The sequence below is a fragment of the Atractosteus spatula genome, chromosome 1 (genome assembly GCF_055471065.1).
Source record: "Atractosteus spatula isolate fAtrSpa1 chromosome 1, fAtrSpa1.hap1, whole genome shotgun sequence".
In the NCBI taxonomy this organism is placed as follows: Eukaryota; Metazoa; Chordata; class Actinopteri; order Semionotiformes; family Lepisosteidae; genus Atractosteus; species Atractosteus spatula.
In genome coordinates, this window is record NC_142706.1 from 27,502,515 (window position 1) to 27,631,921 (window position 129,407).

At 39.1% G+C, this 129,407-nt stretch overlaps 1 protein-coding gene across 2 annotated transcripts; it reads left to right on the forward strand.

Moving 5' to 3' along the window:
- Nucleotides 1-2,696: 2,696 nt before the first annotated feature.
- rell1 (RELT like 1) lies at nt 2,697-76,845 on the forward strand. Of its 2 annotated transcripts, none has more exons than XM_088919277.1 (8): nt 2,697-2,849; nt 6,409-6,606; nt 14,429-14,503; nt 61,291-61,345; nt 67,317-67,535; nt 73,281-73,437; nt 73,829-73,877; nt 74,035-76,845. In XM_088919277.1, the coding sequence occupies exons 1-7, from the start codon at nt 2,801-2,803 to the stop codon at nt 73,853-73,855; spliced, it is 780 nt and encodes a 259-aa protein (XP_088775403.1). In that variant the 5' UTR covers nt 2,697-2,800; the 3' UTR covers nt 73,856-73,877; nt 74,035-76,845. The 2 variants fall into 2 exon arrangements, with proteins under 2 accessions (XP_088775403.1, XP_088775394.1); XM_088919268.1 differs by having other exon boundaries at nt 74,076-76,845.
- The last annotated feature ends 52,562 nt before the right edge of the window (nt 76,846-129,407 follow it).

Consider the following 129,407-nt stretch of genomic DNA (forward strand, 5'->3'; position numbering starts at 1 on the left):
TGCCACATCAATGAGCATACTGTGTATACCTGAAATCCCTCCTCAGTTCAGCAAGCCCTATCTTAATTAGCCTTTCTGGTAAATAATAAAATTAAATTTAGGTGATATTAATATTAAATTTGCTAAAGCAGGGTTTAGGAGTGGAGTGGTGGCTCTGTGGCTAAGGATCCGTGGCTGTTGCTGGAAGGTTGCTGGGTCAAATCCTGCAGCTGGCAGAGGAATCTTACTCCAGTGGGCCCCTGAGCAAGGCCCCTACCCCCAGCTACTCCAGGGGTGCTGTACAATGGCTGACCCTGTGCTCTGACCCCAAGATTCTCTTCCTGCCTGTGTCTCATGTAGAGCAAGCTGGGGTATGCAAAAAGTCACATTCCTAATGCAAGAAATTGTATATGGCTAATAAAGTGATCTTATCTTAAATCAAAACAGTTTAATTTAGGAAAGCAATGCACAGTCAATGACAGAAAAGGAATAAAGAATTCAAACCCACAAGATTACAAGATTTATTTTCTTCATTAAAATTAAATCTTACAGAGAATTCAATATGAATAAAAGCAAAAGTAGTTAATCACAGGGAAAAAAGATAAAAATATATATTTTCTCCCACATCTGCCTAAATTTGTAGAAAGAAAATCCTACTCATCATGTTTGTGTGTCTCTTTTCTTCTATGTATTCACAGTTGTCTTTTTAAGGTCTTCACAATACACTAACAATATCAGCATGGGTGATAGCAGCCTTCACATGGAGCTTAGCAACTGTCATTGTTGAGCCTTTAATTGTGCAAGTTACATAGAGTGCAGTGCATGGAGAGGTCGGACCTGAAAGAAACAATATCAAAGGAGGAAGGAAAGAGACTGTCCAACACAGCATTTGCCACTTATCATCCAATCATGGTCCTATGAATTGTCATGCTAATGCAATCTACACAGGTTGCAAATTTACATATAGTCATAGCCCTATCCTTATCCCTGTTGTATAGACTTAGTTCTTTTAGTTACTATCAGTTATTGCTTTAATGTACAGAATAAATTTGTGGTCAGCATAAGTTTTACACATGTTAGGTCTGATCAGATTTTTATCAGTGTTATACTGGAAAGGTATGAAGCTTTGGACTAAATAATCAAATTTGCAGAAAACTAAATAAGATTGTTTTGGACCGAGAACTTCACCACAAAGATAATTTCATACTATACATTGAATTCTGAGACTTTTGAGTCTCCTTAAAATTCTGAGCACCTGGAGGAAACCCATGTGAACCTGGGGAGAACATACAAGCTCCATGCAGACAGCACCCCAGGGGAGGAATTGAACCCAGGGCCCTAGTGCTCTGAGACAGCAAAGTTAACTACTGTGCTATTGCACCACCCCTTTCTCTTTATTACTATGCAAAATTAAATCAATTTTCAAAGATAGGACAAGATATATATATTTTTTAACACTTGTTGTCAGAACTTGTTTCAGCTCTTGCTTCAGCTACCTTATGCAGAACTAAAGTTTCAATGCATTGCTCAACAGGTATCTACAGTATATGTTTAAGACCAAGCTCATCGACTCTCAATATCATCTTCGCAAGTGACACTTCCGCATCATTATTCATGTGTTAATATCAAACTGTTACTACACTACAAAAGCACATACTTCCTGTTCTCTGTGAGTTGCACTGGCTCCACGTGACATTTAGAGTGGACTTCTCCTGCTCACATATAAGGCACTGAGTGGTCTATTTTAAGATTATTGAAAGGGCTTATTGTATGAGTACAGTTCAGATCTTAATCTGAGATAAGTTGATTCTGGCCATCTTTGCTGAAGACTAGGCTCTACAGAGTGGATAAAAGAGCCTCTTCCTAATAGAATCATGTTTGTGCAACATTTTGCCAAAATCCATGATCAGCATTATAAACATAATTAAGACATGTCTTCAAACTCTGTTCTAAAGTTTGTTCCTTTTGGACTTTTTTTTGTAAGCATGTATGTACAGTATTAATAATTGAATCGGTCCAAAATATATAACAGGATTAAATATTTTCTCTATAGTGTGTATTAGTGTATTATCAGTTTTTGAACAGTTTTTTTTTCAGAGTAGGCCTAATTGGATATCTAGAGTCTAATATCCAGCACATAAAGACGTTTGTTTATTTTAAATTTTGGTGTGGCACAGCACTTACTTATTCATGAAGTCTAGGAATGTACATAATTGATAACTGAGATTTTTTAAAATTGAGAAATATTGTTTTTAGAAGACTTCACATTTAAATACCCCCTCACCCTTTTTTTTCCATTTCTACCACTTAGAAGAGTGGCTTTGAAAAAAAATATTTTTTTGAAGAAAGCGTATTCCATTCTTACAACGATAAACCTCACCCCAAACATCACCACTACGACTAACAGTAGTGGGCTTTAACTTTATCAGGGCTCCCCGCCTCATCCCGTTGATGTAACCCTCCAGGAACTATAAGTACACACGGGAATTATCCAATCTGTTCTGTTGTTAGGGGACAAAAATTCACCCCCTCCCCCGTGACCCTGAATTGGAAGAAGCGGTTAGGAATAATACTAATAATTTATTCTTTATTTAAAACATTTTAGTTTTTAATAATTTAATTTAATAGAAAATAGGAATGGCTACAGCTTTAATAAGATCAGGGTGTTCCAAAGTGCAGCATGAGCCGGTTAGAATGAGGAAATACTGCGAAACGTCACTTTTGCATGAATAATACGACTCCTTCCGTAAAACAAAGGCCGCTGGTTTTACTCAGCCCAAGAAATCCGCCGCAATCATAAGACACTTGGGCAGTGTATTTCATGGCTGACTTAACTACAACGGAAAGTTTGAGGCAACTGCATGTTTCATGTAAGTTTTTTAAGGATATCATGTTTGTTGAAAGTAGAGACGCATTTAATTTTTATGTCAATCAGTATAGCCTTAACTTCATTGTTGGGAAGCCCTCCTTTAAGTAGCTTCTGTCAAACGTAGTTTTCGCAGAGCTCTAATCAGTTGAGCGATACATAAATGTTTTCGGTCTGAGTGGTCCCTGAAAAAAACAGGAAAACAAAAACGATATTTGTTCTTGGAACAGACTGCTGTCTTGTAACAAAAGTAAATACTTAAGTTGAATGGACATAAAGACTCCGCAAAATGTGTCCGATCTGCAGCTACCTATAACTTATTTACACTTTGTTACATCAACAGTTCTTAAAACTATTACTTAAAAAGCGTTAGTTGAGTTCATGAGATGAGGCTAGGCACTAAGAAAACTTAAGAAAAGGTGGACATGAGGTATAATGTTTTAACTTTGTGCTTCTTAGGTGGAATGTGTCGCTAAACAGGACTTTCGCTAATGTCCTGTTCTCACCGAGTGCGGAGTGCACGAAAGTCGTTCTTTGTATTTTGTTTTAAATGTGTGTTCTTTTAATGATTCTAAATTAAACGAAGTTTTACGCGTTGGTATTTGCGTTGTTAACGTTACCATAATCGCTGATCTGATGTTTCTACCGTTTTCTGCCCAAGTGGTTCTGAAATTGAGAGATGAATCCTCATTTTCACAGGATTTTTAAATCATAATTTAAATTGAACTGGACACTAACGTCTTATTTTGCATTTTGACGCACTAATAATCCATGTTATTTTTATTTAATCAGAGACCAGTTTATCAATAAGTATTAACAGTAATATCTAATGTGGAAAGGAAAGACAGTTTGGCTTTATGAGTTTGTATCTGGTGAGCATTAAAGAAGGCAAAGCAAAACAGAATCGCACACTTAGGCTCAAGATTAATGCCCAGCAAATTGCACTAAGTTTACAGCATGTGAGATGTGTATGTAAATGCCTTATGATATGGATGAGATGGAGCCTCCCCCATATTAATACGTTTTTGGCCTAATAAAGTTAAATTTGAAATACTTATTTTTGATTGGGGGAAAAAAGGACCTGGTGCTGATATTCATATGAACAGAACGTACAAGAGAAGGACATTTGTTTGGTCCTTGTAGCTCAATTGGTTGCTGGTAGCTAAGTAATCTGATGATTTCATATGCCTGTTTCTTGAAAGAGTCCAGGTTGTCGCCTTCGACAACATGGTTGTTCCAACCTTCTATGTAAAAAATGTGCCTCTAACCAGAGTGTATATTTTCTAGTGGGTAGCTGCGTCAGCATGGGTGGCTGCTATTCATTATCTCTTGTTTTTGTTTCACTGCACGTTCTTCACATGTCAACTGGGTTTAAAATGTTTACATATAAGCATAATAGACATTTAAGTCTGGGAAGTATCTCTTCCCACAACTGCTTCCAGATCAACACAGTACAGTATCTTTTTCTGGTAATGTGTCGATCAAAATTTCACACTGTATTCTACAGGAGGATTTACTAGCACAGTGTACAATTTTTGCATGACATCCCTCGATTCTAAATTCAAACCATTTACCTATATGGGAACGAGTGAAGGTTTATTCCATGCTGAAACGAGAAGAAAAGAAACAGTGTTTCTCTGTGGAGCACACACCCAAAGAAGGTTCCACAGCTGAAACCTTGTGTTTGGCTTCTTGGAGAAAAGTTTGCAGTCATGTGGTTGGAAAAGTTAGTTTGCCAGTTTAGATGGAGAGAGTTTGGAGAGTCAGTGGTTAAGTGGTGAAAATGAACTGGGTTGCAGTTTATATGGGGTGTATCAAAAATTGGTTATTAGCCTAGATGCCATCAGGTTTGGTTCTGGTACCCATCCTACAGATCCCCAATTGGTGGATCTTCCTTTGGATATTGACCTTTGACCTGTGGTTTTGGGATGAAACCAGCCTGGAAACTTAATGGAGCACATTTGTGCTATCATTAAATTTACATGATTAATACAGCTTTACAATATTCCGCTGCATTTAGAGAAAGGCCCCAGGTTTTTAGTAACCCTTAATTAAGTGAAAGAATAGGCTCTGTCACAACAACAGCAACTCAGTATTGGGCAAACAGAGCCTCTCTCACACTGTGATGTTGTTGCACCATCTTTTGTTGATTTACAGACAAATCCCTCCACCAGTGTTATTTTCCTATTACTGTGCAGTCTTGGTCCAGCCTGAGGGTGGTGCTAGAACCATCACTGATCAGGTCCGTGTTCAAATCGGAGTCTGTGAGCCAAGTTTCTGTAAAGGCCAGTGGACCAGCATCCCCTTTACTCATGGAGGTACTTGACACTTGCTTGTAGTTCATCAACCTTGTTCCTAAGAAATTGAACATTACTCAGGATTATCGATGGCAGTGCAGTGAAGTTGCCGTTTTTTATTCCTGACAGACCGGCTCCTAAACTGACATTCTGCATTGTAACCTCATAGTCATTGTTTCATTTCAAATCCAAATCTGGGATTAATATTGTTGCAAGGTTATGGACATAATAGAATTCTTATTGTACTCTTACCAGAAGCAATTGAAGCTTATGCAGCCATTAGTTTTTCATGAAAATCCACTTTTTAAATATTTGTGTTTTTTTAATATCTGTCCAGGGATAGGTAAAAAGAGAAATTCATAGCCTTTTCTGAATGTGGTAAAGTGATCTGTGTAAAAAAAAGAATTTTTTTATAAAATGTTTCCAATTGGTTTTTATTTCATATGTACTTTTTGCCTGTCGGCTCCTGCACTAAGTATGCATGTCAGCTCCTGCCTTGTGGAATGTTTTACACATGACTGAACCAAGAACTTTGCTGATTTCTCATGAGTTGATTATAATGAAATTCAGTACATCACTGGAAAGGGGCTCACTTTGTTGAACTGGTATAACTCGCTTCCTTCTTTGAAACAAAGCACATGTGTTGGTAGATTTGTGAAATCCCTACATAATACAGACTTATTTACTCTCAGTGTCAATGATTACTGTGACCTATTTAAGATCTAAGATCAAGCTCTAGAGCACCACAGTGGCACGGTGGTTGGCATTGCTACCTTGCAGTGCTGGTGCCCTGTCTTCCAGACTTGGTGTTCTATTTACGAGTATGTTCTCATTGTGTTTATATGGGTTTCCTCCAGGTGCTATGGTTTTCTCCCACAGTCCAAAGACATACTGGCTGGTTTGATAGCTTTTGGGAAATGTGGCCCTGGTGTGAGTTTGAGCGTGTATGTCTGTATTTGTGTGCCCTGCAATGGACTGACATTGCCTAGATAAAGTGACCCTGTATTGGTTAAAGTGGATAGAAAATTGAGTCACAGATCTGTGACTACTGGAGAGAATGTCTGGGTTTTATTTGTTAGAGAACTTTTAATTTAATATCAGTTGACGCTTTACATTAGAGTAGTCTGTTTTAACAATATGCAGAGAAATAGTGTTTTTGTAAATTAGAAAAGTAAATAAAAAAGATGCATTTCATTTTGGTAGAAAGGCTTTGTTATTGAAAAACTTACTATAGATTTTTTTTTGATGGTTCTTCTTTTTTTGTAGCAAATTCAACGGATGGAATAAAGGAGGAAAATGCCCAAAACAACCCTGAATATGTTGCTTTTGTGTTGGTGCCGATATTCTTCCTCCTGGGCCTGTTTGGGGTCCTGATCTGCCATGTTTTAAAACGTAAAGGATATCGTTGCACCACAGACTCTGAAGAAGAAACTGAAATTGAAAAAGATCCTGACACAATGGGAGGTGAGGCATTCTGATTTTAGTTGTACATATTCTTGTTTTAAAAAGAGTCTTACAATTAAAGTCAAAAGAGCTTAAAAATGATCTAAATTATCTTGGGATGAAACTGTAGGATGTATTAATTGTTAAATAATATCAGAGGAATATCTACCCTTATAAAAGCCTTTATGAGAATCTTTGATTAGGTCAGGAAATACTTGCCAACATGTTACAATAGTTTTCAGTAAAACAGCTCATCTAAAAGCTGAAAATTCTCAGCATCAGTACATAACTCGTAAAGTGCACTTCCTCCCACTGAAATCATATGGACTTCAAGGTTGTCCTGTTCACATATAATGGAATGAATAGCTTAGCTCTAGTTTTTAAGGATTCATTATATGAATACAATTCTGCTGTTAATTTGAGATTGGCAGGTTATGGCTGATTCATGTCTTCTTACTTCAAGATCCACAGAAGGGGTGAACATGACACTCTTGTATACAACATCACAATGCTTAAGTATTATGTTCCCAGCAGAGCTTTTATTGTCAAATTTAGTTTTACTCTTGATTTCAGCAATTTAATCTGGTGTGATTTTTTTAACACATTTTGCTTCTATTCTGTATTATATGTATGCTAATTACAGTGCTTTGTTTGAGCAATCATAAAATAACATATGAGGTGTAATGAAAATAGAAAATACAGCAGGATGAACAATAAAATAAATGATTAAAAGCCCCTACTCAAGAAGGTGATGTAACTTGAGGCTTGTTAGTGCAGGCACATGATTTCTTTATTCTCTGGCACAGCTCTGATGAAAGAATAATAAATGAGAGGCAAACTAGGACAGTTTTGTATTATCAATAACACAGACTAAAGGAAACAACATAAAACAGAATGCTCTTTATAGAACATTGTATTTCAGTCTTATTTTCTTAAGACCCAGACTGCTAACCAATCTGAAATCCTATATAACGCCTAAAGATGCCAACAGGAGATATGCCCTGCTTCCTAAATTAAGAGTACAACTCAGTGCTAAATGTCCCTTTCTAAAATCTGAATGTTTCAAAGTTAATGGGAATCTATTTCCCTGTTCTGAAAATGCATAACGAACTAGGAGAGAATTTTTCTATTTTGATTTTCTTATCTGTTTTTGGTTTCCACAGATAAGGAAATCAGAATTTCCCAAAATAAATAAGGTTCATATTACTAAGATATAATATGGTCTCCAAGACAGTTCCAAGTAAAAGAAACTTGTTCTGATCAGTTGTTCTTTCTTATGTTCAGTTTCTGTCTCTCTCCTCTCTGTTTCATCTATATTATTATTATTAACCCAGGATATCCCCTTTGATCATTTGTGTTCACCTGCCTGAAAGTCCAGCTGCAATTAAGTAAACTTGAGTTGTTTTTAAATCTGATGGAGTGTTTTTGTTGTAAATCTAGTTGTTTTTAAAATGATGAACTATTAAGCAATTGTAGTATTATTTAAGTCCATTTCTGCTCACACCAATATCCTGAGAAAGATTGCTTTTAATTTTACTTTCTGAGTTAATAATTGATTGGTACATAAATAATGTGAGTGATCATTTGTATTGCTACAAAGGCCCTGGCTTGAACTGACACCTACTGTATAATTTAAAAAAAAAAAATTCACTGTTAATGCATTTCCTAAAACTGTATAGTTATCTACATACAGATGACAAACTGTGCATAGAGGCAGTACTTTGCTTTGTTTGCTATGTATAAATATTATGCTACTAAGTAATTTATGAAGTAATTAAATTATATTTATACATATTATAAATAGACTCTCCATTAAGATGTGTTGTTCATGTGTAATACAAATAGCCCCATGGTTGTGTAACATTCCTTCTCAATTAGTAAGAGCTCACCTACAGAAGGGGATTTTGTTGCAACCATTTCATTCACGAAATGATTACTAAATTAGATTTCAGTGACACCAGTAATAAATATTTTCTGAGTAATACATTATGAGTCATTATGCTTTTCTAGAAAGGAGTAAAGCAATCTAAGCAAAGATGATAATAAATACAAGATGTACACTTCCCTCTTTCTTGAAATGTTATCTTCCAGGAAAAGCTTTCTTATGGAAAAAATACAACTTAGTTTAAAATATCTGATTCCTCTTGGCATATTGTAACATCTTTTCACATCTTGTTTCTTACTTTCTTCATATTCTATATTGTTTTTTTCTATATTGTTCACTGTCTTGATTCAAATTGTTAATTTCATGCTAACTGTAGCTGAAAAAAAGCAGATATCTCTTCTGAAGGCATTTTTCACAGCAGAAATGAAATGTGTGCTGTGATTAGATTCTGTAGAACCAATATGTTTCACTGTTCTATATTCTTAGTTTGAAAAAATATTTTTGAAGCTGCTTTAATAAATACAGCTGTTTATATTCATGCAAGAACTAATGTTCTTTTCCTTTGCACTTCCTTTCATTGTTTAATAATGTTCTAAGAACAAAAGTAAATTATGTGGAACCCCTACAAAATTGTATACACCAAAAAGAGAATAAAGGAAACATTTTAATGTGGTCCAAACCTTTAGAAAGTACTCCATAAAGGCAAATATAAATATTTTATCATATTTTACGTGGTACTATACAATTTACAAGGAAATAACCCACTGAGCCACCAATTATGGCACACTGATCTGTATTTGATTTTCCACTTCAGCAGATGTAGTTAAAGGAGTACGTCAACACTTTTCTAAAATAACCACAACAAATTGACTGAGTTAAAGATGTTGATGCAGGAAATGATTATGAAGAAGATGGAATACTGTTGTGTACCTTATTTGATATTTTTATTTGAAACTCCCTGCTTTACATGTATAACATTTTTCATTATTAATTATTAAATTAATATTGTTATTGATGTTTAGAAATGTTATTATACTTGGGTTATTTTTAGTTTTAGATACAAAAGTTTCCCTTTAGTTACAGAATTCCATATTAATATTCCCTGTTAAGCTGATTTAAAGAATTACAGTAGTGAAACATTATTGTAAATGAATGCACCACAAGTGCCACCTATTGATCTTCTTTGGCCAGTATAAAGTTTAGTGTCCTGAATGATATTTCAGTATCCTGCTGCATACTAAAATACATCCAACACACAATCTGAATGGTTCCATCTGTTTATTTATCTTGCACTTCAGTGCATTTATCTTGCACTTTTTCATTTCAAATTGTGGGTAATCCTTATAGCAAACATTTGAGAGAAGCACTCAAGTTATTTTATTCCTTTTATTTTTTCTGTGAATATTGTGTTTCATAGTTTAAGTATGAAAATGTACAGTTTTTATAAATTATTTAAAATGTATTTCTAATTTATGTGCTGTATATTGTTACAAATAGGGGGTTATGGAAATGGAGAACATCAGGAACTGACAAAGTCGATTAATCAATAAGTAAAATAAATAATCATAACACCCAACTTCTAAAGATTTTGTCAAGAATATACCTGAGTGGTTGGTGTAGTTAAACACACATGAATTCTTGGTTCTTTGGCACAGTAATAATCCAGGCACATTTAGTTAAATGTTTATTTAACAGTGACAACACACACACTTAACAACACACAGCTTATAGAACACATTAGTTACCATATGTAAAATATTAGAATTAAGGTGCCCCAGAGGCCTCATATATAAATTGGTCAACAAAGGCCAAGAATAGGAGAAGTTGCGTTCTAAACTGTATAGAATACAACCTGCTAAAAAATCTCTATGCAAACTCAGATGCCACCAAATAAATGGTAACCTTCCTATCTAAAAAACTCCCTATTTTAAGAATGCACCCACTAATCAGGTGAGGTCATTTTTAACTGGGAGATTCTTTACATGGGAAATTAAAAGTTCCCTAAAAATACGCAGAATAGCAAGTCCTCTTAACAAGGTTCAAATACTTAGCTTCAATCTGGTCTTCCCAGGTGATCTAGAACAAGGAACTCTCTCCTCCGATATTCTTGTCATCTTGTCTATTGTCTTTTTTGCGCTCTGTTTCACCATTCTCTTATTTGGTGTCTTTCTGGAATTGTTGATTGACATTTAATCATTTACCCAGAACTTCATTAACTAAGGTAAACTTGACGATTGCTTTGATCAGTGAATCTGAAAGCCCTATATCTCAACCAAACATCCCTTTGCTTTGAAGCTGGAAATGTTGGCACAAGCTAGGTGTTACCTGTTGTATCTAAATTCTTACATTCTACACTTCAGTAGTTATCTATAGCCTTAACAGCGTTTTAATTTGTGGTTTTTATATTTGGGGTTTAGTTATTCTAGTTATAAAGTTTTCATTATTTCATTTCTTTATCCTATGTAAACGCAAGTTTTCTTTCTTCCTCTATCTGCTAGCTGTTGCTGCTGTACATTCTCTCTAGCTCTCTACCCCTTCCCTAATTAGTATACACACCCATAAACCATTAAAGGACAATAAACACTGGTGAGAGCAGAGCTATAGTCTCCTGTTTTTACTTCATTCTGTCTTTCTCACTGTCACAGCCAGGGCAGCAAATAAGGGAGGATCACTACAATATCATGAAAGGTACATCTTTGTATGTGCTTACTCAATGGCTAAGAAAGGGTCACTTCCATCTTTAATGTAAGATTTGGGTTATGTAAAAACTTGGGGAACTGATCCCTAATGTAATCCAGGGAGTGGGTGAACTTTTATGTTTATTTTGAAACTGTATTGGCTTGAGTCCAAATTAAAAGTTTACTGTTATACGTTATAGGAGAAAAAAACTTTGAACGAATGTGTCCCAATTTAAGAGAAGTGAAATATTGTAGGCATCCTCTCACGAGACACAAATAAATGTAGGGATTTTGTGCATTTACTGGGACAATTATTAATTGTAGCAGTAAGTCACAAAATAATTCTTTGATGGCTATTAGAAGACCAACCTTGCGGGACAACAGCAACGCACACACACGGATACTAATACACGACAGTACATTTATTAATACATAAAATGTGCATATAAACATAACGGATCTCATCAGTGAGGTTTAGCAGAATACAAAAGTTATATATTCGATCACGAAGAGTTACAAACCAAGAGGGACATACATTCAGTATATCATTCATTTATACCGTTTCGTAAATGAACTTGGATTACAGCTTCTACACTAGATACTCAGAAGCAAGTACATCACTCATAGGAATTAAATTGATATCAACTGGCATTGAGGTAACAATTGAATTCTCGAGCTGTAATGCAGAATGTTGACTACTCATCCAATCTGTGGGGATTCAGATCTCCCGCGGACACAAAGGAACAGTGGCAGGCTGTTGCTATGTTCTATTGCCATTCTCTAGCCCGGTGCCAGGCAGTGCTGGTGTTGTGGGACGTAGAAGGAGGGAGAGATTTCTGCTGTGGCGCGCTGGCAGTGACTCTCTGAAGACCGACTAGTTAGTTCTGGCTTTACTAGCGAGAGTTTGTGCACATGGAAAGTGACTGCGGGTCCAAGCAGGTCACACTCTTTAGACAGGAAGAAGACCGGTTCGTTCCCGATGTAGCACTAGCCCTGAATCCTGAATTTAAGCTGTCCACAGTTCCGACCGTAGTTCACTTGTTGATCAGGTGAGCGTTCGCGGTGGGTTCATGAGGCTTGCTGTTGGGCTCACCTCGGGTGGATCCTTTGGTTACGCGCTGGCGACCTCCGTTCTCGACTCTTAGAACAAAGGAAAGTCCTGACACTCAGACACACTGGCCGTTACATGGTTTCCGAGCCGAGTCTGAAAAAAAGTCCAGGAGGGGCATGGAGGAGTCCTGTGTAGCCCGTTTTACCTGGAGGAACTACGGTCGTTCATTGGTTGAAAGTTCCGTGGGCATTCGAGACCCATGTGGGGTTACCCTGCCCTACCAGTTCCTGGCTGATTGAGGTGGAAGATTAGTAACAATGCTCTCTGACATTATGGTTGTAAACAACCTAGGATGAGACTCTCCCTTGGAATCTCCCAGACAGTAAGGCGCCAGAGATGACCATTTATTAGCATTTTGTAGCTGGAGAATCTCAGCATTGGGAGTTGTTCCTTATCAGGAAGCTCTATTAGCTAGAAAAACACCTTAAATGTGAACCAAATGGAATGGCCTCTCTGTATCCAGCACCACTGAGATGAAGGAGAGAGGGACTGGCAAGGGAGCAGCAAGCTTAATTCCTGTATTTTTAATAAGCCTTGCCGCTACAATATGATAACATAGATATTGAGTTAGTGGAGAATGGATGTTAACAGTTAAAACAGATCTTACTTGAAATGCAGAACAAATTTATGAAAGCTTATTAGCGCCAGGAGAACAAATTGAATTTGAAACGCATAGTATTGCATTTAAACAAAAAACTTTTTGCATTTATATGAGATAGTATGTTCATTTGTGAACAATATTGCCTAATATGCAATAACATTGACCCATCCAAGGTAGCAATGACTTTAACAACAGAAGAATATCATAACATTCCTCTTTTGGGGGGAAAAAAAAAATCTAAAGGAGCACATGTACTGTCTTTTGTATTCATGAATTTGAACAAAGTGTCAGTGAGCATTCCTGGGTTAAATGTGTGTAGTTTAGAATACAGACAATATTAATAGATACCTGGACGCAATGTTGTCCTACCAGTTGTACAGTACATAATTTGACTTGCTTAACCTTATTAGGGTTCTTTAATCAAACAACAATACTAAGAGTTACATAGAATAGTTACACACAGAACATATGGTATGTTGTATTTCAGTTTTCATAATGCCTTCATACATTTCTTCATACAAGGTTAATTTTCTGGTTAATCACAGGTGATTGATAGATGGTAGCACAGGGAAATTTGTTTGTTTGGCCAGCAGCCATATCACTCTGCAGCTCACAACTGGCAACGCACTGAACCTAAGCAGGTGTGAGCCTGGTCAGTACCTGGATGGGAGACCTCCTGGGAAAATCTAAGGTTGCTGCTGAAAGAGGTGTTAGTGGGGCCAGCACGGAGCGCTCACCCTGCGGTCCATGTGGGTCCTAATGCCCCAGTATAGTGACGGGGACACTATACTGTAAACAGGTGCCGTTCTTCGGATGAGACGTAAAACCAAGGTCCTGACTCTCTGTGGTCATTAAAGGTCCCAGGGCGTTTCTCGAAAAGTGTACGGGTGTAACCCCAGCGTCCTGGCCAAATTTCCCATTGGCCCTTACCAATCATGGCCTCCTAATAATCCCAATCTATGAATTGGCTTCACTACTCTGCTCTCCTCCCCACTAATAGCTGATGTGTGGTGAGCGTTCTGGCACACTATGGCTGCCATCGCATCATCCAGATAGATGCTGCACATTGGTGGTGTTGGAGGGGAGTCCTCATTACCTGTAAAGCGCTTTGAGTGGAGTGTCCAGAAAAGCGCTATATAAGTGTAAGCAATTATTATTATTATTATTTTTTTTAAATGAGAATTGGGTAGCAGCAAATGGAGAGTGCAGATAATGAATGAATGCTTAAAGTGGGGCAATATATTTATTGGAATTCCACAGGGATATGCTTTGGATCCACAGATATTCAAAGTTTTTATCAATGATGTAAATTCTGATGTCATTAGTAAACTAGATAGGTTTTCCAATATGCCAATATAATCATGGCATATTAACAAATACTTTAGAAGGAGAATTAGAAAGTTTTGTACAAGCCTTATATTAATATTATATTAATTGATTATGTACTAATTATACAGCAATGCATTATTTTAAAAGTAAACCAAAAATTCTATGTGAATTTTTTACTGTTCATTCAGAATTTTAATTGAAGTTTTCATGTTTTGACACTTCATCAATATTTTTTACAGATATGAACGATACCTTCAGTGAATGCAATGTTGATACAGTTGGACAAATTGTGGATTACATTATGAAGAATGAAGGTAGGTAAAATACTTTTTCTAGCATTTATACAGATGCAGCAATTTAAAATGCACGGTACAACCCCGTACTGTGCGAAATTACCCACAGTACACAGCAATGTACCGCAATATGTGATTTGGCTGGCCAAAATGACCGAGAGGGGCCCTCGTGGTGCATTGGTTGTTAGTGAAACAATTTAATAATTTAATCTCTTTACTGTGCTTGTTTTAATCGTCTAAATATTGAATATTTATATGGAATTTTACAACTAAAGGGAAATTTTAGTAGCTGAGCATAAAAAGAAGAGGAACATAACACATCTGAAGGTCATAAACAATATTAATTTGGGAACACAAAAATATTATGTAAACTGTATATGGCTGGTATTGGTAGTTTAAATAAAAAATACACACCAGTATTCCACTTTCTTCCCTAAACATTTTAAGCATCAAAATCTTTCATACAGTTACATACTGTGGTTATTTTGGAAAAAGTTTTACGTGCTCCTTCTGACTATATTAAGTTTATAATGTTTTAACCTTTTCTGTGAATACTTATGCTCGTTATTGCAGTAAAAAAACACATACTTTTTAGAATTTGATTAATAGGGAATATAATATGGAATCGTGTATCTAAAGAAATTGATAACGATATAATTATATTCATATATAATTATATTCATACACATATGTCCTGTGATGGCAGGGTGTATTCTGCCTTGTGTCCGTTGCTTGCTGGGATAGGATCCAAATCCTCTATACTGGATAAAGAGATTAGAAAATGGATGGAAGTAAAGGCACTGTATGGATGGAACTATACACAGTGTTAGAAACCCACTGTGAGATGGCAGCATCACACTGAGGATAAATTATTTTATCCTCCTGAAGAAGGCTCCACAAAAACGTTGTGTTTTCTTTTTTTTCAGCATGGAATAAACCTATTACTTCTTCCTTTGCAACCTACGCATGCTGACGCAGCTACCCACCTAAATTATTTTGTAGTGCTGGCTTAAGGAAACAGCCTTTCCACCTCTCTTGCACATCAGTATCCATACCTAGTTATTTATTTAAACAAATTGCCTCTAAATTTAAACATCTTAAGATGCTGGCTCTGTAGATCAGCATCAGCTATGTTTGCCCATTCCTTCAGTTCATTTGCATCCAACACAAATTTCAATGCTAGCAACTACACAAAATCTAAAATACAATCCTCATTTCAGTATCCGTGTAAACATACAGATGCAGCCATTCAAACTGCGTGGGGTATTTCACGGTACACCGCGGTGGGCATGTCGCATCAAAACGCAGTATCACGCGGTGTAACGGGTCATTTGACGTCATACCGGAAAATATCCGGAATCACCTTGTAAAACCGCCAGGAGGAGCCAATAAAGCTTAACCTCTCATGTACAGCATTTGAGCTTTTAAATTTAAACTGTGTATTACACAGTTGGTATATTTTATGAAAGCAAGATTGCTCAGTTGGGCAAAAGTACACAACCTACCTTTATCATAAATATTTTAATTATGCAGAAATATTTTATGCATCAAAGCCTTTACCGAAGATTTACTTCTTCTAGATTACTAATAGTATTAATAATGAATGACGTTGGACAAGCTGTAAACTCAAAGTATTACGCTGGTCCACATTCTTTCTAACCGTCATTTTAAATGAAAAGACTTTATTTTTTTCTTTGACAAACACCACAGCATTTCGTTGATCTAACTAACAAGGACAGGACATTAGCTAGCCAATATGATAAAGGAACAAATGACTTTTTTTTGTTCATTTTTTTAGCACATTTGTACAAGCACTTGGAAACTGTCCAAGCCCTACTTTGTCAGGCATTTTCTTTTACTATAACGGACATAAAAACTCCCTTGCTTTTAACAGAGCGTTTCATAATTTCTAACAATGGAAATTATTTAAATTGCGACACTTATCATTCAACCAGAGATCAAAATATCACAAGGATCCTCAAGAGCACAACAAAGACTGTATTAAAAGATACTTGTATCAGATACATGAGAATCAAAGCTTTTTATCTACGCTTTCTTATCTACGCTAAGAAGTAGTCTTTAAAATTTATCACACAGTAAAAAGTCAAATTTCTGGGGTGTCCGTATACCAGAGATTATGGTACTGCTTCAGAAGGGTGTCAGACAGTCAGATTCCAGGACCGGAATTATCTGTTTTATAATCGAGAATATGTATTCACGTACAGTATCTAAATAAATTAATAATGATATAAATTTAAGGATCTAAATATCTAAATCTATGTATCTATATAGCTGGTAGTATTATTGTATTTCACTTTCTTTGTAAACATGTTTGGTTAACATCCGAATCGCAGGTGGATTCTGTTTTTTGGTCTGTTATGGTCTGTAGCTCAAATCCTGCTTGACTAAAAATTAGACACAAGAAGAGTATTATTGGACAATGTTGTGAGGCTCTGGGGGAATTTCTCTGTAAACTGAAGAGTTATAGAGGAGACAGGTTGTGTATCGCTTCTTTTGACACTTGTAAAAAAAACATTCCAATGTTAATGCGACACGGAAGATAATGTGGTGTATTGGTCGTTAGTGAAAAGATTTAATCATTTAATCTCTTTACTGTGCACATTTTAATCTGCTTAGTATTGAATATTTATATGGAATTTTACCACTAAAGGGAAGCATAAAATGCAGAGGAGCATAACGAAGGTCATAAACGATATTAATTTAGGAACATAAAAATATTATGTAAACTTTATGTTGCTGTTATTGGTATTTTAAAGAAAAAATACACACCAATACTCAATTTCTCCCTAAACATTTTAAGCACCAAAGTCTTACATATGGTTGACCTTCCAACCATATTACTGCAATATCTGTATTGCTGTTTCAGTGTGCGTCACATGACTTGCCTCGGTGGCGTCACGGCTTAAGTGACTGATTTACAGTACTGTATAAGTGTGAAGTCGGGTGTTCGAATCCAGCAATCGCTATGAGTTTTCTTTTAACAGAAACACTTCTTTGAAAAACTAAAATAGCAAATATTATGGACACTACACTATATTGACATTGTTACATTTCAAAATAACACGTTCGTTCTGTATGTACAGTACACAGCGGTACCGCAGGTTGAACTGTAGGGCGCAAATCCACCTGAGCCCAAAAGCCCAACATATTAATGTGCATTCGCCTGGCACTGTGCGGTTTTCATCACTCTCTGCGGGAGTGCTGGCTGTTACGAATTAAACCGGTTTCACAGGTATTTTCAAAGTAGAAGGGGGCGAGTCTTCCAGCGAAAGACACCCCCCCCCCCTTCAAAACCCCTTACTCCTTAACTTGCTTACAGTAGTAGTACTTAAGTACAGTAAGTACTTACAGTACTTACTTACGGTATTACTTCTCGTGTTAAGAAAGCTAGGTGTTAGCATAAACTATTAGTAATCAATAATATTAAATTTAGCACTGTAATAAATTGTGCTAATAATAAATTATATTCTACTCTGACAATGTAGGGGGGAGGAAGAATGCCCGTGGTCTTTTCACTGCTAAACTTGTGTCAAGCTGTCAACAAAAACCAGCTGTCAAAAAAGTTTTTTTAAAAAAAAGTCAATTGTGTGTCCATAATATTGCTATTTTGATATTGCTAATTGCTATTGCTACTGAGTCTCTGTGTCTACAGTACATTGTTTGTGAACAAACCGGTTTCACAGGTATTTTCAACCCCCAGCCATTGTTGTTTCATCGGTTGTTATCCTGTAAAGCGCTTTGAGGAGCCACCTTTTAAGGCGCTATATAAAATAGTTTATTATTATTATTAATATTGATCATATTTTTCCTCCCAGAACTTGTAAATTGTTGTTGTTATCTTGTAAAGCGCTTTGAGAAGCATACTGTCCAGCTTGACAGGTGCATTCTCTTGTAAAATAAGTAGAGCTTTGGGGTTATTAGTGCTCCACTTACAGCAACCCAATGTAAATACATTTTGTCTCCAAATCCACCACCACTTGTATGAATCATAGCCCTGCCAAACGATGCAAATTCCGCTGCAATGGTTGTGTGCAGGAACTATTCAGTATGGCATCTCCATGTTCAAGTAAACACTGCTCTGTGTGCAGATGCAAATGCATTTAAATTTTTTTTAAAAAGCCACCTTTAAAGGCACTATATAAAATAAAGTTTATTATTATTATTAATATTGATGATATTCTTCCTCCTAGTACTTGTAAAATTGTTGTTGTTATCCCGTAAAGCACTTTGAGAAGCATACTGTCCAGCATATTGTATTTCATTGCACTTTGACAGATCGTCTTATAATCACTTGTTGGGGGAATATCCCCCAAGAGGATATAGAGGATATCCCCCAAGAGGTATCCAGGTAACAGTGAAATGGGCGTACAGTCTAGGGAGATCGCCCATTTTCCATGTAAATAGTTCCCTGGTTCCGCACCCCTTGGTCTCTCTCTCTCTCTCTCTCTCTCTCTCTCTCTCTCTCTCTCTCTCTCTCTCGGGCCCGCGCTCTTCGCTCTTGGCGGGCTTGTCTTGTGTCTCTCTCTTGTCTGGGCACGGGAGTGCTGCTGGCGGGTGGTGATGGAGAAGAAATAAAGCGCAGTTTTTAACTCCACAAGTTTGAGTCTCTGTGTTCGTCCTCAACGAATCCAAATTCATTACATTGGTGTCAGAAGCGGGAGGATGGACAGTGAACGGTCGATGATGTTGGACTCAGAGAAGCGCCGGTTCCCCCAGCAGCCGAGTGACCCCCTAAAGCACCTTTTGGGGGCGAGCAGCAGCCACCAGCGGCTGGGACGACCCCTCAGCACCGTCAGTGGCCACAGCCCTTATCAGGGCTACCCCACGGTGACCTACTCAGCGGAAGGGGGGCCCTTTCCCGGGTCCCCTCAGGCCATGTGGCAGGAAGGAGACGCCAGACCAGTGGGGTCCAGCCCGCCACCCCTGCTCCAGCCTGCGCCTGTGAGACCGAGCCGTTATAATGGGGAGGTCCCATGGCAAATGTTTGAGGCCCATATCCAGATGGCGGCCTGGGCAAACGGCTGGTCTCAGGTGGAGATGGCGGGCCACCTCACCGCCGTCCTGGAGGGGAAGGCCTGCCAGGCGTTGCTGGACCAGCGGTACAACTACGCGGCGTTGGCGACGGCCCTCTGGAGGCGTTTTGGCAGGAGAGGGGAGGCGCCGGGACTGCTGCGTGCAAGGTTGACCCAACGCTGCTGCCTAGCGGGAGAGCCACTGGGTCCGGTCGCCGCAGACGTAGCCTACTTACCCTACTCTCCCGGAAGAGGCCCACCGGGAGATAGCGCTCCAGGCGCTACCTGATGCTGGCTGCGCCGGTCCCCTTGGAGCAGGCCCTGGCTCTGGCTGAGCAGCCAGCATCAGGTAGCGCCTGGAGCGCTATCTCCCGGTGGGCCTCTTCCGGGAGAGTAGGGTATTCCCAGTGGTATTCGAGGAGACCGGTGGGCACCAACGGAGGGGTGCACGGGGAATCAGATGGGGAGGAGGAGACGGCCAGCGCGGCGATGCTGGGGGAGCGATGACGGCTGGTCATCTGCCACCGATGTGGGGAGAGGGGACACATCGCCCAGAAGTGCCAGGCGCTGGAGCCCCAAGGACTCCGGAGACCGTCGGGAAACGGGAGCGGGGCGGCCTAAAGGCGGGAAGGCCGCCCTTGAATGCACTTTGCACTGTGCACTTTGAGGCTGCGAGGGTGAAACACCCCTTCTACCTTGCCCCAGTCCGCGAGGACTGTATCTTGGGGTTGGACGAGGTCACTGCTTGGCGGCCTCTGGCTGGGCGTGCACCGCTCTGAGAACTGCCCCACGGAGCGACCCCGACACCACAAACTGCCACCTGACCTCGCCGCTGGAGGGCACCCGCCACCCCCAGCGCAGCACCCCGTCCCTCATGCCCAAGTCAAGGCAACCACCCACCTGCTGCAACCAGTCCAACCCCAGGATACAGTCCTCGCGGACTGGGGCAAGGTAGAAGGGGTGTTTTTACCCTCGCAGCCCCAAAGTGCACAGTGAGCGCCCTGGGGGTCCGGCTGCCTCGGTGCCCGGCAGGACACCAGGCCGCAGCAGGGTGATGGTTAAACCGGTGTCGACAAGGGCCTGGCAGGGTCTGCCCTCAATGAGGCAGGGAAGAAATAAGCCCCGGCTGTGGCCAACTCTTCCCATGGCAGCAGGTGGGGTTAAGCGCTCCTTCTGGCCTTCCGGAGCGGGGGTAGCGTTGCTCAAGGGCGGCCTTCCCCCCTTTAGGCCGCCCCGCTCCCGTTTCCCGACGGCCTCTGGAGTCCTTGGGACTCCAGCGCCTGGCACTCCCAGGCGATGTGCCCCCTCTCCCTACAGCGGTGGCAGATGACCAGCCGTCGTCGCTCCCCCGGCGTTGCCGCGCTGGCCGTCTCCTCCTCCATCTGATTCCCCATGCGCCCCTCCGTTGGTGCCCACCGGTCTCCTCGAATACGGCATCAGCCTGCTCAGCCAGAGCCAGGGCCTGCTCCAGGGCGGGCTTCCTCCGGGAGAGTAGGGTAACCCTGGCATGCTAAGTAGGCCACGTCTGTGGCGACCGGACCCAGTGGCTCTCCCGCTAGGCAGCAGCGTTGGGCCAACTTTGCCCGCAGCAGTCCCGGCGCCTCCCCTCTCCTGCCAAAACGCCTCCAGAGGGCTGTCGCCAACGCCGCGTAGTTGTACCGCTGGTCCCCAGGTACATCCAGCAACGCCTGGCAGGCCTTCCCCTCCAGGACCTGCCATCCCCTAGGTGGCCCGCCATCTCCACCTGAGACCAGCCATTTGCCCAGGCCGCCATCTGGAACTGGGCCTCAGACATTTGCCATGGGACCTCCCCATTATAACGGCTCGGTCTCACCGGCGCAGGCTGGAGCAGGGGTGCTGCTCCAGCACTGGCGGTGCTGAGGGGTCGTCCTGGCCGCTGGCGGCTGCTGCTCGCCCCCAAAAGGTGCTTTAGGGGGTCACTCGGCTGCTGGGGGAACCGGCGCTTCTCTGAGTCCGACATCGGCCGTTCACTGTCCATCCTCCCGCTTCTGACACCAATGTAATGAATTTGGGTTCGTTGAGGATGAACACAGAGACTCAGGCTTGTGGAGTTAAGAACTGCGCTTTATTTCTTCTCCGTCACCACCCGCCAGCAGCACTCCCGCGCCCAGACGAGAGAGAGACACAAGACAACCCGTCAAGACTGCGGGCCCGAGAGAGAGAGAAACACCAAGGGGTGCGGAACCAGGGAACTATTTACATGGAAAACGGGCGATCTCCCCAGACTGTACGCCCGTTTCACTGTTACCTGGATACCTCTTGGGGGATATCCTCTATATCCTCTTGGGGGAATATCCTCTAGGGGGTTATTCCCCCAACAAGTGATTATAAGACGATCTGTCAAAGTGCAATGAAATACAATATGCTGGACAGTATGCTTCTCAAAGTGCTTTACAGGGTAACAACAATAACAACAACAATTTTACAAGTCCTGGGAGGAAGAATATCATCAATATTAATAATAATAATAAACGTTATTTCATATAGAGCCTTTAAAGATGGCTTCTCAAACCACTTTACAGGATAACAACTGATGAAACAACAGTGGCTGGGGGTTGAAAATACCTGTGAAACCGGTTTGTTTACAAACAATGTACTGTAGACACAGAGACTCAATAGCAATAGCAATTAGCAATACAGTAGCAAAATATCAATATTATGGACACTCAATTGACTTTTTTTTAAATACTTTTTTTTGACAGCTGGTACAGCACCCCACTGCGCCAGCATTATATTTTCATGTACGGGTAGAATATGTTCATTGTCTTCCAATGAAAGACGGGTTCCTTTCACTGAAGTCGGGAGACATTAGAAGCTTGCCACACCCGGACTGTTACACCAACGCATTAACAAGTTAAAGCTATTCCATTGAGGAGCCGGGCGCGATAATTGTTTTGTTCCTTGATTTTCTGATCTACGAGGCCATTTGGCTGCAGCGAATGTGAATTCTGTCTGGCATTGCCAGATTGTGAAAAAATAAAAGTATTTTAATCAAGATGGGGGGTAAGGGAGTCGTCTCTATGACACTTTCCCTTATAAAATTAACGTGAATAAAAATAAGATACAATCTACAGACATTCACAACATAGACATATCTTAAAACATTTACATATATTGTTAAATTATTACTTTAAATATATACTTTAAGTTACTGAAACAGCCAGTTAATAAAATCATTGCAATTTTGTTCTTATTTGGAGGTCGGGATATTCTGACAACAATTGATTTAAAGACAATCTGTCAAAGTGCAATGAAATACAATAATTACGCTGGGTAAACGTTCCGAGGTCAAATTCTTCCGCGACAGGGAAAAAAACGCAGACGACGGCACCGAAAAATTTTGGCACGCCCTCTCTTTAAAGCCCTAGCCAAATACGAAGACAGTACGTACAGTTATAATTCAAACTGAATTAAAAACTACTCCTATTTGGTATTTTAGTTATGGAGGCGGAAAGACACCCCCCCCCCCCCCCCATCTCTTGGTGCCTGAGTTTTCGCCATCTTTAATCATTCCGTGTCCAAGTCGCAGTAGGTAGAGACACGTTAAAAAAAAGTTAATTCCAGCTACAATACATTATTTTTAATATTTTTGTGGTAAGAGGGAGCAAAACAGCAGTATTTACTGCTAGTAAGTGTATGATTTATAGTTGAAATCTGAGCCTAAATATAAAGTTAAAATCTTGACAGACAAACCAATGTAGGAAATGCACACACACAAATATACAGGAAATAAATCCGTTCTGACATCTCAAATCAGTTTCGATCAAGGTCTCCAAAACGAACAAGAAAAAGAGCATTTTCAGAGAGCAATTACCCTGTGTTTATGTAGAATAAGTGATTAGATTTATGAGCAATCTAATTACTTATTTGTTTAAAATGCTATATAAAATAAAGTTTATTATTAATTTGCTAGACAGAGTGGTGAACATTATTATGCAGAAGACAAAGATAACGATTTACGTTAAAAGACATTTAATTAAACACGGGTTTGCGATTTAAATGGAAATGGGGGTGACGGGAACTCTTAATCTAAATAAAAATAAAATAAATAAAACAGGTTTCGATAGTTAATAACCACTTTTTATGCGCGAAACTCCTATTCAGCTTAGAAATCTGTGTACGCTGTAAGGTTTTTACTTCTTAATTAAACTTTTAAAATATTTGTTTCGAATAGAAACAACATATGTTGTAGTCTTCCTGGTGTGTACAGCAGATCGGCACATCTTTTTTTCCCCAATCAGAGGGGTGTCAGATGGTGTCAGCCAATTTCCATTCTGAAGCCATACCGTAATCTCTGGTATAGGGAGACCCCAGAATTCTGTCCCATAGTTTAGATAGATGATAGATACTTTCTTGATCCCGTGAGGGAAATAAAGTAAATCATTTTCATTTTAAGAAATTATGAAACGAAAATGCCTGATGAACTAGGGATTGGACAGTTTCCAAGTGCTTGTACAGTCAATGGAAATGTTCAAATAAATGTGCAAAAGAAATAAACAAAAAAAATCATTTATTTCTTTATCATATGGGTACGCTGGGCAAACGTTCCGAGGTCAAATTCTTCCGCGACGGGGGTACCTTTAAAGCGGAGACGATGGCACCGAAATTTTTTTGGCGCGCCCTCTCTTTAAAGCCCTGGCCAAATATGAAGACAGTACGTACAGTTATAATTCAAACTGAATTAAAAACTACACATCCCAGTTACCATGGTGGTGCTTGTGATCATTGCGTTTAACCAACGTAACAGAGCGAAAAATCAGTCACATGACTTTGGGGCTGAGTTTCGAAAGCTTAACCTATCAGCAAGACAGCAAAGACATTTTTCCAAGAAAGTTTAGCCTTTGTCACTAATGAAACCACTAAATAAAGACATAAATAGAGAAATGGACAATTAATTGACTTTTATATTTCTAAATATCACAACATGTTCGAATCCAAGTCATTTTTAGTAACACTGGGTAAACTATCACAAAGCTTTAGAGAACTTAACATTTTTATCAACAAATTGTAAGTACGACGTTTACATTGGCGTTATTAATTTTTCACTTGAGTATATGGAGGATTGTGAGAGCAGACCCCCCCTCTTAGGCTACATTTTTATTAAGAAATGGAGGCTGTATGCGTTACAATATAAACATTTACTGTCAAACTTTAAATCAACAGTTGATTTAAAGATGATCTGTCAAAGTGCAATGAAACACAATATTGTTGTTTTTATTGTTGTTTTTATCCTGTAAAGCGTTTTGAGAAGCCACCTTTAAAGGCGCTATATAAAGGCGCTGATTCTTATGGAATGTGTTTTCTTTCTTCTTTTTTTCAGCATGGAATAAACCTATTACAGTACTTGATTCTTATGGATGCCCGGTTCCGCCGGGGATTCAAAATAAAACATGGAATCACGTGTCTAAGGAAATAGCAGTATAACTATATCCATGCACAAACAGTAGCATGTTACATTATTAATTTGGGTGTCTCCTCTTGCCAGAAAGCGCTAAATTGCATTTTGAGTGAGGTTTTTGACTTTTTTTAAATTACAACCCATACATAAGCTGATACTGTTTAGACTTTTAATTATTTTAAACTGTATTACAGCAGCACAATGTGCTTTTTCACGAAACCTAGAGTAACGAAATGTCTTGCGTTGTACAGCTTTTCAGCTAAATATATTTATCGCTTACACCTGTGTAGTGTGCTCTCTGAAGGCACCAGTTCTGTAGGGTTTGGGCATTTACGGGGACAATTATTAATTGTAGCCGTAAATCACAAAATGATTCTTTTAATGGCTTTAGAATCCAACCATGCGATATAACTCAAACAACGCACACACACAGGTACTAATACACGAGGATACATTTATTAATACATAGAATATGCATGTAAACCAAACAGATCTTATCGAGAGGGTTATCAGAATACAAAAGGTATATATTCACTCAGTTACGAAGTGTTACATATATCAAGAGAACATACGTTCAGTATATCATTCATTTAGACCGTTTCGTAATTGAACTTGGTTACAACTTCTACATTAGATACTCAAAACAAGTACATAACTCTTAGGAATTAAATTGATATCAATTGGTTGGGATAACAATTGAATTCTCGAGCTGTAATGCATTGAAGTTGAATACTCATCCAATCTCTGGGGATTCAGATCTCCTGCGGGCTCTCTGGCTCCGTGCCAGCCTGTGCTGTGCGGCTTGCGACGGTGCGCTGCTGATGCTCACTGACCGGCTAGTTAGTGTTGGCTTTAACTAGCAAAGTTTGTGCACAGGAGAAAAGATGACTGTGGGTCCCAGCAAGTCAGGAAGAGGACCGGTTCGTTCCTGATGAAGCGCTAGTTCTGAATAGTGATTCAGCTGTCCACAGTTCCGACCTGTTCACGAGGCTTGCTGCTGATGCTAACCTCGGGTGGATCCTCTGGTTACTCTCTGGCAACCTCCGCTCTAGACTCTTAGAACAAAGCAAAGTTCTGGCACTCGGACACACTGGCCTTTCCGTGGTTGTCCGGGCTGAGTCTCAGGATGGTCAGGAGGTGCGCTGCGAGAATGTCCTGCCCTTGGGAGCCTTTCTGCTCCTGGGCCGTCCTGGCCTGGAATTCTTCTCACATTCTCCTTTAGAATAGTCTTTCGAATAGTCTTGGAGCTCTGTGTTGCCTGTTTTTACCTGGAGGAACTTCAGCTTGTTCATTGGCTGAAAGTTCCATGGGCATCAGAGTCCCACGTGGGTTACTCGGCCCTACCAGTCCCTGATTGGTTGATCAAGGTGAGATATGAGTCACTTACTCCTGACACCTAGGAATGCAGTCCAGATGTCCATCTGGCACTCCCTAGACAGATAGGCGCCAATGGATGACCATTGATCATGATAGCCAGGCTTAGCTAAGTGCATCCCCATTTGGGAGCTGTCCCTTATCAAAAGAAAACATCTTTAAATCAGCCTGCATGAATAGTTTCTCTGTGGCTGCACCACAGAGATGAACAGAGAGATGGGGCCTCATTTGGGAAAGCACCGCAACACTTAATTCTGTCTTATTAACAAGCATTGCCGCTACACCTGACACTTGAGGTGCCCAACAAAAACCGGTTGAACAGCTCTGTTGGAGGTTTGCAGATCAGATCAGATTCCCTTCCCCCCCACAGAAAGACAGACTTATTAGTCGCTATTCACTGCGCGGCGAGCAGCTCCAATTTCAGGCGTAAGCGATAGATCCCAGTTTAGCCGATCTTGTTACAGCATGTTACAGTTTACTCTTGTTAACCATATTAATTTTAAGTGCTTAATGCCAGTTTTTGACCACGCACGAATATTCTTATGTCCATATCTTTGCAAGAGAATCAGTGCGAATTGTAATACTAATTAAATGACCGCGGGCACTTTCCACCCCCTCTGACAGCAGGAACATAACCTATTCTCAGCTCAGCAGCTCATTACAATATAGGGTGTTCGAATCTTTTGCTGCCTTTTGCTGCCTCACAAAGCTTTAGAGAACTTAACATTTCTATTATCAACAAATTGTAAATACGACGTTTACATTGGCATTACTAATTTTTCACTTGAGTGTATGGAGGATTGTCAGCCGTCACTGAGAGCAGTTAATTAAATGTATTTTTTGATTCACAATCGGACAAATGCAACATAAATTATCTTTGTCTTCTAAGTATATTAATAAACTTTCAGCATAGCTTTCTCCCCGTTTAGATTTATTTTTCTTGGGATTTTGGGATCAAACGTGGAAAGATTAGATTAGTAATCATTTTTATTTTTTAAATACATTTTAGAAAAGTGTAATCTATACTAAAAAGCTGTATTTATTTAATACCACTCTATACTTATATTAATGGAGTTTAGTTGATACTGTTTAAACTTTTAATTATTTTAAGTTGTATTACAGTATTGTACACATGCTTAAAAGAGGAGAAAACGCAAGCCTTCTTCAGGTGTGAGGGTCTTCTGCTCAGAATGAAACGCTAAAATGTAATGTAGGCTCTGAATGGGTTCAATTATGATTTGGGCTTGATTAAGGTCGCTGCCTTTCATCCAAAATCCTGCTTGAATCCTTCTAAACTAAAAATTAGACACGAGAAGGGGCTCTGGTGAAATTTATCTTTTTTTTAATTTCTCTTTTTTTCTTGGAAAAATATCTTACCCGCTGCAATCCGGGAACAGAAGGATTAAAGGAAGCCAGACAGGCAGAGGGAAGAGTGAGTTCTAAATAAAGAGGTATCCAGGTAACAGTGAAGGTAACAGCCGCAGACGTGGCCTACTTAGCCCGCCAGGGTTACCCTACTCTCCCGGAGGAGATAGCGTTCCACTGGGCCCTGGTGCCGACTGAGGTGCAGTGCCACGTGATGCTGGCTGCGCCGGTCCTCTTGGAGCAGGACCTGGCTCTGGCTGAGCAGGCTGATGCCGTATTCGAGGAGACCGGTGGGCACCAACGGAGGGGCGCATGGGGAATTAGATGGGGAGGAGGAGACGCCCAGCGCGGCGATGCTGGGGGAGCGACGATGGCTGGTCATCTGCCACCGCTGTGGGGAGAGGGGACACATCGCACGGGAGTACCGGGCACTGGAGCCCCGGGGACTCCGGAGGCCATCGGGAAACGGGAGCGGTGTGGCCTAAAGAGGGGAAGGCTGCCCTTGAGCGACTCTACCCCCACTCCGGAAAGCCAGAAGGAGCGCTTCACCCCACCTGCTGCCGTGGGAACGGTTGGCCACAGCCGGGACTTATTTCTTCCCTGCCTCATCGAGGGCAGACCCTGCCAGGCCCTCGTCGACACCGGTTCAACCATTACCCTGCTGTGGGCTGGTATCCTGCCGGGCACCAAGGCAGCCGGACCCCCAGGGCGCTCACCGTGCACTTTGGGGCTGCGAGGGTGGAACACCCCTTCTACAGTACCTTGCCCCAGTCCGTGAGGACTGTATCCTGGGGTTGGACTGGTTGCAGCAGGTGGGTGGTTGCCTTGACTTGGGCCGGCGAGAGTTGGTGGGGCAGGGGGAACGAATCAGTTTCGCGGTGGGCGGGGCAGGAGGTGTCCGGGGTGTGTGGGATGACCAGAGCGGGAAGCGGAGGTGGCAGCGGCGGGCGTCGCCTGGGCCTGCCGGAGCCGCAGGTGTCGGGGCGAGCGTGCCAGAACTGACTCCCAGTACGGTGAGATAAGCTTGCCCCTACCCGGTCTGTAAGGCACTTTGTGCACTGTGGGAGGCCTTGGAGGTGAGGGACGGGGTGCTGCGCCAGGGGTGGCAGGTGCCCTTCAGCGGCGAGGTCACTGCTTGGCAGCCTCCGGCTGGCCACGCACCACTTGGAGAACTGCCCCACAGAGTGACCGCAACACCACAAACTGCCACCTGATCTCGCCGCTGGAGGGTACCCGCCACCCCCAGCGCAGAACCCCGTCCCTTACGCCCAAGTCAAGGCAACCACCCACCTGCTGCAACCAGTCCAATCCCAGGATACAGTCGACACGGACTGGGGCAAGGTAGAAGGGGTGTTTCACCCTCGCAGCCCCAAAGTGCACGGTGAGCGCCCTGGCTGCCTCGGTGCCCGGCAGGACACCAGGCCGCAGCAGGGTGATGGTTGAACCGGTGTCGACGAGGGCCTGGCAGGGTCTTCCTCTGTGAGGCAGGGAAGGAATAAGCCAACTCTTCCCACAGCAGGCAGGGTGAAGCGCTCCTTGCCTAGAATAGCAATATTATGGACAATCAATTGACAATAAATATAGAAAAGCACTTATTAAATTTGGGAAATTTGGTTTCAAAAGTCCTCATATCAACGATGCCTATACTGTTTTCCTCTACAGTATGCTAATCTATTGTAGTGCATTCGCCCCCCTCTTAGGCTGCGCAAACGATCTTTTAGATTTTTATAGAGAAATAGAGGCTGTACAGTATGCGTTACAATATAAACATTTACTGTCAACCTTTAAATCAACAATTGATTTAAAGACGATCTGTCAAAGCGCAATGAAACCTATTACTCGATTCTTATGGACTCCCGGTCCCTCCAGGGATTAAAAAATAACATGGAATCGCGTATCTAAAGAAATAAAAGTATACAGTAACTATGTTCATGCACAAACAGTAGCATGTTACATTATTAATTTGGGGGTCTCCTCTTGCCAGAAAGTGCTAAATTGCATTTTGAGTGCGGTTTTGGACTTTTTTTTTTAAATTACAACTCATAAATAAGCTGATACTGTTTAGATTTTTTTTTAAACTATTACAGCAGCACAATGTGCTTTTTCACGAAACCTCCTAGAGTAACAAAATGTCTTGTGTTGTACAGCTTTTCAGCTAAATACTGTATATTTATCGCTTACGCCTGACATATGAGGTGCCCGATAAAAACCGGTTGAACAGCTCTGTTGGAAGTTTCGTGAAAAAGGAGGTTTTGTGAAAAAGCTACAGGAGTGCCAATCGTAATCGTTTTTATTTTTAATCATTCAATGCAGATGGCTGGTGGCATGTTCCATAAGAGTACGGTAATTAAAAACCATTAATACTTTCGTTGGAGTTTAAATAAAGTTGATGTTTTATCTAGGGGCTGCTCGCCTGCGTCTGAATAGCAGCTTCTAAACTGTGAAAACATGTCTGTCTTTCCGTAGGAGGAAGGGAATCTGATCTGCAAGGCCCTTTGGATACAAAAGTAAAAAGAAGGTGCTCTCTCTATCTTTTGATTATTACATCCAATAATCAAAAATGACACAATAAACATAATAACCATAATAACGACCAACCAACAAAAACAACCATATAAACATAATACCAACCAAAAACATAGATAACAACCACAATACAAAATCAAATATATCAAACCATTAAAGCAAAACCGTCCTCCAATTATCAACAAATCTCAATATCTTGTACGAATTATTCGTAATGCAAACCAAAAATAGCCCGCAAACTCTCTCAAATTCCCCCAATTATCATAATCCCGCCCTTTATGCAAAACCAAACCCTCCTCCCTTCCCAGTTTACCCTCTTTATCATAAACAAAATCCACCTCAATTTTCAACATAAAGCATTACACAAAATCAATACCTCAACACTCCATAGTCAACAACGATAATTCACAAACAGCCAGAACATGTAACTCCACATTCCCAAATAGACGTCATTTCCATAGCCCCGCCCCTTATGCAAAACCAACATCCCTCCCCTGTTCTCTCTCTCCGCTGGCGTTTGTAATCGTTTTTATTTTTAAATAAATTTTAGCGAAGTCATGTATTTTAAAAATCTTAAGATTTCTATATTTGTCTTTATTTAGTGGTTTCATTAGTGACAAAGGCTAAACTTTCTTGGAAAAGAAGAGGAGCCACCTTTAAAGGTGCCATATACAATAAAGTTCATTATTATTACTATTGTTAATTTGCTGGACAGAGAGGTGAACATTATTACGCAGAAGACAAAGATAGCGATTTACGTTGCATTGTGCATTGTGCTGCTGTAATACAGTTTTAAATAATTAAAAGTCTAAACAGTATCAGCTTTATTTATGGGTTTTAAATAAAGGCGATTTAAACGCGATTTAAATCAATATAAATGTTTATATTGTAACGCATAGGTGACTATTCATTGTTATTAAAATGACTTAAATTCGATCATGTTGTGATATTTAGAAATATAAATTTGTTTGGTGCGAGTGAAGTTTTATTTAATCTCTGACCCAGGGAAACGTTTTATTTTTTCAAAGAAATGTTTGTTAAAAAAAAAAGTCATGGCTCCAGCTGGATTCGAACACGCAACGTGTGATGTGGGAGTCAGGAACCTAACCCACAGCGCCACCGGCAAGATCACGTGAGGAGTGTTGAAAAAGCCCTACAAACATTATCAACAGACGTGTACTATTCTTGTGTTGCGGTACATGAATATAATTATATCGTTATTAATTTCTTTAGATACGCGATTCCATATTATATTCCCTTTTAATCAAATTCTAAAAGTATGCTTGTTGACTCCGGTATCACGTTACTTAAAGACTTAGATGCTTAAAATGTTTAGGGAGAAATGGAATACTGGTGTGTATTTTTTCTTTAAAGTACCGAGACCAGCCTTATACTGTATGTTTATGTTCCAAAATTAATATCGTTTATGGCCTTCACACGCGTTACAGTATGCTCCTATTCTTTTTATGCTCAGTTACTAAGATTTCCCTTCAGTGGTAAAATTCCATATAAATATTAAATACTAAAACGGGCACAGTAAAGACATTTAAATCTTTCTACGACCGACCAACGCACCAGGAGTGCCCCTCTCGGTCAACCAATCACGTACCGCGGTATTTTGCATCGTGATGCGCGAGGCTGTAGCCAGTTACCTCCGGTACGTGTCTGTGCCGCGCACTTTGAATGGCTGCATCTGTATGTTACAAAAACATACATGAACATGTACATCAATTTCCCTTCGCAATCAATAAAGTCTTATCTATAAACATGAAACAGAGTCAGGAATCAGAAAATTAGCATGCATAAAAAACAGCAATTCTGTCAGTGAGCCCAAAATGAATTAATAGCAATCATGGTTTCATGGAGGGCTTCTCAGATAGTTGGGCATTCAGGTAGATAGCCAGGTGAAAGGATTTGTAAACATATTTTATTAAAGCAAGTCATTTTTTTCCGCAACACATAAAAGACATTTTTCCAAGAAAGTTTAGCCTTTGTCACTAATGAAACCACTAAATAAAGACATAATAAGAGACATCTTAAAAATTTTTTTATTCAATGTTGGTAGCAGGATGAACTGTCAGATTGAGCTAAGTGTATATTTTGTCGCAGAGTTGCTGCAAGATGTTAACAGTGAAAAAAGGTATTTACAAATGAGTTATTTCAAGAAGAAAATTTTCAGAATAATTTCAAATCTAGCAGGATAGAGAAAGCACAGAAAACAGGCAGTTAGATTGATCAGATTAGTATGAAAAGTCATTTAGCAAAGAGGGAATGAGAAGAGTGACAAACTAGTATACTTTAGATCTTTTTTTCTGAACCAGGGAAAATCTGATCATGTTTCTCTATAACAATAATAAAAAACTTTATTTTATTTATCACCTTTAAAAGTGGCATCTCAAAGCAATACAGTAGATGTAAAAACAGATAAAAGGACCACAGATTACAAAGTAAATACAGTGGTGTGAAAAAGTGTTTGCCCCCTTCCTGATTTCTTATTTTTTTGCATGTTTGTCACACTGAAATGTTTCAGATCATCAAACAAATTGAAATATTAGACAATGATAACACAAGTAAACACAAAATGCAATTTTTAAATGAAGGTTTTTATTATTAAGGGAAAAAAAAATCGAAACCTACATGGCCCTGTGTGAAAAAGTGATTGCCCCCTAAACCTAATAACTGGTTGGGCCACCCTTAGCAGCAACAACTGCAATCAAGCGTTTGCGATAACTGGCAATGAGTCTTTTACAGCGCTGTGGAGGAATTTTGGTCCACTTATCTTTGCAGAATTGTTGTAATTCAGCCACATTGGAGGGTTTTCGAGCCTTAACCGCTTTTTTAAGGTCATGCCACAACATCTCAATCGGATTCAGGTCAGGACTAGGCCACTCCAAAGTCTTCATTTTAATTTTCTTAAGCCATTCAGAGGTGGACTTGCTGGTGTGTTTTGGATCATTGTCCTGCTGCAGAACCCAAGTGCGCTTCAGCTTGAGGTCACGAACAGATGGCCGGACATTCTCCTTCAGGATTTTTTGGTAGACAGCAGAATTCATGGTTCCATTTACCACAGCAAGTCTTCCAGGTCCTGAAGCAGCAAAACAGCCCCAGACCATCACACTACCACCACCATATTTTACTGTTGGTATGATGTTCCTTTTTTAAATGCTGTGTTACTTTTACACCAGATGTAATGGGACACACACCTTCCAAAAAGTTCAACTTTTGTCTCATCAGTCCACAGAGTATTTTCCCAAAAGTCTTGGGGATCATCAAGATGTTTTCTGGCAAAACTGAGACGAGCCTTTATGTTCTTTTTGCTCAGCAGTGGTTTTCGTCTTGGAACTCTGCCATGCAGGCCATTTTTGCCCAGTCTCTTTCTTATGGTGGAGTCATGAACACTGACCTTAACTGAGGCAAGTGAAGCCTGCAGTTCTTTGGATGTTGTTGTGGGGTTTTTTGTGACCTCTTGGATGAGTCGTCGCTGCGCTCTTGGGATAATTTTGGTCGGCCGGCCACTCCTGGGAAGGTTCACCACTGTTCCATGTTTTCGCCATTTGTGGATAATGGCTCTCACTGTGGTTCGCTGGAGTCCCAAAGCTTTAGAAATGGCTTTATAACCTTTTCCAGACTGATAAATCTCAATTACTCTGTTTCTCATTCGTTCCTGAATTTGTTTGGATCGCAGCATGATGTCTAGCTTTTGAGGATCTTTTGGTCTACTTCACTTTGTCAGGCAGGTCCTATTTAAGTGATTTCTTGATTGAGAACAGGTGTGGCAGGAATCAGGCCTGGGTGTGGCTAGAGAAATTGAACTCAGCTTTCCAAAGATGTGATAAACCACAGTTGATTTATGTTTTAACAGGGGGGGGCAATCACTTTTTCACACAGGGCCATGTAGGTTTGGATTTTTTTTCCCTTCATAATAAAAACCTCCATTTAAAAACTGCATTTTGTGTTTACGTATGTTATCTTTGTCTAATATTTCAATTTGTTTGATGATCTGAAACATTTTAGTGTGACAAACATGCAAAAAAATAAGAAATCAGGAAGGGGGCAAACACTTTTTCACACCACTGTATTTACTTTGTAATCTGTGGTCCTTTTATCTGTTTTTACATCTACTGTATTGCTTTGAGATGCCACTTTTAAAGGTGATAAATAAAATAAAGTTTTTTATTATTGTTATAGAGAAACATGATCAGATTTTCCCTGGTTCAGAAAAAAAGATCTAAAGTATACTAGTTTGTCACTCTTCTCATTCCCTCTTTGCTAAATGGCTTTTCATACTAATCTGATCAATCTAACTGCCTGTTTTCTGTGCTTTCTCTATCCTGCTAGATTTGAAATTATTTTGAAAGAAAGACAAGCAGTTAGAGGTGCTACCAAAATTAGAAAATGAAGCAGATACAGACACTAAGTCTTCTGGAAAGAAAGGTTTTGAGGTTAGATTTAAATGCACTCAGGGTACGTGACTGATATCACTGGGGATACAAATTGAGAGCTCTGGGGTGCAGCTAGAGAAGGTCCTGTCACCCACAGAATGTAGATGTTCTTGAAGACAGCTAGAAGACCAGAGTCAGACGGACAAAGGTGGGGAGTAGACAGATAATAAGCCATATACTGTAGGTACTGAATGAGGATGAGGATTTTGAAGTTGACTCGAAACCTGATAGGTAACCAGTGCAAGGACTTGAAGACAGGTGTAATGCATCCCTGATAGGATTCTCGCTGTCATATTCTGAACATATTGAAGATTGCTCAGTGTGGATTTAATTTCCCCGGTGAACAGGATGTGCATTTATTAATTCTAGAAAAAAAAGCCTTTCTTGATTTCTCTAGTTCCTAGTTTCTCTAGTTCCCTTTAAAATAAACTATTATTCCACAATGCAGAGTATTACATGGCCAGTATTTACATATGATATTTGTGATTTAAAGAAATTAACACAAGCAGCTTTTGGGGATTTAAGTGTTGGCTGAGTTATTGCAGGATAAACGACTAGAGATGTTGGTAAGAAAAAGATAATTTTGGGAAAGCTGAGGAATACACTGATAACAAGAACACTTCCTAATGGGGTTGGGCATACTTTTGATGAAGATGATGAAGTTAACAGACTGTATGTTTACATAGATACTGAAATGAGGATTGTATTTTAGATTTTGTATAGTTGCTAGCATTGAACTGTGTGTTGGATGCACATGAATTGAAGGAATGGGCAAACACAGCTGATGCGGATCCGCAGAGCCAGCATATTAAGATGTTTATAATTAGAGGCAATTTGTTTAAATAACTAGGTATGGATACTGATGTGCAAGAGAGGTGGAAAGGCTGTTTCTTTAAGCCAGCACTATAAAATATTTTATTCTCAGTGAGATGCTGCCATTTCATAGTGGGTTTCTAACACTGTGTATAGTTCCATCCACACAGTGCCTTTACTGAAACAAAACAAAAAGCATGCTAACAACTGTGCCATCCTACTCCTTAGTTAATACATTTTATTATTTATAAACAGTTAACATTGTTAGCAAAATATTTTGAATTATAATTTACCCTATTTTTTCTTTAATTTTGTGTTTAACTTATTATATGATAGTCAGATTTAATGTATATTTGAACAATGAAAATATATTTTTACAAGATGCGGGGGAAAGTGCAACAACTTATTACAGTGCTAAATTTAATATTATTGATTACTAATAGTTTATGCTAACACCTAACTTTCTTAATTAGATGTATTTAAAACAATGAACTAAGTGTAACATACCATTCAGAAATACAATCGAGAATAGTTTTGTGGTGTTTGTATAGATTAAATGTTTCTAAAATGTATAACGTAACAAAATTAAAGACGATTAAAATCTGTAATCTTTCCACTTGTATGTCATTAGAAAGTACAACAAGTTTCTGCTTTGTCTAAGGATGGTATCAAAAAGTAGTCTAAGTGGTGAGAAAGCTGTGCTTAATGATAATTAAGGGACTTAAAAGTAAAAAGAGATGCTTCATATTGCTTGATTAATTTTAAAAACTAAGTTATAAATGCAGACGCGATTGCTGCCATAAGCGCTCCAGGCAGCAGAACGTTCGTTCTGTACTGCTGAGCTCCGCGCCTCCTCCCTCTCTCGGTGCCGCGCCCCTCTCTGACGGAGCGCAGTGGGTGGTACGCTATTTTCAGAGCCTCAGATTGGGGAAAAAAAGACCTGCTGATCAGTTTCACACAACAGGAAGAGAAAAGAATGGGATTTTTTCTCTTCGAAACGTGTGTTGTCTATGAAATTTGTGTATTTTAAACGTTTAATTAAGAAGTAAAAACCTTACAGCGTACACAAAGATTCTGAGCTGATCACGAGGATGAAAAATCACCCATTTTTCGCGCATAAAAAGTGGTTTTTAACTCTTGAAACCTGTTTTTATATGTTTTAAAGTCGTGCAATGTCTAAGTTAAGCAGGAACACATCATTATATCTCATTTTTTATTTCTTTTTAAAAAAAATTAAAAATCTTTTGCCCAGCCTAATATTGGCTAGCTAATGTCCTCTCTTTGCTAGTTAGTGGCTGTGTTTCTGCATTGGGTAGCAACGGGTGACTATATTCTCAGGCGGAAGATGTAAACAGTTTAATTTTTGTGTTAAATATTTTTTTTTAAATTAAAATTTATGCAATCGCATATTTGGGTACCGTTTCATAAAACTTTCATGCTTAAAATGTTTAGGGAGAAATGGAAGACTGGTGTGTATTTTTTCTTTAAACTACCAAGACCAGCCATACACAGTACAGTTTACATACAGTAATATGTTTATGTTCCTAAATTAATATCGTTTATGACCTTAGGATGCGTTATGCTCCTCTTCTTTTTATGCTCAGCTACTAAAATTTCCCTTTAGTGGTAAAATTTCATATAAATATTCAATACTAAGCGGATTAAAATGTGCACAGTAAAGTGATTAAATGATTAAATCTTTTCCCTACTGACCAATGCACCACGAGTGCCCCTGTCGGTCATTTTGGCCAGCCAATCACTTACCGCGGTGCACTGCGGTGGCTTGTGGGTAGTTGCGTGCGGTATGGGTTTGTACCGTGCATTTTGAATGGCTGCATCTGTACAGTCTGTTAACTTCATCATCTTCCTCTGCAGTCTATAACATCTACTGTCATTTTGTCAAAAGTATGCCTAACCCTATTAGGAAGTGATCTTGTTATCAGTGTATTCCTCAGCTTTTCCCAAATTATCTTTTTCCTATCTACATCTCTAGTCTTTCATCCTGCAATAACTCAGCCAACACTTAAATCCCTCAAAACTGCTTGTGTTAATTTGTTTAAGTCACAAATATCATACTGTATTGTAAATACCGGCCATGTAGTACTCTGCATTGTGGAATAATAGTTTCTTTTAAGACTAGAGAAACTAGGAACTAGAGAAATCGAGAAACTTTTTTTCTAGAATTAATAAATGCACATCTTGTTCACTGGGGTAATTAAATCCACACTGTGTCTCCAATATGTTCAGAATTTGACAGCCAGAATCACGATTGGGTTGCATTACACCTGTCTTCAAGTCCTTGCACTGGCTTCCTGGCTTCCACAGGTTTCGAGTCAACTTCAAAATCCTCATCCTCATTCAGTACCTATCTGGCTTATCAACCGTCTACTCCCCACCTTGCAACCTTAGTCCATCTGACTCTGGTCTTTTAGCTGTCCTCAAGAACATCTACATTCTGTGGGTGACAGGACCTTCTCTACCTGCACCCCAGAACTCTGGGTTTGTATCCCCAGTGATATCAGAGTCACCCACAATGAGTGCATTTAAATCTTACCTCAAAACCTTTCTTTTCATAAAACTTATCCGAAACGTTGTGCTTTCTCTCTTCTCTTTTCAGCATGGAATTAATCTATTACTTGTTCCTTTGTAGACTACGCATTCTGATGCAGCTACCCACTTGACTTATTTAGTATCTGTATCTGCTTCGTTTTCTAATTTCGGTAGCACTTCTAACTGCTTGTCTTTCTTATATGTATTTACTTTGTAATCTGTGGTCCTTATAACTGTTTTTTCACCTACTGTATTGCTTTGAGATGCTACTTTTAAAGGTGCTATATAAAATAAAGTTTTTTATTATTATTATAGAGAAACATGATCAGATTTTTCCTGGTTCAGAAAAAAAGATCTAAAGTATACTAGTTTCTCACTCTTATCACACCCTCTTTGCTAAATGGCTTTGCATACTAATCTGATCAGTCTAACTACACATTTTCTGTACTTTCTCTATCCTGCTAGATTTATAATTAGTCTGAAAATCTTCTTGAAATGAATCATTTCTAAATTCCTGTTTTCACTGTTAACATCTTGCAGCAACTCTGCAACAAAATATACACTTAGCTTAACCTCACACTTCCTGCTACCAACATTGAATAAAAAATCTTTAGATTTCTATATGTCTTTATTTAGTGGTTTAATTAGTGAAAAAGTCTAAACTTTCTTGGAAAATGTCTTTTATGTGTTGCAAAAAACTGACTTGCTTTAATAAAATATATTTACAAATCCTTTTGCCGGCAATCTACCTGAATGCCCAACTATCTGAGAAGCCCTCCATGAAACCATATTTGCTATTAATTCATATAAGGCTCTCTTGACAGAATTGCTGTTTTTTTATGTATGCTACTTTTCTGACTCTATCCCATCAAACCTTCATACTCTCCCTGCCAGAAATGCACCCGGTTATTCAAGCCCCTCACTCTCTGCCAAATCTGTTTTATGTTTGCATGTTCTTTTGTAACACACACCTTTCTGTCATTTTTTTTGTACATCTAAGCTTTTGCTAGTGTTCCTTCACCCCTCATTGCACTATGTCTAGTCATGGCTTTTTTCTGTTTGCTTATTTTAAAGTAACACCTGCTCCTTTTCTAAAACCTTTTGCTCATGTTTATTTTTACATTTATTTATACCCTCTAGCACTTTAAAGTCCTAAATTTTCATTTGCCTTAATTTGTAGACTGAATTTTAGTTTTAGCCTTAAAAAGCTTAAGTTTTCACTATCTTTTGTTTCTTGTCCTACAACTGTTATTATTGATCACTGAATTATTGCACTTGACATGACTTCTTTCATTCACCCTTTCCTGAACATCTATGACAAGCAGAGATAGCGCTGCCTCTGGTGCGATCTTTTGCAACTGAAATGTCACTGTTTAAACGAATAAGAAATGAGATTGCTCATAAATCTAATCATTAATTCTACATAAACACAACATAATTTCTCTCTGAAAATGCTTTTTTTCCTGTGTGTTTGGGAAGAGGTGGACAGTGTACTATTTTGTCAGTAACCTGCTAATCTGCTTAACACCTGTGTTATTATGATTTTATTTCTGTAAGGAATGCGTGTTGCATTTACAAAATTAAAGTGTTTAATTAAGAAGTATAAAGAACTTACAGCTTACACAAAGACTCAAACCACAGTATGGAAAAATTAGTGTTAAGAAAAAACAGGACATTTGATTGCTGGTTACCTTATATTTATTTTAAAAAATGAAATAAAAAATAAGATACAATGACGTGTTCCTGCCTTACTCAAACATTGCATGACTTTAAAAGCTGTAAAAAATGATTTAGATAGCAGAAAGTCAGTTTGCTCTTACAAGCAGCTGTGAAGCATAGTTTTTGTAAACACAACACAACTTGGTCAGTGAAAAAAATTACTGCGGCCACTTTTCCTTCCCCCCCTATATTCTCATGTACGAGTAGAATATGCGAACCTTCCAATGAAAGACAGGTTCCTTTCGCCCAAGACTGACAGGAAACAGTCGAAACTCGCCACACCCAGACTGTTAACACGATCAACCATTTTGACATGTTCCTTTTAACTACATTTCTGTTGATATTGTAGCAATAGACAAAATGAAATGCTTGGAGTTTGTAATGTTGGGATTTCTATATTTGTCTTTATTTTGTGGTTTCATTAGTGACAAAGGCTAAACTTTCTTGGAAAATGTGTTGCAAATAAAATTGTTTGGTGCCGTCGTCTCCGCTTTAAAGGTACCCTCATCGTGGAAGAATCTGACCTTGAAAGTTTGCCCAGCATACGAGTCCCCTTTCCCCCCAGGTACAGACTGACAAAGCAATTGAAAAATGCTAACTATCCGGCCATTGCAAGCCACTGCAGCAGCCACAAATTAAAACAAAACCAACTTTTCTTTCTCCTGATGGTAACTGTAACGAATTGTCATGTTTCACATCCTTGCGAAATAATCATGACGTTCTCATCCAATCAAAGGTTTGATGTTTTTTTATTTTGAAACCATGATCTTGACATGCAGGTGTGAAGTAGAGTTAATAGCTTGATATTTAAAAGGTTATTGTAATTACAGGTTGTGCGAGCCGGCTTGCCGGCTTGCCAGCGTGGTGACGTCACTGCCATTCCCTGTGAATAGCAGGGAACTGGCTGGTTCCCTGTTGAGTGACGCCGGAGGCCCAGGTTCGATTCCCCAGCGGTGTAGGGCGCATACCCACGTGAGCCCGAAAGCGCTACATTATTAATAATATCTTCCGTGTCACATTAACATTGGAATGTTCTTTTTTACAAGTGTAAAAAGAGGCGATACACAATGTGTATCCTCTATAACTCTTCAGTTTACAGAGAAATTCCGCCTGAGCCTCACAACATTGTCCAATAATACTCTTCTTGTGTCTAATTTTTAGTTTAGCGGGATTTGCGCGATAAGCATGTAGTTTAATGGGGATGACATTACCCACGTCTATATCACTGTACAACACTTCTTTGAGTTGAAGTGTTTGTTAATAAAACAGAGCGCCTTCCAATACATATACTGTAACTACTTCAGGTGGGTAGCTGTGTCAGCATGCATAGTCTGCAAAGGAACAAGTAATTGGGTAATAGGTCACACCTGAAGAAGGCTTCACAGCCAAAACATGATTTATCTCTTATCTTTTCAGCATGGAATAAACCTATTACTTGTTCCCTTACTGTAACTACTGCATGATTTCTTTATCCGTTTCAGCTAAATGAGGGGTATTAAATCAGTCAGAATCTTGGAATGCCAATTGTAAAAATAACCCTTCTTCCTTCATTTGTTTAACTTAAAGAATTTTGTGAAGAAATCCTTAATCACAATACGATCACTTAATTTATCCAAATACACAAATTCACACCAGAACCAACAACAAACTATAAAAGTGGACTATTTTTATGTATTTACTATGTAAGAAACAAACCGAAAGTAATACTTTGATCACGCTTTGAACCATTGGGTGCAGTGATTTGTCCATTACCACTACAAGGACAATAAAAGTTTTTAAAAAAGAAACGGATGTCAAAATGTTTTCGAAATGTCCACCTGTGATATTTTAGCTGCTTTGTTACACGATTCCATATTCATATAACTATCAAGTGATGTTAAATCACTACAACATTTATCTTTTTACATTAACAGCAAGTAGTTTTCTTACTATGTATTGTTAGAAAAGGATAAAACATTATAACTTTTTATGAAGTACACAATATAAGCTTAGTTAGAACAAGCATGTTAAAACCACTAAGTTACCAAGTTAAAGACTTTGATGCGTAAAATATTTATGAATAAATTATTTCTGATGAAGGTGGAAGGTTGTTTACTTTTTTCCAACTGAGCAATCTTGCTTTTAGAACACATACCGACTTTTTAATGTTTAATGATTAACATGCTGTGATACACAGTTTAAAATTATTAAAACTCTATAAAGTTTGCAACTTAAATTCTTAACTGGAAAAAGATTGTCCCTCTGCAGTGACCAAGATTCGAAACCCGGCATTTTCTGGCGACAGCTCAAGTGCTGTACATGAGATTTTTAGATGTTACGCTTTATTAGCTCCACCTGGCAGTTTTACAAGGTCTTACAAGGTGTTTCCGGTAACTATTATCATAATCTAATTTGCATGCGGTATGATGTGCCACGCCTGCCGCGTTTTAACGCAGCGTACTTTGTGCATTTTGAATGGCTGGATCTGTATGTGTAAATGTTGGTTGGAATAAAGAGCAGTTTATTAGTTTAATAAATTCTACAGTTTGTGGGCATAAATTTAAATACCAACATCACTTAATCAGGTGTTGGGCCACCAGGTGCAGCCAGTATTTCTTGCAAGCGTAGCATAGAGCTATGGTATAAAGTCCGCAAGCATCAGATTTCGTTCCAGAATTCCCCATCAATGCTTGATTGGTATTTGATCTGATGACGGAGAAGGTCTTGACATATGGAAAACATCTGTGTCATACTCATCAAAACATTGGGTGACCACACATGCTCTGTGGATGGGGGATTGTCATCCTGGAAGACAGCAGAAAAAAAATGCTGCAACATGGGATGAAGATTGTCACTTAGTATAATTTAGTAGTGATTTGCTAAGAGAATGAGTGCACTAAAACCATGCCAGTTGTTTGCCTCACAACTTTACAGAACTACCAGAATCCTTTACTTTTGGAACCATGGACCCAATGCTTTTTTTCATGCCAGGCCTGGACGCATCTCATGTCCTGCTGTTGCTAGGGGCAACTAGCACAGTCACATGGGGATTCAGCCTTCCACAAATCCTGTGTGTATTAGGTTGGGACACTTATCAATTAAGCCAATTACCATTCAATCAGGCAGTCAATCCATTAAGTAATCATCCCATTAGATGGGCTATTTAAGGCTGGACTCTTGACCAGACTAGTGCTCTGACATGAGAGCTAAAGTGTTAAAATACAGCTGATACACCACTCTTTTGCTACTAATTATTCTTCCATTCTCCAAGCATTATTCCAACCAAGATTCGTCTTCATCTAGAGATCCTTTACCAGTACTATGCAACCCCAGTACTCTGCCAGATCAGTAGTCCACTGCCTGGGTGCTTTACTATGGTATCCGACTCTATGGAGTTATCTGTAGACCGCTTTTGGTGAAACCTGTTTCTTGATCCCAAGGTTGAAATTTGCCATCAGTTGATCTGTGGTTTGCCTGTTTTGTATTTATTAATGAATGGATATCATAATACTTGAGTAGGCACTTCTCCCCACTGTTGCCCTTTGCTGATGTTTTTCCTAATGAGTTCCGATGAGTTCCTTGCTGGCATCACCTTATACACATTTATATATACAAGGGATGCCCAACCAGTCAATCGCGATCTACCAGTTGATCAATTTCAAGAAATAAATTTTTAAAAATGGGCTATTTGACTATTTACTTTTTTTGATAGCCTAAAAATATATTCATATCTGTGCATGTAATGTCATACATTTTACTGTCCTTGTGTGTGTTTAACTATACTAGTATAGTATAGTTAAAATATAAAACAACATTTCAAAACTGCACACAAAACGTATGATGTGGACTTTCCCTCTAAAAGTGAATTACAGAAAAGAAAAAAAAATTAAATCTCAACTAGCAGCAGTCGTTTTCACGAGGCCTAATACAAGAGGGAAAGCAGTAATCATTGCATCGTTCTGTGTGAGCCACATTCTGGCTAAACACTAAAAAAGTCATTCATGGATCAAGAAGTAATAAAAAAAGCATATGAGGCTGCTGGCTCAAACAGTTTGGGCAAGGTTCAGACAGCTGTTGCCTGAAATCAAAGTGTTTCTCAAGTTGTCTAAACATGGTGAATATGCCCAATTAGAGGACAACCAGTGGCTTCTGGATTTAGCATTCCTCACAAACTTGACTTAACTGCTGAATGAGTTGAGTTGAGCTGCAGGGACAGTAAAATGTCATCAACATCAACATGATCAGCAGTGTCAGAAAAAATTACAAGTGTTGTCAAGTAAGCTTCTCGGTGCCAATGCTCACATTAGGTAGGATATTCTTTTTTCTAAAATGGGGAACATTACTTGTTCACTGTAGCATGAGTCACTTGCTTTTATTTGCTGTCATTTTAGTGATGGGTATCGTTATTGTACTAATGATATTGTACTGGTAGATCGCGCTGGACTGGCAAATGAAAAGGAGATCTTGCATTAAAAAAGGTTGGGCACCCCTGGTATATACAGTACATTACATTATATATTTGTATACAGTGTATTTGTGTACAGTGACATATCATTAGATACATTTGCTTATGAAATATCATCAGGTTGAGCTGTCCTGTTTACTGAAGCTTCTGCTGAACATGCCCCATTAATCACCACTGCTTGAAAGTATTTTTATATAAAAAATTTAAACAGAAACCAAACCAATCAAAAACACACATTATGTACAGTTATCACATTATAAACATAACATTGAACACAGTCACTAAACAGCACTTTCATCAAACCAAAATGCATCACTACATACTTTTTTTCCCCACACAAAAGATATGCCCTTACAAATCACCATATTTTGCCGTACAAAAGGCAATGTGGGTGCTCCAGGTGCCTCCCTCATTCAGTTGTCCATCTGCTTCTAATTTTATAAGAACAAAATGTCTGAACAAATTTGGCCTCATCAAGTCTCCAAATGTCTTATTACAATTCCAGAAACAAGTCATCATTCTCTAGGGCTTTGCTCAACATAAATGTCAGCAAAGCTCTGTGCAGTTTTCCAAGGTAAAGTCTGTTTCAAGACTCTCTTAAAATTTTACCCTGACAAGTAAATCTCTTAACAAATTTACTGAGTCTTACCTATGTTTTTATTTAATACTGTTCTTTCTGCAACATTCCTTTTATTGTATTCACTTCCAAACCTTCTCTTCTTTAAATCTTTTCTTCCTAGTCCCCTCAATCTGTCACTTGTCCCTGAACTTCTCTTAAAAAGAAAACTGAGTACTCTTCTTCCTGTTCTAACTTGTTTGCTCTTCATTTTACTAGGCCTCTTGTCACATATCACTCTTTTAGCTTTCTTTGTTTACCTACATCTTGGAAAAAGCTTCATTTTATGATTTTTCACTCGTTCCCTCCAGAACACATGTTAAACAAAAATACTTTAGGTGGGTGTAGCAGTGGCTGGCTGCCACCTCAATGCTATCATGTCCCGCAGAGCCCTGGGGGCCAGCATGTCAGCAGTAACCTCTTCAAGTCTTATACTACAGTACACAGTCCATTTCCTTTTCCATGTGCTTTTGACAAAATATATGCTGGCCATGAACAGTCTTAAAATGCACATTCTATTCTTTACCTGAATCTATCAGCAATCTAATATTACTTTGCTAATGCATAGGTAAATGTCGCAGCCATCATGGACTGCTTTTCTGCCATGCTAGCCATAATTATAGTGTCTGTCAAGCATTTTAATATATGATCCTAAGGGTGCTGGGATATTATTTGCTTAGTTAATGCATGAACTACACATGTATGAAAGCTTTTGCTTTCAGTATACAGGCGGTCACCATTCAATGTCTCCCTGTTCAATGTTGTTTTACACAAACGTTGCTGATAAATTGAAGTACAGATGCAGCCATTCAAAATGGGTGGGGTATTTCGCGATATACCCCGGTGGGCGTGTCGCATCAAAACGCAGTATCACACGGTATTTCGCGTCATTTGACGTCATGCCGGAAAGTATCCGGAATCACCTTGTAAAACCGCCAGGAGGAGCCAATAAAGCTTAACCTCTCATGTACAGCATTTGAGCTTTTAAATTTAAACTGTGTATTACAGCATGTTAATCATCAGTCATTAAAAAGTTGGTATATTTTATGAAAGCAAGATTGCTCACTTGGACAAAAGTACACAACCTACCTTTATCAGAAATATTTATGCATCAAAGCCTTTACCGAAGATATTACTAATAGTATTAATAATGAATGACTTTGGACAAGTTGTAAACTCAAAGTATTACGCTGGTCCACATTCTTTCTAACCGTCATTTTAAACTAAAATACTTTTATTTTTTTCTTTGACAAACAGGACATTAGCTAGCCAATACAATAAAGGAATGATAAAGGAATGACTTTTTTTTGCTAATTTCTTTAGCACATTTGTACAACCACTTGGAATCTGTCCAAGCCCTACTTTGTCAGGCATTTTCTTTTACTGCAACGGACATAAAAACTCCCTTGCTTTTAACAGAGCGTTTCATAATTTCATAATTGATTTTTCATAAAATCAATGCTTTCTTTTTCGTGTACCAGATATTATGGAACCACTTCAGAAGAGTGTCAGCCAGTCAGATTCCAGGAATCTTTAAAGAAAACATACACACCGGTATTCCATTTCTCCCTAAACATTTTAAGCATCGAAGTCTTTAACTAACGTGAAATAGCGTGTAAAAAAGTGGTAGTTTTAAGCTTTTCTGCTAATATAATATGGAATCGCGTATCTAAAGAAATTAATAAAGATATGATTATATTCATGTACTGCGACATTTATTTGAAAAAATAGAATAGCAATATTATGGACAATTAATTGACTTTTATATTTCTAAATATCACAACATGATCGAATTAAAGTCATTTTAATAACAATGAATAGTCACCTATGCGTTACAATATAAACATTTATATTGATTTAAATCGCGTTTTGATTTAAATCGCAAACGCGTGTTTAAATATGTGTTTTTTGATTCACAATCAGACAAATGCAACATAAATTGATATCTTTGTCTTCTAAGTATCTTAATAAACTTTCAGCATAGCTTTCTGCCCATTTAGATTTATTTTTCTTGGGATCTTGGGATCAAACGTGGAAAGATTAGATTGTAATCGTTTTTATTTTTTAAATACATTTTAGAAAAGTGTAATCTATACTAAAAAGCTGTACACCACCTGCTATAAAGATACATATTGTAATACTTTCGGGCTCGGATAGGACGGACACAAGAACTCAGACTTGCGGAGTTAAAGCAAGTTAAAGCCTTGATTTTATATATCACCTTTAAAAGTGGCATCTCAAAGCAATACAGATTACAAAGTAAATACCCAACACTGATTGTTCCCATCTGTCATGCTAATAAAGCACCTTAAATTGAAATGAATCGAGAGAGGGAGGGGGGGAGCATGTTTGAGCTGTCGCCATCAAAGTCTTTACCGAAGATATTACTAATGGTATTTACAGTATAATGAATGATCTTGGACAAGCTGTAAACTCAAAGTATTGCCCTGGTCCACATTCACCATGCCTTTCACATGCTCATAGAAGATATTGATTTAGGAACATGTATACAGTATGTATATGTATATTTAATGTCTTTACTGTGCCCATTTAAGTATTGAATATTTATATGGAATTTTACCATAACGTGTGTGAAATCCATAAACGATATTAGTTTTGGAACAGAAACATACAGTATGTAAACTGTATATGGCCGGTCTCGGTACTTTAAAGAAAAAATACACACCAGTATTCCATTTCTCCCTAAACATTTTAAGCATCGTAGTCTTTAACTAACGTGAAATAACGTGTATAAAAAGTGGTAGTTTTAAGCTTTCCTGCGAATATGCTCGATACTGGAGTCAACAAGCATACTTTTAGAATTTGATTAATAGGGAATATAATGTGGAATCGCGTATCTAAAGAAACTAAAAACGATATAATTTAGTTTCTGTCAAAGCGCAGTGAAACCTATAACTTGATTCTTATGGACGCCCGGTCCCGCCAGGGATTAAAGAAAAACATGGAATCGCGTATCTAAAAGCGCTAAATTTCATTTTGAGTGCGGTTTTTGACTTTTTTTAAATTACAACCCATACATAAGCTGATACAGTTTAGACTTTTTTTAAAACTATTACAGCAGCACAATGTGCTTTTTCACGAAACCTCCTAGAGTAACGAAATGTCTTGCGTTGTACAGCTTTTCAGCTAAATACTGTATATTTATCGCTTACGCCTGACATAAGAGGTCTCTCTCAAATTCCTCCAATTATCATAATCCTGCCCCTTATGCAAAACCAAACCCTCCTCCCATCCCAGTTTATCCTCTTTATCATAAACAAAATCCACCTCAATTTTCAACATAAAGCATTACACAAAATCAATACCTCAACACTCCATAGCCCCGCCCCTTATGCAAAACCAACATCCCTCCCCTGTTCTCTCTCTCCGCTGGCGTTTGTAATCGTTTTTATTTTTAAATAAATTTTAGCAAAGTCATGTATTTTAAAAATCTTAAGATTTCTATATTTATGTCTTTATTTAGTGGTTTCATTAGTGACAAAAGCTAAACTTTCTTGGAAAAATGTCTTTTATGTAAACCATGTTTGCTATTAATTCATTTAGGGCTAGAATATGTTCATTGTCTTCCAATGAAAGAAGGGTTCCTTTCGCCGTAGTCGGGAGACATTGGAAGCTTGCCACGCCCGGACTGTTACACCAACGCATTAGCATGTTAAAGCGATTTCATTGAGGAGCCTAGCTTTCTTAACTAGTAAGTACTGTACTTACTGGGTTTTGGAGGGGGGGAGGTGTCTTTCGCTGGAAATCTCGTCCCCTTCTACTTTGAAAATACCTGTGAAACCGGTTTAATTCGTCACAGCCAGCACTCCCGCAGAGAGGGGGGTTGTACTTGCAGTGCATCGGTATAGATGGGAAAGCCAGAGCCGACCGCTATGCCGCCCACGTGTTATGCTCTTTGTTAATGTCTAAGCCGGAACACATCATTATATCTCATTTTGTATTTCTATAAAAAAAAAATCGTTTGCCCAGCCTAACACTATTGTTGTTATCGTTTTTATCCTGTAAAGCACTTTGAGGAGCCACCTTTAAAGGCGCCATATACAATAAAGTTCATTATTATTACTGTTGTTAATTTGCTGGACAGAGAGGTGAACATTATTACGCAGAAGACAAAGATAGCGATTTACGTTGCATTGTGCATTGTGCTTCTGTAATACAGTTTTAAATAATTAAAAGTCTAAATAGTATCAGCTTTATTTATGGGTTTTAAATAAAGGCGATTTAAACGCGATTTAAATCAATATAAATGTTTATATTGTAACGCATAGGTGACTATTCATTGTTATTAATATGACTTAAATTCGATCATGTTGTGAAAATATGATCTATATTTATATTTAGAAATATAAATTTGTTTGGTGCGGGGTGCGGAACCAGGGAACTATTTACATGGAAAACGGGCGTTTCCAAGTGCTTGTACAATCGATGGAAATGTTCAAATAAATGTGCAAAAGAAATAAACAAAATAATCAATTATTTCTTTATCATATTGGCTAGCTAATGTCCTCTTTTTGCTAGTTAGTGGCTGTGTTTCTACGTTGGGTAGCAACGGGTGACTATGTTCTCAGGCGGAAGATGTAAACAGCTTAATTTCCGTGTTAAATAATTTTTTTTAATTAAAATTCATTCTATACAGCAATCGCATATTTGGGTACCGTTTCATAAAACTTTCATGCTTAAAATGTTTAGGGAGAAATGGAAGACTGGTGTGTATTTTTTCTTTAAACTACCAGCCATACACAGTACAGTTTACATACAGTAATGTTTATGTTCCTAAATTAATATCGTTTATGACCTTCAGATGCGTTATGCTCCTCTTCTTTTTATGCTCAGCTACTAAAATTTCCCTTTAGTGGTAAAATTTCATATAAATATTCAATACTAAGCAGATTAAAATGTGCACAGTAAAGAGATTAAATGATTAAATCTTTTCACTACCGACCAATGCACCACGAGTGCCCCTGTCAGTCATTTTGGCCAGCCAATCACTTACCGCGGTGCCCTGCGGTGGCTTTCCCGTACCGCGGGTTTGTACCGTGCATTTTGAATGGCTGCATCTGTATGTGATGTTAAAAATTCACCAACTAACATTGTTCACCTAGTTACTTGTTACTTTTTGCAATTACGTTTGAATTTTACGCCATACACCACCATCGGAACTATGACATGACCACCAGAGCATCCCCAGTAACATTTCTGGGTCCCCCTTTCATGTATTCAAACTTTTTATTCCCATTATCTAAAATATATTTGCCATCATTAAAATCATGAGTGGAAAGAGAACTTAAAGTGATCAGTGATTTATGCTTAAAAATGGTTAATCTTAATAATTAATAAAATGGTTAATGGTTAATTAATCTTGGTATTCATACAAAATTAGATTTGACAAAGCTAAATAGAAAAATGTGAACATTAAGTCATAGTACTGATGGTTATAAAAAAACAATTTCCTTTCTTATGATTTAGTTTTGGTGGCATGGTGGTGCAGTGGGTTACAGATGCAGCCATTCAAAATGCGCGGGCGATACCGCATTATTTTGCGGTACGCTGTACGCAGTCTACCGCAAGCTACCGGTAAATACCGCGAGTTACCGTAAATTCTCCTATAATACGACAAGCAAAATAATAGTATCCGGAATTTCCGCAAGGTGGAGCTAATAAAGCTCAACCTCTCATGTTTGAGCTGTGGCCATCAAAGTCTTTAACGAAGATATTACTAATAGTATTAATAATGAATGACCTTGGACAAGCTGTAAGTGTAAACTCAAAGTATTGCCCTGGTCAACATTCTTTTTTTCATTGACCGTCTTTGTAAAAGTAACACCACAGCATTTCGCAATCACGCATTTGTTTCCAATCATGCAAAGTACAGTGATTCACCATGCCTTTCACATGCTCATAAAAGAGATTGATTTAGGAACATAAACATATTACCGTATGCAAACTGTACTGTATACAGTATGTATATGTATATTTAATGTCTTAACTGTGCCCGTTTAAGTATTGAATATTCATATCTAATTTTACCACTGAAGGGAAATCTTAGTAGCTGAGCATAAAAAGAATAGGAGCATACTGCAACGCGTGTGAAGGCCATAAACAGTATTAATTTTGGAACATAAACATACAGTATATGGCTGGTCTCGGTACTTTAAAGAAAACATACACGAAACATGGTTTCATTATGACCAGAATCGGTCTTGAGATATTTTTAACTTGATTTACAGTATTTGAGAGGTATGTCTTAACACCGATACTACAGTGCTTAAGTACTGCTCACGTATATGTTTCTAGGTTTATATTATGCATTTCATACGGTCAAATTACTTTTGAGCAACTAATAAGAAGCGCGAAACGGTATGCGTTTTACTTTCGTTTTGTGCTGGGACCCGTGGATTGATTAGAGATATCAAGTACATACAAGTCATTTTTTAAATGTTGTAGTTCGTCTTGAAAAAATGTTACGAGTACATCATCTATCAACAATTACACAGGTTCTGTTTCCATATTGCGGATTTTGGTTACGTAATATTATTTTCTAGATTTCACGTTGTGAATATATGATTTGGGCAAACAGAGCCGCAAAGAAGTACATTATGGGTTGTTGTTTTTTTTTTTGCAGTTTTATCTAGAACAAGCGATGCTTAAACCTTTGTCTGATTCTTGTGAAACTATCCACACGACAGTTACAGTACCTAGGAGTTGACTTCAGTGATGTCACTGATGGGATGTTTCTAAAAATCCATCCTCTGTAAAACGTCTTCTCTAGTTGTCCTGCATATGTATTCGCTAATGAAGCTGTGTGTTCTGAGCCTGGATCTCTACATTTCTGTATGAACCAGCTTAGAGGGCTAAAGACAGCTTGTGTTTAAATTGAGTGTAAGGCAATTTATGCTTCTAAAGTCATGGTCAGCATTTATTATTGTACTGTGCTGTAAACTTGTTCTGTGCCAAGTCACATTATTTTATAGCGTTTTTATAGCGTTATCAAATCTGGTGGCGCTGTGTTAGTTTCCTGACTCCCATGTCACATGGTCTGTGATTGAAACCTGTAATACCGGTTTAATTCGTCACAGCCAGCACTCCGGTTGTAAAGTAGAAGCAGGCGAGATTTCCAGCGAAAAACACCTCCCCCTTCTTCAGGTGTGAGGGTCTTCTGCTCAGAATGAAACGCTAAAATGTAATGTAGGCTCTGAATGGGTTCAATTATGATTTGGGCTTGATTAAGGTCGCTGCCTTTCATCTAAAACCCTACTTGAATCCTTCTAAACTAAAAATCAGTGTTAGTGAGTTCTAAATAAAGAGGTATCCAGGTAACAGTGAAACGGGCGGACAGTCTGGGGAGATTGCCCGTTTTCCATGTAAATAGTTCCCTGGTTCCGCACCCCTTGGTGTTTCTCTCGCTCTCTCTCGGGTCACCTGATCATTAGCTCGAAAGATTTGAGTGCTTTGTGTATATTCTAATGGTAGTGGGGGCAGGGTGTGTGGGAACAGGTTTGGTTGAAATTGCATTGGAGATCTATGTTCTTCACACCTGAAACATTTTCTCTGAAAGCATTTTCTTCGCAGTTTAACCGATCTTGTTACAGCATGTTACAGTTTACTATTATTAACCATATTAATTTTAAGTGCTTAATGTAAAATCTTGTAAAAATATATTTTCATTGTTCAAATATACATTAAGTCTGATTATCATATAATAAGTTAAATACAAAACTAAAGAAAAAATAGGGTTAAATATAATTCAAAATATTTTGCTAACAATGTTAACTGTTTATGAATAATAAAATGTATTAACTAAGGAGTAGGATGGCACAGTTGTTAGTATGTTTTTTGTTTTGTTTCTTTTTCATAAATACAACAGTAGTACCTGATGTCTCAGTGGCTTTCAAAATTAAATTATGCATGCAAACCTGTGAACTAGAAAGATAACTAAGATATCCATCCATTATATTCCATAATATCCATGAAATATATGGCGCTAAAATATGTGTGACGCAGTGGTGGCCTGACACGGTGAGGTGCCCTGGCAGCTGTATGATGCAGTGGTGGCCTGGCACGGTGAGGTGCGCTGGCAGCTGTGTGATGCAGTGGTGGCCTGGCACGGTGAGGTGCGCTGGCAGGTGGGTGATGCAGTGGTGGCCTGGCACGGTGAGGTGCGCTGGCAGGTGGGTGATGCAGTGGTGGCCTGGCACGGTGAGGTGCGCTGGCAGCTATGTGACGCAGTGGTGGCCTGGCACGGTGAGGTGCGCTGGCAGCTGTGTGATGCAGTGGTGGCCTGGCACGGTGAGGTGCGCTGGCAGGTGGGTGATGCAGTGGTGGCCTGGCACGGTGAGGTGCGCTGGCAGCTGTGTGACGCAGTGGTGGCCTGGCACGGTGAGGTGCGCTGGCAGCTGTGTGATGCAGTGGTGGTCGGGTATGTAGAGGTGCACTGGCAGCTGTGTGTTGTGACGCAGTGGTGGCCTGGCACGGTGAGGTGCGCTGGCAGCTGTGTGACGCAGTGGTGGCCTGGCACGGTGAAGTGCGCTGGCAGCTGTGTGGTGTGACGCAGTGGTGGCCTGGCACGGTGAAGTGCGCTGGCAGCTGTGTGGTGTGACGCAGTGGTGGCCTGGCACGGTGAGGTGCGCTGGCAGCTGTGTGATGCAGTGGTGGCCTGGCACGGTGAGGTGCGCTGGCAGCTGGGTGATGCAGTGGTGGCCTGGCACGGTGAGGTGCGCTGGCAGCTGTGTGGTGTGACGCAGTGGTGGAAATGTTCACCATGTTTCACCATGCTGAAAATGTTTGTACCAGACTTTTTTGAGGCCTGTTTAATTGTGTCTGAAGTCTGATGTTGTAAATTTTATTGTTAAAAAGATCCATGAAAATGTCACTACTAAAGTTAGCTGGTACTGTTGGTATTGTAAGTGGCAAGTAGAGCTCATATTTTAGATTTTGTGTAGTTGCTAGCGTTGAACTGTGTGTTGGATGCACATGAATATATTCATTATATGCCAGCGCACCTCACCGTGCCAGGCCACCACTGCGTCACACCACACAGCTGCCAGCGCACCTCACCGTACCAGGCCACCACTGCGTCACACCACACAGCTGCCAGCGCACTTCACCGTGCCAGGCCACCACTGCGTCACACCACACAGCTGCCAGCGCACCTCACCGTACCAGGCCACCACTGCGTCACACCACACAGCTGCCAGCGCACTTCACCGTGCCAGGCCACCACTGCGTCACACCACACAGCTGCCAGCGCACCTCACGGTGCCAGGCCACCACTGCATCACCCACCTGCCAGCGCACCTCACCGTGCCCGGCCACCACTGCATCACACAGCTGCCAGCGCACTTCACCGTGCCAGGCCACAACTGCGCCACACCACACAGCTGTCAGCGCACCTCACCATGCCAGGCCACCACTGCATCACACAGCTGCCAGTGCACCTCACCGTGCCAGGCCACCACTGCGTCACAATACACAGCTGCCAGTGCACCTCTACATACCCGACCACCACTGCATCACCCACCTGCCAGCGCACCTCACCGTGCCCGGCCACCACTGCATCACACAGCTGCCAGCGCACTTCACCGTGCCAGGCCACAACTGCGCCACACCACACAGCTGTCAGCGCACCTCACCATGCCAGGCCACCACTGCATCACACAGCTGCCAGCGCACCTCACCGTGCCAGGCCACCACTGCGTCACAACACACAGCTACCAGTGCACCTCTACATACCCGACCACCACTGCATCACACAGCTGCCAGCGCACCTCACCGTGCCAGGCCACCACTGCATCACATAGCTGCAAGCGCACCTCACCGTGCCAGGCCACCACTGCATCATACAGCTGCCAGGGCACCTCACCGTGTCAGGCCACCACTGCGTAACACCACATAGCTGCCAGCGCACCTCACCATGCCAGGCCATCACTGAGTCAGAGATTAAATAAAACCTCACTCGCACCAAACAAATTTATATTTCTAAATATCACAACATGATCGAATTTAAGTCATTTTAATAACAATGAATAGTCACCTAGGCGTTACAATATAAACATTTATATTGATTTAAATAACGTTTTGATTTAAATCGCAAATGCGGGTTTAAATATATGTGTTTTTTGATTCACAATCAGACAAATGCAACATAAATTGATATCTTTGTCTTCTAAGTATCTTAATAAACTTTCAGCATAGCTTTCTCCCCGTTTAGATTTATTTTGGGATCAAACGTGGAAAGATTAGATTGTAATCGTTTTTATTTTTTAAATACATTTTAGAAAAGTGTAATCTATACTAAAAAGCTGTACACCACCTGCTATAAAGATACATATTGTAATACTTTCGGGTTCGGATAGGACAGACACAAGAACTCAGACTTGTGGAGTTAAAGCAAGTTAAAGCCTTGATTTTATATATCACCTTTAAAAGTGGCATCTCAAAGCAAAGTAAATACCCAACACTGATTGTACCCATCTGTCATGCTAATAAAGCAGCTTGAATTGAATTGAGAGGGGGGGGGGGGTATATTTGCTTTGTGTATAAAGTACATTGTGAATGTTTTCACAGCCTTCACTTTGTCGTTTTTATGCCATTTTTTGACCACGCACGAATATTCCTATGTCCGTATCTTCGCAAGGGAATCAGTGCGAATTTTAATACTAATTAAATGACCGCGGGCACTTTCCACCCCCTCTACATTCTCAGAGTAGAACAGACTAACCTTCTAATGAAAGACGGTCCACCCCCCACGGACAGGAAAAGTGCCCACAGGCACTTAAACTTAATATGGTCAGTAACAGTAAACAGTAACATGGTCAGAAGGAGCACGTACAAACGTTTCCGAAATAACCACATGTAAGACTCTGATGCTTAAAATGTTTAGGGAGAAAGTGGAATACTGGTGTGTATTTTTTCTTTAAACTACCAATACCAGCCATATACAGTCTGTAACGTAGGGATTTCTATATGTCTTTATTTAGTGGTTACATTAGTGACAAAGGCTAAACTTTTAGCTTCAGTAACGTGTACATATCTCCCCTTTTTATAAAACGACATGGTTAAAAACTGTTCCAGAGCCACTGTTGTTTCATCAGTGAAAAGTACATCATGAAATGCCTCTCCCTGTTCAATCCACTGGAAAAAAGAAAAGGAGCATAAAGCTTCTGATGGTCATAAATGATATTCATTTAGGAGCAGCATCAGAGGTATGTTTTTAACTGCACTGCATTGGAGAGAATACCATAGTGTGTTTTTTTTTTTTACTCCCTGGCGGAAACTGGCTTCCAGAAGAATCAGTATGGCTCAGAGATTAAATAAAACTTCACTCGCACCAAACAAATGTATATTTCTAAATATCACAACATGATCGAATTTAAGTCATTTTAATAACAATGAATAGTCACCTATGCGTTACAATATAAACATTTATATTGATTTAAATCGTGTTTAAATCACCTTTATTTAAAACCCATAAATAAAGCTGATACTGTTTAGACTTTTAATTATTTAAAACTGTATTAAAGCAGCACGATACACAATGCAACGTAAATTGCTATCTTTGTCTTCTGTGTAATAATGTTCACCTCTCTGTCCAGCAAATTTACAATAGTAATAATAATGAACTTTATTGTATATGGCGCCTTTAAAGGTGGCTCCTCAAAGCGCTTTACAGGTTAAAAACAATACTGTTAGGCTGGGAAAACGATTTTTTTTAAGAAATACAAAATGAGATATAATGATATGTTCCGGCTTAGACATTAACGAAGAGCATAACGCGTGTACTGTATACACTCCAAGTACAACCCCCCTCTCTGCAGGAGTGCTGGCTGTGACGAATTGAACCGGTTTCACGGGTATTTTCAAAGTAGGAGGCGAGATTTCCAGCGAAAGACACCTCCCCCCCCCTCAAAAACCCAGTAAGTACAGTATTTACTAGTTAAAGGCTAGGCTCCTCAATGAAATCGCTTTAACATGCTAATGCGTTGGTGTAACAGTCCGGGCGTGGCATATTTTAGCCCTGAATGAATTAATAGCAAACATGGTTTACATAAAAGACATTTTTCCAAGAAAGTTTAGCCTTTGTCACTAATGAAACCACTAAATGAAGACATAAATATAAAAATCTTAAGATTTTTAAAATACATGACTTTGCTAAAATTTATTTGAAAATAAAAACAATTACAACCGCCAGGGGAGGGAGAGAACAGGGGAGGGATGTTGGTTTTGCATAAGGGGCGGGGCTATGGAAATTAGGTCTGTTTGGGAATGTGTAGTTACATGTTCTGGCTGTTTGTGAATTATCGTTGTTGAGTATGGAGTGTTGAGGTATTGATTTTGTGTAATGCTTTATGTTGAAAATTTAGGTGGATTTTGTTTATGATAAATAGGATAAACTGGGATGTGAGGAAGGTTTGGTTTTGCATAAGGGGCGGGATTATGATAATTGGAGGACTTTGCGAGAGTAAAATGGTTTGATATATTTGATTTTGTATTGTGGTTGTTATCTATGTTTTTGGTTGGTATTATGTTTATATGGTTGTTTTTGTTGGTTGGTTGTTATTCTGGTTATTAATAATACGATCTATAGTTGAAATCTGAGCCTAAATAAAAAGAAAAAGCAAGTGATTAGGTTTATGAGCAATCTAATTACTTATTCGTTTAAAACGCTATATAAAATAAAGTTTATTATTAATTTGCTGGACAGAGCGGTGAACATTATTATGCATAAGACAAAGATAACGATCCTGATCAGTTTAGAAATCTGTGTACGCTGTAAGGTTTTTACTTCTTAAACTTTTAAAATACACGTTTTGAATAGAAATAAATCCTCTTCCTGGTACAGTATGTATAGCAAACCAGCACGTCTTTTTTCTCCAATCAGAGGGGTGTCAGATGGTGTCAGCCAATCACCATTCTGAAGCCCTACCATAATCTCTGGTATGGGGAGACCCCAGAATTCTGTCCCATAGTTTAGACAGATGATAGATACTTTTATTGATCCCGTGAGGGAAATAAAGTAAATCATTTTCATTTTAGGAAATTATTAAACGCTCGGTTAAAAGCAAAGGAGATTGTCTGTTATAGTGGACATAAAAACAAGAGTTAGCTGGCATTATATCCTGGAAGACACAGACCGGCGCCAGACCGGTAAAATGCCTGATGAACTAGGGATTGGACAGTTTCCAAGTGCTTGTACAATCGATGGAAATGTTCAAATAAATGTGCAAAAGAAATAAACAAAATAATCATTTATTTCTTTATCATATTGGGTAGCTAACGTCCTCTCTTTGCTAGTTAGTGGCTGTGTTTCTGCATTGGGTAGCAACGGGTGACTGTTCTCAAGCGGAAGATGTATACAGCTTAATGTTCGTGTTAAATAATTTTTTTAAATTAAAATTCATTCTATACAGCAATCGCATATTTGGGTACCGTTTCATAAAACTTTCATGCTTAAAATGTTTAGGGAGAAATGGAAGACTGGTGTGTATTTTTTCTTTAAACTACCAAGACCAGCCATACACAGTACAGTTTACATACATACAGTAATGTTTATGTTCCTAAATTAATATCGTTTATGACCTTCAGATGCGTTATGCTCCTCTTCTTTTTATGCTCAGCTACTAAAATTTCCCTTTAGTGGTAAAATCCATATAAATATTCAAAACTAAGCGGATTAAAATGTGCACAGTAAAGACATTAAATGATTAAATCTGTGCACTACCAACCAATGCACCACGAGTGCCCCTGTCGGTCATTTTGGCCAGCCAATCACTTACCGCGGTGCCCTGCGGTGGCTTGTGGGTAGGTTACTGTACCGCGGGTTTTTACCGCGCATTTTGAGTGGCTGCATCTGTAGCATTGCTGCCTCGCAGAACTGGTTTCCTCAGGTCAATTCTGGACCTGGGGTGTTATCTGTGTGAAGTTGTATGTTCTTCCTGTGTATGTGTGAGTTTCCTCTGGGAAAATTGTTCCTGGCGTGAGTGTGTGCGACCTACAATGGACTGGTGTTCTTCCAGGGTGTATCCCACTCTTCGGCTGTTGCTTTCTGTGTTAGGTTCAGGCTCTGCTGCAACCTCATATTGAATAAAATAGTTGACAAAAATGGATAATGAACATTGTAAGCTTAATATGGAAATTTAAATGATAATTTGTACATAATTCTTTAAAAAGATATTAATTACATTTTATGCAATCTTTGTACTGTTTAATGGATGACATTTCTTATCAAAACAATTTTGTTTTTATATTTTTAAGACATTTTCATGAAACATCTAATGGTTTCAAACTGATTAACTTTACTGTGCATACAATAATTGAAACACTGCATTACTGTCTGTTCCATTATACATTATAATAATAATAATAATAATAATAATAATAATAATTGCTTACACTTATATAACGCTCTTCTGGATACTCCACTCAAAGCACTTTACAGGTAATGGGGACTTCCCTCCACCACCACCAATGTGCAGCATCCACCTGGATGATGCGACGGCAGCCATAGTGCGCCAGAACGCTCACCACACACCAGCTCTCAGTGGGGAGGAGAGCAGAGTAATGAAGCCAAATTCATAGATGGGGATTATTAGGAGGCCATGATTGGTGAGGGCCAATGGGAAATTTGGCCAGGACGCCGGGGTTACACCCCTACTCTTTTCGAGAAACACCCTGGGATTTTTAATGACCACAGAGAGTCAGGACCTCGGTTTTATGTCTCATCCGAAGGACGGCACCTATTTACAGTATAGTGTCCCTGTCACTATACTGGGGCATTAGGACCTACATGGACCTCAGGGTGAGTGCCCCCTACTGGCCCCACTAACACCTCCTCCAGCAGCAACCTGGGATTATGGGAAAATCATCCCATTTAGGGTGCCATCTGCATGATTCTATCACGGTCCCTATCCTCCCTTAATTACATTATTTCCTACGGAGAAAATTTCCCCAAATAGTTTTTCATTTTGCATCTCAATTTTGTGGTCCCTCACCCTGCCTCTAAATGGGGACACCTTGTAATTGGCATTCCTCATTTACCAAGGTGTTTACATTTTTTGTCCACTAGCTGTATTTTACTAAATAGAAAAATGTAAGAGAGGAAGAGAAATTTACTCAGCTATATGTACTGTACATTTTTAATTCTTAATTTCAGAACATGATAGATATTTTAACAAAGACCAAATTAAAGGAATATGTTTCTATCTGTTTGTACATGTGTAACATGAACTTCCCTGTGAGTGTGAGTGCTTTCCATTACCTATGAATGTGCCATGTGAATTGTATTTTACATCCTGATACTATTACTTCATATTTTTTCATAAGTGCAGAAAAACATCTGACATTCTTCCTTTTGCTTTAGCAATTTAGATGGGATGGGTTAATTGGAAGTAAAATGGATTAATGAGTCACTTTCAAGAATCCAGAGATGATTGGTTACAGAACTGTGTTCAGCTCTGTGTCCTGTTTTGTTTTGTGTCTGACACTGAAAGGGTGTAGTAAGAGCCAAGAAACAGGGTTTTGAAGAAGGATTGGAAGAAATATATGATATGACAGTGAAAAGAAATTTAGTGTAGGTTTAGAGAATAAATTTTGCAGTATTTTTATGGGACATTCAGGTTGAAGATTTTTACTTTATATATAAAATAAAATTAGAAATACAAGACACTTAAATCTTAATCAAATCAAAGAATTAACTCACCCACCAGTTACACTCAATACACTAAGTACTCAAAGCTTTTTTTGAGTCACTTTACAAGTTGAGCACAGTTTCATGTAGTTTTATTTTCATACTTGGTGGCGTTAATGAATTTTGTTAAAAGTATCACAGGGTCTTTCAAAAAGCAGAGGTGATTTATTTAACATTTTCAAAGTCTCTCTCAGCAATTGCACCTCTTCAGTTTTCTCATTGTCAGTTTTTTTTACCCTTTTACCATCAATATCAAGATTGCTGTGAAGAATATTTGTATATTTAAATTTAATTTTAAAATTAAACTTTGTGAAAAGTGGATAAACGTTTAAAATGATGTATATACATCTGCCTGCACAACATGAACCTTTTAGTATTGGTAAAATTATTTACATTTTTCTTTTTATTAATATATTATTTTGATTAATGATACTCTGTTTAATACATTATTAACTGTAATTCCTCTTGCAGCTGGCAGCAAGCTTGCAGCTGGAAAGAGGGAAATTTAGGTGCTGCATCATAGTTGTTTAGTGATATGTACTGCAACAAAGTGATGTACTAATTTTTGCACTAAATTTTGAAAAAACATAAAAGACATGCATTCATTTATTGTTTTTATGCTAGTTTAGAACTATTTTTTTTATAACCCATTTATTTTTTTACTTTATTTTCTTTTGTTCCCCAGTCCAGAAAAAGGAACCTAGCTATGACATGTAGTTCTGTTTTATTTGGTAGCAGTAGAGTCATTTTTCTTCTTTTTCTGTACCTAATTATTTAAATGTGCTCATTTTACTTTCTTCATAGCAAACTCGGAGGCATTAAATGCTATGATTGACGATAACAGCATTGAACCTGAAAGGTAAGAGTTTCTGTATTCACTTAGCTGTAGCTTGAACTTAAGATCAAGGCTTCAGGGAAAGATACAAAGAATGAAAGCTTTTGTAGAAATGAACTCTTTGTTATCATAAAACTTTTAAAAGTTATACTGTGTACTGACTTTCGCCCACACTTACAGTATATTTTCAGTAGTTTAAACCATATTATGATGCATTATTTATAAGTCAGTGAACTGATGATGCTTTATACCTCATATCACCAATAATACTCTTTTGTAAGAGTATGTTAATTATTTTTAGCTTTTTTACATATTATAGTTTAACAAGATACAAATGGATGATGGGAAATACCGTAAATCACTTCTAAATTAAAAACAAAGTGTTCCCAATCACTTGGACTAGAAATGTCCTTTTCAATTGCAATAATGCTTTATGATTTGGATCTGAATGAAAAGAAGCAGTAGGAAATGTGAAAACTTATTGGTGATAATATTCATCCACAAGGTGGTAGTATTTTAATTCTCTTCTCACTTCCAAAATATTTCCTGGAGAGTTAAGTAAATAAGTATAGAATAGGATGCTGTTGATATTTCTCCTAGTTTGACGGAAGTATTTAAGAATATGTAATTATATGAATACGTAAATATGTAAAATAGAAACATCTTTAGAAGTGTGTTTTGTGATGTAGCCTCACCCAAGTCTAAAGTTATTGCTGTCCACTAACTGCACTTTTCAATATGAAAGTTACTTGATAACTGTACTATTACAAAAAGTTTTTAACTTTTGGGAAACTACTGAACGTAGCCCAGTCATCTATTTTTTGTTTTCCTGTTAGGTTTTCTGTTAGATTTCAGCCCTCTGAAGACTCTGATGTCTACACTGTTTTGTAGACATGAACAGTAATAGCATAACATTGTTATATTCTTGTATAACTGCTTATGGGCAGTTAAAAAGTTGTTACAATATTTCTGTGTTTTATTTTTAATAATACGTATGATTTTATTGTATTGAATATTCTTCTAGACTTCAGTGCTGCTTTATGACATTGTTAACCATGATATCTTACTTTTTGTCTTGAGATTGTATTTGGAGTGTCCTGTACTGCTCTTAAATAGTTCAAGTCTTACTTTGCTGATCGCTGTCACTTTGTTTCTCTTGGTGGTTTGTAGCTCTGAAATTGGTCTCGTTACGTCTGGTGTTCCACAGGACTGGATATTGGGCACCCCTCAGTATTTGCATGTTCCCACTTGGTCAGCTATGAAGATCACATGATCTAAATGATCATTTATATGCTGATGATACTCAAATCTGTGTCCATTCTAAACCTGACACTGATATAGCTGTCTCTGCTCTCTCTAATTGTATTTCTGACATAAAAACATGGATGACTCAAAATGTACTTCATCTAGGCTGCACCAGTACTGAAGTCATGCTTATTGCCACATCCACCAATTATCTAAAGCCAATGCAGTAACACTATCTGTGGACTGTACTGTACTTGAGCTTCAGTCTACATTAAAGAGCTTGGTGTTATATTTGATCCAGCCTTGACATTTGACCCACATGTGAAACATATTGTCAAAAAACCTTTCTTCAACCTCAGAAATATTACCAATGTTGCTGCTAACTGTTGCTGAGAAGCTGGTCCACATTTTCTTTTTTGACTACTGCAAAGCTCTACTTGTTGGGGGATCTAAATCCACTTTGAACAAACTACAGTTTGTCCAGAATTAGTCAGCCAGAATCATGACCAGATCTTGTGAAAGTGATCAGATTAGTCCTATCCTGGAGCCCTTAAACTGGCTTCCTATCAGGTTTTGTGTCGACGCACTGGAACCCGGGGGGGCCTCTGTGTACACGTTCACAACGCAAGAAATACTGCCCCCCCCCAAAAAAAAACTTTTTTTTTTGCTTACAGTGGTACTTCTTGCGTTAAGAAAGTTAGGTGTTATCATAAACTATTAGTAAGAGGCTTGGTGAAATTTCTCTGTGAACTGAAGAGATGGAAGAGAGGGAAGAGATGTGGTGCTTTAAACAAGAGAGTGTGGCATTACTTTTTGTAGTAATTGTAGTAATTACAATTAATTAATTACAAGTAATTGCAGTAAATGTTTATATCATTATATCTATTTTTTAATTTATTTCTTAAAAATTAAAAAAATTGTTTGCCCAGCCTAAGGGGGGTGGGGGGTCTGCTCTCATTGACAGCTGACACTCCTCCATACACTCAAGTGAAAAATTAATAACGCCAATGTAAACGTCGTATTTACAATTTGTTGATAATTAAAATGTGAAGTTCTCTAAAGTTTTTTCAGTCAAGTATGATAGTTACCCAGGGAGCTGTGTAAGCATGGGTAGGCAGCAAAAGATCAGCTAAACTGGGAAGATGCGACACCGAAGATATTATTAATAACCTTTTAAATCTGAAGGGAGATCTAAAGGGATCTTAATACCCTTAATACCCTTTATTAATAGGGATCACGTAATATGCGCTCTACCGCTGTGTACATTCAGTACAAACATGTTGTGATATTTAGAAATATAAAAAATGTTAATATAATGCCAATAATTAAGCTATTTTAGTTTTCCAAAGACATTTTTATTTGTTAAAAGAAAACTGATGGCGACAGCTGGGTGTGAACACTCAACCTCAGGATTACAAGTCAGTCACTTAAGCGATCACGCCACCGAGGCAGTCATGTGACAAGTACATCTCAATGGAAAGTCTTATACTACTGTTTGTGCAACAGTACATGAATATAGTTATACCGTTATTAATTTCTTTAGATACACAATTCCATATTCTATTCCCTATTAATCAAATTCTAAAAGTATGCTTTTAAACGTACAGTGACATGGTCAGAAGGAGCAAGGAGCACGTAAAAACGTTTCCGAAATAACCACATGTAAGACTTTGATGCTTAAAATGTTTAGGGAGAAATTGAATAATGGTGTGTATTTTTTCTACAGTTTACATAATATGTTTATGTTCCTAAATTAATATTGTTTATGACCTTTAGATGCATTATGCTCCAATTTCTTTATGCTCAGCTACCAAAATTTCTCTTTAGTGGTAAAATTCCATATAAATATTCAATACTAAGCGGATTAAAACGTGCACAGTAAAAAGATTAAATGATTAAATCTTTCTACGACCGACCAACGCACCACGAATGCCCCTGTCAGTCATTTTGGCCAGCCAAACACGTACCGCGGTAGGGCGCGGTGGCGCATGCGTAGATGCCCGCGGTACGGGTTTGTACCGTGCATTTTGAATGGCTGCATCTGTATAAGGCCCTGCATAGCTTACTACCTCAGTATCTACCTGACCTATTACCATCTTACTCCCATCTTGCAGTCTTCATTCCTCAAATTGTGGTCTCCTATTTGTCTCTCTATCCTGTCTACACTCTATAGGTGACAGGGCTTTCTCCTGCTATGCCCCAAAGCTCTGGAACTCTATCTCAAAGGATATCACAGAGTCACCTTCTCTGAGGTGTTTCAGATCAAGACTCAAACCTTCATTTTTGGAAGGGCTTTTACTTAACTGTGTGCCCCATTTGCTCTTACGTTATTCTTTACCACCTTCTACAACCTCCTCTCATTTGTCCAGTTCAATTCAATTTATTTTTACATAGCGCCTTTCACAACAAGGTTGCCACAAGACACTTAACAAAGCTGTGTGACAATACATGACATTACAATACAGATAGAGAAAAAGCCAGAAGACAATGGAGGAGAGGAACCAAAAACTACCAAAACCCCCCCCCAAAAAACCCCAAAAAGTAAAGAGAAAAACAACTCTAGGGGTCCAAGGTCACCTGGCTGCCCAACCTCTCTGGGCATGCTAACAGTATACAATTAAAAAATAGTACTAAGTGTGGAGTATTAAGCCTCCATCATGTCTTCTGTGTGTTAGTACTCCATGCAGATCTCTGTAGGCCCATGAATTCCTCCTAAATGATAGCTATATCCATGATGTCCTTCTTGGATCCAAGATGCAGCATCCAACTCAGATCATCCAGACATGTGGGGAGGAGAATACGGTAGTTTGGTCAGAACAGATGTATCTAACTGGAAGGCCAACACAGAGACACACAGATGACGCCTAGGTTACGTACCGAATCTTTCAGGCATAATTTTAAACCCTCAGAGTTGAGTGCTAAGATTATAGCAGTCCTATCCACACTGTTGCCCCCAAACAACAGAACCTCAGTTTTATCAGAGTTGAGTGACAAAAAGCTTTCACACATCCAAGACTTTCTTCATTAATGCAATTAGCAAAAGTGACAATTGACGAGTTGTTGTTAGGTATAAATGAAATGTACTGTATATTTTAGTGTCATCAGCATAGGAATGAAAGTTAATATTATGCATTTATGTTATCCTACCTAGCGGCAACATGTACAGTGAAAACAATACTGGTCCCAGCACTGATCTCTGTGGTACCCCATATTTGACTGGTGAGAGTGACAAAGTAGTACAATGCAAAGGAACAGGTAATAGGTTTATTCCATGCTGAAAAGAGAAGAAAGAAAACACAACATTTCGGCCATGGAGCCTTTTTCAGGTGTGAGAAAGACAGGGCAGTAAGCAAAGGTAATGTAGCATAGGAGAACAAAAGCTGGTAGAGAGGAGGGGCGGGAGGGGACAGACAGAGTGGCTAATCAGGTAGTGTGAAGTCAGGATAGGTGAAGAGAGGTGTGAAATGAAACCAACAATAAATAGAATTTAGAAGAAAATGAGTCTGTTGTTGAGAGAAGGGGAAAGGTGTGATCCTAGCTGCAGGATAATTTTAGTTTCTATAGTCTTTCTGATGTGGGATTTAGGAAAACTATTTTTGAGAACACAGACGGAGAGATTAGTGTGATCATGGCCATCAGAGGTGAAATGAGAAACAGTAGGTTTGGAGAAATCTTTCATCTTCACAGCACTAACATGTTCTCTGAAGCGGTCTTGGAGTCTCCTTCCTGTTTCCCCAATGTAGATGGCTGGGCATTTACTGCAAGAGATGCAGTAAATAAGGTTGCTGGAGGTACAAGATGTCATCTGAGTGATCCGGAATTGTCCTGAGGGGCCTTGAATGAGTGTGGTGTTAGATATGTACTTGCAGGTGATATAGCGAGCTCTGTTTTAAGGGAAAATACCTGGTGTGGATGGTTGCTGAGGGCGGTCAAGGGAGCTGTGAACAAGAAGGTTACGCAGATTAGGTGGTTGGCGATATGAGATGATGGTATGGTCAGAAAAGAGGGCCCAAATGGAGGGATCATTCTGTAGGATGGAAAAGTTGGCGTTAATAGCCCTGAGGATAGAAAGTGTGTTGAGGTGATAGGGAAGCATGAAAGGAATGTGGTTGTTACGGCGGGAGTTCCTGCTCGAGTTGATGATCCGAGGGGTGTTTTTGGCTTGGGCAAGGGCCCTGTCAATAACACTGTTAGGGTATCCTCTGTTGATGAAAAAAGAGTACATTTTGAGGGCTTGATTCTGGAAATCGATGTCGTCACTGCAGAGTCATCATAGCCGAAGGAACTGTGAAAAAGGGAGAGAGTTTTTTAGTGTGTTTGGGGTGAAATGAGCTATACAGGAGATAGTTGTGTGAATCAGTGGGTTCGTAATAGACCGAAGTAGAGAGTCCAGATATTTGTATATTCATTGTGTATTTTTCATGTTTCTTTTGTTTAATGTACTGTAAAACACTTTGAGAAGCCACTTTTACATCAGTAAGCTTGATCAGTGAAATCTAGCATGCTAACAAGCTGTAGAACATATTTGCAGATTCTGTATGGTGGCACTGAAGAGACTGCACTGAATAACAAAGGGGACTATCACTGTGAATATTCTAAATATATAATAACTTTTTTCACAAAATGTAGTAGTCTGCTATACTTGAGTTGAGTGAACTGGGTTCCTGAAAATGAGCATGTGTTTTTAATAATTAGACTTTATGGTTCCATTGTAATGTATAAATGCTACTGAATTGTTGTTATTTTACAGCCCTATGACACCAAATTCTCCTGCTACACCGGTGTCCCCTGCTAGCCCTACAAAGCACACCTGCTATGGTAACCATTTGCATACTATCGGTGGAGTGGCAGAGAAGAATATCTGTACTCGCTGTAATCAGAAGAAATGGCCCTTAATGCGTCAGTCCAGCAAGGTAAAAGAGGCCAGGAGGAGTCAAACTGGAGAAGTTACAGTTCTCTCTGTGGGGAGGTAAGAGCTTTCATTTACACCTCCTCAGGTGCTTTGTTAATTTGGCTTCTTTCCATGTGTTGAGTTAACTGCTAAGGTATGCATATAAAAAAGGGAAGGGAATATAAATCTGATTTAGATCATACAGATATAAATGTTTCATCTTATAATAGATATATTTTTCATCCATTGTTTTGTTTCTTAGTCTTTCATAGTTAGTTATAAGTTTTGTAGGTTTTAAGAACTTTTTTGCAATTAAGATGAGATCAACATATGCAGTATAGGAATCCTGAGATTTCATTTGCATAGAAGGGCTCCTATTGAGATGCCACATTTTAAAAGATAAAAGTCCACAGGGTTATGCTCCTGTTGCTGTGAGACAGCTTGTCTAATCTTCTCAGACAGGATGTTTGAAAATGTACCCAATGAGTGTGAATATTAATTTGGATGTTGCACTGAAGAAATATGTTCAGAATTACCTCAGATATTTCATATAAGTCCTGGGTAATACCATCAGCATGTCTCCTTCCCAACGAGAGGAGAAAACACTCTGGACCACGTTAACACTAAGACTCAGAATGCTTACAAGGCCGTACCACCCCCCCCACCCCCCCCGTGGAAACTCAGACCACATCACTCCATTTCTCCTCCCGGCATACAGACAGCTGCACAGGCGAGTGAAACCAGTGGTCAGAACGGTGAAAGTGTGGCCTGAAGAAGCTGAATCAGTCCTGCAGGACTGTTTTGAATGCACTGACTGGGATGTGTTTAAAGAGGCAGCCACACAGGGATCACACACCGACATACAGGAATATGCATCATCAGTCAATAGCTACATCAGGAAATGTGCTGATGATGTTACACTCACAAAAGACATAAGAACTTTTCCTAACCCGAAACCATGGATGAACAGTGAGGTTCGCATCTTAATCAAAGCAAGGGATGCAGCATTCAAATCAGGAAATAAATCAGAACTAAAGTCAGCCAGGATAAATCTAAAGAATGGTTTTAAACATGCAAAAAACATAAACAGAAATTAGAGGAACACTTCACCACACAAGGTACATGTGGCAAGGTATACAGGCCCTTACAGACTACAAAAGGAAAAACATCTATGCACCTGCCCATGATGCCTTCCTGCCTAACGAGCTCAACACCTTCTATGCTCGGTTTGAAGTCAGCAGCACAGAACCAGTCAACAGAGCTGCACCCTCCGCAGCTGACCAGGTGCTCTCGCTGTCTGCAGATGAGGTGAGGAGATCTCTGCTAAAAGTGAACACACGCAAGGCTGCAGGACCTGACGGCATTCCCAGTCGAATCCTCAGAGCCTGCACCAATCAACTGGCAGGTGTATTCACAGACATTTTCAACATGTCAACATGGCCCAAGCTGTAGTCCCTAGCTGCTTCAAGACAACCACCATCATCCCAATACCGAAGAAAACCACAGTGACATGCCTTAATGACTACCGACCATTGGCACAAACACCTGTCATCATGACGTACTTCGAGAGGCTGGTCATGGGGCACATTAAGGACACCATTCCAGACACACTGGACCCATACCAATTTGCCTACCGGCCTAACAGATCTGCAGATGATGCAGTCTCCATTGCCATACACACTGCCCTATCCTATCTGGATAAAAAGAACACATAAGCAAGACTACTATTCATCGACTTCAGCTCAGCTTTTAAACACCATCATTCCAGAGAAAATAGTCAAGAAACTCAGTGCACTGGGTGTCAACACCACCCTCTGCAACTGGATTCGGGACTTTCTGATATGCAGACCTCAGGCTGTCAGGCTTGGAAACCACACCTCCGGCACACTTACTCTGATCACTGGGGTCCCCCGGGGGTGTGTGCTTAGTCCATTTCTCTACTCCCTCTATACCCATGACTGTAACACCAACTCCATCATCAAGTTTTCCAATGACACCACAGTTGTAGGTCTGATCACAATGATGAGAGGGCCTACAGGAAGGAGGTCAGTCTCCTTACAATGTGGTGTAAAGATAACAACCTCACCCTCAACGTCAGCAAAACCAAGGAGCTGATCGTTGATTTAAGAAAACTGCAAAACGGACATGCCCCTATCCACATCAACGGGACTGAAGTGGAAAGGGTCAGTTACTTCAGATTCCTTGGGGTCCATATCACTGAGTACCTCACATGGTCGCTCAATGCCACCTGTCTGATGAAGAAAGCGCAACAGCGCCTGTACTTCCTAAGACGGTTGAAGAAGGCTAAGATATGTCCCCATATCCTCACTAACTTTTACAGATGCACTACAGAAAGCACACTGATAGATTGCATCACAGTGTGGTATAGCAACTGCAGTATTGCTGACCGCAAAGCCCTACAGTGAAAACTGCCCAGTCCATCACTGGGACATTTATGACAGACGGCGCTTGAGGAAAGCTCTAAGCATCATCAAAGACCCAAATCACTAGTTTGACTCTCTACCATCTGAAAAACGGTACCGGAGCATTCTGGCCTGGACTACCAGACTGAGAGACAGTTTTTACCAAACTTATCAAACTGTTAAACTCCCAGCCTCTCTCACCTACGATCTGAACCCTCACAGTGCCTTCTCTCTTTACCAAAACTCAAACACACATTGAAATCTACCTCTACCTCACATGTCAAGAAGCTCACTCCCCATAATTTTCTATCCTTTATTTCATTCTATTGATGTATGATTTTGCACATCTGATGTTATTTTGCACATTGCCTGTTGTCTCTGCCTTTCTTCTCTTATACAATTGTATTGTTGGTTTTTTTTTGTACTGCTTACCATCTGTGTGCTAGCTAAATAGCATTTCGTTATACCATATACCTGTATATGAGTATTGAAGAAAGATACAAGATGTGAAAAGGGGATTAACTGATTTCTTTCTGCACAAAGACTTCTTGTGACACAAGACATTCCATGCTTAAGCACTTTTGAGTTATGGCAGGGGTGGGAGTTAACTGATAAGAGATTCCAAGTGCAAGATAGAGACCCCCCAGCTAAGAAGAGATAAAACCGGCCATTTAAAGTGGTCAGGGTCTTGGGAATGTTCAAACACAGGTGACCTCCCCCCATTACCATGGTAACAATTTGTGTCAGAAACGGCTGAAGTTTGCTATATAAACTGGAACTTTTGTACCTATATTCTGAACAATACTTTGGTCTTATTGTTCCTTGCATGCAAAAAACTCAGTTGTTTAAACTTCATCTCGGGATCCAGAACTTATTTGTCTGTTACAACAGTATAATGACAATAAACCTGAACTTAAACTTGCACTTGGTAAAACATAAAATCAGATAGTGCTACAATAGATCAATGAAGCTAAACAAAAGAAATAAGATGATTGGATAATTCAGAAAGAAAACGGTAGATGCTCTGAAGAACGTCAAGGAGTGGTTGTAGCTGTTTTAACTTTTAATGTTAAATATATGTATCATACTGTGCTGTAGATGTAATGTGTCAATTAAAGCACTTCTACCTTTCTATCTACTTGTTATAGTTAATAACCAATAATTATTTTATTTGGACACGGTTTTACAGATATTTTAAATTAATACTGTTCAGTGATAAAGACTACATACAGAAATATTTATTAATGAGCTTAGAAAATACGGTATACCTCCAGATACCAAAACGTTTCTAATTTTCTAAAGCAATTATTTTTAGTTTAACAGTCTTAACAGTCCACCAAAGCAGGAACAAGATACCATAGGTTAAATTTATAGAAACCTTTAAAATAACCATATATCAGGACATTATATATATATATATTATGCTGTTGTCAAATATGTTGGTTAAAAATTACATTTATCATTTTAGTAATAGGCAATTTAATTTTAATGATTTGTTTTTCCCACTTTGCAGGTAACACGTTATTTGTACTGAACTGAATCTGATAAATCACCACAAAGATAATTAAGGCTCATTCATAAATTAGGTATTTAGGTATTAGGTGTACATTTTTTGATTTAATCATTCATCTGATATAGAGGCTTGTTATTCAATATCATCATCTGTATTTAGAGAAGTATGACTTGTCCCAGATAGCATGATGGAGCAGCGGTTCGCATTGCTGCCTCACAGTGCTGGGTCCCTGGGTTCAATTCCTGGGATGTTACCTGTGTGGGGTTTGCATATTCTCCCCATGTTCGCATGAGTTTCCTCCCATAGTCCAAACACATGGGTAGATTAATTGACTCTGGCTTGAGTGTGTGCACTGCAATGGACTGGTGTCCCACCTGGTGTACCCTGCCTTGTGCCCATTACTTGCCAAGATGACCCTCCCTTGACCCTGAATTGGATGAAATGATGAGAAAATGCATGGATTTGTGGGACACCATAGGATCTCTCTGAATACTTTGGAAAGGCACTGTATGTGGACTGCAAGCATATTATGGCTGCATGTGGGTACAGCACATCAGTGCTAGTTGAATTGTGTTGGCTCTATTTTGTAAAATGCTTTGAGCTCCTTTGAGATGAAAAGTATTACATAAGAGTGTCCAATTATTATTGTTATGCTTAGTAGTAGTATTAAAATAATAGAAAAAAACTTGGACTATGTTTTGAATGCTTAGAGGTTTTCCTGAAACATTGGTTCTATTTTGGGTCCTGATCATATAAACACTGCACTTGGAAGACATGTTTCCAGTGTTTTATATCTAGATTTCAGTCCTCCTTTGAAAATTTTTATTCCTTCATTTTATCAGGTAAGTCAATTCAGAACAAATTGTGTCACAGATTGGAAAGTTTGGGTGTTGGACAAAGTTTGAGCCAGTGACACCTTGGTGTTGATTCAGTTTGATGCCTTTTTCTTGGAGTTCCTGCAGTGATCAAAGGCCCTTGTGACACAGACACTAGAGGGCCAGTCAAACTACTTTAGCACCTTAATTGAGAATAAGGCCAGAGGACAGGAACTGATCAAACAATGTAACAGCACACTTGGCTTTATTTGGCCAGCCACTTACTGGAGGAAACACCAAAGCATCTTCCCCCCCAACCCCCTCACCCCCGGTGAAGAGTAAGAAGCCCTTTGTTTCAAAGAGATTAAAAGCCCTCATCAGTACAGAAATGGCAGAAATGGGACCTTTGGGGAAGAAGAGTTTTGTGGAACAGATTGTGGAGAAGTTGGACCCAAGAGAGGACACACACACCAATGATTCTACAGGGAGCAAGTGAGGAAGGCTCCAGCATCATCTTCCTCCCCCCCTACCTGATATTGGACTTGGATTAATCAAGATGTGGTGGAACAGAAACCATGTTGTTTAGGGGTTCAAGGATTGGAGGAGTTGTCTAAGTGCCATCAAAATACCACACAGAGTTTCATTCCTGTTCCTTGGTGTGATGGAAGGCGCCACACCAGGTCACTGGCCAGAGCTGGTTTCATAGAATGCTGGACTTCTCATTGGGGACATGTTGGTAACTGACTTCCATGGGGTTTCTTTTTATGTTCTGTCAATAAGCGACTCTGGTAAATTAATTATATTATGTGTAATGCAAGACATATCCTAGGATCAATTAGCTGTATGCTTGGAATTGTAATATTACAATTAACTGCTAAATAGGCTAGATGAACCAAATGGTTGCATATAGTTTGTCACCTTTATTGTGTTCTCATGGTATGAGAAGGCTTTATTTTATCTGTGCTTTGAAGTTGTCAAAGAAATTATATATAAATTATATAGCAATAAGACTGGAGTTTGTAACCGACATACACTATTTACAAGTATATCTGTATCTCTGTTCCCTGTTTAGATTCAGAGTGACAAAACCAGAGCACAAGGCCCAGAAAGAAAGGAAATCATTGTTGTCTGAATCAGAAGATGGGAAACTCCCTTTAAAGGGTTCAAAGGGTGATTCTGGAACACCAGCAAAAGATGAATCAAAGAGTAGAACTACCTCAGAGACACAGGTGAGGGGAGCTCCTAGGACTCTTATCATAGATGCACAAAACATGTGATGATGTTCAGAAGATCCTGATAGTTTAATATGCTACAAAGGAATAATAAAATTTGGGACTGAAGGTCTTATCCTGGTAGGCAGATAAGTTAATTCTGATTTTTTTTTAACAATAGCTTTGGATATTATGGTTTATAACTGCAGAATGCGTATCGGTAATTAATCATGAGTAGAAAATAATCCAGTTTTTACTTTATATTAATTTCTTTTGGTTAGTGTACTTCACATTGAGAATAAAATGCTTCAAATTGTCTTGTTTTATCAGCATCCTAAATTATCAAGTCAATTGAATATAGTAGGCAGAATGTAAGACATCATATTTATTTTAAATTTTGACTTTGCAGGAGAAAAATAATACTCCCAGATGCTAGCTCATTCTAACAAAGATTTAAGGTAGGTTTTTTTTGTCTTTAAGCCTCAAATTGTGTGGTGGTATAGTTTTAATTGTCTTATTTACCAGTACTACAAACATTACTTAAACTGACCTGTTTAAAAAGCAAAAACAAGTATTTTACACAATTTATGTTGCTATAATTTCATTTTTTTCTAGATACTCTTCTGAGTATTTCTTCTCAAAATATTTTTCCTCAGACGTTTGTGATCCTTGCGATAAAGAAAATTGCTGCCATACACAGTACAGAAGAAAGAAGATTTATGTTTAAAACATGGAGTACATTTTGAATCTTTAGATCCACATTGTTAAACCCCTACATAATATAAGCCTCTGACTTGTGAGCATCTTCTTTTAGAACCAAGTGGATAAATTGGATAAAAGTTCCCTTCCAACCTTTCACTAGTTTGCATTTTTTCTTTGACACTATGCCAGCCTCAGTGTTGCAGATAAAAAGGATGTCACCTGAGGAAACATCAGAGAGTATTGAAAAAGCATCCACCTACCCCTAGGGGAAATTGATTCACTTTTATGACCACCAAAAACTATTTCAAGGTGGAGGCACACTAAAATGCCGAATCCTGTCAGATTATCACTATAGAACATAAAAGTGCTTGAAAACACACGCTAGAACTCGTGTTCCGAGTTTTCTCATTGTGTAGTGGTTTTGCCAGAATATCTGCTATTTCGTAATGACTGCGATCAGCTAGTGCAGTTCTTGTTTTTAAATTTGGTTGTGTTGAAATAATTTTACTTACTTAAAACAGTTAATTGAAAGGAATAACATTAGTTCAGATATATGATCTCTTACTTTCAAGTTCTTGGTCCCTAGGAACAGTTTTTGATATAGGTAAACATTATCATCTTCATCATTATAACAGCAATTCTTCATTGTTTAAAGTAAATTCTTTTGTTTTGTCTGATACAGTAGTGTAGAGCCAGTATAAAAATTGTGTGGAATTATGCACTTCCATTTTTTCTAAGACGTAATAATTGCTGCTAAAATACAATGTGATCACTGGAGTAGCGGAACTCACACTTATTTTAGAAAGTAGTTTGATATTTCAGCCATGATTCCATTTAGCTGTCATGTGTAAGCTGCATTTTCTTTTCTAGTGAAAAGTACAGATATAAGTATAAAAGTTTTTAAAATAGTCAGTTTACTTGTAATACTGTATTTGAATTGGATCAGTCTTATAAAATGCTATTGAATTATGCTTAAGGATTTTATTTGAAGAGTTTGAATTTACTTGATTTAGTTGAAATTCCTAAATGTTCATAAAAAGGAATATAGAACTCACCTACACATTGCTCATATTAGATTCATATCCTTATATGTCTGTTCTTAATTTGACCTTATAACTACTTCCAAATAACAAAACAAGGTGTATCATCACTAGCAGAACCAAGGAAACTTTTAGCTCTTTTTTTAATAATGCTTTTCCTCAAAAAGAGTCTAGGGAAATTTATTTTGTAAAAAATACATATTTTACAATATTTCTTCACAATGTTGTGAGCTTTTGATTTGCTTCTGTTTTTGTGGGAAAAGGTGATCAAGAAAAGCACCTGTTTAACACTGCAAGCTGTAGACATCATAGAAAATGTAATTGCTTTCCAGAGTTTGTCACTTGTTCTCTGATGTGCACTGTAGGGAGAATTAATAATGGTTTTAAAAAAAGGTTTTAATCATTGCCGATCATTAATGTAATTTGTGAAATTGTTCATGGTGCATATCTCACAATATTTGTCTTGCATTACATTTATTTTAATTCAGAGGCACTGCAAAGTGCATTCTGGTATCTCTGACCTTTGATTTGATTCCATGAATATTATATATAAACCTACATGACTGCGCTTAAGACAACTGATTATTCAAGAATAGTCAAGTTGAAAATATTTGAACTGGTTACTTGCTTTAAAAGGAAAACTATTTTGAAAAGTATATTTTAATGTCTTTAATATTTTCCAGCAATTACTGTTGGGAGTATTATAATTGTCTGATTGTTATAGTTGTGTAAAATCTGTTGCTGCTTTTCATTTTTTTAATTATAAAGGCCATCAGATAATTTATGCTTGTTCCCTATTTCTATTTCATTACTGTAGATATATTCACTGCTTAATCTGTTTCAGGAAAGTGCTTTGTCTTGTGTGCGTATTTCAGACAGATAATATAGAACTCGGTAACTAAAACAATATGCAAATTTAGTGCTGTCTTGCTTATGACATAAAAAATGGATAACGGTGTAAAGCTATGAAGTGTTGTTATATACATAAACAAAAGAAAGTTGAAACTACAAAGTTATTTTTTTACATGCTTCAGATTAGATGGAAAAGTGCTATATGCATCATCTTACAACAACCAACTACTAAATGTCAATCCTTGTTCATAATGGAATCTATTCAGTGGTTTCAGTTTTCTTTTAGCTCTGTAACTAAAATTATTGTTTATGGGTTTTGTATTATATATGTAATATATACAGGAATATAATCATATAAGTATCTATTTTAAAAACATATAAATGTCATATTTTAACATTAGTTTGGTAATAACTGCAACCTCATATAATCATATTCTGTTTTGGTGGTACAGGTTTCACTAGGGCAAAAGTTAGTAAGTCTAAGTCTAAAGTGCTGACAGTTCATTTGTTATAATGAAAAGGAAGCAAAAGTACTCATTTTTATTACCATAAAATATTTGGGTGTGGTCATTTTTAGCAGCTTTGTTCTTCTGAAGGAAAACTTTGAAAAGCCAAGGTTATAGTATAAGTATATATACGTAAAAATTATATATCCCTTTAAATGAATAAAATTGTAATATGTGAATTAAAATTGTTGTACACATAAAGAACTACAAATTTGCCTGGACATTTTATGACTTTTGCCTATGCATTTATTGGTTGTTTTCATTAAACTGTATTGATAAACTTTTTGAAGAACACAATGTTTATACATTAAAAGAATTAAGTACCACATGGTGTGTTTCCTTTGCCTAGCTGAGTTTCACTTTAGTCACTGGCTGGTTCTTCCAGTTAACAAATGATATTCAAAACAGCTTTAGTACAACTCTGTAACTTTGCATAAAACATACTTTATTACAAGTTTCTGGCCTCTTCATTTTCTGTCTTAATTTCATTTCCTGTCTGTAATTATGAACTATAATGTTGTTCTTGAGATTGTTCATTGCAAATGGTTATATTGAAGGACAAGGGTGATTTTCTTTTTAACTTGTTTCAGGAGAAAAGCAGTCCAGAATGGGGGAATAATTCATACAACATTACATAAGTATTAAAATCAGAAATTTAATAGACTAGGTTTTCTTGAATTTGTTTTGTTGGGAACAAGTCTTTTTTTTAACCTAATTTTTTTTCTTTCCATTTCCAAGTCCAAAACCAAAAAGTTACAAAGATTTCCAAAACATTCTTGTGATACTTATAGATATCTCATATTAAATTCTCATGTATGTACATTTTCACTTGAAATGCAAATGATATTATTGATCTCCATTGAATTCAATCATATTACAAACAAAATAATCGCTGAAAACAAACAAAAAATACATAAGATATACAGATGAGCTTGATAATATTGCTGTGACCTACCGGATTTTTGATTTTACATACTTTCATATTTCTATTGATTTGGGGAAAGAGCCGTTTTGATACCTTTGGTTACTTTTACAGTTTTCCAGTGAGATTTAAGCTATACTAATTTGTCCCATGGTCCTCTACCTTGTGTATAAGTGGTTTCCATCTTTCAGAGAAATTCTTCCTCTGCAATCTCAATAAAAAGGTAATATTTTCCATTAGATAAATTTATTTTATTACTGACAACCGCTGCAGTGTAATTGCCTTTTTTGCAGCTCCTAGCAGGATTTGTAGCAATAAAGCCTGCTTTGTTGTGTGAATAACCTCTGGTTTCACCCCTAGTATTGCCGTTATAGGGTCTTTGGGCAAATCTATGTCTATAATGTTATTTATAGCATGATAATTACTGGCAATTTGTTTACCTAATTTAAGGCAATGCTAGAAGAAATGCAAATATGTAGCTATACTCTCCTGCATTCCCTCCAGCAATGGCTAGTGGCACTAGGATTAATTTTAGCCACAATGTTTGGAATTATAAAGAACCCGTTTACTATTTCCCATTGATATTCTCTCCAGGAGGTGGAGTTAGTAACTCTATGTGCCTCCATGCATATCTCAGACCAACAATCATAAGTAATCTCCTAGTGCAATTCCCATTCTCATTTTACCTTGATATGTTTAGTATTGACTTGTCATTTCAGTTGAAGCTGAGTATATACTGGATATTGTTTTTTTTTCCTGAATTTTCATAAAATATTTTACAATGATTGAGGTAGGTTCTGAAGTTAAAGTAAAGATGGGGTTTAAATTAAGTCCCTTCTGCTTGAAGATTAGACTTCTAAGCAACAGGAGTTTATGGCAGGAAAGGGAGAACTGATAAGGATTCCAGATGCGAGCTAGGAAACTCCCTGGGGACTTAATCCCTGACCATTTGGCCAAAAAGCTGTAAACTGGCCAAACACGTGACCTCCCCCCTTTACCATAATAACAGTGACGTCAGAAGCGGAAAGGAAAGGATATATAAACCTAAAGTTTGTACCAGCACTTTGAACAATATTTTGGTTTTGTTGTTTCTTGCGGGAAACAAGACTTCGGCTTTATTGTTCCTTGCATGCAATTAACTCATCTGTTTAACTTCATCTCGGGATCCAGAACCTTATTCTTTCTGTTACAACAGTTACAACAGTTCCTTCAATTTCACCAAATTCAGGTGTTTGAAAATAAAATGTCTTATTTGTATGTATCTAGAGAAATAAATCTTAAGTAAAACAAATTCAGATCTCAATTGCTCAAATGTCTTGAAATTATTTTCAAAAAGTTGGTGTACTTATTTAAGATATAAATATATCCAGTTCTTAAACCCTGCATCAAGAGACAGTGGCTTGAAGGCTTTCATGTGTATAATTGGGATCAAATGGGAAAGCAACTGCAGTAAATTAAAAGTATGTTTTATTTCCCTCCTGGCCTTATATGTGGTTTTGGTCCATTCTCCTAAAATTTTCTTATTGATTTTGCCCTGTATAAAAGAGCACTGATAAGGGTACTTCTTTACTACTCATTCTCCCTCTTAAGCCACCTTGTGGAAACAATATCTTGCATCCATACTGTCATTGCTCTTAACTGAGCAGCTTGCCTGTAATGTTGAAGATTAGGTAGGCCTAGGCCTCCCTGTGACTTGCACGGTTGTAATACCTTGTACCATACCCTAGGTTGGTAAACGGCGCAAAATGTTGTCCCAGTGTTAAATGTTGTCTCTTGTCCAATTTTTTCAAACATTTCCAATCGCCTGACCCTACTGGAAATTGAAAAACGATGCAAGAACTACTGACAGAGAAGCTGAAGGAGAAGCTATGTAGCCTTGGCTTACTGAGCGCATCAGGTCCTGGGACAGCGGCGCAACCTGTTGCAGGTGTCCAAATGAGGAGACACCGAAAGCGATGTGAAAGAAAACAGAAATGAGGCAAGAGGGCTGGAATCTGTTGCAGGCTAAAAGCTAACCCTAACAGACCAGCTCCCCCATTAATTTTTCTCTCCAATGTCTGTTCTCTGGCGAACAAGCTGGACTACCTAAGATTGCAACTGGCTGCTCAGCGAGAGATGAAGGAATGGTGCTTCTTTATTTTACTGAAACGTGGCTAAAGGACAATATTCTGGATATGGCCATTCAGCTAGATGGACTGACTTCCTCCCGCATGGACAGGAAAGTTTCAGAGACCAGTAAGTCTTGCAGAGGTGATTTGTGTGTTTAAACAAACAAAAAATGGTGTGGAAATGCTGCAGTAGTCTCTAGTTACTGCTCACCGCTAGTGGAATTTATTATGGTTAAGTGTCGCCCCACTATTTACCAAGGGAATTTACTGCAGTTATTATTGTGGCTGTGTACATCCCGCCCAGTGCTGACTCCAAAGAGGAGCTATGAGTCCTTTATGGGGCCATCAGCCATCTGCAAACTGCTCATCCTGATGGCTTTGTCATTGTTGCCGGCAACTTCAATCACGCAGCTCTTAAGTCAGTTATCCTGATCATTATGTTAACTTTGCAACCAGAGGGGTGACCACACTAGAATTAGTTTATTTTAACATCCATGATGCATACAAGGCTGTTCCCCGCCCCCACCTCGGCTACTCTGACTACATCTCTGTTTTGCTAATCCCAGCATATAGACCGCTCCTCAAACGTGCCAAACCGGTTGTGAAACAGATCAGTGTATGGCCAGATGGAGCCATCTCAGCATTACAGGACTGTTTTGCACACACAGACTAGAATATATTCAGGCTGCCTGCTACCTATGAGCATCTCATCAACTTAGAGGAGTATGCAGCATCTGTGACTGTCTATATCAGTAAGTGTATTCAGATGCAGCCATTCAAAACGGGTGGGGTATTTCGCGGTATACCGCGGTGGGCGTGTTGCATCAAAACGCAGTTTCACGCAGTATCACGCGGTGTATCGCGTCATTTGACGTCATACCGGAAAGTATCCGGAATCACCTTGTAAAACCGCCAGGAGGAGCCAATAAAGCTTAACCTCTCATGTACAGCATTTGAGCTTTTAAATTTAAACTGTGTATTACAGCATGATAATCATCAGTCATTAAAAAGTTGGTATATTTTATGAAAGCAAGATTGCTCAGTTGGGCAAAAGTACACAACCTACCTTTATCATAAATATTTTAATTATGCAGAAATATTTTATGCATCAAAGCCTTTACCGAAGATATTACTAAAAGTATTAATAATGAATGACCTTGGACAAGCTGTAAACTCAAAGTATTACGCTGGTCCACATTCTTTGTAACCGTCATTTTAAATGAAAAGACTTTATTTTTTCATCGACAAAAAGTAACACCACAGCATTTCGTTGATCTAACTAACAAGGACGGGACATTAGCTAGCCAATGGGATAAAGGAATTACTTTTTTGTTTATTTCTTTAGCACATTTATTTGAACATTTCCATCGATTGTACAAGCACTGAAAAACTTTCCAATCCTCAGGTACTACTGTTGTATTTATGAAAAAGAAACAAAACAAAAAGCATACTAACAACTGTGCCATCCTACTCCTTGGTTAATACATTATATTATTTATATTATTGTTAACATTGTTAGCAAAATATTTTGAATTATATTTTACCCTATTTTTTCTTGTATTTTTTTAAATACAAAGAAAAAATAAGTTTTGTATTTAACTTATTATATGATAGTCAGAATTAATGTATATTTGAACAATGAAAATATATTTTTACAAGATGCGGGGGAAAGTGCAACAACTTATTACACTGCTAAATTTAATATTATTGATTACTAATAGTTTATGCCAACACCTAACTTTCTTAATTAGATGTATTTAAAATAGTGAACTAAGTGTAACATAACATTCAGAAATACAATCGAGAATAGTTTTGTGGTGTTTGTATAGATGAAATGTTTCTAAAATGTATAACGTAACAAAATTAAAGACGATTAAAATCTGTAATCTTTCCACTTGTATGTCATTAGAAAGTACAACAAGTTTCTGCTTTGTCTAAGGATGGTATCAAAAAGTAGTCTAAGTGGTGAGAAAGCTGTGCTTAATGATAATTAAGGGACTTAAAAGTAAAAAGAGATGCTTCATATTGCTTGACTAATTTTAAAAACTAAGTTATAAATGCAGACGCGATTGGTGTATTAAGCGCCCCAGGCAGCAGAGCTGAGCTCCGCGCCTCCTCCCTCTCTCGGTGCCGCGCCGGGTCTAAATATCTAAACATATGTATCTACAGTATATAGCAGGTAGTGTCACTGTATTCCACTTTCTTTGTTAACACGGAAAAACAGATTCACAACGCGACGCTGTGTCACTGTGTAAAAAAAAAACGGTTTGAACACCCTATATTGTAATGAGCTGCTGAGCTACTGTAAGAATAGGAGTTCCTGCTGTCAGAGGGGCTGGAAAGTGCCTGGGGTCATTTAATTAGTATTACAATTCGCACTGAATTGAACCCATTCAGAGCCTACATTACATTTTAGCATTTCATTCAGAGCAGAAACCCTCAAACCTGAAGAAGGCTTGAGTTTCCTCCCTTCTCTTTTAAACGTGTGTACAATGCTGTAATACAATTTAAAATAAAAGTTTAAACAGTATCAACTAAACTCCATTAATATAAGTATCGAGTGGTATTAAATAAATACAGGTTTTAAGTATAGATTACACTTTTCTAAAATGTATTTAAAAAATAAAAAAAATTACAATCTAATCTTTCCACGTTTGATCCCAAAATCCCAAGAAAAATAAATCTAAACAGGGAGAAAGCTATGCTGAAAGTTTATTAAGATACTTAGAAGACAAAGATAACAATTTATGTTGCATTTGTCTGTGAATCAAAAAATACATATAATTAAACATGCATTTGCGATTTAAATCAAAACGCGATTTAAATCAATATAAATGTTTATATCATAACGCATACTGTACAGCCTCCATTTCTCTATAAAAATGTAAAAGATCATTTGCGCAGCCTAAGAGGGGGGGGTCTACTCTCAGTGACAGCTGACAATCCTCCATACACTCAAGAGAAAAATTAATAATGCCAATGTAAACGTCGTATTTACAATTTGTTGATAATAGAAATGTTAAGTTCTCTAAAGCTTTGTGATCGTTTACCCAGGCAGCAAAAGATGAGCTACACTGGGAAGATGCGACACCGAAGATATGATTAATAACCTTTTAAATCTGAAGGGAGATCTAAAGGGATCCACACACACACACACACACACACACACACACGATAGAAGCAGAGACAGTTGTCAGAAGGAAAGAAGGTGACTATTCATTGTTATTAAAAATGACTTAAGTTCAATCATGTTGTGATATTTAGAAATATAAAAAGTCAATTAATTGTCCGTAATATTGCTATTCTATTGTTTCAAAGAAATGGTTGTTCAAAGAAAAGTTACAGCACCAGCTGGATTTGAACATACAACCTGTGGGTTACTGGTCTGGCACATAGACCAGCAGGCTACTGGGGAAGACACATGAGCATAGGTGAAACAGCCCTACACAGCCCTGTCGCACTACACGAATATAATTATATCGTTATTAATTTCTTTAGATACGCGATTCCATATTATATTAGCAGAAAAGCTTAAAACTACCACTTTTTATACATGCTATTTCACATGTTAGTTAAAGACTTCGATGCTTAAAATGTTTAGGGAGAAATGGAATACTGGTGTGTATTTTTTCTTTAAAGTACCGATTCCTGGAATCTGACACCCTTCTGAAGTGGTACCATAATATCTGGTATACGGAAAAGAAAGCGTAGATAAAAAAGCTTGGATTCTCATGTATCTGATACAAGTATCTTTTAATACAGTCTTTGCTGTGCTCTTGAGGATCCTTGTGATATTTTGAGCTCTGGTTGAATGATGTCGCAGTTTAAATAATTTTCGTAGTTAGAAATTATGAAATGCTCTGTTAAAAGCAAGGGAGTTTTTATGTCCGTTACAGTAAAAGAAAATGCCTGACAAAGTAGGACTTGGACAGATTCCAAGTGCTTGTACAAATGTGCTAAAGACATGAGCAAAAAAGTCATTCCTTTATCGTATTGGCTAGCTAATGTTCTGTCCTCGTTAGATCAACGAAATGCTGTGGTGTTTGTCAAAGAAAAAAAATAAAAGTATTTTCGTTTAAAATGAAGGTTAGAAAGAATGTGGACCAGCATAATACTTTGAGTTTACAGCGTGTCCAAAGTCATTCACTATTAATAATATCTTCGGTAAAGGCTTTGATGCATAAAATATTTCTGCATAATTAAAATATTTCTGATAAAGGTAGGTTGTGTACTTTTGTCCAAGTGAGCAATCTTGCTTTCATAAAATATACCAACTTTTTAATGATGATTAACATGCTGTAATACACAGTTTAAATTTAAAAGCTCAAATGCTGTACATGAGAGGTTAAGCTTTATTGGCTCCTCCTGGCGGTTTTACAAGGTGATTCCGGATACTTTCCGGCATGACGTCAAATGACGCGATACACCGCGTGATACTGCGTTTTGATGCGTATGGCAGGCCTTCCCCTCCAGGACGGCGCCGAGGTGGCCCGCCATCTCCACCTGAGACCAGCCGTTTGCCCAGGCCGCCATCTGGATATGGGCCTCAAACATTTGCCATGGGACCTCCCCATTATAACGGCTCGGTCTCACCGGCGCAGGCTAGAGCAGGGGTGGCGGGCTGGACCCCACTGGTCTGGCGTCTCCTTCCTGCCACACAGCCTGAGGCGACCCGGGAAAGGGCCCCCCTTCCGCTGAGTATGTCACCGTGGGGTAGCCCTGATAAGGGCTGTGGCCACTGGCAGTGCTGAGGGGTCGTCCCGGCCCCTGGCGGCTGCTGCTCACCCCCGAAAGGTGCTTTAGGGGGTCACTCGGCTGCTGGGGGGGACCGGCGCTTCTCTGAGTCCGACATCATTGGCTGTTCACTGTCCATCCTCCTGCTTCTGACACCAATGTAATGAATTTGGGTTTGTTGAGGATGAACACAGAGACTCAAATTGTGGAGTGCCAGCAGCACTCCCGTGCCCAGACAAGAGAGAGACACAAGACAAGCCTGCCAAGAGCACAGGCCCGAGAGAGAGAGAGAGAGAGAGAGACAGACAGACAGACAGACAGACAGACAGACAGACGCGGAACCAGGGAACTATTTACATGTATCACTGTTTCCTGGATACCTCTTGGGGGATATTCTAACAACAAGTGATTATAAGACAGTCTGTCAAAGTGCAATGAAATACAATATGCTGGGCAGTATGCTTCTCAAAGTGCTTTACGGAATGACAACAATAACAACAACAATTTTACAAGTCCTGGGAGGAAGAATATCATCAATATTAATAATAATAAACTTTATTTTATATAGCGCCTTTAAAGATGGCTTTTTAAAAAAAAAAATAAATGCATTTGCATTTGCACACAGAGCAGTGTTTACTTGAACATGGAGATGCCATACTGAATTATTCCTGCACACAACCATTGCAGCGGAATTTGCATCGTTTGGCAGGGCTATGATTCACACAAGTGGTGGTGGCTTTGGAGACAAAATGTATTTAATAACCCCAAAGCTCTACTTATTATTTTACAAAAGAATGCACCTGACAAGCTGGACAGTATGCTTCTCAAAGCGCTTTGTAGGATAACAACCGATGAAACAACAGTGGCTGGGGGTTGAAAATACCTGTGAAACTGGTTTGTTCACAAACAATGTACTGTAGACACAGAGACTCAGTAGCAATAGCAATTTGCAAGATCAAAATAGCAATATTATGGACACACAATTGACTTTTTTGAAAAAAATTTTTTTTGTGACAGCTGGTTTTTGTTGACAGCTTGACACAAGTTTATCAGTGAAAAGACCACGGGCATTCTTCCTCCCCCCTACATTGTCAGAGTAGAATAGAATTTATTATTAGCACAATTTATTACAGTGCTAAATTTAATATTATTGATTACAAATAGTTTATGCTAACACCCAGCTTTCTTAACGCGAGAAGTACTACCGTAAGTACTGTAAGTACTTACTGTACTGTACTAAGGTACTACTACTGTAAGCAAAAAAAGGGGTTTTGGAGGGGGCTGGGTGTCTTTCGCTGGAAGACTCGCCCCCTTCTACTTTGAAAATACCTGTGAAACCGGTTTAATTCGTCATAGCCAGCACTCCCACAGAGAGTGATGAAAACCGCGCAGCGCCAGGAGAATGCACATTAATATGTTGGGCTTTTGGGCTCAGGTGGATTTGCACCCTACAGTTCAACCTTCGGTACCACTGTGTACGGTACATACAGTACGAACGTGTTATTTTGAAATATAAAAAATGTCAATATAATTATGTACAATGCCTTGTACATGCATTATCCCATTCCAATGATGTCCAATTTGATTGAATTCCAAAGTATTTTTTTAATTCTTTGAATAAAGAACCAAGTGAAAACTTCTTTATTGTTTATTGCAGAGTCAGCTTGTTGAGAAGAAATTCAGAGGTCCAGAGGAAAGGCTCAACACATATTTTACCTTACAAATAGCAACATGTAGTCTTGGAGCTCTCGCTTACTTTTCAGTTTTGATAATAAAAATACCGATGCCATCCTGTTCAGTTTGAGGTTCCTATTAAAATATTGTTTCTCTCACCTTGTAATTACAAGGTCAAGGCAAACAATGTTGCTTATTAAGCTCTAGAAGTTAATTTTGTGTATAACTCTGTTCTCCTCCCCACTGATAGCTGATGTGGGGTGAGCATACTGGCGCACTATGGATGCTGTCACATCCAGGTAGATGCAGCACATTGGTGGTGGTGGAAGGGAGTCCCCACTACCTGTAAAGCGCTTGAGTGCAGTGTCCACAAAAGCGCTATATAAGTGAAAGCAATTATTATTACTGTATAACATTTTCCCTCAGACTTCACATCTTTTTGATTTAATGTAACAGTTACAGAACAGTTAAAATTACAGTGATGTGAGTCATGTTGGAAATAGACAATGTTGGAAGCAATAAAAAATGCAAACAAAATGTAAGGATATATTGTTAAAAGCAAATAATTTAAATCGGTCATTTAAAAAAACACACAAGGCGTCATTTACCTCATCTGTATACAATATTGATCACCACCGTACAAAAAAGATTTCTGCTATGGAATCAGTATAGAGATGAGCAACAACATAGATTCTGAAGCTTAAGGGAACATTCTAGACTGACCAGCTTAAGGAACTTAATGTTTTGAACAGAGAGGATTATGAGGATAACTATTCCAAGTAATCAAAATCCTCAAAAGCACAAACTCAGCTCTGTGAATTTCTGTAGAATAAGTGAAACATGAACCAGAGGACACAAGTGGAAAATGTGTGAAAGTGCATATAAAACAGAACAGGATGTTTATGTAAAGGTTTGTGGGGATGTGGAAGCTACCAAATTGAGCATTGATCCCTTTTCCGCAGGGCAGACAGACAAAAACATACACTCACAGCTAGGAGCAATTTTTAGAAGCTAATTAGACAGATTAATTAGGCTGCAAAGGAACAAGTTATAGATTTATTCCATGCTGAAAAGAGAAGAAAGAAAACACAACGTTTTGGCTGTGGAGCCTTCTTTGGGTGTCATAGCTGAAACATTGTGTTTTCTTTCTTCTCTTTTCAGCCTGGAATAAACCTATTACTTGTTCCTTTGCTACCTAATTAATCTGTCTTTGGACTGTGGAAATAAACTGGAGCACCTGGAGGAAACCACCAAAACATGGGGAGTGCATACAAACTCCATACAGATAGCACCCCAGATCTAGAATTGAATTTAGGGCCCCAGCACTACAAGACAGCAATGCTTACCACTGCACCACCATGAAACCTGCTACACTGTCCAATTTAATTGTTTTGGTATTAAATCACTATTAAAATTGAGCTGTACTAAACAATCTTCTAAAAATGGAATGGTTCAAAAGAAGCATTTGATTTCACATTAGTATGTACTACTGAATATTTTGTGCTATTGTTGTTTAAATGTTGCACTATTAAAACATTTAATTCCAGTATGACTAGATCATAACCCTTTGTGATACAACACAATATGTAAGAAACCCCCCCAAAACTGAGTCCTATATCTTAACTCTATATATACAGTTTTCCTTTTCTATTCTAAAATAAATATTTGAACACTTGATATATGAAATATGAATATTTGAACCAAATATATTGTATACAGAATGCTCAGTTAGCATTTCTAGGCACATTACAGCATAAATGAGTATCATTCCATCATTGAAATCAATATCAGTATACTGTACATGTATGTGAATAATATAATCTTAGATAAATAGTTCAATTTGGATTGAATTGGATGTTAAGTGGAAACTGTGTTACTAGGAAACATATCAGCAATATGTGAAGAAAAATAAAGGTCTTTGTGCAATATTCTGTTTGACTTCATAAGATCTGTAATACAGAACCTCAGGACATTAGTGCCCTGAACAAAGAAACATTCAACAATCCAAAATGTTTTCTTCCCAAATCAATTCCTTTGTACAAATCAAACCAATCATTTCAAGAAAATTATTTGAAACATTATAAATAAAAATATAATTCTTCATTATATTTAAATACATTTTCTCATATATAAGCATGTGTTTGCTATTGAAAACGATTGTCCATGAAATGCTTAGAAAACATCGCAAGGTTTGAAGTCACAAATCTAAAATAACCCCAATAGGCCTGATATGGCACATAAAAATACAGTGCCTTGCGAAAGTATTCGGCCCCCTTGAACTTCTCAACCTTTTGCCACATTTCAGGCTTCAAACATAAAGATATAAATTTTTTATTTTATGTGAAGAATCACCAACAAGTGAGACACAATTGTGAAGTGGAACGAAATCTATTGGATTTTTGAAACTTTTTTAACTAATAAAAAAATGAAAAGTGGGGCGTGCAAAATTATTCGGCCCCCTTGCGTTAATACTTTGTAGAGCCACCTTTTGCTGCGATTACAGCTGCAAGTCGCTTGGGGTATGTCTCTATCAGTTTTGCACATCGAGAGACTGAAATTCTTGCCCATTCTTCCTTGCAAAACAGCTCGAGCTCAGTGAGGTTGGATGGAGAGCGTTTGTGAACAGCAGTTTTCAGCTCTTTCCACAGATTCTCGATTGGATTCAGGTCTGGACTTTGACTTGGCCATTCAAACACCTGGATACGTTTATTTGTGAACCATTCCTTTGTAGATTTTGCTGTATGTTTGGGATCATTGTCTTGTTGGAAGATAAATCTCCGTCCCAGTCTCAGGTCTTTTGCAGACTCCAACAGGTTTTCATCCAGAATGGTCCTGTATTTGGCTGCATCCATCTTCCCCTCAATTGTAACCATCTTCCCTGTCCCTGCTGAAGAAAAGCAGGCCCAAACCATGATGCTGCCACCACCATGTTTGACAGTGGGGATGGTGTGTTGAGGGTGATGAGCTGTGTTGCTTTTACGCCAAACATATCGTTTTGCATTGTGGCCAAAAAGTTCGATTTTGGTTTCATCTGACCAGACCACCTTCTTCCACATGTTTGGGGTGTCTCCCAGGTGGCTTGTGGCAAACTTTAGACGAGACTTTTTATGGATATCTTTGAGAAATGGCTTTCTTCTTGCCACTCTTCCATAAAGGCCAGATTTGTGCAGTGTAAGACTGATTGTTGTCCTATGGACAGACTCTCCCACCTCAGCTGTAGTTCTCTGCAGTTCATCCAGAGTGATCATGGGCCTCTTGGCTGCATCTCTGATCAGTCTTCTCCTTGTCTGAGCTGAAAGTTTAGAGGGACGGCCAGGTCTTGGTAGATTTGCAGTGGTCTGATACTCCTTCCATTTCAAGATGATCGCTTGCACAGTGCTCCTTGGGATGTTTGAAGCTTGGGAAATCTTTTTGTATCCAAATCCGGCTTTAAACTTCTCCACAACAGTATTACGGACCTGCCTGGTGTGTTCCTTGGTCTTCATGATGCTCTCTGCGCTTTCAACAGAACCTTGAGACTATCACAGAGCAGGTGCATTTATACAGAGACTTGATTACACACAGGTGGATTCTATTTATCACCATCAGTCATTTAGGACAACATTGGATCATTCAGAGATCCTCGCTGAACTTCTGGAGTGAGTTTGCTGCACTGAAAGTAAAGGGGCCGAATAATTTTGCACGCCCCACTTTTCATTTTTTTATTAGTTAAAAAAGTTTCAAAAATCCAATAGATTTCGTTCCACTTCACAATTGTGTCCCACTTGTTGGTGATTCTTCACATAAAATAAAAAATTTATATCTTTATGTTTGAAGCCTGAAATGTGGCAAAAGGTTGAAAAGTTCAAGGGGGCCGAATACTTTCGCAAGGCACTGTAAATCTTCCCCATCCACAACTTCAGCAACACCGATCTTATTTCCACTCATCCTCTTCAGCAGTTGCAGCATCTAAAGCTGCAAGTGCCTCTGCCACCTCTGAATCTATAATGCTATCATAGTGACCAGGCAATCCTGCCTCTCCATCTGATTCTTCGTAGACAGCAATTGAAGAAACTGGATCTTCTCCATCTGCTTCATTCTGGCCTACTTTGGTGTCTTCTGAATAGATACTAGCTATGCCTGTATTTGCCTCTTCAGAAGTGTATGAAATATCACTTTTGGCATCTATTTTGTCATCTAAAAAATCATGCACATTTGAATGGCAATTTCTTGCATCAAAGTCACTTTCTGTTAAAATGTTTTTCAATTTTATTTGGAAATTGCAAGATGAAATCTTATTTTTGTCCTGAATAAATCCATCTGAAGCTTCTTTTGCATTTGCCTGAAATCCTGTAGGTGCCATTTGTATTTCACATTCTTCTAAATGGTCACTCTGTGCAGGCTGGATTGTGTTACTACTATTCAATGGAAAATTACCCAAAGGGGAAGAGTTAGTGGGCCCCATGTGATTTGAAATGGTGGATTTCTGAGATTCTTCAGTTCCTATAATATACATCCCTTTATCACTTGTAGATGTTTTTAAATCCAATTCTTCCCTGCCACAACACAACTGTCCATTAATAGGAATTATATGAACGTGATTAATTTGGTTTTTCTCATTTTCCATACTTCTCACTGCTTTTTCCATTTCATCCTTATGGTAAATGAGGTCTGACTTGTTGAATGTCTGAATTGTTCTGGGGTTATCAATCTCAGGAGGCTTTTGTTTATTAATAATATTGCGTATATGACTTCTTCGGCTATGGACATCAACAGGAACAGAAGGATCATACATGTAGCTGCAAAATCCAGAAAAAAAAGGTTAATTAAAAGCGTACACACACTTACAGTACAATGTCTCCTGGACAACAAAGAGACCCTTTTGGTTGCTGTTCTATCATTCGTTTTATGTGAAAACTTTCAAACGCTTTTTGTAATTTGAATATATTAATTTAGAATGTGAAAGAACAGTCATAAGAAAAGAAGAGTTACCATTGATTTTCCAGCTTAGAATGAAATAATGTTTTGATCATTGAGCCACAGCTGTAACATTTTCCAGCTTGTGCTGATTCAGCTCCCCTCTCAAGCCTTTATGAAAACGTTTGTTATCAAGAAGAGTCATTACTTGGATGATGGGAGTCTTGACAAGGAAATATATCTTAATTTATGAGGACTTTAGAATGGCTCTGATGACGTATATGTATAAAAGCTAGGTTTAGTTGTATTTAAAAAAAAATAAAAATTGCATGTTTTAGTTTATTTTAATAGTGGATAAAGCATCAATGCTAAATATGTTTTAACCATTTAGATGCAATTCACCATTAAATGGGAACAGGAGAGACCAGTCTTTCAACACCAGTTTAAACTTGAATAAGGCTCCACAAAAATAATTTCACTATCACAATTCCCTGAACACCTTTAAAAAATAACAGTCATTTTTTAAACGGAAAGCAATACACAACTTTCACCCTCTAATTTTTCATGTAACATTTAATTTGCTGTATGAATCTAATTCAAACAGGGCTAATAGTTCTACAGCCAACAGGTTTATATTGGTCTGGTCTAATTTTTTTTACTATCTAATAACATTAAAAAAAAACAACAAAAAACTCCAAAAAGCTCTAGACAATAATGAGGTTGTTCATTGAAATAGAAATGCACCAGTAAAAATGTTGTGCCACATTTTGTACATTTAGTTTAAAATTCCTGGATAGTATTTACTTTTTTACTTTAATTAATTTAAAGGCTATATTTTCCATACATAGTGATTCATTTTTAGTATTAAAATGCATTTAGTATTTTCCTCTTCTCACCTTTTTATCATTCTACAGCATCTACACCCCATCTGGCCAACTGTGTACTCAAGCTGCAAAAAGACAATGGTGAATTAGTATTTTCTGTGAGATAATGTACACATACAAATCCTGCAGCATTTTTCTTTTCAGTTTCTTCTCAGAGCTGAAATATTAATTTTCCGCTGTCTGTCCACAACATTCTATTTCTTTGCTCTATTGATCAGTCATTATGGCTTAAAGAGTGTACTGTAAGTAGAGTAGAGCAATCATGAAATACCCCTAGTCAGTCATAAGACTCTATGGTATAAACTGCTCTCTCACTTATGCAGTCTGATTTGGTTGGACAATTTGGACACTAAAATGCAGCCATAGTGCTTGGCTATGGTTCTTACCATTTAAAGGCAATGCAAAAGTCTGGGTTTAACATACGTTATAGCTATGTTTTCATTCCTGGACCTTCAACTATGATTTTGACACAAAAATAAAGCAGCTATGTCACACACCATTAAACATTCTGATCAAACCATAAATAAGAGAAGCCAAGCAAGTACCTGACACTCCTTTCATATCCTTGCAAACTAAATGTACTTGCTCTGCTTGTTCTTGCATTTGCATACATTTCCTTACTCTGTTCTGAGAAACACTGAAAGCTTTTTTCAATAATGTTCACTGAATAACCTTCACAATGCAAGAATCCTGAAATAAATAGAATCTAAACTCTGTGAAAAAAGTTTACAATAAATGTAAGGAGGGGTATTTCCTCTGTTACATTATTTTATTTTTTATTTAATCCTTTACTGAACCAGATTAAAACTAATTCTTATTTTTAAAAATGGACACAATATTTATTAAAGTAGGGTATTTATTAAAGCAGTTTGAGTTCAAAACTAGCTCAAGGGGACAACAGCAGTATCAGCAGTTTAACATCTGAATCTGTGACCCTCTGGTATAGAGTTCTGAGTATGAGTAAACAAGGTAAGGACATTTTTTACTGATCCTTTACTTCTAAACGCCATACCTATACCATACTAGTTTAGCTTTTAGTAGGATTTCAGCAATACTGATGTAAACAGTTTCCACCACAAATGTTTATTAATAACCTTGTAGAAGTATTAACACCTTCCCAGTAATGTCCTGTTGTGGATGTACAGATGCAGCCATTCAAAACGGGTGGGGTATTTTGCGGTTACCGCGGTGGGCGTGTCGCATCAAAATGCAGTATCACACGGTGTATTGCGTCATTAGACATCATGCCGGAAAGTATCCGGAATCACCTTGTAAAACCGCCAGGAGGAGCCAATAAAGCTTAACCTCTCATGTACAGCATTTGAGCTTTTAAATTTAAACTGTGTATTACAGCATGTTAATCATCAGTCATTAAAAAGTTGGTATATTTTATGAAAGCAAGATTGCTCAGTTGGACAAAAGTACACAACCTACCTTTATCAGAAATATTTTAATTATGCAGAAATATTTTATGCAGCCTTTACCGAAGATATTACTAATAGTATTAATAATGAATGACTTTGGACAAGCTGTAAACTCAAAGTATTACGCTTGTCCAAATTCTTTCTAACCGTCATTTTAAACGAAAATACTTTTAGTTTTTTCTTTGACAAACACCACAGCATTTCGTTGATCTAACTAATGAGGACAGGACATCAGCTAGCCAATACGATAAAGGAATGACTTTTTTTGCTCATTTCTTTAGCACATTTGTACAACCACTTGGAATCTGTCCAAGCCCTACTTTGTCAGGCATTTTCTTTTACTGTAACGGACATAAAAACTCCATAGCTTTTAACAGAGCATTTCATAATTTCTAACTACGAAAATTATTTAAACTGCGACACTTTCAACCAGAAAGTTCAACCAGAGCTCAAAATAGCCTCAAAATAAAAAAAGAGCTCAAAATATCCTCAAGAGCACAGCAAAGACTGTATTAAAAAATACTTGTATCAGATACATGAGAATCCAAGCTTTTTTATCTACGCTTTCTTTTCCGTATACCAGATATTATGGTACCACTTCAGAAGGGTGTCAGCCAGTCAGATTCCAGGAATCGGTACTTTAAAGAAAAAATACACACCAGTATTCCATTTCTCCCTAAACATTTTAAGCATTGAAGTCTTTAACTAACATGTGAAATAGCGTGTAAAAAAAGTGGTAGTTTTAAGCTTTTCTGCTAATATAATATGGAATCGCGTATCTAAATAAATTAATAACGATATAATTATATTCGTGTACTGCAACAGGGCTGTGTAGGGCTGTTTCACATCTGCTCATGTGACTTCCCCAGTAGCTTGCTGGTCTACGTGCCGGACTAATAACCCACGGGTTGTGTGTTCAAATCGAGCTGGCGCCGTGACTTTTCTTTGAACAACCATTTCTTTGAAAAAATAGAATAGCAATATTATGGACAATTAATTGACTTTTTATATTTCTAAATATCACAACATGATCGAATTTAAGTCATTTTTAATAATAATGAATAATCACCTTCTTTCCTTCTGACAACTGTCTCTGCTTCTATCGTGTGTGTGTGTGTGTGTGTGTGTGTGTGTGTGTGTGTGTGTGTGGATCCCTTTAGATCTCCCTTCAGATTTAAAAGGTTATTAATCATATCTTCGGTGTCGCATCTTCCCAGTGTAGCTGATCTTTTGCTGCCTGGGTAAACTATCACAAAGCTTTAGAGAACTTAACATTTCTATTATCAACAAATTGTAAATACAGGAAAAGATCAGCTACACTGGGAAGATGCGACACTGAAGATATGATAAATAACCTTTTAAATCTGAAGGGAGATCTAAAGGGATCCCCCCCCACACACACACTCACACGATAGAAGCAGGAACCAGAAGCAGGGACAGTTGTCAGAAGGAAAGAAGGTGACTATTTATTGTTATTAAAAATGACTTAAATTCGATCGTTTTGATCTTTAGAAATCTAAAAAGTCAATTAATTGTCCATAATATTGCTATTCTATTTTTTCAAAGAAATGTTTGTTAAAAGAAAAGTCACAGCACCGGCTAGATTTGAACACACAACCTGTGGGTTACTAGTCTGGCACGTAGACCAGCAGGCTACCGGCGAAGTCACATGAGCAGAGGTGAAACAGCCCTACACAGCCCTGTCGCAGTACACGAATATAATTATATCGTTATTAATTTCTTTAGATACGCAATTCCATATTATATTAGCAGAAAAGCTTAAAACTACCACTTTTTATACACGCTATTTCACATGTTAGTTAAAGACTTCAATGCTTAAAATGTTTAGGGAGAAATGGAATACTGGTGTGTATTTTTTCTTTAAAGTACCGAGTCCAGCCATATACTGTATGTTTATGTTCCAAAATTAATATCGTTTATGGCCTTCACACGCATTACAGTATGCTCCTCGTCTTTTTATGCTCAGCTTCTAAGATTTCCCTTCACTGGTAAAATTCCATATAAATATTCAATACTAAAACGGGCACAGTAAAGACATTTAAATCTTTCTATGACCGACCAACGCACCACGAGTGCCCCTGTCGGTCAACCAATCACGTACCGCGGTATTTTGCATCATCGCGCGTCATGCGAGGACGTAGCCAATTACGTGCGGTACGTGTCTGTGCCGCGCACTTTGAATGGCTGCATCTGTATATACAGTATATTTCTATGGTATATGATCAAACCACATTTCATTGACGCTGTTTCGGTATATCTGTGGATCTGACTTCATGGGATTCGCATGTGGGTAATTTTGGGAGACAAGATCCAGCAGAGGGTTTGTTTTGATTATACTATGAATGAGTACCTGAGGCACATCGTCCAAGTTTCGAAATTATAAAAAATAAACCTTTTATGTGTTTGCATGAGAGAAAAGGGTATGTTTTGAAAAGTCATGAAGTGCTTGCAAAGTAGCTGATTTTAACAGTTAATTTTGTTTAAAGAATTTAAAATCTGTCTGACTGTACTGTAGCTTTCTTTTAATGCTGTTAGCAGAGTTTGGGTTAACACACTGCACGTGTTGGAAGTTGTCTCCCTCCCCTAATTTAACATCTGATACATCTTCAGTAAACTGAGAGACTAAACCCCACTATCGATAAAATATCTGCCTTGCAACATTTTTCAAACTGCTCCAAAGTTGGGCGCAGAGTAAAATCCTCTAAACCATGAGAGGCACCACAATCACCTGTAATACAAACCATAATATCCATAATACAAAGAACCACTAAAAACTAAGACGACCCCAAGTGCACGCATGAACCAAGAAAAAAAGATTGGCTCCACAAAACAGATCAAAGACCCTGAACAAGACCCCAAATATGCCACATACCCCCAACAGTCACAGCAAGGTGAAAGTGGGGAACTGATTTTTAAAAACTTTTAAAAGAAAATAAAAAAAGAAAAAAGAAAAAAAATGAAAAAATGTCTTTGCCTAATTTAGACATTGTATGACTTTAAAAGCTATAAAACCAATTTTAGATAGTTAAACACCACTTATTATGCACTAAAAGCGGGTGAATTTTCTTCCTCGTGATCAGCTTAGAATCTTTGCGAATGCTGTAAGTTAAAATAATTTTGCCAACACAACAACGTATACACAAAAAATATCACATTGTCCTCTTAAAACCAGGAATTACTAAAGCTGCATCAGTGACTATTGGGAATGTGTATTGTTGGAGAGTGAAATAAAACCCCACACCCAGTTTCCCTTCCACCCAACTGCGAGGTGATAATGCACTAGCTGGCTGGCACAAAACAATCCCTCCTGTGCTCTTTCCGAGCATCCTGGAAAGGTTCATTTGAATGAATAACCTAAAAGACCTGCCTATCTGCTTCACACCACAGGAAGAGGGGAGAATATGATTTTTGTCCAAAAAGCGTGTTGTGTTTACAAAATTAAAGTGTTTGTGTTTAAAAGTTTAATTAAAAAGTAAAAAAAAACTTACAGCATACACAAAGATTCTAAGCTGATCATGAGAAATAAAAATCACACGTTTTTTATGGATTTTAAAGTCATGCAATGTTTAATTTAGGCAGGAACACAGTGTTTCTTACTTTTTGATTTGACAAAAATAAAAGAATCAGTTGCCCATCTTTCTATACAGTATTATGTTACATTTTTATGTTTTGAGAGACTTAAGAACACTTCAACTGATGCATAAAAAATATAGTATAATGCGTGCTATGGTGATAAAGCAATTAAGCACAGAACATCTCCTGTCAAAAGAATTTCATATGTAGTTTATTCTTATCTGACTAAAAAACGAAAATACAGAAAGAATTTCACAAATTAAAGAGTGGTTGAACCCAACAAGTTTGTATTATTCTGCTTTATACGGTCAGGTGTTTTGCATACATACAGTAGCTAAACTCACTTACACCTGGGATCTGCTTTATTCAAACTAAGTTTTCTAAAAATGAAAACAGGTACTGATGTTGTTTAAAGAAAAGTTGTGAAAATTTTCACAAATCGTGATACAACCAGCTATATAAATATATTATATTTACATCCTTAAATTAATATCATTATTAATTTCTTTAGTTACACGATTACATATGATCATCCAGGTGGATGCTGCACATTGGCGGTGGTAAAGGGGAGTTCCCATTACCTGTAAAGCGCTTTGAGTGGAGTGTCCAGAATTATTATTATTATTATTATATGATATTCCCTATTCAACAGATTCTAAAAAGTACACTTTTGTACTGCAATAACGACAGCAAGTATTCATAAAAAAGGTTAAAATATTATAGCTTTTTATAAAGTATATAAATGTAATTTAGTCAGAACGAGCACATCAAAATTTTGTGTATTTTTCTATTTTAGCTACCACTACCCAGCCATATACAGTTTGTATAATATATTTATATTCCTAAATTTATATTGTTTATGATGTTCAGAGACATTATGCTTCTGTTATTTTTTTTGCCAACTACCACAATTTCCCTTTAGTTACAAAATTCTATATTAATATTCTATATTAAGTGGATTTAAAGGTGATCAACGCAGAGAAACATTCAATGAAGCAATCGTTTCACTACCATCTAACACACCACCTCGATCGTCTTTGGCCAGTGAATCACAATGTACTGTGCTGCATTACAGGCAACGCATTCTGCGTTCAATGATGAGTGTATGTCTGTATGTACAGTATAATGTAAGTACATATGTTTGACCAATTATTTGTTGCTAGCATATGATTAACACATGAAAGCAATAACACTAGCAGTTTAATAGTTAACCTTGATTCACAATAGTATCTGTTTGTGCAACACAACACAGTGTACTATTAAGTCAATAATTCCAACCTTTTTCCACCCGTGGCACACTTTGTAAAAATGATCAAATCTCACTTTTTCAAAAATAATAATTTTAACCATTTCAGTCATGAGAAAGAAAAGTCAACATTTTAAATACACAGATTTTAATTAAGTGATCTGGATGTTGATGATGATTTTATTGTATTTTTGAGTGGTATTTTCAATCTCATGGATCTGCACCCAAAAAAAATAATAAAAAAGAAAACAGCTATCTCTTCAAATGGAGAAGATGCCCTACTAAGAAAGCAATAGTAAGCATCACAACTGTTTAAAACAAAACAATTTTTTGAATATCACTCTCTTAAAAAATAATCTCTAACATCTCAAGAACCAATGAAGCACAAACACTGGTTTCAATTATACAAGCAAAACGAACTGTGCAGCCTGCAGGCTATGTTCCTATTACACAATCCTAATATCACACCAAAGAAATTCTCTACAATTTCACATGAAGATCCGCTACTTCCAGATCCACGGAAATTTGCTGCTCTGCAGAGATCTCACTGCATGAAGAGGTACACTGGCAGACTTCACCTGTACATAGGGAAATCCTCATATACAGTATATAGCCAGTCCACTCTGCAACACATACTGCTCACACAACTCACACAGGTGTAGCAATGACACCGAGGACAGCAAAAAAGGGCGTGATGTACTCCAGATTCGTCAAGGGTTGGGTTTGTAAATCAACAATAATAATAATTGCTTACACTTATATAGCACTTTTCTGGACACTCCACTCAAACACACCCTTTTACATCTTTAACCAAGTGTGTGCTGGTTTAGAACTAACAGATAAAGTGGAAAATGTATGTATATGAAGAGATAGTGTTCATATTAGTTATAAAAGAAAACTATATGTTTATATACAGTAAGTGTATTAGCTTTAATATAAGTTGCAAGCCATAGCTGAAAGCAGAGGCTTAAATTCAAAGGTTTACTCAATACTGTAAATGATTTAAGAAGTAGTTGTAATAAATTAATTTCTGTCCTGCTCACAATTACAAGAAATGCACCGGTAAAAAAATGTTTAAAGTTAATATCCTTTGTAAATACCAGTCATCCAAACTATTTATAGGGAGAACCACTCTGAGTCACCTAGGAGTGACCAAATCAGGTGCAACAAAAAGAAAATATATTTACAAGGAAAACACATAGAGAAACCAGCTGACTTTAGTTCTGATACTATTGTGTTGGCAAATTCAGCCAAGGTTTGAACGATATCTGTGTAAGACTAAAGATTGAAACTCTTCAGGTAACAAATACTATAAACATGCCTTGCAGAAATAGCGTTGTTTGTGATCTAAACATGAAACTGGTAATTGACTGATAGGTAATAATAATTGCTTACACTTATATAGCACTTTTCTGGACACTCCACTCAAAGCGCTTTACAGGTAATGGGGTAATTCCCTTCACCACCACCAATGTGCAGCATCCATCTGGATGATGCAAGGGCAGCCATAGTGCACCAGAACGCTCACCACACATCAGCTATCAGTGGGGAGGAGAGCAGAGTAATAAAGCCAATTCATAGATGAGGATTATTAGGAGACCATCATTGGTAAGGGCCAAAGGGAAATTTGGCCAGGATAACACCCCTACTCCTTTCAAGAAACACCCTGGGATTTTTAATGAACACAGAGAGTCAGGACCTCGGTTTTACATCTCATCAGAAGGACAGCGCCTGTTTATAGTATAGTGTCCCCATCACTATACTGGGGAACTAGGATCCACATGGACCGCGGGTTGAGCACCCCCTGCTGGCCCCACTAACACCTCTTCCAGTAGAAACCTTAGTATTTCCCAGGAGGTCTCCCATCTAGGTACTGACCAGACTCACACCTGCTTAGTTTCAGTGGGTAGCCAGTTGTGAGTTGCAGAGTGATATAGCTGCAGTCAGTAAGTGAGTGGCAGTGAGCACTCTTTGAGAAGGCACATTTGTACCTCAGCTCTGGAAATTTTTAGGGAATGTACTGTCAGGCCACAACAAGATCATAACAAGTCATAAGAAGATCCAATATACATCAAAAGAGCAAACCAATACACTTTACAACCCCAGCAAACTATATGACCTTTACCACTCATACAGATCCCATACAAACACCTTACACAAATACCAAAGATCACTAAATGATCATGGAATTCAGATATTATTGAACACAGTACTAAACACACCGCATCACACCAATATAAATTTAATGATTAATTTTGTCTTTCACTCAACATGTTTTCTTTTTTTTCAGTAAAGCACTTTGCAACAGTGTTGCAAAAGCAAAACTTTATAAAGACAGAATGAATGATTGAATGTAACCATTAGTAATGGCTGAGTACTTCTGCTACAGCACTAAAGCTCTACTCTTTATGTCCAAAGCAAAACCCACAAAATCATGAAAAAGTGTACTACTTTGAGTATGTGGCATTATACATGTCTATTCTATGCTCTGCGTGTTAATATTTTTAAAATATTGAAATATATTTTTGTTTAGCAACCTCAACTTTTGCAATTGATCACTGAAAACAAGGTTTCAAAACTTTATTGGCATGCTTGTGAGGTTTTGACATCCAATAATTATTTGTAAGCAGAATTAAAAAAGTGTAGCCTCCTTTAGAATAGACAAGTGGTTCTCAAACTTTTTTGACCAAGTACCACCCCTGATCAAACCAAAGCATCCTAGTACCACCTACAAGTCATCTTCTCATAGAAACCACAGAAAATCTCAATGACCAACATGAGCGTGCGCACGCGCACACACACACATATAATAAATATAGTAATAAAAAAAACTTTATTTGATATAGCGCCTTTAAAGGTGGCTTCTCAAAGCGCTTTACAGAATGACAACAGGAACAACAACACTTAAAAATAAACAATAAAAAGCACCATTTCAGTGAGATGGGTGAGCCTGTTTAGTCAAGCAAAGCAGATGAGAATGCATTGGTCGAGCCTTGATACAACTCACAACAGAGTCTAACAGATTTTAAATCCTCAGGTATTTTCTTAACGGCCAAGGCCTCGCGGTGGAGGCTGCAGTGCGTCCACTTCATATCTAGAGCAATCTCTCTAATCCGTGCAAATATACTGCTGTGGCGGCTTATCATCGCTCTTGCACTGTCTGTACAAACTCCAACGCATTTTATCCAGTTGATGCCATTCTCTTTGATACATTCATTCAGAAGCTGGAATATGTGCTCTCCTGTAGTTCCTGTTGATAGCGGCTTACAGAACAGAAAGTCCTCATGGGACATACCCTCAAACTCGTATCTAACGTATACGAGCAAATTGGCCAATCAAAGGCATCTACAGTCTCATCTAATTGCAGTGAAAAGCATCTGCTCATCTTAACGCGCTCTATCAGCGTACTTTTGACATCATCCGCCATATCAATAATTCTACGATTGTGTCTTTCAAAGGGGCAGCAGGTCGAGCTGCTTCGCAGCTTTTTCTCCACACATAATACGTGACGGTTCTTTTGTCAACGTTGAACAAAGTTCTTTACAAGTAGTGTGGGGCTTACCTGCTTTAGCAATCTGCAAGCTTGCATTTTTCCCCGTTTCCGTTTCAGAAGTCCTTCTCAGAAGTTAAAAGAAGTTTTTATTTCATGTGTATGGGAGTGAAACACAGAGACGCTTGGTGTATTTTTCTCAAATTAACTTAGAACAGTCCTTAAATAATTTTCTGTTATCTATCACGCTTTTCTGTGCTTACAAGATTGACATTGTTCCAAAATCACGCACATTCTCCTACCTCTCTTTGTTTTTTTTAAATACAATTGGTCACTTAAGCTCATAGCACACATTCATAGCACACATTACATAAGTAGCTCTTGTGTCCACTCAAGTATTAGAGTGCACTGTATCGTAGTACGTAGGCTGCGTATTTGACACAAATTATTTTATTAAAATAGAAAATATGAAAACCCGTCCCAATTTTTCAGTGCACACAACAAATTTCCGGGGTCATCTGGTGTACCACCTGGGGGCGCTCCAAGTACCACAAGTGGTACACGTACCATAGTTTGAGAACCACAGGACTAGACAGCAGACATAATAGGGCTCTGTGTCACTTACAGAAGGTGAAGACACTTCCAAGGAATAATCACATCCACCTTATATTGTTGAGGGCCAGAGACTTTACAGATAGTTTAACTATGATGTCCATAATATTGTAACGCTACAGGGTTCACATGGGCGCCCTCGCTGCTGCCGCATCAGGTCGGCCCCCTACCATCGGGGACTCAAACCCAGGCCTCCGGCGTCACTCAACAGGGACCCGGCTTCTTGAGCCAAAGGAAAATCTCCCGTCAGCCCAGCGGCTGCGGTCCCTGCTATTCACAGGGAAGGGCGGTGACGTCACTGCTCTGGTAAGCCAGCTCTCGCAAGCAATGGAGCAATATGTGTTAAAATACCATATACAGACTAGCTACACCTATATTAGTGTTTCTCTAAATCTGATACAAACTGTACAAATTGTATTTTTACAAATACAACAGAATTTTTAAACATTTGATAAAAGAATACATAGTGTAGTTATCAAAACATGAAGTCATCAAAATAGATATTAAAATATTTATAGTACTGTAACTCTAGCATGTTACCTTGATGTCCCATATACTGTAATTCCTGATAATATCTAAAAATTACTGTTCACCTTATCATAAACAGGGGACTGAATAAAAACACAGGAAACTTTTCACATGGAATTTCTGGTACTCTGTCACGCTGCATGGAAGGCACATGGGCTTGGCTGAAATGTTTTGGTGCAACAGTTACTATAGAATAATTTTTCATATACTTTGGCCATGGTGTCTTCAACCTTGCTCTTTCTTCCTTATTCACAACTTCAGGATTTACTTTTACAAATGCGTTAAAATATTTACAAGGTTTGGTATTTCATATACACAAAATGTTGAACTACGTCACAGCTTAACACAGCCTTGCATACAGATGAGATCATGAATTCCACGTCGATAAAGACTGGTCCATTAAAATTAATTAATTTGGTTCAGAAAATTAAAGGCGCGTGAGATAACCGTTTTTAATTTCTTTACTAACATAGTTTTAATATATATTTAAAAGCGTTTTCGCTTCAGTTTAATTTTTTAGCAAAACCAGTTTCTAATGCCTTTTCCTTTTAAGTGTGGAAATGACAGTCATGGAACTCTCACACTTTTAGGACATTTTTCTCAAACATTTTTAGGACATTTTTATGGAAGTAACCTTCAATAAACAGGACAGTGGATCCTAGACAGATAAGCATTCAATTGGTCATCTGGTCGCCCTCTCCAGGATAGAAACTGCACATATCCTTCTCCCTTATGAGGTATATAACCTTTTTCATAGTTTTAAAAATCTTTCAGAAGCTTTCACCACACACGGAACTATTTGATCACTCTAAATGTTTATGTATTAAAAAACAACCTCTTCGATTCTTGACCACGTACACTTTTACTCTATGCTGGTACAAAAGATTTTAACGGATGCATTGGCATACGAATAATCTGTATTTTCAAGTATCGACTATTAAGAGATACATCAAGAAAAAAACGAAAACTTAAACCATGTGAAACAAAATATGAAAGAAAATAAGTTGATCGTGATATTCAACGTAATGAGTTGGAGGAATGCTTTTACCTGTAGCGCTGAAAAAGATTAAAGGTGTCGCCTCCGCCTGTCTGAGGTGTTGCAATTGGTCTCAGAATAGCGTCTATTTTAATTTATTTCTCAGTTGAAGATTTATTTCACAAAATGTAAAAAGCACGTAAGGAGTTTTGAAACTTAACAGCTGACCTTTTACTGATATTTATTATGTTTCCTTCATAGGTAGAAAACTTCTGTCCGCATTAGAGTCTCCCATATCTTAAGCCAACAACTCTATTTGCATTTCAAATGCAAAGAGAATGAGCTGCTCTGGTATATGTTTGCAAAGCCTGTTAATAAGGCATCATGTGACATTACAGCAAAACTTTCAGTTCTCACACACACCCTTTTACGTCTTTAACCAAGTGTGTGCTGGTTTAGAACTAACAGATAAAGTGGAAAATGTATGTCTATGAAGAGATAGTGTTCATATTGGTTATAAAAGAAAACTACAGTATATGTTTATATAAGTCTATTAGCTTTAATATAAGTTGCAAGCCATAAGCTGAAAGCAGGGGCTTAAATTCAAAGGTTTACTCAATAAATGATTTAAGAAGTAGTTGTAATAAATTAATTTCTGTCCTGCTCACAATTACAAGAAATATACCGGTAAAAAAATGTTTAAAGTTAATATCCTTTGTAAATACCAGTCTTCCAAACTATTTATAGGGAGAACCACCCTGAGTCACCTAGGAGTGACCAAATCAGGTGCAACAAAAAGAAAAAATATTTACAAGGAAAACACATAGAGAAACCAGCTGACTTTAGTTCTGATACTATTGTGTTGGCAAATTCAGCCAAGGTTTGAACGATATCTGTGTAAGACTAAAGACTGAAACTCTTCAGGTAACAAATACTATAAACATGCCTTGCAGAAATAGCGTTGTTCATTATTGATTGTTATTATTGATAAAGTGATCTAAACATGAAACTGGTAATTGACTGATAGGTAATAATAATTGCTTACACTTATATAGCACTTTTCTGGACACTCCACTCAAAGCGCTTTACAGGTAATGGGGACTCCCATCCACCACCACCAATGTGCAGCATCCACCTGGATGATGCGACGGCAGCCATAGTGCGCCAGAATGCTCACCACACATCAGCTATAAGTGGGGAGGAGAGGGGATTGTTAGGAGGCCATGATTGGTAAGGGCCAATGGAAAATTTAGCCAGGACGCCAGGGTTACACCCCTACTCTTTTCAAGAAATGACCTGGGATTTTTAATGACCACAGAGAGTCAGGACCTCAGTTTTACGTCTCATCCGAAGGATGGCACCTGTTTACAGTATAGTGTCCCCGTCACTATATTGGGGGATTAGGACCCACATGTACGGCAGGGTGAGCACCCCCTGCTGGCCCCACTAACACCTCTTACAGCAGCAACCTTAGTTTTTTCCAGATAATGACCAAAATCATAGGAATTAGAAAATAGCAATATTTGGAAATAAGGAACACACAGAGGATTTGGATATAGTCATATAACAAAAACACACTTCAATCAAAACACATAACATGACAAAATATTAGTGAGGCTAATATCCACATTCAGGTATGCACACAGTCATTCCAATCATCTCTCACCATCAAAAACAGACAATAATAAATAAAGAGCTGTGATATTTCAAGTTATGTATCCAATATTACATTACATTGCATTTCCTACACAGATTTGTCACTTACTCTTTGCCTTATGCTGTTACATAATGTGTGGTTTAAATGAGCAGTCCTAGAGTGAAAGAATGTAGCTGAATTTGTTGCTCAAAATCTATATTGCCTAGGGCAAGCACCCCCTACTGGCCCCACCAACACATCCACTAAATCCTTTCCAAGATCTCTTTGTCATTTCTTATCCTTCTTCCTGAGCTCCTTACCCTCTTCTCTCACTAAACCAGCATTCCAATACACATCCTTGTCAGATTGGCAGCATTCAATTCCATGTATGTGTAGAGCCATGTTTTAGTCATTGTCCGCGATACAGAAAGAGGCAACAAAACTTCAGATGACACGAGAAATGGCTTTATTATATTGTAAACGTCCTTAATTTTAAATATTTTATGTAACCATAACATACAAGGTGACGTTTTTTACATACTTTATCTAAGGATTGCAAAAAAAGATGAACATGCCAACCAACTAAAATATACTCATATTCATTTTCAAGTTTTGCAAAAGTGCTCTATCATTTCACGTTGGTGGTTATTGTATGGTCAACCACACATAAAAGGAAAATTCTAGCAGGACTTATAATTTTGGAGGGCTTGTTGCACCATAGTCTGTGCTGTCACCTAAACAGCTGATTTAACACATCGACAAATACTGCTTGTAAACTGAGCATGTAGATCAGTTTCGAGCATTTCTGGGGTGAAATACCTGCTGCTCAACCTGTACTTATTCAATCATACATCATGCTGAATCTCATCAAGAAACTTGTTGATGCGACCAACAACAGTGCCCGTTTATTACCCATATAGTTCGACAACTATGTTCTTAACAGCCAAATGCCAAATGCTCAACAGTGCTACATCGTTTAATATATATTTGTGAGTTCAAAAACACAAAAAAGGAGTTAGGAGACCATGTTTCTCATTCTCTTACAGTGACTAGGAAGGAAGGTCTGCTTTCACTTCACAATTAGCGCCAAATCTCATTCTTGCCCGTGGTGAGAAAAGTGGTTTCTTGAAAGTTCACTTTTTTGCGCTAATTTGTAAAATTTTGCATTACTGTCCATTTATTTTGTTACTGAGACTGCAGTTCCCATTTAACTAATGTTTATCTTGTCCCTGTTTGTCTACTACCATATAGACCTGCTTGGTCTACAGCCTGACCATCCTAATATCCTGACCCTGCTATTTTGTAACTACTGTATATGTATATATACGGTATATGATTCCTGAAATCTGTGTAATCTTTTGGCTATTATTCCAGTACAGCATTTAAATAATTTAATTGACTCACACTAGAAAGTCATAGAAGAGGTATTGTTAATTTATATTAAGAAATCCCAAGGTGGAATTGTTTGCACAAATGCTGATGTAGTACTTAAACTATAGCTTTTGATAATGAAAAAGGGGAACGGTATTATATATTATAAATACTTTTCTGTTTGCAACAACCATCTCCCCAGGGCTACAACATCACACATCACACATCAAACCCGAGCATAGATGTGAGAAAAATGCTGGATCTTGAGTGCGGGCAGGCATTACAACTGGAGAGTTAAAAATCTTGGTTCGAACACTTGAAATTTTTAATGCCAAAACTTTCCCAATTTCCAATTAATATTTCACATCATGACAGAAAAAAAGAGCCGAAACATTAGGGCAGACAACTGCTGAACACATACAATAATCAAGTTACCACAGGTCCAGCTGTGATCTCTTCATGATACAATGAGCATTCCACTAAAAGGTGATTGTCCTTAATTTGAAGTGCAAATATATTGCCACAGAAGAAAAAATGGTGTAGAAAAAGATTATTACGAGTCTTTCTAACAGCATTTTTCAAAAGGGGAAGCAGGGAGGGGGATACAAGGGAGAAGTAAACACATTTTCATTTGGTTTCATAACATCAGTAATCTAAAATCTTTGCTGTTTATTGTTCTTATAATCCATTTTGTGGTGTAATGGAAAATAAAACTAATTAATAAAATATAAAATATACACTAGAGAGCTAGTTAAAGAGAAACAAACCTAAAGCCCCTTATAAACATGAACACATCCTGTCCCTGGGTTACTGTCTGTGTGGAGTTTATATGTTTCAACTATTCACTCTCTGTGACAAAGGAGTCTGTCACGGGGTACAGATAGCACAGAAAATACAACATTCATACACCTTCCATTGAGCGGTTGCTAGATAGGTTCCTGAGGGTGCACACTCAGGGCTTGACTAGTAACTGCTATTACTTAATTTCATATACATTCACGTACATAAACATACCTAATTTTACATACATTCAAATACTTAAACACAGGTATGAGTGAGTATTGTGGTGTGAATGGAGAGTGCTCTCAAAATGGATGTTACTCACTGTTTGTTTGGTGTCAGTATTGCCAGGGTGAGTCAGCCTATGGTGGCCTCAAAAGGCCAAACCTAACCCCAGTTCTCAAGGGTTATTTATGGAAAGGGGAAAAACCACTTTGAATTAGAGAAATGGTTTGTTCCAGAGGGGGAGGGGCTTACAAGCTATTTAAGCTGGCTCCTCAGCCTAAGAGTTGGGTTGGTTGTTGGTGGTTAGGTAGTGTCATATTGATTGATTGATTGATTGATTGATTGATTGATTGAGAGGATTTACCTTTATTTGAGCACTGTAAATAGACTGCACTTGTTTGCTTGGGTGCTTTTGCGGAGGAGCCAGTTTGAGATAAAACGGACCTACTTTGGCCTTGCTCAGGCCACTGTGTGACATTTTGGTGGCAGTGGTGGGATGGCCAGCCATAAGACAGTGCATCCTGTGAGGAGAAGGAGAGGCCTGCGTTCACAGAAAAACTCCTCATCCTCAACCCCAAAGACAGAAGAACCCTAGAACACAGTGACTTCTACGGAAGAGGAGGAATATGAAGACTCGGGAACCAAGACCAGAAAGTCTTCACATCAAGTTGTGCAGACAGACACTGCACAAGGGACAGGATCTGAAGGGGCAGTGGTGGCTTTGCTTCAAGAGTTTTTGAATATGCAACAAAAAAGAGAGGAGATTCTTTTGACAGAATTAAAGAAACTGAATGTGGCACAGAATGTCATAAACCAGGGTACGCCTGAATTGCAAACGGCACCGACAGAAGCCTCGTCTCCACCAGGAAGCCCATGATTGGCTCTTCTTACACCAGCAGTACGACGAGCCCCCAAGGCAGCTCCTCAGGTGTTATCAGACAAACCCCTCCAGAGGAAGGAGCTCAAAATGCCCTCATATCAGCAGGGAAAGGACATTGGAAAATTACCTGCTGCGCTTTGAGCGCATGGCCCGGACGTGGGAATGGCCAGAGGAAGAATGGGCAGTTAGACTGGTGCCATTACTGACAGGCAAAGCTTTGGAAGCATACAGTACTATGGACGAGGACCGGTCCAACACCTACAGAGACCTGAAGGAGGCAATACTGGTGAAGTTCGATATCTCTCCAGAGACTTACCGACAGCGCTTCAGAGATCCAAGACTTCCACAAGGAGAGATACCAATGGAGACATATAACCGCCTAAAGGGACTATATAAGAGATGGATTCGTCCAGAACAGAGTACCAAGGAACAAATTGGAGAGACTATCATTTTGGAGCAACTACTGAATGTACTTCCGTCTGAAACCAGGACGTGGGTAAAGGAACCAGATGGACTAACGGTGGCGAAATTGGCACTACAGTACGTGCATGCTCGTCAAGGGGAACAAAGGAAGTATCCATCGGTAGTTTCCAGAGGTATCTGGACTGGTCAGGACTTCAGAGGTAACCCAATAGATATGCAAAGACCGAAAGTGGAGGATAAAGCAACTATGAGGAGGACTTTTGTCAAAAAACTGGTTTGCTTTTGTTGTCAACAGGCAGGACATAAAGCCACAGTGTGTCCAGTGCGTAAACCAAAATTGAAAGGGTTTTGTTATGTACCTAGAGAAGGGGACAAATTTAAGGAAAGAAATGGAGATAAAGAAAACTTTTCATGTTGGCCAGTAATTGTCAATGGTCAATCTGTGCAAGCTTTACTGGATACGGGTAGTTCAGTGTCTCTAGTGAAACGTTCATTAGTCTCAGATAGTAGAATAGACTATGAAACGCAAATTATGGTTCAGTGTGTACATGGAGATAAATGAAAATACCCAATGACAGAGATTACTATAGAAGTAGAGGGGCAATTGTATTTATTAAATGTAGGAGTCGTTCAGAACTTACCTGCAGATGTTATTTTGGGAAGGGATTTACTGGTCTTGATTGATTTGCTGAAAAATGTAAATGCTTCCATAATGGCTAATGTACACCTATCATGTCCAGTGGTCACTAGGGCCCAAGCAAAAGCTGGTCTGCAACCCTTGCCAGACTTGGATGATAGTCTGTGTGAAGGTGGGATAAAAGGGCCTAGGAAAACGCGTCGACAACGTCGTTTGGCTAAATATATAGGTACACCGGAACCCAAAGTTGATCATTCTGAACTGGTTGTACATGAATGGAAGGTCCCTGATGATATTGCTAGGTCGCAAAGGAATGGTCCACCGTTAAAGGCTTTATTTGATAGGGCCATGGTTGACATAGAAAAAACGGATACCAAGTATGAGTACAAAGATGTTTTTTCTATTGAAAATGACGTTTTGTATAATGGGAAAGCTGGAAACAACCGTCTTATGGTACCAACTAGTTGTAGACCATTGGTAATGCACCTGGCACACACTGTTCCATGGGCCAGACAGCTGGGACAAAATAAAACATACATACGAGTTAGTTCACGATTTTATTGGCCAACCATTTACATGGACATACAAAAGTACTGTGCTACCTGTGCCATTTGTCAGAAGACCAGTAATGCCTGTAGGTCTGATAGAGCTCCTTTGCATCCATTACCCATCATTAGCACTCCATTTCAGAGAATTGCAATGGACATAGTGGGACCCCTAGAAAAGAGTAGCACCGGGTACCGATATATACTGGTAATTTGTGATTATGCTACTAGATTTCCTGAGGCATTTCCATTGCGATCTATTACCACATCCAGGATCATTAGTGTTTTGATACAATTGTCCGCAAGAGTAGGCATCCCAGAGGAAATTATTATAGACCAGGGCACCAATTTTACATCTCATTTAATGAAACAGCTTTATGAACAACTTGGTATTTCAGCAATCAAAACAAGTCCATAACATCCTCAAACAGATGGGTTAGTGGAATGGTTTAACCAGACCCTTAAAAATATGCTTAGGAAATTCGTATCCGATTCAGGTAAAGACTGGGAAAAATGGTTACCTTTCCTCCTGTTTGCATATCGAAAAGTTCCACAGGCATCTACAGGTTTCTCCCCCTTTGAACTGTTGTACGGGTGGACTGTCCAGGGACCCCTGGATTTATTCAAAAATAGTTGGGAAGGCTCATCTGCTAAAATAACCGAAAAGGGAATCTTGCAGTACGTACTCCAGATGTGAGACCAGTTAGAGACATACCAGGAAAGAGCAAGGAAAAATCTCCAGGAAGCTCAACAAGCCCAAAAACGATGGTATGACCAACATTCACGGCATAGAGAGTACCACCAAGGACAGAAGGGTCTGCTGTTGCTTCCATCTACACCTAGCAAACTTTTAGCAAAGTGGCAAGGACCATATACTATTCTGCGGAAGATGGGACCAATAACATATGAAATTCATCATCCAGAAAAAGGGAAAGCAAAACAGACATATCATGTGAACCTTATTAAAGAATGGAAGGAACAAGAACCTGTTCAAGTAAGTGTGTGTATGGTATGGAAGACTGAGAAAGAGGATGGGGACGATAGCAGAGAGCCAAGAGATTCGAAACAGTAGACAGAAATTTCATTAACACATTTGACAACTACACAAGGAATAGAATTACAACAAATGTTTACTGAATTCCCCGCCCTGTTTTCACAAACACCAGGAAAAGCAAAGGTACTCCATCATTCAATACACCTTAAGGACCCCTGTCCGATCCGTCAACGACCATACCGAGTACCAGAGAGATTAAATGGACCGTTAAAGACAGAGATTCAAGTGATGAAAGACTTGAACCTTCAACTAGTCAATGGAGTAGCCCCATTGTGATTGTACCAAAGAGAGATGGTTCTCTACGAATTTGTCTAGATTTTCGGAAGCTCAATGCGGTATCAAAGTTTGATGCCTATCCTATGCCATGAGTAGATGATCTACTGGAAAAGATTGGATCAGCCAGTTACATTACAACTTTGGACCTTTGTAAAGGGTATTGGCAAGTACCACTGGAAGAACACTCCCGACCATACACAGCATTCCAGACACCACTAGGCCTGTATCAATTCACAGTAATGCCTTTTGGATTACATGGAGCTCCTGCCACGTTTCAACGACTCATGGACCGCGTACTGGAGGGATGTGATGCGTATAGTGCAGCATACTTAGATGACGTAGTCATCTTCAGTAACACCTGGAAAGATCATATCCAACATTTGTGACAGGTCCTTACGACGATCCACCAAGCAGGACTGGTTCACCAAGAGTCTCTTTCTTTTAAGAAAAAGACCCTTTCGACTCAAAGTCTTTATAAGCTTACGCTTTCTCTTCAGGGTCCCAAACTGCTTAGCAGATAACGGTATGTTCCCTTTCAAGGTATTCAAGGCGATTTCAGCTATGGCCTGTACAAGATCATTTGAAGCCCCAGAGAGAATAGCTTTCCGCTGATTGGGGGCGGCTTTTATCAGAAAATGTAAGAGGGTCAGGTTTCTCAGAACACGTGAAGACATGTCGACGATCCAAACGTGTTTTTTCAACTGAGTCTATGGTTGCGCGATCACCGACTTTTAGATTTTTTAAATACATAAGCCGTGGGTACATCTGGGGGGAAAAGACCTGTTCGCAAGCAATAGTCATCTGGGGTGTCGGCATTTAAATCCACCAACAAGTAACCGAAAAGTTTTTTAGTAGCGTCATCGAACGCTTCCAAAAAAAATTTGGCTTTACATCTGCCGGGACAGGGTTGTAATCTGTAGTTTATCTCTAGGGTTTTTAAATAGCACCATGTACTTTGTACTTAACGCTGTGGTTCTACTTTTCCGGCCTTGACAAAACACATTTTGGACAATATACATGATGCTAAGGTTTCGGTGGTGTACGTATTTGGTAAAAGCTTTTTCTATCTCATTATTTTCACACGCAGAATCCATCAAATCATCAACTATAATCAAATTTACTCTATCAGGTGGCAGTAGCTGGTCGTCGGAAAACGACGTCGGTAGCCCTTCTATAAACTGAATGTATGGAAATTTCACAAGCAACTCAGCGTATAGAGGTTGCCAGCAGCTGTAACACCCGACTATGTTTTCGGGTTTACGAGTCATAATGGTATCACCGTTCTCCAAGAGTTGTTTTATAAAATAACTTTTACCGCAATTCGAGGGTCCGGACAAAATGCATGAAAAAGGGTGTTTTAACTTTCTTGCAGCACCTGCTTGTTGTACACCACCTTCTGGGTTTTCTTTAAGGTCCGGGTCTCAATACGCCAATCCTTTTTAACACGCACGATCATCGGCTGTTGAATAGAAATGTGTTTAAATTCCCGGCACTCACCATAAGGGTTAACGCCATAGTCAAAAACCAAGTCCCGCAGACTCTCAAAGTTAACTTTTTCACAATTGTTCACATTGAGCGTAATACCTTTCACCTTTAAACAGGCTTTCCCACCAGACAGCTTGTACCCGTACGACTTGGGCCCTGTTGATACAAACTCGGTGATGTGTTATCCAGCATCGATTTTGCTGGTCAGCTCACCCAAATAGTCACCCAGTTCCAGATTCCACTCACCCTCCCAGCTCACAAAGATAACGGAATCTGTGTCGTGGTACAGACAGCGGCCTTGCAAAACATTTAGCAGGTTGTATAACTCCAAGCGGGGATAGGCTGTTGTAAAGCTAGCGATGAAAATGTTAGTGTTTGAATGGCCTGTATAGTGGTCTTTAGTGTGTTTCCACGTAACACAGGCTGTGTTTTCATCGATAAACTCGCAGGCTGACACCTCATAATAAGGCGTAAATAAGTACCTGAACAATTCCTCGGGGTTTCTCACAATGGTGGTCTGTGGTAAATTGTCTCTTTGCCCATACTTGCCCCACAAACTATTCAAGGCAATTTTTGAAAGCTGTCTTTTGGCCGGATTCTTTTTAATGTTGCCGGGGTCCAGCCGGACACCCTCTTTTTCATAATATTCGCTGATATATCTTTGTTGTTTCGCGACATCCGTACACCACTCTGGAAACCCCGAAGCTTCCTGTTTCCCTTTCAGATGCAGCTTGATGTAATCGGAAAAAAGATCTTGAGAGGACTTTTCGAAATGCCAAATTTAATAAATTTTACCCACTCTATACCCCAGATCTAAGGCCGTCTGTAATTCTGGAGTGCACCAGACACCAGTCAAAGTGCGATCTTCATCACTGTGCTCGCAGGGAGTGGTCTGTTTTGTTTCAGCACACGTACGACACAGTGTGAAAAACTGGTTTTTGTCAATTTTGGTTGGTAGAACTGGAAAGTACAAACGTTTGGGTGGGTAAACTTTCACCTTCGCTAAACCGAAATACCGTTTTAAATCTCCAAAGTTGTTATAAATTATTCGGAGGTGACCAAGTGGGTTTTTTTTAGTTTTGTTCACAAACGGATACAGACTGGTGAAATCATAGTAATGAATTTTTTCACCGGGTTGTGCGATGTAATGCAAACAAATAGCATTTATTCTCCCCCCAAAAAGCGAATCGCTCAGTTGCAGAGGCCCTGGTAACTGCGCAACTGCTAGAAATTTACCCAAGTCTCCATTTTCAACAAGCATGTCTCTGAACTCGTGCTCCCACAAAACACACACGTTAAAACCTCTCATTTTGAGAAAATTAATTTTCACCATCGTCTTTCTGTACAACCAACCAAAAGTTGTGTTTTTCAGCAGAATAAAATCGTTTTCACAATTACAAATGCTACAACCGTAAAAAAAGCAACCGTTGAACTCAAAGGCTGTCTGCACTCCATCAATTACAGCATAACCATCCAGAAAATATGGTCCAACCTTGAACTCACCGGGTGTGGTTAACGCGTGTTGGATTTTAACGTGCTCTGTGTGTTCGATGTACATAAGCCACTGAATGCTGGGTGTAGAAAATCGTTTTTGCTGGCGGCGGTAATTGTCATGGGGTAGCAACGCTATCGTCTCTTCCTGTAAAAACATAAGTCTGAACATGGCCATGCAGACACTAGCGATGGTCACAAACTGAAAGGGGTCGATGCATACAACGCAGGCAGCCCCGTCCCAGTCACCCGTGCCTGTCTGGTCATATTCATGACCTCGTCCTGAAACTGGACACAGCGTTTCAACTCTCTCTGTAAGTTAAACACAGTTCCCTTGCATTCCTCATACCAAACCAAAAACTCGGCTTTCTCGCTCGGCAGCATGTAGTTAACACCGTAAAGTTCTGGTGTCGGCATCGGGCCTACATAATTTTGGTTTTCTGAAGTGTTCATCGGGTATGGAAAATAACCCTTAGCCCCAGGGAACCCCATGGCTGATGGCAGTTTGCTTAATTTCATAGGGAGAAAGTTTAGAGAATCGATAAATCAGATGTTCAGAGCTTTTACGGTCATACACATTATCTTACCACCCTGATTAATTAGTTCAACGTCCATCTTTTCATCTAACAACTGTCTGATTACTAGGTAATTGTCATAACCCTTGCCACTGTGCGATATGAAAGTATGGTTTTTGAAACGACTATCGATACATTTACACACAAAATCCTTTAGACAAGTTTCACCACAAAATTCCCAGCTTCGTTTATTGTTAATACAAAGGGCGTGGATGTAATTTGCTATGTGTGTCCCCGTTTCTTGCATGCGTTCAAAGTCGAAAAAATTGTACTTGTTTGAAATGCCCAAACCCCTACAGAACTGGTGCCTCGTGAGAGCACACTACAACAGTTAGTGCAAAAATACGCCGCCCCCACAAAAGCTTTAATATTTAAAACCCCGTAAAAATGCTCTTCATGCAGTAGAACAAAAAGTATTTTAGAATCTGGCGGTGTGGGACCCGTTGTAAAATATTTCCAATCACCCTGGTCGTGGTACAAAATTTTAATGAGCACCTTTAAATGTTTTTCAAAAGCTGTAATGTCTGACAAACTAATTTTCTGATTCTCTGGAAAACCCAACTCTTTGTGCATTCGTTTAGTGCGCTGTAACATTTCCCCATCGGTACAACCTTCATTTAGCAATCCGTACACACACCCGGCGAAACACAGATTACCCCCCGCGTAATGTAAGTCGATAAGGTGCGCTTTTTTCCGAGCAATTACCCTGCTGTACAGAACGGATTTAAATCTTCTGCGGGCACCCCCCTGCATATTCCTAACTATCGTCACCACTAATCGGAGGCTGTTATCGGTGAGAACTTCTGTGTGGCTCTGTAAGAGGTCTGAGATGTGGTTTAAAAAATCGGCAACATTTAATTCTCCGGGGCGTCTTCTGCGTGAGAACAACGGTTTGTTAAAACCACCCGAAGTCAAACGCAGCTGTACGAAATCATTCACTCCTATGTTTGGAGAAAGTTCATCCAATATTCTCTGGACTGCACCATGCACAGCATCTATAGCCTGTACATATGAGGCTATTCTGTCAAGATTAACAAAACGAAATTCTTCATAGTGCTCGGTTGCTCTAAAATTATTATAAGACCGGTTATAACTACGTATACACTCCAGGAAAACTAAGGGGTCTCTATTCGCACCGACACCGTCACCAACCTGATTCACGTCGTTCATCACATCCGGTTTTTGGTTTTCAAAGTTATCGCCATCCTGTTCTGCTACAGTACCACGGCCCGCTAAGTTATTTTCCACCAATGCATTCTCATTGTGTGGTTCGCGCTGCCCTTGGGAAATCTGATGCCTCTCTCTGAATCTTTTACGTCTCAACAAACATGCTTTTGCCAGTTTAATTCTTTTATTAATGTACAAACGCTTGATGTTGGCACGAGGTCGGTCTTTTAAACACTTTTTAGACCACATGCTTAGTCATTTATCCCTGGGGGTCTTCGCCAATGAACCATGAAATAGCATTATCAGGTAATGAAATCCAGAGTTTAGAGTGGCATCCTCTGTAGAAATTATGTCTAAGAGGCTAGAAGCGTAAACCTGGATAGGTTTTGGAAATATGGAATGTACACTTGCTAAAGCCGCTCTTAGATTCTCTAAATCCCACTTTTTATCCACCTCATTAGTGCTCACCGTTGATAGTAACTGTGCAATATACTGCACTGAGTCTCGCACATCACCAAACACCAAGTCTTTGGAAAGTTGCATCATTATTTCTCTCTAAAGGCTTGACACATTTGGTTTTGGTCAACGTATTAACGGCCGTCTTCGACGCTGTCACCACCTTAGAGCCCGACGTTTCCACCACATTTTTTTCACCGCTCGTTGATACAGCTGCTGTGTGGATAAAAATAAAAGACTTTTTAATACCACCCCAGTGTACCATATCTCAAAATCAGAAAACTACACTAACTATGATAAAAATAAAAATAAAAGACTTCAACACACCAGCCAATGCAATCTAAACGATCAAAATCAGAAAACCACATTAACTAGGATAAAAATGCCACACATGTGGCTCTTCCTTACAAAAAGGGTTGTGAGAGAATGGAACAAGCTACCCGGCCATGTTGCTGTTGTTACACCGGTTTCTTTTAAGACAGTGGTGGCGCTACTGGGTCATGCGGTTCGGTTAACTGTATATAGACACATGTCGCAGACCCGTCGTTTTTAACTTTAAATACGGAGTCTTAAAGGCTAAGCAGTTTTAAAAATAAGACTTTTTAACACCCCAAAACGTAAAACTTTGAGAACTAGGATCTTTCAACGAATTAACATTCTGAAGAAAGATGTGAAGACGGGGGTTTGAATTTAATCCTTTCTGTATGCGGTTTAGACTTCTAAGTCACAAGCTGGGGTTTATGGCAGGAAAGGGGGTTAACTAATAAGGATTGCAGATGCAAGCTAGGAACCCCCCTGGGTGTAATCTTAAACTGACCATTTGGCCAGGACATCGTAAACTGGCCAAATACCATGAACCCCCCTCTTTACCATCAGACCGAGTGACGTCAGAAACTGAGAAGAAGACACTATATAACCCAAAAGTTTGTACCAGTACGGGGAACAATACTTCGGTTCTGTTGTTTCTTGCGGGAAACAAGACTTCGGCTTTATTGTTCCTTGCATGCAATAAACTCATCTGTTTTACTTCATCTCGGGATCAAGAACCTTATTTCTTCTGTTACAACAATTCTAATAAAAGAAGTAACTGTTGCAGTAAGTGGTTCCTACCACATCTTGACCACGCTTAAATTATATTAACCTTTGTTTGTTGATTTGAGACGTTTTGAGTTCGTTGTTTCCGTTAACGTCTTAGTGGTGCGTCGTAGTTTATTTTTTGAAGGTTTGGGTTCTGCAAGGAGAGGGAAAATACCATTAGTGAAAGAACTCAACACCCCAAATTAGCAAAAGTAGAAAACGGTCGGGATTTTTATTTGTTATAGATGCCTTTAAATGTGTATGTTAAAAGAATGTTTTATAACACGACACAGACAATTCTTAACTAATACTGACCTCTTCTCCCAGGCAATCTGGTAATATGCTCCGCACCCTCTGGTATAACATGAACATCTGACTGTGTCTCCACAAGGTTTTGAGGGGGTATTGTAAAGCACAAACGAGGTTTTGTAAAAGTGTAGCTCGTTCCCTCCCCAGCGTCTGTGAAATAGATACACACGTGTATTGATGTGGAGAAAGTACCCATGTGTCTTTAAGACGGACATGGCCGTAAAGCGTTATTCAAAACATTTTCGGAATTACTCACCGGCGTTGGCTTGTGCCGTAACAGGTCTTTTTACAGCGGTTGTTTTCGATGTATCTAATGGAAAAGAATGGTTATACACAGTCACTGTCACATTACGGAACAACTCTCTGGTAATTCCATTATAATAATTCAATATTGCATAATATACATATATTATACAACGTTTTGCATCTATAGCTAACAACACGTCAACATGAGACATGCACAGTGACTTTGTAATTTTATCTCACAATAAGCCAGATATACATACCTGTGTAATGCTGGAAATCCTCGTCATCGTCTATCAAATCGAGTAGTGTTAAGTCTGTAAATAAGACATCTTCAGACTGTTGAATTTGATCAGTGTGGTCCATTATCTTCTAACAAGTTAGTTAATGCTTGGACTCCTGCCAGAAGTTCAGTGGCCACACTACGTGTTCTTATACACGTTGGTGCGGAATATCCCCCCTGACACCCCCGATAAACATCCTCTTCTAAGAAACACACGTTTTTGTAAGATAAACATTTCTCACCCCCCCCCCCCCCCCACATCCTTTAATCTTAGGTATCATGGGGTGTGCCCGCTTTGGATTGTAGAAATTATTTTAAGAAACATTTTTAGAAAGCGTTTTAGAAAAGACCATTATAATGTTAAAATCTATATTATTTTAAGTCACACAGCTGTGTCTGTCTAAATTTCATAGCTGTTAAAACGCTGTGAAAAGGGTTTTATTTTTCGCAATGCCGAGTTAAGAAAATTTACATTTTGTGTAAAATACATGTAATGATTTTAAATTAGAAAACTTGACATTGATGTAATCGTGATTATAAATTAGAAAACTTTACATTGTTATAATCCTAAAATGTATATACAAAACATCATTTAAAACAAAAGAAAAACTATAACACCTATATCCGTTTATTGTCACTGTTAATTGTACCCGCTTAAAATTTAAAACTTTTATGAACTTTCGCTATGAGATCAATTTTAGCGCCCCCCCCCAGATAAACATCCTCTTCTAAGAAACACATGTTTTTGTAAGATAAACATTTCTCACCCCCCCCCCCAAATCCTTTAATCTTAGGTATCATGGGGTGTGCCTGCGTTGGGTTGTAGAAATTATTTTAAGAAACATTTTTAGAAAGCGTTTTAGAAAAGACCGTTATAATGTTAAAATCTATATTATTTTAAGTCATTCAGCTGTGTCTGTCTAAATTTCATAGCTGTTAAAACGCTACGAAAATGTGGCCTGGTGTCTGTGATTGATTCAACAGCAGACCTCTATGAATATTATTAAGAAAAATGTTTTTTATTAACGGTGTCGCTATAAAAAAATGTATCTTTTCTTTATAGCGATGTAATCACAAACCATCCTTGACGTTCTGAGGTTTTATTTTTCGCAATGCCGAGTTAGGAACATTTACATTTTGCGTAAAATACATGTAGTGATTATAAATTAGAAAACTTTACATTGTTGTTATCGTGATTATAAAATAGAAAACTTTACATTGTTATAATCCTAAAATGTATATACAAAACAACATTTAAAACAAAAGAAAAACTATAACACCTGTATCCGACTGTTTATTGTTACTGTTAATTGTGCCCACTTAAAATTTAAAATTTATTAACTTTCGCCATGAGATCAATTTTAGCCCCCCCGCTGGCTGACAACATCCCTCCTCCGGACTCCGGATGTCAAATTGACCAGCTGTGTTTAACAGATAAATGCATACATTGTCTCTAGATCCCAGAGCCTTTATCGGTTGTGACACCGACCCCCCTCACGACTCCCAAAGATCTCTATTAAATTATTTCACGAGGAATGATAGCAGCCGAAAGCTTGGGAGAAATTAGAATCGTTTATTGTGATGTGGAGATTTGGCGTAACCCGCTTGGCTGAGGGCCAACCTCCCGGCCGTCGGACGGGGAGGATAGGACCCCCCAAAAGAACCAAGCGGGACCCCCAGTCACCAGTGCAGAAAAACAAAAACAAAAGATTATTGGGCCCAATTCAGCTGAGGAGAGAAAGTGCCTGCTTGAGGATACCGGGGTTAGTTTTAATGTGTGCATGGTAAGCCTCAGAGGATCGACGGCCGAGTTGCTTGATGAGATACTCGGGTATGCCTTAGCGAGCGGCGGAGGATGCGGCCCCTGATCCGGAGAATTGTTTAGGAGGGTATCATGATACGGCCCGTCTCGTTTGCGAACAGAGGGACAGTAGGCAAAGCTCCGGCAGAGGTGCGAAGATGTGCGTAATGGGATAGAGGCTCGAAAGGGCTTATGTAGGAACAGAGTTTGAAATAATAGATGAGAGTGGCGGATCCGAGTTGGTTGGTTTTGCTTTTCTTGAGATAGAAGGTCAGCGTCTCGGAAGATAAGATGGAGATGTTGGATAAGCAGGATTGAGAAGAAGGATCGAAGGATATGGAATTAGCGGTAATTTCGGAGCACCTTAGGAAGATAAAGAAGGCTAACGAGAATAAAGATTCAAGAGGGAGGTTGACCCAGGGCGAGTGGTAACCTGACCTGACAACGTAGATGCAGGATTCAAGGATGTCTGAGGTAAGTGGTGCGCGTAGGTTCGGAAGTGGTTTTTTCAAGCCACTGAAAGCCTTTAAGGAGAGTAATTTGAGGGTGGATAAGGGATGGACAGATCGTGCTGAAAAGGAGTGGATGCCGCACAGGTATACTTTGGCGGTGGATGCTCGTACCTTGAGTGAGTTTCTACGATAGCGAACGAAGGACGATACGGTGAGAATGTCGAAAGAACGGAATCTTGTTCGCGGAGAGGTGGAAGGATTGAAAGCCCTTCCAGGCAGTGCAGTAAGAATTGAGAGTTCGAGGGGCGATCCCTAAGAGGATAGTTTGCTGGGCCAGCTGGAGATAGCGATGGAAAGGATGATTCAGAGGAACGCGAGTTCCGAATAGGGAGGTACTGTGCACGAGTTCAGTCTTGCATCTGGTGCCAAGTTCCTGAATTGAAAGCGAGAGAGAGAGAGTCAGCTATCTCGTTAAGGTGGCCTGGAATGTGAGCAGCTACGCGGATGAATTGATGTGTGAGAGAAATCCATTTAAGGCGGCAGAGGAATTTCATGGTGGATTGGGATGAAGACCTTCCTTTGTTGATTATATGAACTACTGCATGGATGGCCGAATGGATGAGGACGGTTTTTGTTTCCAATTGTGGCCCCAAAGAGAAGCAGCAACGACAATTGGAAATATTTCTAACAAGGCCGATGACTGGTTGGTGAGAGGGATTGGAGAGAAATCAGGAGGCCAAGGGGCCGCAAACCATTGGCCTTTGTAATAGCCTCCGAAACCGACTGAGGGGGCTACGTCTGTGAAAAGCTGGATATCCTCAGTGTCAGAGAGGAGGTCATCGTAGGAAAGAGATGCCATTCAAGTTGGCCAAGAGAAGCTGCCAAAGCCTGAGCTCGGATTTGCAGTTGGCTGAAGGGCTTACGTGGTGGTAAAGAGAGGGCACGGAAGAGGCGAGGTCGAGAAGGTAGACCGTCCTTGAGGAATGATACGCATGGCGTAATTGAGGTGGCCGAGCGGAGAGAGAAGTTCCCTCTTTGTGCGAAATTTGGCGGAAGAATAGATAGAGATATACATCTGGATCTTGTCGATTTTGTCGCGAGGCAGGGAAGCGGAGAAATTGATGGAATTGAGGGTGATCCCGAGGAATTGGATTATGAGAGGGGCCAGTTGTTTTGTCCATGGCAAGGGGTACCCCTAGTTTCCTAAAAACGGAAAGAAGTGTGGTGGAGGCTCTTGCAGGTGGGGTGTGAGGAAAGTCTATGGTAAGGAAATTGTTGAGAAGGTGGACGAGAAAAGGAAGCTCATAGTTATTCGAGGGGATCCAGCCGAGAGCTTCGGCTAAGGTACCGAAAATGTTTTGGGCTACTCCTACGTCCGAAGGTAAGGCGGACTGAGAAGAATGAACCGCCGATGAACTCCGAAGAGGTGCCAGAGGTCTGGGTCAGGAGGCATAACTTTAACGGCACTGGAGATGTTGGCCTTGGCGAGCCAGGCGCCCAGACGGACCGCTATACCAATGGGATTGATGTGGTATGCAGGGAATGGGGAAGAGTCAAGTGGGCCAATCGTGAAACCATTCTCGACTTTGGATGCTAGCAAGGAATCAATGGATTGGGGATCGGCGGTGGCAGATTGCAAATTTTTTGCAAAGACGAAGGAAGAAGGAAGTGTGCACGGGCCTGGTGAGAATCCGAAGGAAAGGCCGTCGAGTAAGATGTGGGTGGAAGAGGGGTCGGGGTGACGGAGCAGGCCGAAAGCAAGAGCGGGGATGTCGATTGGGGCAGACGGAAAAGCCAGTAGTCATTTGGGAACGCTGAAGGTGGAGCGAGCATGGAAGGGCCGGCGGGGGCAGGCAGAGCGAGCATTAGCTTCGCCGCAGAAGCTGGAAATGTGAAGGAAGCGACGAAGGGGGGAGGTACGTGTAGAGGAATTGAAGATGTTGGAAATTTGTTGGCCTCTGATCATCACGATGGGGCGACCGCGAACATCTTTGGACCGGGAAGGTTTGAAGAACCTGGCGGGAGAATAGATGCTGTGGGGGAGAAGGGGCGGAGTCAGGGTTGGGCTTGCGGACGGTATCTGGGCAAAGATTTGATGAATGTGTCCAAGAGGAACAGAAGTCGCAGGAAAGAGCTTGGACACCGGTGAAAGTGTGGCAGTAAAGCTCAATGTCGAGGGCTCCCCGGTAGGTGTGCTGGTTCCATTGGAGTAGGCGGGCAGCGGCCTCGGCCAAGAACTGCTTATGGTAATCGTAGAACAGGGATTCCTCGAAGAGGACAGATAGATCGGGGATGCTGTGCATGTAATCGTCGAGTTCCTGACGACGTTGGGGAAAGGCGGAGCACGTGATGTCTTGGAAAATGCTGAAAGCCAAGCAGAAGTCGAAAATTCGAAGGACTGAAGCAGAGTGAGGGTCAGAAGATTTGAGAGTAACGGAAATCGAGCCACAGTCGGCTGTTCTAGGATCGGAGTTGCAAGTGGAGGAAGAGAGAAGGTGAGCTAGATTGGCGTCCGCCTCAGAATTTGCTGCCGGAGTGAAAAGGGGATGGGAGGAGGACTAAACTTTAGTGTGTTAGGAGGAGCTGGGAGAGGAACGGCTGTTCGGAGAGGAAAGTCCTTAGTAAAGGGGAGATTGGAATCCAGGGCCGAAGGCATGGGATGACGGATGCCGTGTTGGACGCCGGGGAAGGGAGAAGATGAAGAGGGATGAAGAGCGGAAAGCAGATTGTGGTAGGAGGGGTTTGACGGATCTGGGGCCTGAAGCTCGGTGGCTTGGGATATGGAAGCTGAAGACTGTTGAGGAAATGAAGCAGGGGCGAAGGCTGCATTAAGGACTGAGGAGGCTGCCGAGTCGTCTTGGACGCCAGGGGGTGGGGGAGGGTAAGGGCCGCCTGCTGGCTGAGCTGGGGGTCGTTTACTAGCTGGCCTTCGGGCCGTGGAGACAGCAGCGGGGGCCGAAAGAAAAGAAACCGGGGCCGAAGGCACCAAGCTGGCGGAGCTTGAGCCGTGTTGGACGCCGGAGGTAGAGACAGAGGAGAGTGCAGAAATTAGATTAAGCGGAGAAGGGGGGCGTGAGCCTGGGGCCTTAGACTCGGCAGCAAGGAGATTAGGGCAGGAGGCTGGGTGCAGTTGTTCAGCAGAGGGATGGATTGCTTGGGGGAAGAGACAGACACGGACATATCAGGACAAGACAAGACAAGACAGAAGATGCGACAGGCAGAGGCGCGGGCAGCCTCGGGGTCCTCACGTTGGGATGAGTGGCGGCAGCGCGGGTGATGTCATCAGAGGGCGCCGGGGGAAGCTGGGGAGTTGATGTTTCCTTGTGTAGACTGCGGTTAAGTACAGGGAAAACAAGCTTTTTTTTTTTTTTTGGAAGCGTTTCTTTTAATATGGACGCCGTGTTTTCGAGGTATCCTCTGGAGGCTTGCTACGGTCCGGTTGGAAGTCGCGAGGGATGATCCAGGAGAAGGGGGAACCGATGTGCGTGAAGCGCGGCGGCAGGGACATCCTCGAGAGAAGCGGGGGTTATTTGGAGATTTTGCCGTGGAGGAACGGGGAGGCTGGGTTTGTAATGAGAGAGGGACTACGACGGCGGAACGCAGTCTTCGGTGAGGAGTTGGATCTTGTGAGGACTGGCTGGAAGATGAGCGGCGCTGATGTGGCACGGCGGCTGAAGGAGGCGATGAGACGGAGGTGAGGGGAGCTGTGGGGGGTGGACTGGACGAGAAGGGTAGGAGAGTCTCCTGTGCTGCAAAAAGGTCTTCATCGGAGCGGCGGATTTGTAGATCCATGAGAAGGGATCACGGATTCGAGCTAGGCGAAGACAAACCATGCAGAAAACGAACGAGGAAGAGGAGAGAGTGACATTTGATATTTATGGAGACCGGTTGCTTACGTCAGGATTAGTGAGAATTGCGGCAGCTGTGTCGAATGAGCGCGGCTGCCTTCATTCCTCCCGAACTTTCATTAAAAACTCCATTTAAAAACTTTAAGGCCAAGCGATGCGCGTTAAAAAATTATTTTCTTCGCAAACACATCATTTGTTGCATGTTAATACTTTTAAAGTTTAAAGACTTTTACGCTCCCTGTATGTGGAAATTCATTTCAAACTTTTGAAAAGCTGTCGCGAATGTGTTATTAATAGTAAGCTGATAAGCTTACGTTTCGCTCTTGATAAAACTCTGCTAAACGTGTCTTATTACAGTATTTTTAAAACTTTAAGACCAATCCACTCGTGTTAAAAAGATTCTATGAAAAAAAAATATATTTTCTGCGCAAACACATCATTTGTGGTTTGTGTTGTGTGTTAATACTTTTAAAGTTTAAAGACTTAAAAACTTATAAGCTGATAAGTGAATATTTTTCGCTCTCGATAAAACACATGCGACTTTGGGGGGTGGGGAGTATCAGATGTGACACCACAACCAATTGAAAAATGTCTTGTGTTATGTGGGCGTGGTTATGGAGTGGAGAGTTATTCTTAAACGCACCGGCTCGACAGGGGCTCAGCGTGTCCCTTCAGCTGTCAGACACCCCACCGGTGTTGATAGCTACGAAGATGGCTTCTTTGTGTGGAGAAAAATCGGGTTCCTCTGCTCTACAAACTGAAGAGGTAGGCTGCTAAAATATTTTTTCTGAATGTGGAATTGTTGTTTCAATCAGCGCTTAGAGTATGTCATTTTAATACATGGTCTTCTTTTTAGCAAAACCCGACCCCGCCCTCTGCGACGTGTGACAGCGGCTGTCGTGTGAGTTCGGATGGGGAGCCTGTTGTTGAAGAACCGCTACAAATGGTAAATATTAATGAAAAACCCTAACTCAAAAGAGGCGTTAAATGATAGATATTTTAGGTACAAAGCATGTCTATTTTGTTAAGCCTTCCTTTTCTTTTTCCTTTAATAGAATAACGAAGAGGTCGACGCATCAATCTTCAAACTACCATTGTGCCTGAATGTTTCGTGTCTATGCTTGTGTGTTCGTCAAAATGTTAATAATGATGATGCCCAACCAGGTTTAGTTAACGATGTCCCTAATGAGCCCGATGTTATGGCCCAGATTGTGAAAGCAGTAGTTTATTGTATCTTCAAACACTGTTTAAAGGGGGTCCTGGTTGATGAATGCCTGGCCTGTTTGATTGACCACCCCGGTCAACGGGGTCATACATGCCTGGCTGTCTGCTGCGCAGATGGGTTTGAAGATGTGACGTTTGCCACGTTAGAAATTTATAAGTCTCTCAGTTTAGCCCAGATTTTATCGGCTGTACTGTACATCGCCAGGTGTCTGGGTTCATACACCATTACAAATAACACTGAGCGGAGCATAAAACACTTGCTGAAAAACATAATTTAGGACTGCTCGCCATACGAGCATGTACGCTCCATACTTGACCACCTAGATGAAAAATTAGTAGACGTGACTTTTAATGCGGTGCAAAAGAAACATTATTCTTATTTTTACAGACGCCAAAAAAGAACTATGTAAAATGTGAAATACACGCCATGTGAATGGAGCTTTCACTCTGTTTTAAAGACCCGGGTGTGCCATCGTCCGAAGAATGAAGAATTTCAAATGTATACAGATGCAGCCATTCAAAATGCGCGGGCGATACCGCATTATTTTCCGTTACGCTGTACGCAGTCTACCGCAAGCTACCGGTAAATACCACGAGTTACCGGTAAATACCGCTAGTTACCGTAAATTCTCCTATAATACGACAAGCAAAATAATAGTATCCGGAATTTCCCCAAGGTGGAGCTAATAAAGCTCAACCTCTCATGTTTGAGCTGTGGCCATCAGTCTTTAATGAAGATATTACTAATAGTATTAATAATGAATGACCTTGGACAAGCTGTAAGTGTAAACTCAAAGTATTGCCCTGGTCAACATTCTTTTTTTCATTGACGTCTTTGTAAAAGTAACACCACAGCATTTCGCAATCACGCATTTGTTTCCAATCATGCAAAGTACAGTGATTCACCATGCCTTTCACATGCTCATAAAAGAGATTGATTTAGGAACATAAACATATTACCGTATGCAAACTGTACTGTATACAGTATGTATATGTATATTTAATGTCTTAACTGTGCCCGTTTAAGTATTGAATATTCATATCTAATTTTACCACTGAAGGGAAATCTTAGTAGCTGAGCATAAAAAGAATAGGAGCATACTGCAACGCGTGTGAAGGCCATAAACGATATTAATTTTGGAACATAAACATACAGTATATAGCTGGTCTTGGTACTTTAAAGAAAAAAATACACACCAGTATTCCATTTCTCCCTAAACATTTTAAGCTTCGAAGTCTTTAACTAACGTGATACCGGAGTCAACAAGCATACTTTTAGAATTTGATTAAAAGGGAATATAATATGGAATCGCGTATCTAAAGCATTTAATAACGGTATGATTATATTCATGTGCTGCGACAGGGCTGTGTAGGGCTGTTTCGCCTGCCTGTTCATGCGAGCTGTCTTGTAGCCTACTGGTCTAGGTGCGTGACTAACAACTGACAGGATGTGTGTTTGAATCCAGCTGGTGCTGGGCTTTTCTTTTAACAAACATTTCTTTGAAAAAATAGAATAGCGATATTATGGACAATCAATTGACTTTTATATTTCAAAATATCGCAACATGATCGATTCTAAGTCATTTTTGATAACAATGAATAGTCACCTTCTTCCCTTCTGGCAGCGGTTCCTGCTTCTATTGTGTGTGTGTGTGCAACAGAGTAAATTTTTATAGAGAAATGGAGGCTGGACAGTATGCGTTACAATATAAACATTTATATTGATTTAAATCGTGTTCTGATTTAAATCGCAAACGCGTGTTTAATTATGTGTGTTTTTTAATCATAATCAGGCTAATGCAACATAAATTGATACAGTATCTTTGTCTTCTAAGTATCTTAATAAACTTTCAGCATAGCTTTCTACCCATCAAGATTTATATTTCTTGGGATTTTGGGATCAAACGTGGAAGGATTAGATTGTAATCGTTTTTATTTGTCAAATACGTGATTGTATTTCTGAATGTTATGTGACACCTACAGTAGTTCACTGCTTTAAATACATCGAATTAAGAAAGTTATGTGTAGCACTTTAGATCTTTTTTCTGATTCAGGGAAAATCTGATCATGTTTCTCTATAACAATAATAAAAAACTTTATTTTACATATCGCCTTTAAAAGTGGCATCTCAAAGCAATACAGTAGATCGAAAAACAGTTAAAAGGGACCAAATTAAATACCAGACAATCGCAAACGCGTTTTCAATAAAATTATTTTATTCATTCAGCAGTTTGTGAGAGGGACATCCAGCAGAGAGAGACACACACACCGGTTTTCATTGACAAAATTGTTTTTTTCTCAATTCCTCTTGTCTAACAGGAATGTTTTGTTTGTGGACAGACTGTTAGACTAGAGGAAAAGAGCGCCTCCTCCTACGAAGCATTAATCGCGTATCTAAGGAAAATTGCAGTATACCTTTGTTCATTCACATCATTATACAGTATCTCATTTTGTATTTCGATAAAAAAAATCGTTTGCCCAGCCACTACTGTTGTTATTGTTTTTATCCTGTAAAGCTTTTCCTTTTTCTGCGTTTTCCATTTCCTTTTTCTGATCACTTGCTTTCTGGATACACATCTCACCTGTCCTGTTCTTTGTTTTCCTGGTTTGCTGATTATGCCTGCTGCGGTCCACTCCTACCCTCACACCTAAAGAATACTATTTTAAATTTCTTGGCGCAGTTCATTAACCCTTGTATGTGCTGTCCGCGCCCAAAATGCAATTAAAAAAAGTCAAAAACCGCGCTCAAAATGCAATTTAGAGCTTAATAAGATACACTCCACAGGCAAAATTAAAGACAAAATTAAAGACGATTAAAATCTGTAATCTTTCCACTTGTACTGTGAGTCATCGGAAAGTTTCTGCTTTGTGTAAGGATGGTGAGAAAGCTGTGCTCAATGTATTTAAGGGACTTAAAAGTAAAAGGAGATGCTTCATATTGCTTGACTAATTTTAAAAACCAAGTTATAAATGCAGACGCTCCCTCGGTGCCGCGCCGGGTGTAAATATCAAAGTATACATTCCCAACAAGAATTGTATCCATCTGTCATGCAAATAAAACACCTTGAATTGAATTGAATTGAGGGAGAGAGGGGGGTTGTGGGACAGAGATACTGTAGACAGGACTCAAGGCAAATAAGATACTTATGGGTACACAGGCATTCACGACAGCAACATACGAAACGTTTGCACGTACTGTATAGTTAAGTTATTACTTGGTTTTCAAAGTGCAACGAAATACAATATTGTTGTTGCTGCTGTTCTGGTTGTTTTTATCCCGTAAAGCATTTTGAGAAGCCACCTTTAAAGGCGATATATACTGTAAAACCGCTGATTCTTATGGAATGTGTTCCGCAGGAGATTCAAATTTTTATTTATTTATTTTTTAATCGCGTATCTAAGGAAATCTCAGTATAACTTTGTTCATGAACAGTGGCATGTTACATTATCATTAGTTTTTTTAACAAGGCTCGCCAGCTAATGTGAATCGAAACCTGTCTTGCTAGCTTTTAAAGTCGTGCATGTGTAAACTGTACTAGAGGGCATGCAAGTTACTCTGCCC

Excerpts from the sequence above, each read along its gene's own strand:
- rell1 (XM_088919277.1), top strand. The coding sequence starts at position 2,801 with ATGGCTGACTTAACTACAACGGAAAGTTTGAGGCAACTGCATGTTTCA. Across the intron at positions 61,346-67,316 it reads AACAGCATTGAACCTGAAAG|CCCTATGACACCAAATTCTC; the intron begins GTAAGAGTTTCT and ends GTTATTTTACAG. Across the intron at positions 73,438-73,828 it reads GAACTACCTCAGAGACACAG|GAGAAAAATAATACTCCCAG; the intron begins GTGAGGGGAGCT and ends TTGACTTTGCAG.